Source organism: Sturnira hondurensis, unplaced genomic scaffold (genome assembly GCF_014824575.4).
Source record: "Sturnira hondurensis isolate 20B ecotype Veracruz unplaced genomic scaffold, ASM1482457v3 Scaffold0003090, whole genome shotgun sequence".
Taxonomy (NCBI): Eukaryota; Metazoa; Chordata; class Mammalia; order Chiroptera; family Phyllostomidae; genus Sturnira; species Sturnira hondurensis.
In genome coordinates, this window is record NW_028075721.1 from 2,993,707 (window position 1) to 3,136,902 (window position 143,196).

The following is a 143,196-nucleotide window of genomic DNA, read 5'->3' on the forward strand; positions in this document are numbered from 1 at the left end:
CTCCCATCCACTCCCTCAGTTTCCCTCTCAAAGGGAGGGGACGACACCCGCCTCTTCGGCCATTTCCTGCTGGGCCTCACTGCCCTATCTCGTCGTCCATTTGGTCATTATTCCTCTTACAACGTTCCCGGTGCCAAACAGAAAAGTGAAAACGTGATCCCAGTTTCTTTTTAAAGCAAGAAACTGCGAAATTTCAAGTTTTAAAACTACAAGGAATCTTACAGACCATGTGACCCAAGCCCCCCATTTTACATGTGAGAAAACCGAGGCAGAGGAGGGAGGGAGCAAAATGCCCGAGGCCCCGGATATGCACACCCAGGTTCCTCGTCTCTCACCTGGGGGCCGCAGGGCTGCTGGGAGGAGGAAGTCGGGTCAGCGGTGACACATTGAGTCCAGAACTTGCTGTCGAGGTGGCCACGTCTTGGGGAGAGATGACAAGGGCTGTCATTGGGACAGCAACGATGGAGGGGGAGGGGAAGAACTTGAGAGGGTAAGCAGTGGGGCCTGGGATAGGCTGTGGGAAGGGAGGCTGTCAGAGAGGGGTGACCTCCAGCTCTCTTGGTTCAGTGCCTTTGAAATGGGTTTCCAGGGATGAATAGGAGTTTTCCCAATGGGCAGGGCAGGGAGAGGCCTTCTGCCCAGAACGAGTGGTCACGGAAAGGCAGGGGAGCTGCTGGAGCAGGGTGCACCGGGGCGCACAGCAGGCACTTGTCTCACAGGCCGGTTACTCTGGCGGAGCGCAGGCAACAGGGCAGCGGGCATCTGAGCAGCCGTGACGACTACTGGACAGCAGGGTGGGGAACGGGACAGTCAACACTTGGGACAGTGTTCAAAAGACGCTCCGACGCCTTTGTTCACTCGCACCTCGTGGGCTCCCTCCAGAGGTGCCGAGTCGGTGACGTGTAAGCAGCTCTCCTGCATTCGGACGCGCTGGGCCCCAGTGCCATCTGAGCTGCAGGTCTACTGCCCCGCCGCAGAGCAGCGGGGCCCCAGGTTGCCAGTCCCCCCTCTGAGCTGCCCGCCTCTCTCATGGCCGCTGTCTGAGGCTGGATGAGAACTGGAGCCGGCACGGCAGCAGGACTCGGGGTCAGGGTCGGAGCTGCTGGGGTGGCTGTGACACCTCTGTTACCCCTCCCCTCAAATCACACCTTCCTCATACCTTACAAACATGCTCACCTCTGACCCACCTACAGCCGTTTGTATAAGTGCGTTTTATTTTGGAAGGCAAACTCCAAGCCTGTGTGTGTGTGTGTGTGTGTGTGTGTGTGTGTGTGTGTGTTTGAACTTTCACTTGTATTTCCAGGGCTGATCCTACGTCTTGAAGTCTTAGGTCTGGGAGCTTTCTCCTGAATGTGTGTGTGTGTGCACATGTGCGTGTATGTTTGCAGAGACTGCTCAGCTCTTTGGAAATAGTGCTGAGTGGGGGACTGGAACCAGCCATGCCTGAAGCCTCCCTGCTTACTAGGCATGCCTGACATATAATATAGCTCTTGTGTCCCTAACAGGGATGCTCCAGATAAGCAGGTCTGAGCACACCCGTCCTGCCCAGTCGGCTCCCCATCACCCTTTTCCCCACTGTACAGCACCCCGGGGGCAACCTGGAAACCACAGGGCGCTTCACCCAGGGCCCTGGGCTCGTATACTCCCGAGGACCGGAGCGTCTGCCACTGTAGGATCCAAGGGGGCTGTCAAGTGGCAGTCGTTGACCCTGCTGCCCATGTGGGGCATTTGTCACCAGACAGAGTACCCTGAACACCACTGAGCTCAGACCCTACCCCAGGCCTTGTCTGAGCGCTGCCCACACATTGTCATCTCACTTCCTCCTTCCTGCAACCTGTGTGGCCCAGAGAGGGTCAGAAACCTGCCCAAAGCTGCACAGGGGGTGAGTGTGCTTAACTTTGGGGCAACTGTCCTCCACTGAGTATGGCTGTGACATGTCTATGCCACATCAGTTATAAATACATGTGTGTAAAAATACACGAATATATGCGTGTATACCTGGACACACAAACTGACCTATGAATGGGAAAAAGTAAAGTTAACAGACTATACCAAAATGTAAGGAGTGATAATAGTCTATTGGTGAGCTAATAAGGACAAAATACTGTTTTATCTGCTGCAAAGTTTTTCACCAGGGGCATGTATCACTTTTATAATCAAAGCACAAGTTATTAAAATATTATTTTTGGAGACTAGAATAATACAAGGAAACACAATATCATGTTGAGTGGAAAATGCAGGACGTAAAAGTATGCATATATTGTGACCCTAGTTTATGCACATAAATTCAGTTATTTCCTATCTGTTTTACAGAAAGTATAGAAAACAATGTGGGTGAACCCACTTGCACCTCCTCCTCCCCCCACCCAGGGGAAACCTCAAGCCGGTATTTGAAAATGCTGATGGTTGTCTCTGAGCTCTGGAATTCTGGGTAATTTCAGTTTTTCTACTTTACTGTCTTCAGTATTTTCCTTATTTTTTTCCTATTTATGTTTCTGTGATCAAGAGAGAAGCCCCAGAAAAGCCCCAACCAATTCCCCAAAACATTTCATGAGAAACCTGATGACTGCTGGTTCCCCTCCTGCTGCTCCTGTCCCTTCTGTTGTCCCCGCTGAGGGGCAGATGGTTCAGGAGCCTCCCCTGGGCTGTGTGCTCAGTGAGCTGGCCCTGGGGGCCCAGGTCACCTTGTCACTCTCCTCTGGTACAGAAGGAAAAGCACATCCCCAGGTTCAGCTGAGGTTCCTGCCAGGGGTGACCCTAGAACGTGCTGGGTTGTCACTCTGGATAGGAACTGGGTCTGAAAGTCCCAGGTCTCTGGGATGGATTTCAGACTTTGTGGTGCCTTGTTAAACGTCCATTCCAACTCATCAGCTGAAGCCCAGCCTCGTCAGAATCCCTGGATTCACAGTGCACGTAAACAGGGTACTGATGGTATCCCCTGCCCCCAGTCCTGCATATTGGGTTTACTTATGCTTTTATAAAGAGGTAATTTGCAAAAGTGCCGTTAATCCCATCATGTTTTGTCATTTAAATGTCTTTAGAACCCATTGCTGACATGCAGCTGATTAACAGCAGCCCTTAGTGCCAAATTAATCAGAGTAGGTATTAAGATGGAATGGGATTTTAAAAGATCCTTCTACCCCAACCCACTCGGCCGTTATTTCAGTAGAATACCCACCTTTTCCCTGCAGTTTGGGCATTTGACTAAAAGCTATGTTTGAGCACTTTTCTTACATGAAAAAAGACACATAAATGGTAAATTGTCAAAACATTAATGGGATTTTTTTTCCCATCAGAAAACTGAATCACCTCCTCCAAATTTGATATGGCTGGGAGGAACTGCCCGTCGCTGGGCCCACAGGTGGGGGAGGGGCAGGGAGGTAAAGCCTCCCCCACCTCCCCCGTATTCTAGAAAGGTAAGCAGCGATTGCTGGCCTCCGGCCTTTCTGGAGCCCCCTGGTTCTCTGAGTTACTCTGTGTCCTCCCAAGAAACTTCTTTTAAAAAATGTTAGCTACTCTTGGGTTTTATTATTTGACACCTCCCCACCCCCCAAAGAATCCTGATACAAATGTGTTGAAGGAAAATTATTCTAAGGTTTTAAAGTTTTTAAAAAAGTTCTTTAAACACACACACACACACACACACACACACACACACATTAGGTAGTTGAAAAGACTCCCCTTTCCAGGACACAAATGTGATATGTTCAAGGAAAACACGTGTCCGGAGGTGGTGGTCGGGGTTTTCCTCAGAGGTCAGCTGTCGTCCAGTAGTGGGTGGATTTTTCTGCCGTCCTTAGCCGAGCTTCTTAAATGTTCCACTTCACTACCTCCCGATGCTAAAAGGTGGCCCTGGGCTGGACAGCAAGCTCATGCTAAGTGGATGTTTTAATTTTCTCACCGAAGGTTTCTTCTCCCTAACCAGCTGCCCCTGCCTTCGCCTCACTCCCCGGGTGGGACCTTCTCCTCTCTGAAGGCGCAGGAGGGCCAGTGCCCGGGCAGAGGGGGGCAGAGTGTCACTTTTGCCTCTTACCTGGCAGAGACCAACAGCCGACCTGTGCGAGCCCCCTCCTAGGGCGACCCTCTGGCAGGGTCACTTTTCCTGCCCCTCGATCAGTCCCGGGCTATACATGTCTGAGAACCTTGCTTTGAAATGCATTTTCAAAGGGTCTAGTCCATAAAATGACGCCCTTTCTCTCCCCACGAACTCAATTTTGGCTTTGTAAATTCAAAAGCAATGGCTCACAGGTGGGAAAGCAGTGTCTTTTAAAACAACGTAAACAGCTATATCACCGTGTTTACTGCCAACATGTATCAAAAGTGGACTCGCATTTTTTAGACATAGTTTCCCACGTCCAGTCTCACTGAGCTGGGATACTTAGCATTCTTGAAGAGGTGACGTCGTCTCTGGAGAGCAGTGACTTCTAGAGTCTAGAAGGTGAAGACCGGTACCTAGAGGTGCTATTGTCTAGAAGAGCAGTTTTCAGACTTTTTGTTGTTCTTTTCTGAAACAGTAGAACCTTAGTTTCAAGGATATATTCCCCAGGCCGAGACCCCATTCATGGAGACCCAAGCCTGAGGGAAAATCAGGGCACACTTAACACCCATTTCCAGAGGTTCAAGGTTAGCTGACCCAGATAGTTGCACATCTCTAAGTAATATTCCAGTTACTTATTACTTTCACGATGGAAGCGGAAACGTTGATGCTGGGCTTTTCTGCCTCGCTAGAACTTTTGATTTCGTGGGGCAAGGTAGGGCGGTCTATCAGGTATTCGAAGCACAGCCGTTGAGATCGTGAGCGGCACCAGGACACAGGCTTCTCTGCCTGCCTGCTCTCTGTGTAACCGCATTTTGCAGAAGTTCCTGGTAGAGTGCGAATCACGTCTGGGTTGGATGGGGGGCGTGCTGTGTGTCAGACGCTGTGCTGAGGGTCACGGGCATGCCATCTCACTGAGTGCCCGCAGCGATTCTGGGAAGTAAGTGCTATTTTACCGATCAGAGAGGCTGAGTAACTGTCACGTGGTTACGCAGTAGTAAAGGGCACCCCTGGGGTTTGGGCTGTGGCCCTGAGACTCCAGAGTCCACACTGGAGCTAGCTTTGCACACCCCGACTTGCCACAGCGGGAGCAAATCCTGTTTCCCTTTCCGCTTCCACCCCTTGTTCATCCGGCCCCATCCCATCTGGAGTTTTCCCTTCTCTCCCTGCTCCTCGCCCGGAGACAGCCGGATCCCCTTCTCCATTCACCAGGGACCCCAGGGGCTGTCTGACTGCCACTCTCACTGCTGCCTGAATGCAAACATCGCTAGGGCCAGCTCCTGGCAGCCACTCTGGAAAGATAAAGCCAAAAGTTTATGCCCTCAAACGTCCCAGGAATGTGCAGAGAAAACAATCTGTGGCGCGTGGGTTGAAACGCTACACTCCTCCTGGGCTCAGGGCTATGTCCTGCCTCTGGTAACTTCTGGCTGGTTCTCCATGGCCGCGGCTGGGTCACACGGGGATGTGCGAGGGGGAACTCTCCTTTTAACTGAGTTGCTACTCCCCAGCTTCGCGGAGGCCGACACTGAGCTTCTGCCAATGAGGGAGACACCTTGGCAGATAGTTTGCCCAACCCAGAGACCTCCCCACTGCACCCCATGGCTGCCATCACAGGCCTCCTGCCCCATCCACCCCTGTCTCCGTCTGGTCAGATGGAAGAGAGGAGGCGTGGAGAGCCGGAAGCCCCCTCTCATGCCCCATCCTTTACCTCCAATCTTAACTCAGAGAAGTTGGACTCAGGAGTTGTGACCGGGGCTTGGCAGCAAGACCAGGTCTGCAGATGAGGCTGGGGCAGCCGGCCTCCTGGTAGACGGAATCTTAGGCAGGGAGGTCACAAAAGAGCCACGGGCAGACCTGTGGATCTGCACAGGCAGAAGAGGAGACGATGCTCTGATAGACTGTGAGCTCTGCGGGGACAGGCAGGGGTCCCTGCCCAGCCCTTCAGTTTGCTGGTCACAACAGAGTCTAGTCTCCTGGCTCTCATGCCTTTTACCTCCTCATCCTTTCGCGGCTGTCCCGGGTCACTCAGAGTCAATCACAAACCCCTCTGCTCAGAGAGTGCCAGGCTAACACAGGGCTTGCGGCCCCCTTAGCCGAGACTCATGCGCGTGTCTGTATTCCCTGTCTTCCTAGCCAAAACCGTCACGGGCCATCAAGCTCCTTGATGTCAGGGGCAGGGCACCACACTTTTAGGAGGTGCCACACAGCAGCTCTGGAGATCCTGGTAGAGATGGGCCCTTGGGGAAGGGACACCGGCCCCACAGCATGGGAGAGAGCCCAGCGTCAGTGACCGGAAGTGTGGACCGAAGAGTCGAGTTGAGTCACAAGCAGAGGCAGATGTAGGGAGGTGGGCACAGCAAGTTGTCGTAATGGGTCAGAACTCTCTGGAGGCAAGTGACAGAAACCCAGCTTCATCTGGTTTGAGGGACAGTGGGGGCTTGTTGGAAACCGCTGAAGTAGCCACAGGTCTGAAGGAAGAATTTCTCTGCACACATCACCGTGCACTCCTGCATCCTGTTCTCTCATCCCACAGCACCTCGTCTGGGAAGATCCCGAGAGGGACGTCTCCTTGCGTTTTGGCATCTCCGTGGCTTCCCTCTGGACCTGGCCCTGGCGGGAGTCCCCAGGTCCATATCCGTCTCCTGTAGCATCACCTTGAAAAGTCCCGGGAAAGAACCCTGTTGGCCTGAGCCATATGAACATCTTGGGGTAATTCCTCTTCTCTGGGTCTCAGTCTTCTCATATCTTAAATGGGTAGGTGGGACTAAAAGATACCTAGAGATTCACTGGACCCTAATGTCCTAAGCGAGATGCATCTTTTCATTTCCGTATCCCCAGTACCTAGCCCGGGGCGTGGTGCACACCAGCCACACTGTGGGTCTCCTTAAATGAGTGTGAATGAATCTGCTTCTCCCCAGGCTCCATTATTGCTGTGGATCACTGAGAACTGGATTCCAGTCACTTCTCAGGATCCTTGAGTTCTGGGCCAAACCTGGATTGGGAAAGATGTGTTTATGATGCAGGCCAGGTCGGGGGGATTTTTCTCCAAAGGAGCAGCAGCTTGGGAATGGCCGACTGGGCTGAATGGCCTGGTGAGAGCATTCCTCTCCCCCTTGGCTCAGCCTTCCAGGGTGGGGACAAGGGAGGGGGGGTGCCCAGGAAGCTGGTGATGAGCCAGGCAAGGCCTCAGGGGGAGACGAACGGCTCTAGCCTGTGTGCTTTCCCCAGGGTCAAGGCTGAGACCCTCAAGGACATTCTATCAGTGTGCCAGCCCGCCTGTGAACTCCAGTCTCTGGTGCTGAAGGAAACCGGACTGTGGTGTCAGCTGGAGGCGGAGGGTTCGGGGAGCAGAGAAAATGAGCTGCTCTCTGTCTTCTGAGCCCCATCTCCTTCCAGAGACTAACAGGGCCGATAAGGAATTTTGCCAGCGGAGGGAACAGTGGGTTCACGGTATGGGCACTGGGGGCTGAATCCCAGTTCTGTCCCATCACACGTGGGTTCTGGGACAAGCCAATCGGCTTCTGGGAGCCTCAGTCTTACCATCTGTAAGATGGACCTGAGAGGGTACCCTGCCTGACAAAGTCGTGTCTGAACAGTGACTGCACACAAGTTGAAATCATTGGGTCATTTCTGATCGAGCCCGTTGCTTTGTGAAAAGATATATCCTAAGTTCAAGGCTCTTGTGTGGTACCTGAATGTGATGTTAGCTGTGGGTCTGTCGCAAGTGGCTTTTAATATGTTGAGGTATGTTCCCACCATACCTCCTTGGTTGAGAGTTTTTATCATAAGCAGATGTCGAATTTTGTCAGTTGCTGTTTCTGCGTCTGTCGAAATGATCCTAGGATTTTTATCCTCCGTTTTGTGAATGTGGTGTGGCCTGTTGGTTGATTCGTGGATGCTGAATCTAAGTTCGCAGTTTCCAAACTGGGTGTGTAGAGCCCTGGACGCTCCATGCGCATGAGTGGGGCTCCATCCAGCCTTTGCTTTGACAGAAGGGCTCACTGCTCTAAGATACTTCAGCAACAGATGGCAGAGTGGAGGGAGTGTGGGCTGCATTAGCCGGGTTCCCCACCAGCAGCTGAGCCCTGCAGGGTTATGGGGAGGATCAAGGATGCCTATTATGTCCAGGACGCATGATAGGTTCTTTCCGATGTGAGCCCACCGACACCCACAGAAACCCTGGGCGTTGATGGAAGTAATAGGAGCTCAGCCACGATCCCGGGGACAGTAAGTGAGGGGATCTGGGATTCAAGTGTGAGAATTCCTGCTGCCTGGACACGTGTGACTGAGCTGCCCCGTGTGCCCTTCCTGACCTTGTGCCTGGGGTGGCTTCTTGTGTTGACGAAGCCACGCTGCACTGCGTGGGTTTTGGGAGGGGCTCTTCCCTGCTCTGGTTCTTCCCTACCCCGAGCCCCACTCCCCGACCCCTCCCTCAACTCTCTATCTCTTGCTCCCATCCTCTCTGCTCAATTTTCTTTCTGATTCACCCGTGACCCCAGGAGACTCCCAGCTTGTTATCTAGGAATGGCTGAGGAGGAATATGTTTGCTTGATAAAATGCCGGGGTTTCCGCCTGCTTTGAGCTTGACACTGGTGTACCGTCTTTGTCTGGTGGGCTTTCTTCCCTCTGTGCCCGGCTGTTCCACGGCTAAGCATGTGTCCCCAGGGTCCTCTTGTTCTTTTATCCGCACTGAGTACATAAGATGATGCTTCTTGGTGACCAGTCCATACCAGCATGGGGTCCTGGCATCAGCCATCAAAGATATTATATCTTTAATCAAACACATCAGTCTTTTGAAAGTAGCTGATTCATTTTATTGAATACACTTGACTAGCCCATCCAAAAGCAGAAGATTCTCATGTTGTGAATTTCTGTATGTTTAGAAGAAAATGACACTTTCCCTGTCTCCCACGGTGCTGTCACCGACACTGTCATCCTGCAGATGGGTGACACGTACAGAAAAGGGAAATGAGAGGAAAAGGAGGGAAGGGTATGTGGGCAGAGCAATTAGGGCTTAACCAAAATACAGGCGGCAATGCCTGACTTTATTAAAGGCTGGGAAAAGCCTGGCTGGTGTAGCTCAGTGGATTGAGCGTGGGCCTGCAAACCACACGATTGCGGTTCGATTCCCAGTCAGGGCACATGCCTGGGTTGCAGGCCAGTTTCTACCAGGGGACCCACGAGAGGCAACCATACATTGATATTTCTCTCCCTCTTTCCTTCCCTTCCCCTCTAAAGATAAATAAATAAATTTTTTTTTTAAAGCTGGGAAAAGGAGAGTCTTTAGGTAGAGGAGGGAGTTAGGAAATGACCACAGACATCACACAAGAAGAAGGAAGACGCCCACTTGCTTTGCTTTTCTCCAGGACACCTGTGCTCGGAGTGTGCCCTGGAGTCTCGGACTGGGGAGTTCTGGTGGCCGTGAGTCTTCTGTGAGCTTCTCTGCAAAGTGTTTTGACATAGAGTGAAAGAGGGTGTTTGGAGTTGGAAACCCTAGAGTTTCTCCCCCTGGAGGGCTAAGAGGGCTAAGAGGCGTTTTGTGACCTTAGACAGGTCAGTTAAGCACATCGAGACTCGAACGCTAGATCTGAAGCATGAGGACACGGGGGTAGAATTCCGAACTGGGGGGTTTGCTGTGAGACCAAGTGGGGGTGAGGCGAGTGGCCCTGCCTACCCTCATGAGGTGGGTCCCCAGGTACGGCGACTGTGACAGTGCCCTACAGCTACGAAGAAGTCGGTGCAGAACGGCACATGGTTACAGGTGTTCCTGGGGTTCCTCTGGCTGGCGGAGGAGGGGGGTGGGTATGCTTCGGGGGCGCGGATGGGGCTGGACAAGGGCTGACTCCAGCTCTCCCTGCGTTCCCACCACCTGGGGCGGGTCCGTCCCAGGAGTTCTACTCTGTTCCTCTGAGCATCAGATATCTGCCCAGCAATGGCCCAGCAGGGGCCCCGCCTTGGCCATTGCCTCTCCTCGCCTGGCGGGGCCTGGGCCAGGCTACTTCTAAACTCTGCTTCCCCAGGTTCTATCCAATGTGGGTATCTTGATCCAGTGGAGAGAAGGGCCCCCTGTGCCTGCCCCAAAGGCCTTTGCCCAGTTTCCTACACCCGAACCCCCTCCCTAGCCCTGGACGGGGACTGTGGCTTCTCCGTACCTTCAGGGAACTGAGCTGAAACAAATAATGGATCTCTTAATTTAATTTTTAATAACCAGAGGGAAAAAGTCTCCTACAAAGGGAATGGTTGTCAAACACACCAAGGGTCAAAACACAGCTGGTGTTTTGTTCACAAAACTGCAATTTGTAGGTTTTTGTGGTGTGGTGGTTGAGGGGTGGGCTGGACCATCAACGTACACAGAGCCAGTCTAAATGAGACGTTCCAGGAAAATGAGACACTCAACGCTGTCTCCTTTAGTATCTGAAATGGAAACAATGATTCCAGCAGCAAACCACCAGAAGGTTTCCCTGCAGCAGGGGCATGGCCTCCCACAGTCAGGCACGGACTCTGGCACTTGGCTTCAGCCGCTGTGCAATGGTAGGGAGGGTGTCCCACCCCGGGCCGGAAGGAAGGGTCCGGTTTTGAGCAGCCGAACACAGTCCAAGCAGCCTGCTCCACAGTCCAAAGCGCAAGCTGTGTGTGGTCAGCTGCGGTGGAGAGCTCCCTCTGAGGCAAAGCTGCTCCCCCCATAAAGCACTGAGGCAGCGGCAGGTGCAACCAGGGGTCAGGTCTCTGCCCCCATCCCGGCTGGGTGACATAAGTAAGCTGAGGTGCAGGCCGTGTAAGTGGCTCCCTCGCCTGAGTTCCTCCAGCTGCTGAGTGGTGGCCCTTCGAAGTTAGACACTCATCTGCCTCCAGTCTCCACGTCCAGGCCTCGCTTGAGGTCAGTCTCAGAGAGATCCGTGACTCTCAGCTACTCCTCGCTTCCTGGCTGTGGAAGACAAGGGCTGTTGGGCCCTGGGAGGCCCTGCTCCCAGCCCAGCGCGGCCTGCACACCCGCCCCTTCTAGGGGACTGCCTTCGGCTCCCTAGGCCCCCTTCCGAAGCTTGGGACCTGCCACTCCCTTCCTGTATTTACAGACACTAATCACTTCCCATGCAACTGAACAACTTAATAAGCTGCGAAAATTTTGATAAGACAATTTAATTGTCAGCCTTTGCATATCTGTTCGATATAGCCAGGTTTCCCAGGGAGGTGAGCTGGGAGTGTGGGCAGAGACACCTAATTAGGAGACTGAGACAGCGGTGCAGGCGCAGAGAGCGCTGGTGGAACCTGGCCTGCGCAGGTCTCTCTGGGACCCGCCTTATAAATGGCCCCCCTATTGAACTTCTGCCGTGCTGTCCTCTGGATAGTAGTCGAATGTGTGTGCAGGTTCCAGATGCCTCCTGTGCGGTGGGGTCACTGGCTTTGCTGGGGCAGCTCTGAACTCTTACCAGGGAGCTGGTTTCTCAGGGGAGAAGTGGGCGGGTTCGATGGGAAGACAGTTGGGCTCGTGTGGTCGCAGCTTAGGGGTGTGGCTGGCACCGAACAGCCCCCTCTGTGCCGGAGAAGGACGGCCAGCAGAGCATTTGCTAGGCTCTCTGTCATCGGTCACTCGTGGTGGGTCCGTGCTTTTGTTTTGTCTTTTCCTGGGTCTTCATGGGCGACAGTACTGCAGCGTGTGTGGGACCACGTCGTGGGCGACAGATGCTAATTTTAGGTCATCCTCCCTCACTGCACTGAATCAAATACTCACCATAACTCTGTGAGCAAGGATCTTTATTCCTGTTTCACAGATGCAGATCCTGAGACTCAGAAAGGTTAGGCAACTTGCCTGAGGCAGCACAGCTGGATGGAGGGATTCAAATAGACTGTGGCGGAAACTGCCCGGGCTCTACCAGATCCCCTCAGATCCCTCTTACTGATTCTGTGAGCCCGTGACCAGCAACACCTACTTCCTCTCCGACTGGCCCCGGAGACTCTCCTGGAGCACGAAAGGCCAGCTCCGGACCGGGAAGCAGGCGAACTCTGGGGTATGATGTATACTGCCCGTCTCCCTTGGGATCAGGTGGAAGCTGGGACCTCCTCTTCCATTAATCACACCTTTCTTTGGCTTCCGTTTCTCTGTTCCTCCTCCTCCTCCTCTCACCTGTTTCTCCCCCTTCTTCCTTAATAAATCTCTGGCACACAGATTCTCCTCCCAAGGTCTGCTTCTGGGCAGCCTCACCTAAGACACCCGTGTATGTCTGGCCCCTGCCGGCCCCCTCCAGAACCCTCCAGCCCCCTTTCCTGTGATTAGCATCTCTCTTCCCCCGACTGCAAGTGTGGAAAACTGCACCCCGCTTGGAATTGCTGTGTGGTCTGCAGTTCAGAGTCAAGTGGAACACCAACCAGGAAGGTGTCCTTGGGGTGCATTCCTTAGTTTTTCCAGCGTGCAGTTTCACCATCTGTGGAAGGGGAGACGTCATCGGGTTGTTATTAGAGGGCCGTGGTCAGGAGCGTGTGAGTTTGCGTGCGTAAAACACTTCACGCTGAGCACGTAGTGTGTGTCCGACAAATATTGCTAATGATCACTGGCATTCGAGCACTTAACCTTGGTCCCTGTTAGGGGTTCAGAAGTGAGGTCACTGTGCTGAGACTTCTTGTCTGGCAGGAGCTGAGCCAGTGGTCAGCACTTTCTAGGTTTTGTTTTTGTTTTTGGTAGGGAATTTTAAAAAGGCTGAGCGCTCGCCTGCTACTGTCAGGAAAGCCATTTAAGACTGTGCCGAGTCTGTGCCTCAGTCACCGTCCCATTCTCTCTCCTTCTCCCTTTCTCGGGTGAGACAAGTTCGCCAAGCGTCTCACAGCCCCTGCGGGGCAGAGCGAGGTGGGGAGGAGATGGACGGAGCCCGGCAAACCAGAGGGAAGAACAGCGCTGCGGCGGTCCCCAGGCGCCCGAAACAAGGGCCTGATTAACTTGAAATATTTCCCAGCTTCTGAAGCACTTGATTAAAGTCAATTGGGGGGAAAGAAGATAAGCTCTTACAAGGGCTAATTTGAGGCTTAGAGAACTGGAATGTGTCTAAATCTAAGATTGTGGGGTGTGGGGCGCTGGTCTCTGTGGGCTTTGCGGTGGGGGCCCCGCCCTTCTTCTCTGCCTGCCCGGCTGCCCAAATTTGCATTCCCTCCCATCTCTTTTTGTCCCCTGGTGAGCGTGGAGAAGATTTTCCCTTTTGAAGGTGTAGAAAGAGATGGCTGGGGATTCAGAACCCAGCCTCTGTCGCCTTTTTCCTCCCCCAGATGCCGGGACAAATCAAAGTGAGGCTTTAGTGATGCTGTCCCCTGGCGTCCTCTTGATGTGTTAACGGGTCACTCTGGTTCCACTGACGTCTGGGACTCCAGGGACATAATCGTAGGGGCATACCCATCCCTGTGTCCTCAGATCAGATGGCGCAGAGCCAGGCGGGGCACCCTTGGTTTTCAGGCCAGGAACCTCGCTGGACTAGTTTGATCTTTGGTGGGGAATTTCTTGCAGAGGTGCAGAGAGGAAGGCTCTGACTCAGACAGCCCTGCTTAGCCCAGTGAGGGCTGGGGCCGGAGAGGCTGACAGCAAGGTGGCAGCTGGGCCCATCCATTCTGGGAGCTCTGGGGAACAAGCACGTTCAGGCCACTGGGAGAATTGGGCTCTTTGGGGGCCAAAGACTGGGGGCTGGGGTCCTGGCTGGCCATCACGTGGGGCCTCTCAGAGCAACTTAGGGATGTTGCATTCCTACTCACCTGGTCCCTCCTCTGCAAACCACAGAGGCACATGGGGGCTCCCTGTGCTTCAGTTTGCTCTCACTTCCTCCTCACCAGCTGCGGGAAACTCTCTGCTTTAAATGCTCAGCTGGTTGGGCCAGGCCCACCTGGATAATCTCTGTTTCTTTTCTTTTCTTTTTTTTTTTTTTAAGGCCACTTGACTTTAAATGAGGTTTTAATTACATCTGTAAAATCCCTGACCGAAGCGCCTAGATCAGTGTTTGAATAAATAGGGTAGAGAAATCTTGGGGACGAGGGGAGAGTCTGCCTGCCTACAGTGAGGTCATGGCCAGAGGACCCAGAATAGCCTTCAGTGGCCTCCCACGTCCACGGAAGGTCCCCAGGGGGGAAGCTCCCAGGATACTTGGGAAATGGGAACAAGGCTTCCTGCTTCTTCTCGTCCAGGCCCCGTGGCAGCCCCCAGGAAGACCTCACAGGCAGCCGGCAAGGGAGCATTTTTTAAAATCTTAGGCTAAAGATTCTCTCCCAAGCCCCTCAGCAACCACCTTTCTCTTATTGTTTCCTTCTGTGGGTTCCCAGCGCAAGTAGGAGCTCTCGACAGCACATACAGAGGAAACTGTGGCCACTTCTCAATAAACTAGATATTGAAAGCCATCAGAATTTTATGTTTGTTATATTTATTAAGGCAACTAACTGGTGACTTCTAATTCCAAGTGGCATCGTGCAAGCAGCTGTTCCTCAGGACCTTCAAAGGTCCTTGAGAAATACAATGGAAGGGACAGAGTGAGCACAGCAGCATGGCACCGCCAGCAACCAGACCCGCCCCGGAGCCGCCACAGCAGGTGTCTGGGGGGCGGGGTGTCTGGGCGAGCGGAGGTTACTCTCAGAGGCCCACGTTCGTTCTTCTATTGCAATCGGAGTGAATCAGTCGGCTTAAAGGAAGGAAGGTGGGCCTGGGGTCCCTCCCTCTCTGTGGAATTCTTAAGGCAGAGGGCCAGGGTCTCATCCAGCCAGAGAACTGGACACCCACCTCACCCAGCCGTGGCTCTGTGTTCGAGACTTCACACTGCATTCCTACTCACTCCCCACTCTCAGCCAGGATCCCAGGGCATCCACTGGGTGCTGTCTGGGGCCTGAGAGAGGGATGCCCTGTCCTGGCAAGTGTGGCCCCTGAGCACCAGGGGATGGGTGGCGGTGCAGTCAGACAGATCCCTGGAGCAGTGCATTTGGGGAATTGTAGTTTTCAATGAGCTCCTTTGTTTCAGAGAAGGAGGTGGTCAGGGTACCAGATCTTCCCAGCACAGGCAGTGCACTCAGCATGCAGTTAATTCTGACACAGACACACCAGCCAGCATGTGTGGTCTTCTTGCTGTTCAGCTCAGCCTCCCCTCCGCCCCCCGTTTGGATTCAGAATGAGAACACTTTGAAAAAGAAGGAACAACAAGGAAATCTTTACCTTCAGGACACTGAATTGCGTTATTAAACTAGTAAACGAGCTTGGCACTGGTCTAACAATCAACTGGCTGACGAATGGGGGAGAGTAGGGGATACTATGTGAACCAGACTCGGTGTAGGTGAAAAAGGTTTCAGCATGAAAACATAGGGAGCGTAGTTTGACATGTTATGTTGGGAAAATTGGCTGTTTGGAAGGAATAGCGAATTAGGTCCTCATCTCATACCAGGTTGCCTAAATATTAAAAAAATTCCACTCACCCCCATTCACTATACTTTGTATCAGCAGCTTTCAACCGCTGTGCCGCAAGAATTTTTAAAACATAATGCTGGACTATTTAGGTAGGGGCACTGACATCTTTTCCCTTAGATTGTCAAATTAAAAAAAAATGACAACAGCTAACACAACAGGAGCTATTTGGTGTGGATGAATCAAAATTACACCTATTTGTGTCAGATCTGCAAAAATTATGCTTCTTGGTGTGCTGCAGAATTTTAGTAATTAGTTTATGTGCCGCGAGATGAAAGAGATTGAAAAATCACTGCTCTGTACAATTACAAGGCCAACAACAAATGAGGTAGACTTTGGCAAACCTTTGGCAGACAAAGGGTCAAAATATTCTTTTTCAGATTTTTAAAATTTATTTATCTTTAGAGGGGAAGGGAAGGAGAGAGGGAGAGAAATATCAACGTATGGTTGGTTCTCGTGCGTCTCCTGCTGGGAACTGGCCTGCAACCCAGGCATGTGCCCTGACTGGGAATCGATCTGCGATCCTCTGGTTCACAGGCCTGCACTCAATCCACTGAGCTACACCAGCCAGGGCAAGGGGTCAAAATCATTACTGTAGAAAGAGCTGCTGCCCAGCAGGGGAGACACGATTGAAGGCTGTGAACCCATAGGTCAAGTCAAAGAAACGGTCTTTAAGTAAAATCAGGAGAACGAATACTGATTTGTGTGTTTACTGCAGTGCCTCTTCGAAGGACAAAACACTCCAAAAACATCCCTCAAATGTGTAACTGTTGCAGTGTGGTTGAACCAATTAGGGCATATTTATGTGAGGTAATGTTGGATGGCCATGGTAATTGTGCTTTAGAGAATTCTACTAGGATGGGATCAGATGTGAATTTTCACTGCTGAACAACGTAACACTCGTTGTGAAAATGCCCCTGTGTGTGCCCCGCCCATGGCTGGCGTGCGCCCCGCCCACACAAAGGCCTGTTTACCCTGGGGCTCTAGGGTGATGCAATTATATGGGATCTTTTTTTGCTTCTTCATTTTCTTTTATAGTTTATGCCTCTGTTTTCCAAGTTTCTGGGATGAGCTTTTTGTGAAGCAAATTATATACATTATCTTAATAAATTGACAGCTGTTAAATTGGTGTATAAAAAATCCCCAAACCAGCCCTGGCTGGTGTAGCTCAGTGGATTGAGCACGGGCCTGTGAAGCAAAGGGTCACCAGTTCTATTCCCAGTCAGGGCACATGCCTGGGTTGCAGGCCAGGTCCCCAGTAGGGGACACATGTTAAGTAACCACACATTGATGTTTCTCTCCCACTCTTTCTCCTTCCCCTCCCCTCGCTCTAAAAATAAATAAATAATATTAAAAAAAAACCCAAACCACTATGGGAACCAGTAGATATAGGCGTGTGCATGGGTAGAAAATCACAATATTGTAAAGATGTAACTTCTCTTTAATCTATAATAATCTATGAATACAGCTATAAACCTAATGCACCTTAGTTAAAATACTAAGGATTTCACTCTCAAAATTTGGCAAAAGGGTTTGAAAGTCACCTGGGAAAAAGGAAATGTGGGAAAATTAGGACAGTTGTATATAAAATAGTGATTAATGAAAGGACAGTGATGTTCTAGCAGCTCTTGAAATGTATCATGAAGCTACAATAATCAAAATGTTTGGTTTCAGGAAGGAAATGAACAGAACGGAGCCCACCAGTTATACTAAGTACCCAAGGGCATTTAATGTTAAAGGAAGCACTTTAAATTAAATCTTGGGGAGGGAAGGCTAGATTATTTAATAAATGGGACAACTGACCAGTCACTTGGTAAAGAAAAGTTATAAAGCTAGGTTCCTAGTTCCTTTCCTTCACTAAGTAACTTCTAGGCAGACCCATTGAGGGTGATGTTTTTAAACACTGAAGTCAGGTGGCGCTGCTCCCAGGTTTAGGGCCCCGCCGTGGTTGCCCATTGGAGTTAGAAGAGCGCCCCCATGCGGTACCGTGGAAGCTCTGCAGGGGTGGGCCTATCCTCTGTGACGTGATGCCCCACCTCCTCTGCCTTGCTCGATCCTGGGAGGATGCCCTGATCTCTCTGTGCTCCAGTCTGGTCAGGCTTCTTCCTGTCGGAGGCTCCCTCCTCATTTGCTCAGATGTCCCCTCCTCGGAGACACCCTGCCCCACACCCCTATCCTCTTTCATATTGTCCTGTTTTATTGTTTCTGAAGCTCTTGCCATCCTCTAAAACCACTGATTTTGTGGTGGCCCGTCACCCCCATATTGAGATTTAAGCTCTTGGGGAGCAGCTGGCTTGCCTGTCTTGTGTCTATGAACAGTGCCCAGGTCAGAGAGAGTGCTCAATAAATATGAATCTTAATGAATGCCTTTAAACCTGAACATGAAGCCAGGGAGAACTATCTTTCCAAACTGCCTAGAAAAACGAAGAGCTGTAAAGGAAAGGAATGAGAAATCTGACTAGACGTTAATTCCTGCCTCAAATAAATAACGTGAGGACCCACAGTGTTCTTGCAGGCACTGTCCGAGGTGCTGGGGACGCGATGGTGGGCAAGACAGGCAGGGTCCTGCCCTCATGGAGCTTATATTCTGGAGGGGAGAACAGATAATAGCAAGCAGATAAGCTCCAGTCCCCTGTGAGGCGTGCAGCCTGTGAGACAGACACAGGTCCGAGACCTGAAGAACGGGAGCACCTTCCCCTGTGAGCTCCCTGGAGACAGGAGAAGTGGACATTGCAGGGGGGGGAGAGGGCAGGGTGTGAAGAGCTGATGTGGAGAAGAGCTCAGGAGCGTCTGGAGTGAGGGGAGGGTGTAGGGTGAGTCTGGAGAAATAGGCAGCTGCTGTTCCAGGAAGGTCCCCTCGGTCTTGGCAAAACTGCGGAATTTATTCTAAGCAGGATGGAAGACAACAGGAGGTTTTATGCAAGGAAACAACACGGCCTGGCTTCGGTTTGAAAAAGATCAGAGTTGTGGCAAGAGTTAGAAGGTTAGAAGGTTATTTTGTATGTTTTTAAAAGTCTAAGGCAAAAAAGCACCCCCACACAATCAAGAAATAAAATTAACAATAAATCAGGAAAAAGTAAAAGTTTTTGCTGTTTCAACCTAGGCTACTTTTCTGAATTTCCTTTAAGAGGGCTATACAAAGTGATATGAAAAAAAAGTGTAAAAAAAATGAGCAAGGGCTGTATAAATAGGCAGTTAAGGGAGCTCCTGCTTCCTCCCTCTCTCTCTCTCTCTCTCTCTCTCTCTCTCACACACACACACACACACACACACACCCTTTGTTCTAAAAAAAACTCAACACTGCACAATAAATTGCCAATCAACATATAAAAAGACGCTTACTGTTAGTCATAATAAAAGAGACACAGATTAAAATACTAACAAGATTCCATCTTTCACTTCTCGATTGGTGGATATTAAAATGTTTTCTCTTTCCCAGGGTTGATTAGAGCTTGAGGACAAGGGACGCTCCATCACAGTTCATGGGAGACCAGTGGCAGGAGGGCCCGTTAGTGGGAATCTGCCCAGGAGTTTAGCTGCATCATTTCAGACCTGAACTGCGTGCAGCAGCACCTGACCCAGCAGTTTCAGGTCTGAGAACGCAGCAGGCCGGGTGGCCTCTCCTGGCCTTGTCTGCAAAAGCAGGTATGAGGTGCTCACCACACCTGAGTCGTAACGGGGAAAAAAATCCTCAACAAGACCACAAAGATCACCACCTGAGGTCTGGTTAAATAATTTCTGGTTTATTTTTTTAATGGAACAGTCTTTTTTTCCTTGGAAAAAGAATGAGTTAAATCTATATGTACTGCTGTGTAACCCCGCCCAAGGTTTGCTATTACATGAAAAAAATAAAATAAAAAAGCAACATACACAACAATAGAAAAACTCTTCTAGAAGGGTCTATAGGACACAGTTATATGAACAGCAGTTGCTTTGAGGAGACTTCTCATTTTGCACTCTTAATGGTGTTTAGATTTTTTAATTATGCTGTATAAGTTCAGTAAAAATGTGTTTTAAAAAACAGGAACCAAGTTATGTATCATCCCGGGCAGAACAAACAATAATAGCCCATAAAATGAATAATGAAGATTATTAGTAATCCCTTGCTTTGGCAGGACCATGTACCATTTACTAAGTAAGGTCTTCAGATGAGACCTCATTTAACTCTTGTGGGGCCTGTGACCACCATGGGGTCGGTCAGACAGGGAGGCCCATGTGGGTGGGGGGAGCCCCGAGTCGGTGTCTCCGAGGCTCTGATGCCCTCATCAGGGTTCTTCTCTATTCTGGTGATGGAGATGGAGGGTACCAGTGGAAAAGGCAGGTGTGCCATTGCAGGCAAAGTTATGGATTCCTGATCTGTCCCAGTCAACCCTGTCGTCTGCAGTGTGACCTTGGGTGAGTCACTTCCTCTCTGTGCGTGGTCTCCGGTTGCCCCTCTAAGCTGTAAATACCTTTGATTTATGCCCACTGTCTTGCTGAGTTAATGGAATATTCAGGGTGGTATGTCATAACACATACCTAAAAGTTTGAAACACAAGTTCATGGACAACGTTTAAAGAATCAGGCTCTCGAGCAACTCTGTAAATCACCTGTTCTACAAGCACATTGGCTGTGCCCTTGGAATGGCTCTCCAGGGGGAGGAGTGTGGCCCCCAGCCTGGCTCTGCTCTGTCTCCAGCTCAGGCGGCGTGAGGGTTCTATCCGTGAGCTTCAGCGACAGATGGCCTGGGTTGGAATCCCCACGGGTCCCACTTCTCCTGGCCAGTGTGGCCCCCTGCTGGCAGGGCCACAGGCAGTGACCTCCATGACTTCTTAGGCGTCTGTGTCTCTGTGCCCAAGGGCTTCTCCCCGGAACTCTGGAAGGCCACCCTGTTGTTTTAGGGTGGGGCGGAAATGCCCTGGGATCAACATGTCCTGTCCCCAAACCAGCAGCTCTCCACCAACAACTCTTGGAGTTAATGTTACGGTCTGTAGGTCAGAGGTGGTTGGATAGTGGCAATTTCATATGACTCAGTCTGATGTAACCACAGAAGTTCCCTTTTCCCTCAGTTGGGATTATTCAGCTAAGGGAGGTTTGCCTTCTCCCCCAGGGATTCTCCACCGGATCCATCCAGGGTGCACTGTATTTGCTGTGCATACCCTTTGTCACCTGGGTCACTTCCTGTGTCACTTCCCTACTTTCCTACTGATATGTCCTAGGATCACCTCCCAAATCGACTCTGTGCCCTTCAGCTTTTGTCTCAGGGTCTGTTCCTGGGGCAACCCCAACCTAACCCACTCAGGGTTTCCCTTTCGCAGGATGGCTCTGTTGTCAAGAGCAGGTAAGGTCAAGTGTATGAAGCACGGAGCACACAGCAAGTGCAAATCAGTACCAGCTGTTACTGCTCTCAAGTCTGTGCTCCTTTTAGAAAGAAACATAGCAGCCGCAGCCCAGAGGGGCTGCACGAGTTAGTGTGGGCTCCTCGTTTTTGGCTAAGCCCAGGGCATGTGGTGCCAGAGGCAGACAGGGCTCTGGCTGGCCCTTTCCTCACCCCCCTTGAGCAGTTTCGTGACAGGCCAAGACTCTGCTTTGTACACATGTGCAGAATTGCACCTGAGAGTTTATGGGCTGGTGACGAATCTTGACTGTCACATGGGAGGGTGGGGCTTCCCAGAGCAATGGCTAGAGAGACAACGGGGTGGGAAGTCAGGAGGATGGGCCCTGGTGCCACTTTTGCTGCCAAGACTCTACCCAGGCTGGGTTGCTGTGTCCAAATGGCAGGATTCTTAAGTGGAAGCCTTGTCAAAATATTAGCTCCGAACAGGCAGAGGGATGAGACAGCTGAGCATTTTGGACCGACCTCTGATCAGCAGAACTCTGGGCTCGAGTCTGTCATGGAAACACATCTCACTGCTGACCACCCAGGGGTCTGGATTGAGCTATGAAGTCCTCCCGAGGATAAAAACTGGTGCCTTCTCTCTCAACCCTCCCACGCAGTTGTGCCAGGTGGGCAGGGGGACTTAGTGACAGGTGTGAACACCCTGAGAAATTCTTTGTGAAAAAGTCTGCCTTGCGGTACAGTTGGACCAATGCTGGGAGACTTGGATTCTGGCCCCGGCTAGGCCACTAAGTCGGTGGCAAGTCCCTGACACAGAGAGCCAGTTTCCTCCCCTGTTGGGTGGGAATTCTACAGCGTCCCCGAGACAGTCCTGAAGCCGTCCTTCAGAAAAGATGGCTCAGGAAACCACACTGGTCCTGCCAGCCCCTCTCTTACCTCCTCCTCGCTGCGGGACACAGGCCAGAGCCAGAATTCAGATTCTAGGGCCGGTCACAAGCTCGGCTGTGACCTGCACCAGTGCTGCTGACTTCGGAGACAGCATCTCCCAAGGTGAGACCTAGAGAGCAGCAATCTCAGTATCCATCGTGAAAGGGTCCACGGTGATTCGGTTAGCATGGCAGTTACCAAGGACATGTAAACTCGCGTTCAGGTCAATTAAATGCAAACCAGTGGCGATGGACGAAGCATTTAGTGCTAGGCACAGGGATGTCAAAGGGAGAGATGCATGGAGCTGGCTGAAAGGGGCTCAGCATCCACAGGGGAGACAGACCAGCAGCCTGTAGTTGCCGTCAGTTTGCTAAGGGCGAGAGCAAAGGTGTATACAGTTTGCTAAGGGCGAGAGCAAAGGTGTATACAGGGCCTGCGGCTGTCGGGGAAGGCGTAATTAAATCTGGGTGGGGGTCGGGGCAGAAGGCCTCACAAGCCTCAGTTTTTTTTAAGGTCGGATAAACTTGCCTGGTGGCAAGATGACTCAAGATTTCCCTAGCAAGCACACCACTATATAGAAGGCACAAAGGCTCGAAGGGGCATGGGGTGTTCGGGGAACTTCATGACAGTTGACAAGTTTAAATGGATAGCTCCTCAGAGCAGGCGAGTGTCACCTGATCAGGCTCCCCAGCCACGTGCTCTCCGCGGGTTATTAGGAAAAATAGAAACTGCGCGTGTGGCTCCGCTGACCCTTCGGAAACACCGCAGTTAAACACAGACAGCTGCTCAGATTGTCTGAGTCACTGAGGAGAAGATGCCACAGAAATGTGGCAGCTGGGAGACAGCCAGTTTGATAGAGGTGACAGGCACCGGAGATGCTGACAGTGATGGGAAGGCTCCTTGTCGGCGCCACGATGCGGGCAGCGCCAGAGCCACGAAGCGTACCCTCTGGAGCAGTGCCTCGCACACTCACACGCCCCGACACGTCACCCGGGGGTGCTGTTGAGGCTCGAGGTTCTGCATTTCCAGCAAACTCCCAGGTGCTGTCCATGCCACTGGTCTTCAGAACTCACTTTAAGACTTTATGGAGCAGGGATTGATAAATTGTGGCCTGCTGCTTATTTTTGGTAAGCAAAGTTTTATTGGAACACAGCCATGTCCATTGGTTTATGTATTGTCTATGGTACTTTTACATGACAAGGACATGTTTGGGTAATTGTGACAGAGACCGTATGTCCCAAAAAACCTAAAATAAGTTTACAATGTATCCCTGTATGGAAAAAGTTCACTGACATCCAGGGTAGTGGTTCGTGGCTGTATGGCAGAAACACTCGGGGAAGCTTTTAAACATCTCAATGCTCAGGATGCAACAAGGCCACTTAAATTATAATCTCTGGAGGTGGGATCCAGGCATCAGTACTGTTTAAGATCCCCAGGTGATTCTAATATGCAGCCAAGATTAAGAAGCACCTCTCATTCTGATTGATATTATACCTGCAATTCACGGATGTGCCACTAGGAGGCAGTGTCACTAGTTAGGATAGGCACAACGGGCAGAAGAACAAGCAATTAGGCGTGGCGACCTGGAAAACTCGGACTGGCTCTGGCCACTGAGATCTCCTGGCATATTTAGCACTTGCTTTAAAATTGAAGAATCACTCGTAGGGGATCAGTTAATAGAAGCCACTTCGCTTTATTCAGCTAAGGCAGGCTTGTGGACCCGTGGGCCTTAGAACTTGGCACAGAATTAACTGCTTAGACCTTTTCACATACGACTCTCTAACAAAATTGCTTTCTTTTGCCTGGACCTTATCTTTTCCAGCCTTGGCTGTTCTCATCTGAATTTTGCCCTTCTCTTTGTCAGGATTTCCATTCCATGTGTGGTATACACTGTAGCTTAAATTAAACCACTCATAAGTGTAAGTAGCATCTGTGTGGCTCCCCCGACAGCTCATAAAGGATTTTCCCGTGTATTACAGTGTTTGCATCCCCAGAAAACCTCATGTCTGGAGTTTATTTCCATTTTACAGTTGAGGAGGCCGAGGTGCCTAGGGTGGAAGTGATATTTTCTAGAAGTGGCAAATGGTGGAGAAGGGACTCTTACCCGTGTCTTCTGCTCCTGTCCCTAGTTCATGGCCATGGCTAACCTCCTCCCGTTTGTAGGGAAAGTGCATTTTATCCCACATGACAAAGTGGTCTCTTACCGCTCCTCTTTCTTTTCCACGCTGCAGCTCGGTCTCTCCCGCCTCACTTGTGTCTCTTTTCCAGCCCCTTTCAGATGAATAAAAGATTTCACAGCTTCTTTATAAATCCTCTGCAGGTTTCAATCCAGCCTTTCTGCCGATTCAAATGAAATCCCTAAAGGGGCTTGGTTCCCTCTTCCTTCTCCTCTCTGTTCGATACGTTTGAACCATTTTAAACCTCACACATCTGAAAGGTTTTTAAACTCAGGCAGCCAGTAATGGACTCACAGATGTGAGCTGGAGCATTATTCCTTGGGCTATCGCTGGAGACAGCTGCAGGTCACAGGGAGGACAAATAACCTGCACCTTGGATTCAGTTTCATTTCCTCCGCCCTGGTGAAACTTTTTCCCCTGTCAGCCTCATGGGGAACAAAGAGCCAGCCTTCTCGAATCTGACCTGGGTGGGCTGCCGTGTCTGGGAGGTGCCGAGAGAGGGAGGCTGGGCCCCTTCGGACGGGCTCTTTGCCCCGGGACACGGTCGTTGATTGGATTCCAGCAACCCAATTGGTTTTCTGTCTGAAGGCCCTTATCTCTCACTTTGGGGAATGAAGTGTCCAAGTCTCAGAGGCAAGAGGAGAGAAGTCCCAATGCTTGTAGTTGGATTTGTGCTCCATCCCCTACCTCATTCTACCAGAGAATCGATTTCTGATGTACTCCTCTGAACAGGGAACATGCTTACCAAAGCAGTCTGTGATTGAATGTCCAATGGGAAACATCCGATTTTGAGTGGGCGATAAATGTAAGTGAAGACTATTCAGTGTTTATCAACCTTTGGAGGTTCATTGCACTTGAGTGGGCTGATCAACCAGGAAGATGGAGGTTCTGACAGTGTCCCCCAGATACCCTGAGACACAGCTAATTTTGTATTATTTTAGTGTTTCATAAAGTTGGCTCATTAAGTGTACAATGGAACGTGATTTAATTTGTACATGTTTTAATCTTTAGAGATTAATATACCTCAAGTCACAGAGGAACAAAATATTTGTTGAAGGTGGATGGGGGAATGTGGGTAATTATTACAGGGCTCCAATGGGGTGTGCTAAAGCTAAGATCAGTCGATGAAGTCAAGGGACTCGGTAGCAAATCAGACACCAAACCTGAGTTGGCTTAAGCAAAAAGTAGAATTTATTGGGAGGCTCTTAGGGGAGGTCAGAGAATTAAAGCACAAGGTGAGAAATCCGGCTACACAATGCCAGGGCAAGTTCCTGGAGCCCAGGAATGGGACATAGGTCTTCAGATGCCACCAGGGCTCATCTCCATCTTCAGCCTTACTCTCTCCTCATAAATCCCCCCCGTACATGTGGAGTCGCCTGCAGCTTCCAGACTCGTATCTCTCGAAACCTCACCAACAAGAGGAAAAGGGGATCTTCTCTCCAGCCTCAGTTCACCTTCTCTGGGGAAAGGACTCTGATTGGTCAGACTGGGGTCACATGTCCAAGTCCTGGACAAATCACTATGGCTAGAGAGGTACGGTTGGGAAGACAACAGCCCCTATTCAGAGCACAGGGCAGAATGGTAGGCGGGGAGTGACTCTCAGAAGAACTGTGGGTGATGCAGGCTCAGAAGCTTCTCTGGTTTCTGTCTGCAAATCTATGACAGGAAGGAAATACAGAAAACTCTCGGAACCATTTATTGAAGACTTATTCATATGTGTGACAGTCCTGTAAATAGATGGTCCAAGCCACTGAAATAGGTGTAGCATTGATGTGCTCATTTTATTTATGAGAAACAAAGGTCTAGAGAGGTTAATGAACTTGCCCAGAGTCCAGGAACTGATGGGAGGAAGAGCTAAATTCGGGTTCTCCCGGTCTGACCTCAGGGTCGGTGTCCTCAACATATGCCGTGTGTGCCCTGGCGCCACACTCCACCTTGTGATCTCTCTAAAACGCACCTTTGCTCGTGGCATTCCCTTGGTTAAACAGTCATTCCTGCCTTTGCTTACAGGGTGAAGTTCAAATTCTCCGTCCTGGCCGATAAATTCTCCGTCTCTGTCCTCCCACCATCTTTTCTCAGTCTTTTATTCAACCCCCTGCTCCCCCACTCCCCAGAAGACCAACAAATGGAGACCGAAGCCTTGAGGCTGGGTCCTTCCCGTCGCCTGTATAATATGCCCAGCTCACCACCCAGTGCTGCCTCTCTGCCAAGAGTTATTCAAGTTCACTGTCTTTCCACCTCCTGCATATCCTGGTGCCCCAAGTCTGGGGTGGAATAACTCCAGAACTCCTCAGAGCTTCCAACCCCCTGGTTAGTGCCGAAGGGGAAAGCTGTAATTGGTGCATAGCATTCAAATTCCAAAAATTAATTTATTTTTAATATATTTTTGATTTAATTCTTACTGTATTTTTTCCATTGCCATTTAGCCCCCTATAGTCCTTTCCCCCAGCCATCACCTCACTGTTGTCCGTGAGTCCTTTTTCCTTTTAGCTCAATCCCTCCACCTCCTAAAATCCCCCTCCATGAGCTGTCATCCTGCTCTCCATCTATGCCAAAAATAATTTAAAAAATCATTTTTTCTGTATGATTTAAAAAACATCAATAAATCTCAAGCAAAACTCCCTTCTGTTCTCCTCCCGCCCTGCCTTGCCCTGTGTTTCTGTGCCCGTCCGTTCCCATGAGTGCTCCCCCTCCACCCCCATCACCTGGGTGTTGAAGGTTTGTTACCATTTTGCTAGAACCTCTGCTGAGCCCCGGTGAGCTCCCGTTCCAGACAGCAGGGGATCCTGCCTGTCACAGATCTGCTTTTGCTCAAATGGCCCACGTGCATTCCTTGGTTGTCACAGCAAAGTCCTAGAAAATGGCATGTCTCCCGAGTGGTTGCCTGTGGAAGCAATGACCTCCCCGTCTCTCACAGACCTGGGACTTATTTGCTCCCCAAAGCGAGATTGTTGGCCAGGCTGCTGGGGTGGGGGTGAGGCCTGGGGCCTGGGGCTGTGTGTGCTTGATGGACGGGAGCTGCTATCCTGGTCAGCGCGGCACAGCATGAGACCTACTCAGGAGTCCAGGCAGGGACAGGCTGGGTGGGGCCACAGGGGAGGCCTGGAGAGGAGGGGTGTCAGTGGGTCAGGATGACGGCGAGGTGGGGGGTGGGGGGTCGCGAGTCGGGGATGTGTCTGAGCAGTACGTCTGGATGTAGGTGTGATGAGGGTGCTGTCGAGAGCCACCCATGGTGGCCCAGCTGCTGGTCTCAGAGCACTGGACCGGGCCTCAGCAGGCCTGAGTGTCCTTCTCGACTCTGTCATTGACTCGGTGTGAGGCCACAGGCTGGTCACATCTACTTGCGGACCTGATGTTTTCTATCAACATCACTACCCAGATTTTATGACAAATGCCAGGGTTTAACGGTCACTCAAAGCGGGAAAGCACATGAGCAGTGACTGCGTCCCTGTGTGGTACCCATTGTGCTGCTCAGTGACCCTCTGGGCCTACATTCAATTCTGGTCCACTGGAACCCTGGGAGTTTTATAGAATAGCTTCTTCATGATTTCCCGCCTGCTGACCTCCTCGAAGGAAGTGCCTGCTAGAGACCCACACAAAGAAGATGCTTGACAAACAATTCTGGAATGAACGAAGGAATGAGGAAAGCAGACAGTGCTAACCTCAGAACCATTCCTTTGTAGGGAGCAATGTGGATGGAACGTTTGGAAAGACAGGCCTTAAACTGACATGGTCTGGCTTCCCATCTCAGCTCTGCCACGAGCCGGTGAGTCATAGTTTATAAAATGCAGCAGCATTCACGTCTTTCCAGGGTTATGGTGAGGGTTGAGCGACAAAACACTGAAGCCCCAGCACATGGTTGGCACGCACTGACTGGTGGCGGGGGCTGCGAGGAACCAGGCAGCTCATGGGCTTGACTTCTGGGTGGACCCTGAGGCATCCGGGGAAGACTAGCAAGTAGCTTCCTCTCTTTTCCAGTCTCTCTCGGACAAGGAAGTGCTTGGTATTGGGCATTTGTCATCACTTGGGGTTGGTGGAACGCACAACAAAGAGATACTTTGTTTCTCTTTCACCTGTGATTCAGTGTGTATGTGTAACAGGATCCTCCTGTGGGAGTAACCAACTCAGAAAAGGATATACTCCTATTTCAACTGAGTTTTTTTTGTAAGAAAACCCCAGCGTGGCTATTAACCATGGCACTGGGTAAGGCCTCTGTGGAGTCCCCTGCTCTGCACTTCCATTTCCACGTCTGTTGCACAATATCTCAACGGCGCCTCTTGAACTTGAATCTTTGCCTTGGGATCTGCTTCTGGGGGAACCTGGCCTAAGAATCTTTGGGAAGACAGAAAGGCACCTGCTGGCCATCTTTTCCTCTCTGGCTAACAGAGGGAGACACTGGGGGACTTTGCAAGTGACATCTCACTTTCTATGTTGAGTAACAAATGTCATCCGATGAGGTGATGACGTAACTGATGCTGTTTGATTAAAGACTGATGATGGTTGAAAGTGAGTTCCAAATCCCAGTCACCTGAGGAAGCGAGGAGGAGCCTGGGTGTCTTCTGCCCTGTTGTCTGGTATGACCCCAAAGCTTTGCTCCCTGTCAATGTGGTGAGCAGGAACCCACCTTGTCCATTTTTCAACAGCAAGAGCAGTATCTTCCACTTCTTTTGAATCTCCTCTTGAAAAACCATGTTTTTTTTACGTGCTTGTAGTTCTTCAGGTTCTGAAGATAAAGGTGGCCTGATTTTTGTAAGAACAAGGCAGACCCATCAATGAGGAACATTTTCTCTGGTTGGAGAAGCAAACAAGAAAATCAGAGGACGTGTGGTTAAGGGTCCTTGGCCTTCAGCTTGTGAGTCTGGGAGGAAAGGCTGTGACGCTTTTCTTGAGGTTCCCAGGGGACAGGCGCTGAGAGATTTCTGCAGGGAATCAGTGTTCCGTTATGGAATCAGATGGTGAATTCGGCTGCTGCAGCTGCAGGGGAGCTGCCCCTGAGCCCTGTCTTTCCTCGCCAAGGGCTCTGCCCTCACCCAGGCCTCCCCCGCCCGCTCAGGTGGCTTCAGGAGCCTCTCTGCCTCTCGCCACACACGGATACCAGGGCTGACCTCTCACTCCTCAGTGCTCCTTTCTCTCTGGGTGGAGTTCAAGTTCTAAGCCCAGGCACAAGGCCTTCTTGATGGTACCCTACTATTCTGACTTTTCTCCCATGGCACTCATGGGCTATCTAGCCACCCTGCTGTTGCTCATGCTGTTCCCTGTGCCTGGGATGCCCTTCCTTGCTTTGTGTCCCTGGCTCCATCCTGCTTATGCAACAAGGCAGAACTCAAATGTTTCTTGGATGCGCCGAGGCATAAATTACAGCTCCCTTCTCCGTGTTTGCACAGGTTCTTGACACACCTCTATTATGAGCTGCTTAGTTGTCCAGCTCCTCTGTTGGGAGGTGGCTCTGAAGCGTTACTCACTGTGTCAGACTCATTCTGATTCTCCAAGGGGCACAGTGCCTGGTCCAGGACGGACACCTACTATAGGTTTGTGGGAAATAGTTGGATGGCTTTGGACTTGACTTTTTCATGTTTACATGTCCATCCTTTTCACCTAGGCCTTAGACACCTGGAGAGTAGATGTGATTTATTTCAGGTTCTTTTCATAATCATTCCTGCCTTCTGACTTTCCCACAGCCCCCATGCCAGCCCGGGCATGTTACTGTGCGTGATAAGTGGCTATTGGATAAGAGAATGGATAACATTCATTCTTCTAGCTCTACGGCTCACCTCAGTGGCTTCTATCTCATGTGGATACGGTGTCAGAAAATATTTTTATCATCCTGTCGTGCTCGGGAAGCCAGGTCCCTGATCCAGGTCATTTCTAAGTCAAAGTGATATAGTTTCCCGATCTCTGTGCTGAGAGGAAATCCCTGGCAGAGCCTCCTGCTCTGAGAGATGTGACATGTGCTTTGGTAGCACATCTCGCACACCTGTGGGTTGGTGAGAGGTAATTTAACACCTGTCCAGGCATCTCTTGAGTCTCTGCAAGTGGGTTAATGGGATGTCAGGCTCAGCATTAAGAGAAGCATCCGAGTCCACTGGTGTTGCAGAGTATAAGCTCCTCCGGCAACAGGTGCTGCCCTCTCCTTGGTTCCTCTTCACAGGGCAGCTCCTGTTGGACTGCTGGAAAACCACACTTCTCTGCTAATAACACACCTTCTCTGTTGTTCCCTATGGGCTCCATTGTGGGGGCCATGCCTGAGGGCGTGGCGGGCAGCTGCCTGTTGGGTCTGCCCCTGTGAGCACTGGAATCCAAGGTGCAGTTTTCACCATGGCTTCCCAGATCCAGGCATCTGCTCTGCGAGAGTGTCCCAGATTTTGTAGACCATGCAAAAGAATTCGCTAAGACAACCCAAAACATGAAATAAAATGTGGTTGGGTTTACCAGACAGCACTTTCCCGATGGTTATACTTTTAAGTAACAATGGACAGCCCGGGTATGATGTTAACTTTCTGCCACTTCCTTTTTGAGAACCGGTGAAGCCCGCTGAGCCAGAGCTGACCGAAGAGCTTCCAGTGTTTCTGCACTCAGGGTAGAGGCCAGGGATACAGGGAAGCTGCATCTCACTGCTCAGTGAACTAATGCAAATTCAATGGGAGAGAGAGGCGGGGAGATATTTAGAGAGAGGACAATTAGTGACGTGTCTTGTCTGGAGATGGTGCCTCCTGTTCTCAGGGGCCCATTTCCAGGCACGAGTGAGGAGGGGATGGTGCTCATTGGTCTTGGCTCCTGTGAGCCTCTTACAGGCGAGCTCCCGGCTAGGGTCCCGTTGCCTACCAAGGCGCAGTTCTTCCACCCAACCCTTGTTATCGCCTCCCACCCATTACTGAGTCCATGATACGTGGTAACACCTTCTCCTGGGCAGGGCTGTGGGTACCCAATGAGGCAAACTGGAGTTTGTGGGTGATTTAGGGCCTTCTCACGGGACAGTTGCAACATGTTTCTTTGCTGTATGTGTGGAACATTAGGCCCCGATTTCTGGGGCAGATGTAACCTCCCCCAAATGACCACACTAACAGCTTGGTGTATGCCGAGCGCTCACTTCATTTTATCTCCCCAACAATTCTGTGCATCAGCTAGTATGGTATTTTGATGCAACCTTTTACATTGAGGTACACATGTCATAGAGCATATTTGGGTGACTCTGTGAACATAGGCAGACTGAATACAAGCATGTTGACTACAGGAAGCCATAAAGGTACGTGTACCAAATGCCCCTTTCCAGCTGGTTTTCTGCAGATGGGCTAAGCCTCGGGAATTCAGGCACTTGCCAGCACAGGAGGCCAGGTTGTCGCTAAAGCGAAGCTAAAGCGAAGTCTCCCTTCCTGTGTTCAGTCTGGATTCCTGACTTTACCAGAGGAGGTATCACTTTGATGTGCGAATCGTGCCTTTGATCAAAAGCTCGCTGGCTCCCTCGTGTCTCTTAGAACAAGACAGTAGTTCTATTGTGCTGGCGTGTGTTGTAACATTTTGGACAGAAGGAGTGACATTTACATGAAACAGCCATCCTTGGGACGCAGGAGATAAGGCAATTTCAACTTTGCCTGGAAGAAGAATCCCCAACGTTGCTTTTAAATCAAACAGAAGTAATAGTGTGTCATCGGGCTTCCCCTTCTCTACCTGGTGTTAATTAAAACCCTGATAACAGAACTCACTCAGCATCCATATGAGGAAGACCAAAGCATAGCTTAAAAGTGTTCAGATGAAGGGCAGTTAATCAGAATTAAAACAAAATATCCCCACAAGTCTTCCTTCTCATTTGGCTTCTCCTGGATGAGATGATTAATAAGGACAGGTAATTTCTAAAGACCACCCCCCGCCCTCCACCCCACTGTACTTTCCAAACTGTTGGAAATAATTGAACAATTACTTTGTTTAATGTTATCAAAGTTGATTAAATTGTTCCCACCAGCTTTGTCCAATTACCCACTTCGGCTGATTTGCATATTGCCAAGCAGAGTGCTGAAAGCCGTTCCCAGAGTGAAACCTACTTATTTTTGAGCTGAGAGACGTTGTCCAGTTCATTTGGTTCAAATCCTTTCTTGTTCCAGATTAGGGGGCCGAGGCTCCGAGAGGCGAGCTCACTTGGCCAGCTTCACACCGGCCCCCGAGAGGGCAGGGCTGTGCCCCCGCTCTCCAGAACCCCCGCTCTCCTGAGCCCCCCTGTGTCTTCAGGGCTCTGAATGGACAAACACTGTGTGGTCCGCGACGAGGCCAGGGTGCGCTCCCGCATTCCTGCACATCTCATTCAGTTCCAATTTGGCTGTGACACCAAGCGTGCACTTAAAATGCAAATCCACTCCGACGGGACAGACAGATTATTTCAGAGCAATTCAGCTGCTCAAGGACCTTGGGATTTTGTGGTGACGGGAGGAATGGTCCTAAATGAAAGATTGTTCCTTTTCGGGGAGTGTGAAAAATGAACCCCAGATACTTTCCATTTCTCTCTCTGTCTCAGGATCCTCTTCCTAGATCGCACTTGAACCTTGCTTTTGTTTTCAAACTGTCACTATGGCAAGTTACCAGTGTGTATCGAAGTGACAGTCCTGTAACGCCCCCCCCCCCCATGTGTTGGTTCAACAGTGACCGCCACACGGCCTTTCCTGGTCCGTCTCTGTTGCCTTGGACCTCCCTGTTCACCGAGCCGTTTCAAAGTCACTCAAGGGCGTGTAACATTTGCCCATACATCCTTCAGTAGGAGTCTTGTTATTTTCTTTTGAGGTCTGTGAAATGTGGCCTCTATGGTAATTTTATATAATGAAATATTATGCAGCCATTAAAGTAATATTTTGACATGGGCGATGTCCTTCCTAATTTGAGAAAATTAAAATACAGAACATAGAGTGAACTTTCGTTTTGTAATACGCAGAGTCTGAAAGGGTGTATATCACATTGTTGTTTCTGTCTATCCTCACCCAAGGACACTTTCTCGTTGCTTTTAGAGAAAGAGGGAGGGAGGGAAAGAAACATCAAAGTGAGAGAGAAGCATCCATTGGTTGCCTGGCATACACGTCCAGACTGGGGATTGTTTGCACCCAGATGTGCCCAGACCAGGGTTCGAACTCGCAACCTCAGTATGTGCCCTGAGCGGGAATCAAACCTGCAGCCTTTTAGTTACTACAGGACGATTCTCCAACCAAATGAGCCACATTGGCCAGGGCTTTTGTTGTTCTTTTTGATTGTCTTTTTTTTCCTCCTTTTTTTCAGTGAACATATGTCGTTTGTGTAATAACAAGAAGAGAACCTGAGGGTTTGTAAAACCGTTCACCGACACAGCGTGAGAGAGTGGAAAAGGGATGCTGAGTTCTACCACTTAGACCGTGGGCAGATGTGCCGGGGAGACGGAGTGGCCCCTGATGTGTGTGGGCTCTCCTTAATCAAAACGATAACAGGAGTGAAAGCGATTAAACTCTTTTGATGAACACATGCTTTATGAAGCACCCACTGCGGGCCCGGCGTTGCTGCTGGTCGGGATTACAATTATGAGCCTAGGAAGGGAACGAATGTATCTTACTACTCCAAGTATGGGCCGGGGGTCAGCATCACCTGGGGACGTGCTAGAGATTCAGATTCTTGGGCCTCGTCGCCTACTTGCTGAATCCGAATCTATTTGTAATGAGCTTCCCAGGTGGTTAGAGTACACGTTAAAGTCTAGGGGGCGCTAGGCTGGAGCGCGATGTCCTTGACCACTAGGCGTGTGTCTCAGTTGTTCCTGACTTTGAAGCTTGCCCAGAACCTTTTCGGGGAAGGGGCTGGTGGGAAGGTGTCAGGGCCGTACAGTGGCGCTTGCAGTGGGTTCCTGACGCACCTGTGTCCACCACAGAAACAGCTTCTGCTCCTGCCTCAGCCTTTCTGACCCACCACTGCCAAGGAAGTGCCGTCAGACAGCTCGGCTGACATTCAAGGCCCAGGACAGAACAGGCCTTTGTCATTAGTCTCTTTACCCTTGAGCAACCATCCACCCTCTCAAAACTGTGCCTTTGCCCCCACCATTAGGCACTCTCAAAACACCGGTGCACAGCTTTCCTGCACTTTAAAGCCCAGGTGCCATGACTCCTCCTCCAGGAAGCCTTCTGGGGATACACCAGCCATCAGGATCTTTCTTTTCCACACTTTGGCAGGGCTGACCATCTGTGGCATTCACTCACCCCTTACACACAGGTTACCTAAAGAAATTTAAACTCCCAGCGCCTCCGTTTCCTCAACTGAAAAATGGAAATCTTCGTTCCTTCTTCACAGGGAGTCTGGGGGATAAACTGAGAAATGTACGTGAAGCATTTAGGGTGGTGTCTGCTCAGTCTCTGTATTCCAGAAACTGATCTGAGCTTGTCAATATCCGAAAGACCCTGAACTTCACAACACGCTCCTTATTTTACAGAGGAGGAGACAGAGGCACAGAGAGGGAGACTGACCTGCCCAAGGTCATCACAGCAAGTGAAGGGGAAACCAGAGGCAAGCTCAGGTGCCTGACTCCTCCATACGCACCTAAAAATTGGGAGAAGGACACTTCACAGGAGGTCTGCCCTCTAATGCGCTTTTAAACGCGCGATGCAGTGTTGCTAACTGCAGGTGCGTTGCCGTACAGCCAGTGCCGGGAGCCCATGTGTTGTGCTTATCTGGAGCCTTCTACCTGAATAGTAGCTCTCCATTTCCCTCCCCCCCAGCCTCTGGGAACGGCCGTTCTGCTCTCTGCTTCTGTGTGGCTATTTTAGATGCCGCATACACGGGGAACCAGGTAGCATTTGTCCCTCTGTGCCTGGCTTATTTTGTTTAGTACACTGTCCTCCAGGTTCATCCACGCTGGCGGCGGGATTTCTTTCCTTCCCTTGTGTGCATTTAGAACTTGGAACCCTGTTGGCGGGAGTGTGAAACGGTGCGCCCACTATGAAAAACAGGGTAGAGGTGCCTCGACAATTAAAAATAGAACCGCCACATGACCCAGTGACCCCACGCCTGGGTATTTATCCAAAAGAATCAAAACCAGGATCTCAAAGGCACACGTGTACTCCTGTGTGCATGGGTGCATTACTCCCTATAGCCAAGATGTGGAAACAGCCCCCGTGCCCATCGACGGAGGAGTGCGTGAGGTGCACGCTCTCGAATACGTGCATTGGTGGTCACTCAGCAGCACGGCACTGCAGGTGGCTGCCTGTGTCGGTCACACAGTTTTCTTCCTGGCCGGCTCACCTGCAGGGGCTGTGGTTTGGCTGGAACATGGGTACCCGTTCCATTCCCCGGGTCTGGTTTGGTACGTCCGCACAGAGACACATGTAGGATCGGGGGAGGATTTGTGGCCTTCCCCAGCCCAGACAGAGGGACACCCGTGGCACAGGCAGCTCTTTCTGGTCACTGTACTTGGTTTGCTGATGGAAATAAGGAAGAGCCCTGGAACCGGAGTTAGGGGACCAGGGTTAGAGCTCCCCGATGGACATGTCGTGTGCATATCTGTTCATCTCTCTGAGCCTCAGTTACCTCATCCATAAAATGGGGATCCTGATGTCAACCTCAAAGGGTCGTTCTAAGAGTTGAAGGGGAGCGTGGAGGGGAAACCTTTCAGGCTGCTGATGTTCAAAGCACAACCCGATGGGGGTGAGGATGTCGAGTGCAGAGACCGCAAGTAGTTATTGAACTAACGTTGTGTGTCTCTCTTTGACTTGGAGTTCCATCCCTGACGGAGTTCACGTCCCTGGTCTCCATAAGTTCTTTTAACCACTGCTTCCTGTGTTCTTGGGTTGAGGCAGCTCAGTTACTGGGCCACTTCTACTAGCAAGTGATATACTGATCCTTTGTTAGCATTTTTGCTCCTTTTGCCGTATGACTTAGGGTAAACTCCCGGGACAGTGATGACTGGGGGAAGGGAGGGTATGCTCACCATCCTGCTTCTCTAAGTGCATTTCGTTTTGCTCTCTTATTACATGGTGCAGATCTTACCACGACTTCACCAGCATTGGGTTTTTATAATATATTTTTGGATTAAAAAATGAAATCCACCTTTGTGTTTTTTAAACAAAAAAACCAGACCTCGGGCATCACTTAGTCAGCGGAGCACCTTCCACACACTCAGAGTACCGCACGACATCAAACAGTGAACAACTGATTTTCTTTCTCCCAGCCCCCCACCGCACCCAGATGTGAGCCACAGGAGGGCAATCTGTGGTCCCTTCTACAGCCGGAACATGCTGGGTTGGCAGTGATTATTTGTTGAAATGATCGCTTTCATCTTGCTGGACACAGTGTGTTCAAGTAACACTTCAATTTTGTTCTGCCCCGGGATGGCGCATGTCGGATTAGAACCCAGGGTCTGCTGGACTCCACGGGGTTTCAGGAGACGGGAGTGTCGGCGGGTTCTCAGAACACAGCTGCCTTCCTGTGAGGAGGTGTGGCTGAAGCCTCTCAGCCTGAGGTTTTTGCAGAGGAAATTTGGGCCCATCACCCAGCAGACAGATTACAGATGAGATATTTTCTGTCAAAGGCACACTGATGCAGGCTGGGAGGTGTCAGCAACACATGTACCGTCTGGTTTAGTCAGATGCAGTCCCCGGGCTAAAGGTCTAAAGAGACGATGGCTGAAAAATACAACCTGGAGATTATTGCAACGAGTGAGGCTGTTTTCAAAGCAGGGTTTTTAATAACTCAGTTTAAGCTGGCAACTGCAAGGAGATAAGGGCTCGGTTGACGAGGAGGCTGGGTGTGAAGAGTGCGTGTGTTGTGCTTTCAGGAGGGGCTGAGGGAGCTCTGGAGGCTGCAGGAAGGCAGAGGCTTTCGGAGGGTGAGTGACGTCAGTCGGTGCTCCTTTGGAGGATGCTTTGAAATAACAAAGAGGGGATGCTTGATATGTTCCAGGGAAAGAAAAACAAAAGATACAGCTAAGAAAGACTGGGAGCCGGACAGCAGGGAGAGGAGGAGAGGGCAGTGGTGGAAGGAGGGCATGTGTGGGCATCTCCTGCTGGGCTGGGGAAAGGGGTTCAGCCCTGTGCTCTAGATGTGTCCTCCGAGGTTGCTGCTCGGGGGCTGTGCAGAAGGGAGAGGCAACGGGGGGGTGCTGGGGTGCTACCTCCTAGCACCTTCCATCTACCCCAGCCACTCACCTGGCCAGTCCAGCCTCTTCACCGTCTCCCAGCCTTCAGCCCCAAATCCCAGACTCCTCATGTGTCAGCTGGGCTTCCCACAAAATACCTCAAGGGGTTGCCTCGTCCCTTTCTTCCCGACACTCCAACGTTCTAGCTGCTGCCCGGAGTGAGTGATCTTTCAAAGAAATTCATCTGGTCTCTTTATTTCTCCATTGAAACACCTCTGATTGTTCCCCACCATGGCCAGGACGTCTCTTCTTGGGTGTGGCCTTCAGGGCCCTCCACGAGCTGTCCCACAGGCCCTTTCTTTCTCACCTCCAGTCCCATTACCCGCACATTGTGCTTCCTGCCCTGCAGCCTCCTAAGAGGGTTTGCTTTCCCCAGATCCACGTGCTTTTGCATAAGGGGTTCCATCCTCCCAGAATTCCTGGGATTCCCTTCCCCTTTGTCTGCCTGGAACATGCCCACTCATCCTGTGAGGGCCAGTTCACACTCTGGGCTTTGGGAACACTTCCTTACCCCTGTTTAAGCAAGAGCTGAAATAGTTATGTTGAAGGAATGAAGACCTAACTACCCAATGGGATAAAAGGCAGAGAGAACTTTGTTGAAAGCACAGGATAGCCCTGGCTGGTGTAGCTCAGTGGATTGAGCGCGGGCCTGCGAACCACAGGATCGCGGTTCGATTCCCAGTCAGGGCACATGCCTGGGTTGCAGGCCAGTTCCCAGCAGGGGACGCACCAGAGGCAACCATACATTGGTATTTCTCTCCTTCTCTCCTTCCCTTCCCCTCTAAAGATAAATAAATAAAAATAAAAATATTTAAATAAAAAAATTTAAAAGGAAAAAATATTAATAAAAAAAAGGCACAGGAAAAAAAAAAGGGAATGGGCATAGATACCTACTACGTGCCGGGCAGCTCACGAAGCCGATCAGAGTCTGACATTTCAGGGACGCTGAGGCAGGAAACCAAGCCCAGTGGACATTAGGCGGCGTCCTCGGCAGCCCTGAAGTTGTGGTCCAGAGGCTGTGCTGCTGCCTTCAGTGAGGGTGGTTCTGTTTCTCTGTGGGTTGGGAGGGAGGAATCTGAGACCCTGAAAGCCCTTCTCAAAGCTGGAGAAGCTTAGTCCAGTTAGGAGACAGAAAGATATTTTAGCAAAACGTTTCTACCTTCACTGTTGAAAGATGTGTTTCTCAGTCAAATGCCAGTTACTCGGAAGTTCCCGACACCTGGTTGCGGAGTGCCCTGGGCTCAGGGACTTGCAGCCCAGGAAGCGGGTGGCTTGTCCCTCCCTTGGAGGCCATCGCCCTTCCTGTCCCTCTTTTTGCCTACGTGGCTCTCACGTCAACTTGGATGTCCATCCCTTCCTTGGGGAAGACGTTCATGGACTTAGACCCCTCCTGCATCCCGTCTGTCTCCTTCATGACGCTTAACTGCAGTTACATTTGGAGCAAATTGGGAGAGTGGTTTGTTTAATCCCTGCCCCTCCTGCTGACCTGTGAGTGCCATGACAAGAGGAATAGTTTGTCACTGCTGTTTTGGGTAGCCCGGTGCTTTATCTCCAGCCCCCCTTCTGTGCCTGCCGTGTGACAGCCAGCAAACCTCTGTGGCCTCCGTGAAGGGCACTGCAACTTCCCCTCCCACAGAAGGATGGCAGAGTGGGTGGTTCTGCTCCATCTCTGCCACTAGGGGGCAGGATCAGGAAAGTCCATTCCCTGGATGCAGAAGCCACGGGGGGCCTGTTTCCTCTCCAGCAGGCCCTGTGAACAGGGGGGCCGAGGAAAGGGGTGGCGGGGGAAAAGAAATCTAGACCTTCACGGAGTCCTTTCAACCTGTCTCCTCTTCTGGAAAATGGGCATTTGGACAAAATGGCCCTTAAGGCTCCTTCCTACTTATGTCATTGACGATCAAGTTCGCAGGATGTGGTAACGAATGGCCTAAGTGAGGAATGGCCATTTCTGATGAAGAGAAAGTAAATAATCTGGAGCTAAAAATCCTTTCAGCCAAAGCAGTATTTGATGGCCCATGAAGATTCCAGCACCACACAGCCAACCACGAATAAATCTTGCAAAGGTGGCCTCGAGACCCCTACCTGGCTGTGCCCCCTATGGACACCTGGGTCCGGACTCCAGGACCCACTGGGGGACGGCCCAGACATGGCTCGACTGCGCTCTAGACCCTGGAGGAGAGCTCCCTTCAGGCTCGGTGAGGGCGTTGACCTGATGTGTGGAGGGCGCTCGCTTCCCCACCGGGACGAGCAATGGCTGCAGACAGTGCGCCAGGAACTATTCCTCCCCACCAGGCCTTCCAGAGACCGTCCCTGTGGGCCTGGGCTAGAGAGAAGTGATCCCCGGGATCACGTGCCTCTTGAGTTCCACACACAGATTTACTTCTTTTTAAAATTTTTTATCCTCATTTGAGGATATATTTACTGATTTGAGAGAGAGAGAAAGGGGAAGGTGGCTGGCGTAGGGGGGGAAGAGGGAAAGAGAAAGAGAAACCTGGATCAGTTGCCTTTTGTATGTGCCCCAATGGGGGATTGAACCTACAGCCTAGGTATGTGCCCTGACTGGGGATTGAACCAGCAACCTTTTTGGCGTACAGGGTGATGCTCCAACCCACTGAGCCACCTGACCAGGGCCCTCAGGTTCTCCCCTTTATGTTCAACACTCAACCCATTCATTTTGCAAATATTTTTTCAGCACCAGCGCTAGGCTCTGGGCCCAGCACTGTCTTGGGTTGCAGGGCTGCAGCTCAGAAGAGCAGACAGAGGTTCCTGTGCCTGCCCGCTAGATGGACGCGTGAGGTGGCGGGGGTGGTGAGTGTGGCGGAGGACTATACAGCAGGAGAGGACAGCAGAGGTGCCCATGGGGACTCTTCTGGGGGGCGGCCAGGCAGGTGAGGTGACGTGGACCAGGCGAGGGAGTGAGCCGGGCGGGTATCTGAGAGGAGTAGTTCTTCCTGAGCTTTGAAGGGGCCTCTGCTTCTAAGTTGCTGCTCTCTGCCCCTCAGACATTCAAGAAGCCTTTAGGTTGGCAGGTGGCATCTTCTGTGTCTCTCTGATACCCACCTGCAACGGGGCAGCTTTCTGCAGCTCCTTCAGTCTGAGCCTTGGGGTTATGTTTTCTCTGAAGACAGCAGTCTGTCCGAGAGCTATTGGGTCGTCCAAAAGGGTCGTTTGGTTTTCTCCTGTAAGATGACTCAGTAGTGCTTAGTTGGTGTTAACTCCATTCCAAACTATTTTGTTAGATTGTATTGTGACAGTTGTCATATCAGCGTGCATTTTAAAAAATTTATCAAAATGATGTATTTTTGTCTAGTCATTTTAATATTGAAGATGGAAGAAAATATGTAACATTTTCAGCATATCATGCTTTGTTACTTCAAGAAAGATAAAAACTCAACTGAAACGCAAAAATAGATTTGTTCAGTGTTTGGAGAAGGTGCTGTGACCGATCGAACATGTCAGAAATGGTTTGTGAAGTTTTGTGCTGGAGATGTCTTGCTGGACGTTGCTCCATGGATGGGTAGACCAGCTGAAGTGATAATGATCAAATTGAGACATTAGCTGAGAACAATCAATGTTAGACCATGTGGGAGGTAGCCAGCATACTCAAAATATTGTAATCAATGAAGTTATTGGTGAAAGTAAATGTGTCTTTTATTTTACAGTAAAAACTAAATTTTTTGGCCAACACAATACATATTCCCTTTGCCTGGAGGTAGTGATGATGCCTTGTTTATAGTCTGGGCTGAAGCAGATTTCCCTTTGGGTGGAAACAAGGACCCCATGACACCTGAGCAACATCCTTTTGCTTCCCCCGGAAACAGTGTTGCGGAACTCGAAGGCTGACCACCTCATGCCCAGTGTTGTGAGGATTACAAAGTGAGTTTTCAGAATTAACTCACTGATGATCCTTAAATGTCTCGGGGGCGGGGGCAGGTGGAGCCACTGCCTGGCCAGACAGCCAGTGTGGAAGAACCGAAGCAGGAGACTCTGGCACACAAACGAGGACTTTCCTCGTCTGCACACCTGGCTCCTGAGAGGGGGACACCTCAGAGCCCGGGAGAAATGTTCCTCAGGAGAGGTGGCAGCAGCAGGTGCCAGATATTGGGCTCTCACGTTGGTCAGTGACTCATAAAGTGATTATCAGCGTTGGAAACCACTTCATGCATCCACCAGGAGGTGGAGAAAGATTGAACCGTTATGAGCCTGTTTCTGTAGAAATAGACCCAGACCCACCCCGGTGGGTCAAATAGTCTCTGTGGCTTAGACTTTGCAGCCTCCTTCCTGCCACCTCCTCACTCCTGACCCCGCTGTCCTCCTCTGTTGCTTTGCCCTCTCACCAGAAGCCGCCCCACCCAGGAGCCTCACCAGTGGTGGGGTCAGTCCTTCTCCGTTCAGCTCAGAGTTGGGCACCTCTTGGGGCCCCCTCTCCCACACAGTGCACAGGCGGAAGTCCTAACCCCTGGAACCTCAAAATGTGACTGTATCTGGAGGTTTCTTTGGGGGTAGGATCCCAGGAAGCACTGTGTGGGAAAGGGGAGGGGAGACAAGGAAGAGAGCAAAGTTGACCAATGGGGTGTCATTGAGTGACTCGCTGGGGTGGGCAGCTGGGTGCGTTCTCCCTGGGGACATCCCGAAGGGCACAGAGAACACACCTTGGATTGACCCACCAGGGGCCAAGGAAGCTGAGACGTTGATCCCGCCAGCTCCTGCCCCTTCATTGATTGAGGATCTCATTTGGGGCAGTAACTGCCCTATACATGGGTTTACCTTTTTCAGGGGCCACACGTGCTCCTGCAGCCCAGGAGACCGCGCAGGAGAGAGACTCAGGAAGATGGTGGGTGTATAGGAATGTTGGCAAGCGATCCCTGGAGTGGGCCGAGGGGCCCTGGGGTACCTCCATAGTGCCTGCTCCTCCAAGCCCCTGTGTCCCCAGACCTCTCCTTCTGTGGGCTCCAGCCTGTTCCACACCCAGCCCAGTCCAGCCGGATGCAGACCACTTTTCCTCCCTCTCTCTGGCTGAGTTTCCAACTCCTTTCCGAGAGGCGTTTGCTCTGTGAACACCCAGCGTCTGTTTCAGATGTGCACTTCCGTAGCGACTCTTCTGTTCCTCCGGACTCCCTGCTCTCCCAGATGAAAGGCAGAATGAAAGGATTCCTCGGGCAGGTTGCCTTTCTGCTGAAAGGAGACCCTCTTCTTGCAGCTCTCTGTGCCCCCCGTGGCTTCAGACAACCCTGGGCTAGCCAGGCAGCGCAGCCTCGGGGGAGAGAAGTATTTCGGGAGCAAGAGCCATCATTTTTCAAATGGCCACATTTGAAGGTGGCGTCCTTCTGGGTTCTATTCTGCTGGCCCCTTTGAAAGAGATTGTGATGTAATTTCATGAAGATGGTGCTCTCTGAATGGTTCAATAAGAGTTTTGATACGGCCTTTCAACTTCCAGATTTGGGGGCTGGGGAAATTGTTCCAAATGCCCCTCGTGCTAAGTATTAAATCCAGTCAGCTTTCCTGACTGAGAAGGGAACATGTCAGAAACGGTGGCCAACATTCTGACGTGGGGTGTGAGCCTCCAGGGCATTGTTTGGAGACCACTGCCCCCCACCGAGGAGGCGGAGTGGGGACTCTTCATGTTCCTGTTTCCTTGACAGCTCAGAGGTGTAGGGGGAGGCGAAGATGTTTCTGTGATTTCAAAGTTCTCAGGACCACCAACTCCTCTCCTACATGGGGAGGAACTCAGGCCAGGTTGGTTCAGGCTCCAGGACCTTTAAATATCCCCCTACGCATTTGGGAAACCAGTCTAGAGATGGTTAGGAAAAAGAATCATGAGGAAAAAAAATAAAACAAGCTGTGATCACACAGTGGGTCCATCAGGCCCACCCAGTAGAGACCCTTCACTTGGGTTTCCCCGAGACTGGAGCTGGAGACAAGGCCTGGGTGCAGGTCGTGCGTTTGGGGGGTGACCCTTGGAAGCGTGATGAGGGAGCAGAGAAGCCGGAGAGGAGGGGCGGAGAGCCAGCGAGGTCTGCTGGTGAGCGGCCTTGAGGAGGGTGCTGGGTCTAGTGCCCCGGGGGTTTCATGGAGCACAGTGTCGAACACACTTCAGACGGCCCCGCAGTGGGTGTGTCAGGGAGGCCGAGAATTTATCCATTGACTTTCGTCCCCCAGTCGTTGATGTGTGTCCCTGGGGACATTGGCTCCCTTTCAGTTCTTTTGCCTGTAAGGCACCGGAGTGGCCTTCTCTGGGGCCCACTTGAGTGGGTGCTGCTGCCCTGCAGGGAGCTGCCCTCCAGGGCTGTGCCAAAATTGGGGGTGGGGGTGGGGAGTGCATCATGGACCTCTGCCGCAGACCCTCAGTTGGGAGAATTTGGGTTCATTCATTCCTGTGATCCTTTTTACTCACGTCTCAGCACCGATAGTGGGCCAGCCGTGCTGAGAGTTGGACAGGGGGTGGTGGATCCTCATAGCTCCCTCTCTGAGACAGCTCCGAGTGAGGGGGAAGGCAGAAGGACTTCCGTAATTTCAGGGTACTCAGAACCACGGGCCCCTCTCCTGCGGGGAGGGAGTCTGGCCAGGTGATGTCAGCTGCAGAGCCATTGACTGTCCCCGCACACACTCGGGAAACCGAGCTAGAGATGGTTCCTCTGTCATCCCATCTTTGTACGAGAAGGGAGTATGTGTGGATGGAAGGAGAGGCTGGTCCTTTTAGTCCTTCTGAGACCGTTTGCTCATTGGCAATCTGTTCCTTTCCCCCAGCCCCCAGGGAGCTGACTTGCTGCTTATTAGGGAATGAGGTGAGCTCTGAACAGGGCTTCTGGAANCCCGGGGGTTTCATGGAGCACAGTGTCGAACACACTTCAGACGGCCCCGCAGTGGGTGTGTCAGGGAGGCCGAGAATTTATCCATTGACTTTCGTCCCCCAGTCGTTGATGTGTGTCCCTGGGGACATTGGCTCCCTTTCAGTTCTTTTGCCTGTAAGGCACCGGAGTGGCCTTCTCTGGGGCCCACTTGAGTGGGTGCTGCTGCCCTGCAGGGAGCTGCCCTCCAGGGCTGTGCCAAAATTGGGGGTGGGGGTGGGGGGTGCATCACGGACCTCTGCCGTAGACTCTCAGTTGGGAGAATTTGGGTTCATTCATTCCTGTGATCCTTTTTACTCACGTCTCAGCACCGATAGTGGGCCAGCCATGCTGAGAGTTGGACAGGGGGTGGTGGATCCTCATAGCTCCCTCTCTGAGACAGCTCCGAGTGAGGGGGAAGGCAGAGAGACTTCCATAATTTCAGGGTACTCAGAACCACGGGCCCCTCTCCTGCGGGGAGGGAGTCTGGCCAGGTGATGTCAGCTGCAGAGCCATTGACTATCCCCGCACACACTCGGGAAACCGAGCTAGAGATGGTTCCTCTGTCGTCCCATCTTTGTACAAGAAGGGAGTATGTGTGGATGGAAGGAGAGGCTGGTCCTTTTAGTCCTTCTGAGACCATTTGCTCATTGGCAATCCGTTCCTCTCCCCCAGCCCCCAGGGAGCTGACTTGCTGCTTATCAGGGAATGAGGTGAGCTCTGAACAGGGCTTCTGGAAGGTCGGGATGTTCACATTGACAGATACTCTCAAGGAAGGTCCCGAGGGTGTGACTGATGAACAGAAGGGACTGAGAGGGAAGGGCAACATGACAAGTCATTTGGTGACTGGGCAGGTGTAGGGTGCTGTCTGTGGGGCCGCCAGGCCAAGGTGCTGGTCTGGGGACGGGAGGAGGAGCCCAGCGTGGACCTGCCCAGTGTGAGGTGTCAGGGAGGGAGGGGCAGACCAGGCGGCTGGGGTCCAGCTTTCTGCCGTGTCTTCCTGTCTTGGCCTGAGCTGCCTGCCTTTATGTCTTGACATCGGCTCCTTCAGATCCTGGCAGGTTTCTCTTCCCCGTCTGGCGTCATCTCCGACCTCCTGCCTTGCCCTGGGCATTCTGTCTGAGTCCCAGTGTGGTGGGCCGGTGCTGTGGAATCAGATAAAGCTGGACACAAAGCCCAGTGCGGTCACTGAAGAGTTCTGCGGCCTGGAGCAATCCCTCGCCCCCAGTTTCTGCTTCTCCCCAGGGTCTCTTCTCAAAAGTCACCTCAGGGGTCCTCCCTGACACCCAACTAAAAGAGGGACCCCCCCCTTCACTCTCTAATCCTTTCCTTGGTTTGGTTTTCTCCATCGGACACTTAAACGCTCGTGTTTACTGTGTATTGTCCGTGTGTGTCCCACCCAGTTGTAGGCCTTAGGACAATAGAAACCTTGTAAAATATCATTTAATCCTATACCACTCAGCACACAAGACAGTGCCCAGCACCCAGTGGGCTCTCCGTAAGCACTTGTTGAATGAATGAAACTAAGTCGACTCTCGAGATTGTGGAGGCGAAGAGGTTCAAGCAACGACAGTGCAGACTCCCCGGCTCTCGGGCTCCAGGACCCACTTCCCCCGGCCACGGGGAGACCGATCCCCATCCAGGTTTTGTCGGAAACAGACAAGGGCTGCACGAGACGCGCAGTGGGCACTCAGGGAGTCCACTGGCCTCACCCCGCTGGCCTGTCGAAGGCAACATCTTGTTGGATTTCACCCTGCATTTGAAAGCAAAACAGCTCGTATTCGAAAATCTCATTACCAGCATCTTGCCTCCAAATCCATTAACAGCCGGAGTGTTTCTGGCAACCTAGATCACCGCGGATTATAGCATGAAATGCGGCTCTGGGGAAAACTGTGTGCTTCGAGGAGATTGTACCATTCAATTGTCAAATATTCGCTCGGTTATGATTCTCAAAGAAAGCACACAATGTAGGGAAATTGGTAACAGAATAAAAGCTCTGAGAGGAGGCAGCCAGAGGGTTCCTCCCTAACATACCTAATCCTGGGGACGGGAAATTGAAACCACGCCAGAATATCAATTGTTGTTCTCCAGTGAGAGTCCAGGTTTCCCCTGGCTTAGCCCTCGCAGACTTCTTCACCGGAACTTCACGTCTCCCTGCGACCCCCCTTCCTCCCCTCTCCCCACCAAGGGCCTCCTCTTCTCCCACCCAGACTCTGCACTGACCAAATCTGGCTGATTCACCAGTCTCCGGTCCACACGGCCACCCTTGCCTTGGTGGACTTGGATAGCGTCACAGACCAGTGGAGCTGGAGAGATTCTGTAAGATGGGAAATGAAAAAGATAAAAGAGCATTGGGGTTCTGTAGACCCATGAACTACAGCCTATGTTACCTTCCTCTTGGAGCTTCGCAACTCACATAGGCAAGTTCAAGGCTCTCAGGTAGCTCATGGTTAAGACACCTGTGTACATTGATTTAACCTAGCATTGACCATGGAGCCTTATTTTGACCATGGGAACTGTCCAAATTCTCTAGAAAACTAGTGCACAGATTGAGATCCCCCCATTTCAGCAGAGGAGGAAATGAAGATCCGGGGGGCTGCTCAGAGTACTCCATCACTTGGCCGGCCACTGGCAGAGCCAGGGGGTTGGACACCAGGGGCTATGACACCAAGCTTAGGGCTCCTCCATCACTTCCCTTCCATTCACTTTACCCCACCCCACCCCCCTTTCATCTCACCCCACCCCATCTCATCCCATCCCACCCACTTCCATCCCACCCCACCCCACTTCCATGCCACCCCACCCCATCTCTTCCCACCCCCTCTCATCACATCCCACCCCACCCCATCCCATCCTATCCTGTCCCCTCCATCATATTTCCTGAGCCCCTGTCATGCCAGGCACTGTGCTCAGTGCTGGGGTCACACTGGTGAACCAGACAGACAAACACTGAGCCGTACAGGACATGACTTTGCCATCACAGAGTTCAGAGTCTAGTTTATAGCTTTTCATCACTTTTTCCCTTCTTTCTCTCTCTTCTCTCCCCCCTCCCTTCTTTCCCTCCTCCCTTCCTCATTCCAGATCGTCCTTCACTTTGAACAAGGTAAATGCCCCTCAAACTTCACTTAAATGGCATCATTCCCTGGGGGAGGGCCCTAATTGATTCCTTTTTTGCCTCTCAGAGCAGGTGTGGTCTGTGGGACCGTGAGCTCCGCATCAGCAGGGCATGTGCGGGGCTCATTCGCTCCGATGAGCAGAGTGCCTGACTCATAGGAGGTGCTCCGTGGATGTCCTGTGGCTCAGGGCTTGCTGGTCCTGTAAGACAGCCTCTGCCCTTGGTCTTAACTCCTCTGCTCAGCCTGAGACCTCCTCCCCGCCAGGCCAGGTGGCAGCCCCACGTTCCTTTCCTTGTGATTTTCCTTGGACTGATTTCCCAGCAAGGGAAGACAAGCATTCAGTCCCTCCTGTGTTGATTCAGAGTTCACATTCAGCTTAACTCCTCACCTATTTCGAAAAGACTTCACTGAACTCCTTCCTGCCTTCTTCCCTCTGCCCCTCCTTCCTTTTCCCTTCCCCCTGCCTTCCATCCCTGCTCTTCGACAGGCATTGGGCCTGGTCCTATGCATACAAATAGGGCTCATGAGCAACCTCTGTCTTTGAGGATTTCATGGTGCTCTGGAGAAGACAGGAGAGTAAATAATTATAGTACGGTGCAATTTTGCTACGGCAGAGGCGTGCACACGCTTCCAGAGCTCTGTCGGTGGAGAGTGAGCTCATGCCGGGGCCCAGGAGGGCTGCTGGGATCCACTAGCTGACCCTTGGAGTGCAGCATGCAGTAAGACGGGGGGGGGGGGGGGCACTTGCTGCGCTTGGTGCAGGGGAAGGAGGAGAGTCAGACGCGAGCAGGAGCTGCAAACCAGGGCTATCACATCTTCCAGATTCCCAGCTCTGGGGGCGGGGGGAGCCCTGTCATCTCTAAGTGTTGTGTGGAGTCGAACCTCAGATCGAGTCCCGGCTTTGTGGTTTCCTCTTCTTAGACAAGCTGCTGAGCTCCAAAGCATCACCTGTGGAATCTGAGTATTAGTAGTGGGAATGGTACATAGTAGGTGCTCAATAAACATGTGTTGAATGAATAGATCTGACTGTGTTTATTGTTGAAAGTATTGAAGGGAGGAAGTTGCCCTCACTGGTGTGGCACAGTTGGTTGGGTGTTATACCCCAAAGCAAAAGGTCGCCAGTTCGAATCCCAGTCAGGGCACGTGCCTGGGTTGCAGGTTTAGTCTCCAGTTGGGGTGTGTGCGAAAGGCAACAGGTCGTTGCTTCTCTCACACATCCTTGTTTCTCTCCCTCCTTTCCTGTGTGTCAAATAAACAAATAAATAAGTAAATAAAATCCAAAAATAAAGTGAAGTTGCTTTTCATGTGTTCGTTTTCTCTCTTTTTTGAAGAAGAGAGGCACAATTTTGGACTGTTTGCATCACTCTGATCACTTTATCGCTATGATTGATTGAAGCGTGATGCTCCGGGGCTGGCAGAAAACCACGCCTTCCGTCTCTGTGGCGGATTTTGTAGCTGGTGACGACACCAAGGTACACTTCTATTTCAACTTCGAAATGTGAAGGACCAAAGTCTTCAACACAGCTTGATGCCAGAATCTTATTTTTGACTATAAAAGGCATTCCTGAAAAAGGTTTATAAGGGGAGAGAATCATAGGGGAAGAGGGAATGGACTCACATGAACAAGTATAAAGGACACATGGACAATAACTAAGGGTGGGGGGTGGAAAGGGGAGGGAGGCGGGGAGCATGGGGCGGGGGGCGGGCAGGGTTGGGAATATAAGACAGAAAGCTGTACTTGAACAAGAATTAAATAAAAATCATACTAAAAAAATAAAAAAAATAAAAAAAATAAAAATAAAAGACTGGTGTTTATAACATTCATTTAATTGTAAATGAACCAATAAATTCTGTTACAGTTTCAGGAGAAGTTTTCATAAATGAAGAATCTTTGTCCTACGAAAATCTTTGCCATATGAGTAATCATTCTTTTATTACATATTATATTTTATTAAATATACTATTAAAGCACAAGTGTAAATGAGAGAGGGAGATACGGAGAGAGGGCAGGATATTGGCTAGGACTTGAGAGGGGCACGGTTCATCAGTTCCCTCCCAAAATGTTCCCTAACCTCCATTTGCTCCTCTTTCTTGCCTTCCAAACTTAGCCTTGCCCTTTCTACTTAAATGTAGATAATAAGCTAAATGGAACCTATTGTTCACCTCCTCTACCCCCCAATTTTTCTGAATAAAATGGACTCATCCCAGCAGCACAGATGCTGGGCAGTGGCCCTTTAAGAAACTACCAGGTAATCAGACTTTGGTAAATCTGACTTTTCTCTTCCTCCGTCTCCCGACCTGTTGCCCTGCATTAAAACACAATCTCTCTGTGCCACGGTCCCCTGTCCGTGCCAGCTACTCCTCCTTGCTATCATTTTCTCCCCTAGTGAGTGGCTCCCGTGAGCTCTGCCGACCCTGCTTCCCACAAAGTGGAACCGTGTGTTAGGCATTTTCTTCGTCTCAGCAGAAAGTGGGAAGCCCTGTGAATAGTTGTGCCGATGGCTGTGTCTGGTGTCTCGCCTTCAGTATCATGTTTCATCTTTACAGTGGCCGTGGTTGTTGCGGAAGTGAAAAGTTCAGGCTTTACCCACGCTGATGATATCAGGGGTGGGGTCTAGACCTTGGTATTTTTTTAAAATGTGCTCTAGGCTGTTCTCATATGCAGGAAAAGTTTTAAATCACAGACTTATAGCAGATTACCTCTCAGGAAGCATATTTCAGAGAATTTTAGGAGTTGTCAATATAAATACCTGTTTGAAGCTGAAAAGATGCTTGGAGGGGGGCCTTTGGTTGTGGTCATAACTTTGATCTTGAGCAAGAACAAATACTGTAGCTTTCTTGACAATGGCCAAGACATGAAAGTAACCCAGATGTCCATCGATAGATGAATGGATAAAGAAGATGTGAGATATATCTAGAGCTAATCTCTATCTCTATATCTATGTATCTATGTATCTATGTATCTATGTATCTTTCTGTCTATCTGTCTATCTATCTATCTATCTATCTATCTATCTATCTATAATGGAATATTACTCAGACATGTAAAAAGATGAAATCTTGCCATTTGTGACAATATGGATGGATGTAGAGGGTATTGTGCCAAGTGAAATAAGTCAGAGATAGACAAATACCATATCATTTTACTTACATGTGGAATTTAATCAATAAAATAAATAAACAAACAGCAGAAACAGACTGATGGAAGCAAACTGGTGGTCATCAGAGAGGGGAGGGGCTGCAGGGGTAGGTGACGGAGGTGCAGGAGATTAAGAAATGCAAACTTGCAGTTGTAAACAAGTCATGGGGATGTATGGCATAGGGAATGTAGTCAATAATATTGTAATAACTTTGTATGGTGACGGATGGTAACTAGACTTACTGGGAGGGTCATTTTGTAGTGTAGACAGCCTATAAACATTGAATTACTGTGGTGTACCTGAAACTAATAGGATATTGCATGTCAATTATACACCAATTAAAAAAAAGAACAAATGTGTTCTGTAGGGAATAATCTAGTCAATCAAAAAATACTATCCGGACCTTTTGTCTAAACAGAAGTGGACATGAAATGCCAATAGCTGAAGTACCCAGGGGACACTTCATAAAGTAACACGGGAAGGAAGTCTAGCATGAATACCTTTCCCACATAATAAGGGCAAGTTTTTCAGGTAGCACATCCTAAGAATTGTATTCATGGAGCTAAAAGTCACCATGCCTCTTAAGGTCTACACTCCACTGCAGAGGCTTCCACACAGAAAGCTCAACCAGGAAGACACACTGTGCATATTGCAGACCCCACACTAAAAAGTTTAACAAATCCCTTTGCTGAGATTAGCAGAAAGAGCTGCTTAGGAGAAGGAACTGGTCTCATGCGCTCCCATGAGACCTGGACAGTCCTGATGTCCTTTCAGCCTCGTGTGCCCAAGCTCATGTGTCTGAGGGCTTCACAAATTCTTTGCTTGGGGAGGAACTGAGTTAATGCCGGACATGCACGATAGTGATGCTGGCTGTTAGTTGTAGTTTGTTTGATGCGTATTTGTTTACATAAATCACCTACTAAACTATTTGAATGCTTTCCACATTGTAGATTCGGCCACTCCCTGTCATTATTTTATTGGCTAAAGGAATTCCTCCAGGTTTGTAAGAAAGGATGTCTGAGAGTGGTGAGCCCAGCTGAATGTATCCAAGTTCTCTGCCCCCGATGGGAACATTGGGCAAGCGTGTCGTTTTACAGAATAGAAGTATGTTGGGAGAACTCTCCCCTTCGGGGAGAACACTTCAAGTAAGCATACCCCAACCTTGCACCTTCTATGGTGGAAACACTGGTGTGTTAAAGTCCATTATTCAATCAGAGTAGAATCGACTGTTCAGACATATAAATTCATCCCAGAGAAATGTTTTACAAAATCCCGTATTTTTCCTTGGGGTCATTCGAGTCACGTAATGACGTCGTTAACAGCGTGGACATTGGAGCTGGGCTTCTTTGGGGGTTCACGGCCCAGCTCTGACTCTCACTACCTGTGTGACCTTGGACAAGTCACTTAACTTCTTGTGCCCCATATTCCTCTCCACTGAAACAGAGGTGACAGCAGTACCCACAATCTGAAGGTTGTTCTGAGGATTAACTCTGTTAATACTTGTAAATCCTGTTGAACAGTGCTCGGTGTATAATAAATGCTATATATGTGTTGGTTAAATAAAAACAAGTGCACTCAGGTGTTTCTTGAATTTCAGTGTGCATATGCGTCACACGGGGGTTTTGTAGAAATCTGGACTCTGACTCAGCGGGTCCGAGGAGGGGCCCGAGGTTGTGTATTTCTGACCAGCTCCCTGGTCGTGCTGATGTTGCTGACTCGTGGTCACGCTTGGGTGGCAAGAGGTCTACACTCTTCACCTGGGTGGGGCTGGGAAGGGTTCAGGTGTGACTTGTCCACTCCATTTTACTTGCCTCAGCTCCCCAACAACTGTGGGCGTTTGAAGGTAACTCTTGGGCGCTGACCTCTGGTCAATGCCATGAGAACATCCGGGCTGCTATGCCCACTTCGTTCTGTACTTCAGCCCCTTTTAATGCCCTTACTTGTTACTCTGGGGCCCAACCACCTCTAATCACCAATGACAGCCAGCCAGCTTCACTCCAAGTGAGAGACATGAAGGGTGGAAATTCAGATGCTGCTCCCAGAGCATCTTGGAGACCAGTCGCCTGCTCCCCCTGTGAAGGTGGGCCTGTCCGTGGTAAGTTTTGTGGGAGCCACTCTGCAAAAATGGTGTGTTTCATCTTTGGTTTGAGCCCCCATGTAAATGCTCTCTGTGATCCTGCTTTGATGATCTCAGGGAGCAGACGGTGGAGAGATGAGACTACCACTCTCACCACTGAGAGAAACGGTCTACTCCCCCAATCGGACTCCCACTCTGGTTCTTTCTTTTTCGAATCCATATTCTCCAGTTAGCTGACTTTGCTGTCCCCCAGTAAGCTGATGGGATTTTCTTAATTGCCTCTTGGTACACTGCATTTATTTAAAGCATTTGGAAATGGATTCCGGAAAACTAGAATCCAAAGCATGCAAAAGGCCCACGTTGTTGAGATAAAGGACATGAGGGCTCAGGGGGATTCAGAAGATGGTTTGTGCCGTGGCTGTGTTTGTTACATAGGGCGCCTGCCAGCTGGGCATTTAGGTGTTGGCCTATCTATGCTTGGCTTTCTGGGCCTCAGGTAGGTGACTGTGCCTACCTGGTAGGAGGTAAGGACAGATTATGGCTTTATGGTTTGACAACAAACCGTACATACTTAAGAACAGTGTTGTAAACTTCGTAGAAAATCATCATGTTTCTACAAAGTAAGCATGCCTAAGGAAGGAGGGAGTGGGGGGGCGGGGGGTTACCGAAAGCACTTGCAGATAACACCGAAAAATAAATCCTTAGCAAAAGCCACATTTCGCTTCACTTTGCCTTGGTGCCTTTCATGGGTGCACACCTGCTGCTAATCATGCTGAGCTGTGCCCTGGTGTTTGCCTGGCTCTTGTACAAGCCTTTCCCCATTTCTTTCTCTCCTTTAAAAAAAAGGTTAGCTTCTTATTTTTAATTGACATACAATTAGTATAGAGTGAAACGCACAAACCTTAAGAGTATAGTTTAATGAGTTTTTGCAAATGCAGACGGCCGTGTAACCGACTCACACTGTGAAGCCAGAACGTTTCCACCCCCACCCCCACCCCCACTCCCACCCGTCCGCCTGCTCCTGCCGTCCGCCCTGCCCTTCGTTGCCCGCTGGCCCTCAGGAAAACACTGCTCCCACTTCTTTCCTCAGAGTTCATTTTGCCTATTCTAGAACTCTACATCAATTGAATTGTGTGGGAGGCATTCTTTTGCATCTGTTTTTCTTTTCAGCATAAATGCCTTTGCGGCTCCTTTGTGTTGTTGCCTGTTTTAGTCATTCATTCCCCTTGATTGCCAAGGAACCTTCTGTGGTGCGATTATAATTTAATTGTTCATCGTTCACTTGGTCAAGGACATCTGGGTCATTTCTGGTTCTGGGTTATAACGAATAAAGCTGGTGAGGCTATTCTTGTACAGGTCTCAACAGGCACATACTTTCATCTCTCCCAGGTAATAATACCTGGGAGTGGAGTTGCTGGGTCATAGGAAAGGCGAATGTCCACCTTCCCGGGAAACCACCGGGCAGGTTTCCCAAGGGGTCAGACCCAGTTGCACTCCTGATCCTCACACGTGAGAGGCAGTTCCCGTGGCCCCTAACCTTTGTTAGTGTCTGGTGTGGTCTGTCTTTCGATGTCAGCCGGTATGCGTGTATATAGTTAGATTTCGTTTTTGCTTTAACTTACGTATTGCCTGATGACTAATGCTGTTGAGCCCACTTTCCATGTGCATGCTGGCCCTTCACGTGTGCTCACGAATGATCCGTTGTGAACTGCTTGCTTGTCTGTTCGATTGGGGTCTGAGGGGCCTGTACATACTTCGGACCCACAGGATTGTCAGATATGTGCTTTCTGAGTGTTTCCACTTAGGCTGGGCCTAGCGTATTCTTTTTCTTAATGATGTCTTTTCATAAAATTTGTAAAAACTTTGATAGTCTAATGTATCAAATTTCCCCCTTACAATTAATGCTTTGTCATTTCTAAGAAAATGTATATCAAAATTGCAAAGATAGTTCTCCTGTGGCTTCTGGCAGTTTGATTCTCTTCAGCTCTCGTACTGATAGGTATGATCCATGCTGAGTTAATTTTTGTGTGTGGTGTGAGGTGTGAGCTGGAGTCCATTGCTTCCCCTTATAGGTAGCGGTTTGTTTCAGCGCTATTTACTATTCTTTCTCCCATCGAATTGCTTAGATTTCTTGACTGAAAAATCAATTGGTTATATAAAGATGGGTGGATCTTTCTGGACTCTTTTTTTCCACCGATAAATGTGTCTTTTGTTACTAATACCACAGTGTTTTAATTACCATGCTTTTAAGTGTTGAAATCTGGCGGTGCAAGTCTTTATTGCCTTTACGAGCTTCTCTGCATTTCCATTTTTAAACCACCTTATCAGTTTCTACAATTAAAACCTAAGATTTTATAAGACCGAGCTTTACATACAGTGCCACCCACAGACCTTGCGCACGCAGCCCAGTGAGCAGACTCCTGCAAGCCCCACTGTCGTCAAGACGTTTTATTAACAACAGAAAGCGTCCCTGCTCCCTTCTTTGTCCTTCTGCCCTCCCGGAAATAACTACCATCCTGTCACCCAAGAGAAGTTTCGTCTGTTCTGGAACTTCCTGCAAACGCGATGCGTGCTCCCATGGGAAGACGCCTCTCTCAGCCCGGTCCTGATCCGAGGTGGTTCATTTGCATGGCCCAGCACGGGTCCCTCCTACGGGCGATCCCACCACGGTTTGTTCATCCTTCTGTCTCTTCTCAGACACCGGGCTGCTGCCGGGTTTGGCTCTACCGTGACCACGTTTATGGAGGATGTTTTGCGTCCTGTGCTTTCATTTTTCTTAGGTGAACGTCTAAGAGTGGAATTGCTGGTTATAGACCAAATATAAATAAATAATTTATAGGGAACTCTCAGAACTCTTTCCAGAGTGGTTGTAATATTTTATAACCCCACCATTAATGTACAGAAGTTCTGGGTGTTTCCACATCTTCACATCAATTTCGGGCTCATTTTAGCCATTTAACAGGTGTGTCACGATTTTAATTTGCTATTCCCTGGAAACTAAAGGTAGTAAGTACATTTTAATATGCATATGTCTTTTGTGAAATGTCTGTTCAAATCTGTTGTCTATTATTTATTAGGTTGTTTTTCAAATTATTTAGTTGTAGATATTATGTATATATTAGATTTATATTGATATGGAATATCTTATATTTGTATCTATTATATATTTATATATATATTATGTATATAAGCTGTTCTGCTTTTACATACTATTTCACATGTTATGAATATTATTTTCCAGTCTGTGGCTTGCATACTCACTTTCTTAAGTCTTTTGATAAGCGGAGATATTTTAAAAGGCATTTGATAAAGCCTAACATTTCCATTTTTAATGATTACTGATTTTTGTATTTTGTCTAAGAAATTGTATCTAGCCCAAGTTCACAAGAATAGTTTCCTATTTTTTCCTACGTACTTTATAATTTTTTGCTTTTATGTTTTGGTCTAGGTATTCGGTGGCACCAATAAATCCATTTATTAACATACAGCTTTTTCTTTGTTTTTAGATTATTTAGGATTTTCTATAGACACTATTACACTGTCTGCCAATAAAGGCAGCTTTATTTCTTGTTTTTAAAAAAGATTTTATCCATTTACTTCTTAGAGAGAGGGGAAGGGAGGGAGAAAGAGAGGGAGAGAAATATCAGTGTGCGAGAGACACATTGATTGGCTACCTCTCGCACGCCTCCAACTGGGGAACCAGGTCTGTAACCCAGGCACGTGCCCTGACTGGGAATTGAACCTGTGACCTTTTGGTTCGCAGGCTGGTGCCCAGTCCACTGAGCTGCACCAGCCAGGACATACTTCTTTAAGTCCATTCAATATGCCTTTCATCTACTTTTATTATTATTACATTGCCTGGAGCTTTGACTGCCGTGGTGGACGTAAGTGGTGAGAGTGGACGTCCTGCCTTTCTCCAGATCTACGTGGGAAAGCGTTGGGTGCAACGTGAGCTGTAGCCTTCTCATAGGTGAAATTTATTAGGTTCAGGAGTTCCCCTCTGTTCCTAGTTTGTGAGAGTTTTCCTCGTTCCTCTGAATTGTGAATTGTCAAAAGCTTTTTCAGTACCCGTTGAGATCATCGTAGTCCCCTCCCTCCCTCATTCTATTAAGGTGATAGATGTTATTGGTATTTGACTGTGAACCAACCGGGCATTCCTGTGACAAATCCCACGGGAATGGGATTTGGTCCTGTCTGGGATTTTATTCCGCAGTGTGTGTTTAGATTTGACTTACCGTGGATAGCATTGTGTACGGATCATTCACGAGGACTCTTCTTGGATGATACACATTCGGGAGGCGTGGCCTGCCGTTCCTTGTGATGCTTCTAACGGGTTGTCACCCCTATGCTGTGTCCCCTCCTCCAGTTTCCTGAAAGGTTTTATTTTTTAGGACTGGTACTATGTGAGGGGGACCCCCAGAAACCTGGGATTTATTTATAAAAAATTGTGTATTGATTCTTACATGTTTAAACTTCAGTCACCTTCAAACTACGCTCCATTTGATGCAATACAGCTTTTGAGATGTTTTTTCCACTGCTCAAAACAGTTTTTGAACTCATCAATTTGGATGCCTTTCCGTGCTTCTGCTGTTTTTTGTTTCGCCTCTTCCACATTGGCAAAACATTCGTTTGAGGACTTTTTCATCTGAGGAAACAACAACAAAAAACGTTGCTTGGGGCACGAATGGGTGAATAGGGTGGGTGGGGCATGGGGGTCATGCCATTTTTGGTCAAAACCTGCTGAATACTCAGCGTGGTGTGGGCAGGTACAATTGTAAATCACCCATCATGAAAAGAGCAAATGCGTTGAAAGAATCTAAAAAAAAATTTCACTGAAGCCAAACTCAGCCTCTCACAACAATGCCAGATGGTACACTGATATAGATGGGTTCCTAGAATGCTCACCTAGCAAGGAAAGCCTGTATTACAAGGAGCATGCTGTCCAGAAGATAACTCTGTTTTTTTCTCGGGTCCCCTCTGGTATCTCCCTTGGATAAATGAGAAAACTTACCAGGAAAATAATTTAGGCCTAGAGTTTTCTTTGTGGGAAGATATTAATTATGAATTAACTTTCTTTAGTAGAGATATGGCTATTTAAATGTTCTATTTCTTGAATCATGGCTGGAATATCCCACTTATTCTTTATGTTTAGAATTTAACTTTTTTTTCATGATTTTTGTGTTTCACAGCATCCATCTTAATCTGGAGTCTGAGACAATTGCTTTTTCCCTTTTTCTAGAAGACTGGTCTAATAAAATCTTGGTCCTTGTAATTCTTTAGTCTAAAAATACAAACTAGCATTTGTTATTTTGTATTACCTATCACATACGCGGGGTTCTCTCTGGAATTTCAGTCCCTTGTAGTGGAGTGGAAGTTAGGGTCATCCCACTCTTCTGTAGGGGGACGGGGGTCTGAGGTTGGGGAAGTCGTTCGCCCAACACCTCTCAGCGGGGAGGTCATGGTTTTCTGACTTCACAGCTACACACTCACAGGTTCTGCTGTCATTCACGTGTTTTCAAACCAGCTTCTCGAAGCCTCAGACCTCTGGGATGGAGAGAGGGAGGCTGGGTGGATGAAGACCGGTCCCATCTCCACCCCATCCCACCTACTTACCTGCTGTTTGAACTAGGGGAGATTTGCTTTCAAATGTTTACTGTATTAGTGTTCCCTGCAAAATATCGTAAAAGAACTTCTCCAGCGAACAAGATGAATCTGTGGGAAACTATTGTGCCATGCTAGACTGTAATTTGCCTTTTGAAAACACTGACTTCCTCCAAGATGAGGAAGAAGCTGCTAAAAACGAGAGTTACAAGGAAATGCCCCGCCTTGCTCTCTGCTTCCCTGTGTGTGATGTTGCAGGAAGTGGGTGGGTCCTTCAGTTTGAATCTTGGCTCTGCCGAAAAGCGTAAGGTTGTCTTTCGTTCACTCAGACATCCATGGCTTCAGCTGCAAAGTCTGCACAGTTGGGGCAAGACTGTTTCCATAACGTTTCGTTTGTTTTCAATGGGCAGATGTGAAAACCCTGGCCCTGGGTGGTTGGCAGCCTCTAAGATGGCCCTTCAAATCCCCACCTTCTGCGGTTTGCACACTGTGTGATCCCTTCTTGAATACGGGCCAGACTTAGTGATTTGCTTCTAATGGAAAGACTACAGCAAAGGCGGTGGGATGTCACTTCCAAGATTAGGTTACAAAAAGATTGTGGCTTCTGTCTCAGGCACCCTCTTACGCTTGCTGCCTCGCTGGCTGTGAGGAGAGCCAGCTGCCGCATTATGAGCTGCCCTGCGAAGAGGCCCATGTGGCAAGAGACTGATGTCTCCAGCAGGCAGCCAGCGAGCACAGGAGGCCTGCTGACAGCCTGGGAGTGAGCCTGGAACCCCATCTCTCCCCAGGGGGCCTTGCAGTGACTGCAGACCCTGCCCAGACCTCAGCTGCAGCCTGCCAGGGACCCAGCAAAGCCAGAGGCACCCAGCGAAGTCAACACCCGGTTGCTGACCTTAATTCAGAAACTGTGAAAAATAAATGTGACAGAGCTGCTGAATTTGGGGGCAATTTGCTATTAGAAATAGGTTAACAAGTGCACACACTGTCTGGCACAAAGCCGATGCCGTTACTCAGAGTTTCTCTCTCCCCCTGCTTCCCTCCTTTGGCATGAGGGCGGTGGGGGCGGGGGCGGGTTGGGGACGGTGGTCTCTGCCGTGACCTGCCCTTCCACAGGGACAGTGCTCACGGTGGACCCTGACCCAGTCGGAAGCAGAATTCTCCACGGCAAGCTCCCCGTGTTCTCCTTTCTGTTTCGATGAACATGGCCTTTGGGTGTGGTGAGAAGTGACATTTACATGGTAATTGCTCTCCGAGCCAGGGTTCTCAGGGACAGAATTAGACACTGGAGTTGCATCGTAGTGCACCTTTCACAAGCTCTTAGCTCTACTAAGGCCTTGAAACAATGCATAAAGGTGATCCGCACACTTCCTGTGGAAGCGCACCAGGAATGTGTGTGCTTTGTGAGCTGGGTTAAAAAAAATTTTTTTTTCCTCCTCTCTTACATTCTCTGGCTGACTGTAAAATTAAGCCTCTTCCCGTGGGATCCCTTTGAACTTCTGTCTCTTCTCAGATACAGGTTCTCAGCTTTCAGGTTCCTCCTTCTCTTTTCCAAGTTATGAATCGACAGATCGCAAACTGAGACGTCTGAAGTCTTCGGGGTATTGTTCGTCTGATGGAATGTCCATCCCTTGGCGGTGCCGACGCGGGCGGAATTTCTGGGGTCTGCCTGCCAGAATGAGTTTCATTTGATCTCCCTGAGAACTGGAGAAAGCAACACGTCTTAGATCGAAAGCGAGATGACTGAGGACTGGTCCCCTACTTTCTTTCTTTTTTTTTAACCTTGAAATTCCTGAAGTGCTATTTTGTTTTCCTTGTGAGATCTTAACTGGGGGAATAAAAAACCTCCACCAAGTATTCACTGGCCCCTGGCATCTGTTCCAAGAACCGAGGAGCAAATTTACTCTTCAAAAAAGTTCATTTTATAACATGATCAAGATTCGAGAGCATACTGCACTTTGGTGGGGAGTTGCTGCAGGGTACGGTCCACCCATCCATCCCTCTTAGTCGCCTGCAGGGGCCAGCAGGCCCGCAAACCTTCCAGGAAGGCTTGGTGAGAGGCGATAGGTGGAGGGGTGGGTTTTTAATATGTATCGTGTGGTGTGTGTGTCTGTGTCATAGTAGACAGATGCGGACTCATCTTTGTATACTAGCCCTCTAAAAACTGGTCACACCAGCCAGGTGAGTTCTCTCTAGCATCTCACACCCAGTGCCATTAGCTCTGCAAGCTGCCCATCTGGAAAGTGACATGTGCACCCTCTCTCCCCCAACCCCGCCTACTGCCCGGGCAGTTTGAGTGCTTTTACTGGACCTTTGCGTGGCCACCATGTGGTTGTACCACCCTGTACCTCGTGGGAGCAGGGTCTGTGCCCGTTGTGTTCATCAGTGTGTTTCTGATGCGTGAAACGGCATCTGGCACATAGTAGGCACTCAAGAGTTATTTAAGTGTCGAATAAATATTGCTAAACGTGTTGACTAAATAAGAAAGGTCGCGGTGAGAATTTTCAGAAGGTTCACTCTAAAATGTAACTGAAGACCCTGTTTACTACATACTAGAAAGACTCTTTGGAGAATGTACTTTCTTGTTTTAGAATGAAGAATAAGTGTCCTCTCCTGGGGGAAAAAGTCATTTTGCTTCAATCGAGTGGACATAGTTTTTTTTTTTATCCGGCTGGCTGCTAGGAAGCTCAAACCGAATGCTTACTGGACCTTGTGATTACATAAACTTCATGAAACCTTTGTTTTACCCGTGCCTGTGATGTATTGCCTTTAGGAGCATACTTTTCTCATTGATTCCTCATTTTTTTTGTGGTTGTGCTATATTGTGGGCACCTTCATACGTAGTCTTAAGTTCTGGGGAGCTGCTTTGCAAAAACAGAGCCAGGGAAAGGGGAGGAGGGGTGTGGGGTGTTGTCGGAAGGGGAGCAGGGGTGTGGTGAAGCAGATAGGGCGGTTCCCTGGAAAAAGGAGGAGAGGGAGGAAGGTCAGGAGCTTAAGTGGGGGAGACACGAGGCTGGAATCCCCTGCAAGGCCTTTCGGGCCCCTCAGGAGGCGGCCTGTGGTGTCTGCTAGGCTTTGACAACAAGGCGCACCTCCGGCTGGTGTCTCCGGGTGAACTCATGCCCCCAGAACCCTCTGAAAATGGGGAAGGCGGCAGACCCATGGGAGTGTCCTCTGGGGTCAGGTGTGCATATCACTGTCAGTGGCTGCTTGCCTTTGCTGACCCTCAGTTTTCTATCCAGAAAATGGGGCTAAGAGTACATCTTGCTAGGAGTCCTTAAGGTTTGGCGTGGTAATGAACAGGAAATATCTGATCACATGTCTGGCGTGCAAATGCTGGTCACTGTTGTTATTGCACTGAGCCTGAGGGCGTTCTTCCGTCCTCTGAGTCACCTCACAGCTGGGCTGGAGTGGCACTGGGAAGGGTTAAGAACCGGGTTAAGTCTCAGTTTCCCTACATTTACTGGCAGGCCTTTGTTAAAAGTTGTAGTTGTTGTTTTTGTTGTTTTAATCCCAAGCCGGCCCTCCGTGGGTGGTCTCTATGTTGACCTAACACCTTTCACCTGTAGGTAAGTCTCACCGAACTTGGCATCAGTAAAAATCACAGCTACATTCCGAAAGGGTTGAGCTAACTCTGTTCCCGTAAACACCGAAGGCCTCTTCCCAGGCACAGATTCCCAGGTTCCCTCTTCCTGGGGATGGAGGGAACACGCCGAACGCGCATCACACAGCGAGAGTGTGAAGACCCGCCCCGTACACCTCAGTTTCCTGTGGTTCATCCACGGCAGCTGCCATGTCCCGCCCCCCCCCTCCCCTCTCTCCCTGCCACCTGTCCTTCTTCATCCTCCCTGCTCAGGCTGTGTTCCTCTGGCTCCCTTCTCTTCCCGGGGCTCCTCTGATTTCTATAGACTCCTATTTAAAGAAGGGGCCACCCAACTTTTTCTGCAAAAGGCCAGAGACCAAATACGTCAGGCTTTGTGGGCTCCATGTTCTCTCTTACAAGGAGTCAACTCTGCCCCTGGAAGTCGAAAGCAGCCATAGGTGATAAGGAACTGGATGCGCGTGGCCGTGTCCTTATAAACCTTTATTTACAAACACAGGAAGTGGACCAGATTTGTCCCGTGGGCTATAATTTGTCGACTCCTGCTTTCAGACAATTCAGGAATTTTTTTAATCTTTGTCAATTGATAGTTGTATCACTCCACCCAGTAAAATGGAGGATATCTCTGTCTTTGGAGAACCAGGAAGGTAATGGGGTGTTGTGGGTTAGTACTTTGACCATCTCGTGTTGGTTAAACAGGTCAGAATGATTCTTTGCCCACGCCACCTGTAGGAACATGTGTTGGGTACCACTGTGACCTGGAGTTAGTGTGATAGGCTTCCTAGGTTCCAAGGTGAGGGGCGTGCATACGTGTGTGTGTGTGTGTGTGTGTGTGTGTGTGTGTGTATGTGTGTGAGAGAGAGAGACGTTTGGGACCAGAGTTCTCTCCACCAACAACGGGAAAACTAAGGTTCTATTTTTTCTTTTTCTTTTTCCATCTCTCTCCCCCTTTTTCTCCCTCTTTTTCTTTCTTTTTGCCTCCTTTGCTTTCTCACTTGATTCTGGGAAGATGTTCATGTGAAACTAATGTAAAATGTGTAATGGGGAAAGTTCTGCACCCAAGACAGGGGATCTGATTGCTGTGGTTGTGTTACTACTTTTGTGTTTGACCTTGGCAGGTTCATTCATTCCCTGGCTCAGGTTTGCTTGGTATTAAATGAGGGTCTTTGGTCACCAAATCTTTCAGCAATTGACTCTTACTCAGATAAAGTCTCACCTGCAGTTCAGATGTGTATGAAGAGGGCCTGGGGCATCAGGGCCCTGTCCAAGTTTGTCCTGACCCTCAGCCTCACCCCCCTTGAGGGGACCCTCGAGGTGTCCCTGCTGGAATACAGGGGCTCTAGGCAGCACAGACTCCAGATCCCTACACTTCTGCCATCACTTAGGACCTAGACATGTTCCTTCAAAGTGGCAGGCACTTTTCATCAGTGTGTTCTCATAGGCTCACTGGTCTCTTTTCCTGGTTGACTACTCACTATTTCAATCTTCATGCCTGCCTCCCAGACTCCTCAGTTATCCTCAGTGGTCCTACTCCAGATGCCCATTTCTAGAATTCATCTAACTAATTGACTTTTTATGGAAGCCTCTGGGAAGATCCAATGATTGCAGAAGACTCTCAAGTCACAGCTTTTATTAAAGTTTTTTAAAAATATATTTATTTATTTTTAGACAGAGGGGAAGGGAAGGAGAAAGAGTGGGAGAGAAACGTCAGTGTGTGGTTGCCTCTCATGTGTCCCCTATGAGGAACCTGGCCTGTAACCCAGGCATGTGCCCTGACTGGGAATCGAACCGGCGACCCTCTGCTTCACAGGCCCGTGCTCAATCCACTGAGCTACACCAGCCAGGGCAAGTCATGGCTTTTAGATGTCTTTGTTTAAATGAACCATTCCTTCCTACACCTAATAATTTAGGAGAATCCAAATTCTGATCAGCCAAAGTCGAAGAGGTTCCAGTGGGATCCCGTTGCCTGGCACATGCATGAATCATGACAGGCACCCCCCCCCCCCCCCGAGGAAGTAGCCCCGCAGTATCACCTGGAACATTTTCTTTAGGTTTCCTTTCCTCCGCTGCTACTCCCACCCCCTCACGCCCAGCCAGCCCGGGTCATCACAGGTAAGGATGTGTCAGGGAAGAAAATCCTGTCCATCAGTGCAAGGGAGTTTGGGGATAGAAAGACTTGCAGGTTGAAAGGGTTTCATGTGAAAAACCAGTGTGGAGGATGTCAGGAAGTCAGCCTGCCCGGCACTGCAGGTGGAGACCCCTAGTCCTGGCCCCGGGAGAACCCCTTGGGTAGGATTCTGTGTCAACGGGAGCTTTTTGGGTCTAGCGGGTTGACAGGTTTCGCAGTCCCAGCTGTGTCCCCACCCCCCTGCTCCGCTGTCCACCTGGACCCTTCTTGGCCTCAGAGTGACGGAGCTGTGACTGGGCCAGACCTGACATACGTGGAGACAGGGCTTCAAAGACAAAAAAAAGAAAATGATTTAGAAAGGAAGCCAAAGGAAATTACAATTAGCCGCAGGTCGCTAAATCTCCATTAGCCTCCCACTGTGCTCTTGTTCTGTAGCCAACTTAGATTACCCAAAGACAGTGTTTAAAAGCCATTTTAACTAAATTAGCAATCATGTAAAACTTCCACCCAGCGTCTATCTGTAGCTGCACTTTTCCCTGAACAATTCCTGTCAAAGACTCATGTGAAAAACTGAGGTCAGAAACGACTGGTAAAGAGGGAAGATGTTTTGAGCAAAACATCAGGCATTTGATCTCTGCTCTATGTGACTGAATGCCTTTCAATTTCTCCCTCCAACTAGGAAGGCCGTCTTGGTTTGCCCAAGACAGTTCTGGTTTTCATGTGCGGTCGTGGCATAATGATTAGTAACATCCCCTTTGGGTCTTAAAAGTGTTCAAATCTGGACAGTAAATCACACAGCCACTCTCTCCGTGTATACACAGAGAAAGCCCCGGTTTTTCAGAATATGTAGGAGGTGATGGGCGGCCGAATCCCTTTCCCGGAGGATGGTCCAAACTTAGACCTCGAGACCTTGCATTGTGAAGTGTCTCCTCAATGACTGATGCTTTTATTACAACTTACACATCTCGATGTAACACCCTAGATTCCTAAATCCCCTGCTATAGTGTTAGGCATACGGTAGATGACGCGTTTTTCATTTTCAACAATTTCACCTGAGATAGAACCTATGTAATTTTATTAACCAGTGTCTCCCCAGTAAATTCAGTAAAAACAGGGAAACTGATTTTGGGGAAAAAATTACAACTGGGCTGATACATTTGTTGGTGACGTCGGTGGTCCATTTGGTGCTTTGTGCGCTGTTGCGGGGACGGCTGTGGGCTGTGACTCCGGCTCTGCCCCTAGCCCACACCTCCGGGAGGCCAGCAGGCATTTTCCATTTGGGCAGGGGGTGTGTCTCCAGAGCTTCAAGATCACTGTGGTGCCCTTGCTTGTGGGAAAACGGACAGCTGGCTTCACTGCGGATAAACAAGGAGCGCCACGGTCACGTCGGTTCCACCGCTCCTCTCTCAGAATGAGCTGAGTTTGACCCTGGCTTTGACCGTCTGATGCTCCTGTGGCCATAACTGAGTGACTTAAACTTTCCGAGTTTATTTTCCCATCTGTAGAAAGAGCTGGCAGTGCCTGGCTCCTCCTCCCAGGGCACAGAGGTGAGGCTGGGGCAAGGGAAGCCTGGAGGAGGTGTCCTCTGCAGGCAGGTGAAAGGCAGTTCTGTCCTCCTGCTGGTGTCCTGGAGGGTGACAATTAGCCAATTCCTGGCCGTTTAACTGTGCTTCAGAGTGGGCCCCCTTGTAGCATTTACTTCCCCTCCTTTGGGTCAGAGTATTCTGATTTCTTTTTGGGGAGTGACTATTTCCTTTCCCTTGTGAACTTCAGTTTCTTCAGCTATAAAATGGGACAGTGACAGCCTCTAAGACCCTCCTTGGCCAACTGGACTTTTTCTCTCCTAGAATTCTGTGCCACTGTCTGTTTTCACTGGAAAGGAGACACAGATTCTGCTCTTGAGTGATGGAAGTAGGACAGTCCTGCCAGGTCCTGTCTGACCTGCGAAGTTCAAATTCATTAATTCCTGCATTGAGCAAATGTTTATTGACATCGTTGTGTCAGACACTGTATGCCAAGCCTTTCACATACTCCTCTCGTTTAATCCTCAGTACATATTATGTGTTGGGTCTTGCTGCTTGCTTTGCAAATGAAGAAAATGGAGCTCATGGAATTTAAGCAACTCGCCCAAGATTACATAGAAAGCATATCGGGAGGCCAATATTTGAACTTGGATCTGTCTGACTCCAAAGCCTACATTTTCTTTGCTGTGGCATTTGGCCTCTCTGCTAAGGAGAGAACAGTTGGAGGCATATTTTATCTAAAACGCTAGGGTGTGACTGTCCCTTNTGGAAAGGAGACACAGATTCTGCTCTTGAGTGATGGAAGTAGGACAGTCCTGCCAGGTCCTGTCTGACCTGCGAAGTTCAAATTCATTAATTCCTGCATTGAGCAAATGTTTATTGACATCGTTGTGTCAGACACTGTATGCCAAGCCTTTCACATACTCCTCTTGTTTAATCCTCAGTACATATTATGTGTTGGGTCTTGCTGCTTGCTTTGCAAATGAAGAAAATGGAGCTCATGGAATTTAAGCAACTCGCCCAAGATTGCATAGAAAGCATATCGGGAGGCCAATATTTGAACTTGGATCTGTCTGACTCCAAAGCCTACATTTTCTTTGCTGTGGCATTTGGCCTCTCCGCTAAGGAGAGAACAGTTGGAGGCATATTTTATCTAAAACGCTAGGGTGTGACTGTCCCTTTGTTCTTTCCTCTGAGTGCTGCAGTGACAAAGGATTCCAATGGCAGAGAGGCCAGCGTGGGTGGGGGGCATCTATTTGTCTTATCTGTTCACCCCATGTCCTCCCCTTCCATCCTCTTCCTAATTCTGATAATGATGGGAAGACTTCTCCCTTTAGGGGGCACACCCATTGGCCCATTCCATGTAATTCCTCTGGGGTTGTGAGTGACAGAACCAGCTCCTCTGGCCAAAGGGCCTTACTGCTGATCCAAGCCTACCAATCAGAATACTCTTCCTCTGGCCAGCCAATCAGTTTCTTCCCTAGGTCTTACATATACTGGAGAAGGAAGAGCTCTCCTCTTCACCCTCTGGGACATTAAATAAAGATCTTGGATGCAGCCATTGTCCCTTTCAGGCAGGCAGAGTCTGGAGAAGCCAGAGAGAGAATGGGACTGACCTGCAGAGGAAGTTGAGGAAGGAAATAGCCTGGAAATATTACTCAATGAATCACACCCCATTCCTACTTTTTTATTTTTGAGTTTTGTCTGTCATTTGCAATTGACGAATGCAAAATGGTTCCTAGCATGTTTGTAGAAGTCCGAGGTCCAGGAAGCAATTTCCTTTACCTGTGAGTGGCTGGTAGGGGAGGGGACAGTGGTAGCAAAGTGGACCCTGATTATGGTGACATGTTGTGTGTTGTGGTTGGTTGGTGTGTTTTGGGTTTGTGGGCGTGTTTCCCAAGAATAAGTCTTCTGCTTATTTGTTTTGTTCCCTTGGCTGTTGATTCACTAGAGACCCTGCCACGGTCCAGGGGCTGTGTGGGTGCTGGAGGGCTGATGGCAGCAGCCAGGGTCCCTTCCCTCCTGGGATTCACAGCCTACAGCCCTCTTTCCCTTGCAGCCTCCATGGTCCTCCTCCTCAGCAGGCTGCGCATGCCTTTAGAATCTACCACTTGGGCGGCTAAATTATTTACAGACTCTTTTTACCAGAGCATCCCAGGGCCTAAAGGCAGATCTGTTTCTGAGGTCTGGGGTCAGAGCTCCTTTCAGAGAGAGGCTTCCCTTACCGTGTTTCTCTCTTCTTTGCCCTCTGCCTACCGTGGATTCGGAACAGATCTCTTGCCAAGTCTTTCCTAGAGGAATGTTTGAGCGGAACTTGAGCCCTTTTGAATACATTCCTATCTGTTCTCTTGAGTTTAAACGCGCCTGTGGGCCCTTCTGGGTCCTGAAAGAGAGGTGCGGCCACTTATGAGAACGGAGGTTGCCAAGGGCCGTGGTGTCTGCTCACTCCAGGGGCTGCCAGGCCCCCAGCCCCCCACTGTGCCTCCGCTGGCCTCTCACCGTCGGGTTTGGTTGCAACCTCTTCCCGCTCCGCCGGCCCCTTTGTACCTGCTCACGATGGCGCCAGGTTGAGCCTTTCTCTAAGGTCTTTCTTCAACTGAACGTGTTCCTTTGGGTGCTGCCCAGCACCGTCCTGGCCCCCAGGTGCCTGGGATTATGCTTTAGGGAGGGGGACCTGGGGTCAAGAGTAGAAGAATCAGGGGACCAGTGATTCTGAGTGGGGGTGGTTGGTACTTCAATTCAAGGCAAAGATGAACAGAATCAAATTAGGGAATGCAGTGCTGGGAGTGGAAGGAAGGAAGTAGTAACTGCCTTTGAAAACTTAATGGGACACAGCAGAGAGGGAAGAAGGGTGTGCAAAATCACGCCACTGGGCTGGGCTTGGAGGCTGGTCCTCGGCTCTCATTCATCCTTACTGACCCGCTGCCGGCTGCAGACCTCCCCTCAGCCGCTACTTCCTTCCCCGGGGGCAACTTCCCTGACTCACCAGGTTCTCACAGCATCACGTAACCTGCCCCACACAGATAACCGCAAAGTAAGTGGTCGAGTGGCAGCTTGCCTCCCATCTGCCCTCCTCTGGGGAGATATGCTGGTCTTGTTTACCATGGCGTCCCCAGTGAAACGTGTGGAATATACTAGGTCCTCAGAAAGCGTTTGGGAATGACTGAAGGGACACAGGTTTGATCCGTAGATTTCTGACCTTCTCTACAAGCCCAGGGCCCAAGATGTTCACCTACCTCCATTGGGGTTTGCTGGCAGAGAGAGTGACTGACCATGTAATCACTGTGACCCATGTACAGTTGATCTCAAGCCAGTGTTATTTTCTGCAACACAAAAATACAACTAAAAATATTTATGTGAACTTCAAGAAAGATAATGGGAAACGCAGAAGCCAGTGAAAGTCATGGTGATGGACAGAGTCTTTGCCATCAGAAGCCGATGGAATCAGCTTGAGTTCTCCGAGACTTGGGGAAGGCAGGCACCTGGAATCTCGGGGGGAAGGCCCCAGTCCCTACAGGCCACAGCCCAGCTGCCCGCAGTTCCCCCATCACACGGCAGGCTCTCCTGCCACCCTTCCAAGTCACCGATGCTTTGGGTGTTCGGATCCCAGCTGAGCTGGAACACGTCCTCTGACGGCATTGCCTTCTGCACTGCTGGGGGGCCCTGCGACCTCAGAACCTGAGGGACCTGAGAACAGATGGCAGTGAGTGAAGGCGGGTCTGCAAAGGCAGGGCTCCTGAGCGGGGGGAGGGAAGGCAGCACCAAGTGAGAGAGATAGAGAGCTGGCCATTAAAAAAAAATTCCTTTCCCATTCCTGAAGGAGGCCAGAGCTGGGAGATGGGAGATTGATTAAACTACGCTCACTGAGCGCCTGTGATGTTCCAGGCACTGTGCTGGCCACAGCAGGCGGGGTGCAGAAACAATGCATGGCCTCTCTTCATGGCCTCACGCAGCTTGCTGCCGGGTGGGGGGTTCAGATGATAAATGTGCCGAGACAGGAGTTAGTGAAGGTCACAGGGGTTCTTTACACGAACAACCAGGACACACTCAAGCTGAGAGCTGACAGATGAGCTGTGCAGAGACGGGAAGAGCGCCTCTGAAAGAAGGAACCACAGGTGCAAAGGGCCCGGGGCAGAAACGAACTCTGTGGGCTCAAGGGGCTGAAAGGCAGCAGTGTGGGTGGGGCAGAGTGAGTAGGGGGCGGTTGGCCACGGTGTGCAGGTTGGCAGGGGTAGGATTGCTGGGAAGGCTGGCATGGCAGAAGGTTGGACAATCGGGGGAGACAATAGGGTCCGATTTCAGTTCTCGGAAGTCACCCTGGCCCCTGGATGGGGAAGGGATCTGCTGGGGAGAAGGAGGGCAGTGGGGGAATTGGGAAGAGGCTGCCAAGGAAGAGACAAAGATGAACTGAAGAAGAATGAGGGCTGTGGAGAGGAAAAGAAGGGACCGATTTGGGAGCTTCAGGGTTGCACCACTGGTCCTGTTATTGGCTGGTCCTGGGGTCTGCTCCTCAGCTTCCTCATCCATCAAATGAGAGGCGCTCGCAAATGCCCTCCCAGGTCTGGTGTCCAGGGGGGGTCCGCTGACTCTAGCCCGGAGGGGTTTCCCGAGGTCTGTGCTTGCTTTTTCTTTCAGCACCGAGAATCCCTCTCTGGAAAGAGTTTCAGAATTTATGGCTTAAAGATAAATTTTCCGGCTTTCTGAAGTTCTGTTCATATTTTAAGGTTGGAGCTGTCTTGCGTCCCTTCTCAGTGGGAGGTGGTGGGCAAGGGGGTTACGTTATTCATAAAATATGAATACATGAAAACATTTATTTCCGTGTAACTTATGTGGGAAACGCGGTCTTTAATGGAGCTTTTTGGCAAGCGCCGGGAGGAGCGTGCTGGCCCCAGACCTTTGAAAGCCCTTGATCAGGCTGGGGGTCTCTGCTTCCAACAAAGCCCTTGACCCCCTTGTGGTTTCAGCGCTGTTTACTCTCCACAAGCATTTCTGGTTCAAAGGGAGAAGCTTTAAAAAGCTGGGCTGGAAAGTCTATAAAATCTTAACGCATCTTCAACATCAAATAGCTCTTTCAAAGCAGCGATCTGACGAAGTAAATAGGAACTCGGCAGCACCAACCATATGGAACACATTTTCCATAACTGCTCTGCACTTGGATAACAAAGGAGAAACGTTCTTGGCACCGGGAGTTTGGGGTTTTAATGGCCCTTAACTATTTGGTGCAGTTGCCAGATGTGTTTTACCAGGCTGCACACCCCTAGGACAGGCCCTCCCTTTCTCTGGGGCACAGCGTAAGCCAACAGGATGTTGCCGTTCAGGAAAAGATGTTTGTGCCTCGCACACCCCCGCCCCCAAACTGGCGTCACCCCCCCGACGGGCCTCTGAGTAGCCGTTTGGATGCGCGACACAAAGCCGTTCAGGACGATGCCCCAGGAACTGCCTACGCTATTTGAAACACGGCTCAAAGGGTGAAGAGGTTGTTCCGATTCCGTGTCTTTGATGGAACCCAGGCCAGGCCCGGTCTGCACCTGTGGCTCCGCCCTAACCGGCTGCGGGCGCTGCGCAAGGCACGTGACTTCTGAAGCTGAAAATGGGACGATGTTGCGTTCAAGCGGTTCCTGTCGAGTTCTGGTTCTCATCACGAGGGGACCTGCCCTGTGTCCCATGTACTGGAAACGCAGACACGTTGGCTGCCTCTCACCGTCATTGTCTGGAAAGTCCGTGCCTGAGTTCTTTAGGCGTTGGCGGTTCCTTGAAACATCTGTGTGTGGGTAGGCGGAGCGATTCTCATCTTAAGGTGACCCTCAAAAATGGTTTTTCCAACTTTTAGGCATAGGTAGATTGTGGGTCCCTAGTAACCTTCCCCAATAAGACACCCACATTTGCAGTTTCAGATGGAAGGGGCCCCTCAAAGAGATCGAACCAAATAGCCCCACTTCACAGACAAGAACTGTGAGGCCCAGAGCAGAACTGGCTGGCCCACGGTCGCATGGTTTGTCACTGCCAGAACCAGGGGCCGAGCCTCCCTGATTCATCAGCACTCTGGACTCCAAGTGATCTGTTCACGGAAACCAAACGCATCCACACGGGATGACCTTTCCCGACACAGAAGTTCAAGAGCATCCCCTGGGGGCGAGGCGGGCAAATGGAAAGGGAGCAAACCACACTCCAAGCTCCGTGCTCAGCACTTCCCTTTGCGGTGTTGCTTAGTCTTCCGTTAAAAAAGAAACAACACAACAAAACATTTTGTAGAAGAAGAAACTGAAGGTCAGAGAAGTTAAATGACTTTGTACTGTCACACAGCTCCCCCCAGCCCAGGTGCAAGGAAGGCAGCAGCTGGTGGCCTTGAGCCTTCGCTCTCTGGGTGTGAACTCGGCCCTGAGCTTGGCCATCCTGGGCCTGGAGGCCTGGAGCTGGGGGGAGCCGGAGCTCTGCCAGCCCGCTGAGTGGGTCCGTGGGTGGGTCACTGCCCTCCCCGCCTCTGGTCTCTCCCTGGAGGAAACGCTGCCTGCCCCCCCCCCCCCCCCGCCCCCAGCCTGGCAGGAGCCCCAGGAGCGAATCCACTGGCCTAGTCTTGCCAGTGGATGGACACAGATGAAAATCCGCACCTCTGGGCTCAGGGGGAGGTTCAGAGAGCCAGACCAAAGTCACGGCAGACACTGGAGGATTTCTCCCTCTTAAACATTGAGGACCAGAACTGCCATAAGCTTCAAGATGCCTGTGAGACCAGATCTCAGTTGTTTCCACCACAAAAAAGACACGACAGGAAGTGATGTGACAGGGAATTAGCTAACTCTATGGCAGCGACCACATCACCATATACACAACTGTATCCAACCCACGCACTGGACACCTTAACCTTTTACAATGTTATGTGTCAATTATACTTATTAAAAAATTACATGCCATTTGGCTTTAAAAATTCCACCAAAAAAAAAAAGCATCAGACACTGAATTTAAGTTTCACTGCCTTACGGTGCACAAAGCTGGGGGTGGAGCTGGGCACAGCCACCAGAGAGGACTGGCACGCATCTGCCTTGCTGGTGTCCAGCCTGTCTTCCACTTGCTCCCTCCGCTGGCCCCGAACTTGGCTGACTCCTGGAGTCCCCTCCTGCCTGACCATCGACCCCAGCCCCCACCCCATCTGTCATACCCCTGGGATGGGCAGTAGACAGTGTGACATTCTCTCAAAGAGCAGGTGTCGCTGGGGGGGCAAAGAGATCCTGCCCGAGGGATGCAGACATGGGGGGCAAGATGAGCGAGGAGAAAGGGTCCAGTGGGCCCAGGACTGGTCTCTCCAGCTGGGGGTGGGGGGCCTGGTTTCCTCCCCCGCCCTGTGTCCTGGTCTCTGGGAGTCCGGGGAGCATCCCTGCATGGAGGGAACTGTGAGACCGCTCAGCTCTGATTTGGGGCTAGGCAGGTTCCTGAGCATGGTTCCAGGCTTGTTCTCCAAAGTGGAGGCTGAGGAGCCCTAGGACTTGGCAGCAGCCCCAGCCCAGAGTGGGGGACAGGCTCTGGGGCGCTGAGCAGATGGAGAAATGACGGGGCTCCAGGGAAACCGAGCTGAAAGCAGGCAGCGCTGCATTGTTCCAGGCTTGTTAATTAAATGTAGGGATTATACACCCCAAACCGTCACAGAATGCAGACTTCTTGGACCTCGTTAACAGGTTTTACACACTCTACTTAGGCGACACTCGTGTTCTGTATTATAAAAGAATGCTGGGTTTTATGGCCCTAAACCTTCAGATGTGAAGAGAGAAACATTCAGAAATGACAACGGTGAGATGGGAGGTGGCACTGGCAGGTCCCTGGGGAGACGCTGAAGCCAGGGACCTGCCAGCTCAAGTGTCCCAGGGCTCTCTGGCTGACTGCAGGCAAAGGGCTCGACCCCAGTTCCAGCTGAGCCAGGCTGAGCTTCTGCACCCCTGAGGGCTGAGCGCTCCCCATGTGACCTGAGGCCTGCCCCCGGGTTCTCACAGCACTGGTCACAGGCCTCAGCTCAGCGGGGTTTAGATGGAGATAGGTGCATGTCCGTGCGTGCATGCAGGCGTGTGCTTATGTAGGTAGGGATGCGTATGTGTAGGTAGGTGGGATTGTGCATGGAACACTTACATATAATTTTCCTTTTTATCAAAGGGACAGATGGAAATGTCAAATAGTTATACTAGGATCTTAGTGAGGACCAGCAACCCCTGACCAGGTCCTCTTGCCTGCTTCCCTTTCCCCAGAGGCATGAGCCTCCTGCTCAGGGCAGGTTCTTCTGACATTCACCTTCACATTTCTAAAGATCACAGAGAGGCTGTCATTGCGAATGCTTCCTGTCTCAGATGCTGTCTGTGGACTTTTTGCTGTGGAAGATGCAGGTTAGCTCACCTCTGCCGTCTCCCACCCTCCCAAGTGTGTGCGTGCTCCCCCCATGCTCCTGGCTCATTCACCCCGACTTCGGTTAAACGAATTGTCGGCCTCTCATGATTCTATTTTCTTTCTTCCTGACTGCATATTTTATCCAGAGCTAGAATAACTGTCCTCTCCATTTGCGGGCTTTCTGAGCACCGTAGACTCACCGTGCCTGCCCGGGAGGTCGGAGCCTCCAGGCGCTCTCTCAGCCCCGGGAGCTGCCTTGCAGGCCGCCTGCACCGTTCTCCTCCCAGGACTTCCCTTCTGTCTTCCTCTCCTGGGAGGTCCCCCCACCACCTGCGCCCTGTCCCCAGGCTCTCGGATTCCACCCTCATCCTCACTGGTTAGAAGGCTTCTTCTCAAAGAGCCTGGCTGATGTGTTTTGAAAGACCATGCCAATCTTAGGAAGATCTTTTTCCTCCCTGATCACTGGTTTGGTAACTAGCCGGGTCTAGAACCCTGGGCTGCCACTACATAAATAGTAGTCGCCCTTTCTCTGAGGTTACAGTTACCCAAGGTCAACTGCAGTCTGAAAATATTAAATAGAAAATTCCAGAAACAAGCAGTTCGTAAGTTTCAAACTGCATGCCATTCTGAGCAGCACGATGCTCACGATGTCCTGCTCGGACGTGAGTCATCCTTTTGTCCACGCTGGAGACGCTGCCTGCCCGTTAGTCACTTAGCAGGCATCTTGGTCATCAGATACACTGTCACAGTGTCACAGTGCCTGTGTGAAAGTGGCCCTTATTTTCCTTACTGATAGCCCCAAGGGGTAGTGCTGCTGGCAACTCAGATATGCTGAAGAGAAGTCGTAACGCTTCCTTTAAGTGACAAGGTGTATATGTACAGGAAAAAACCATAGTACAGGCAGGGTTCCTAACTGTCTGCAGTTTCAGGCATCCACCGGGGGTCTTGGAACGTGTCCCCCTTGGACAATGGGGGGCTACTGTATATTTTATGCTCACAATTTTGAATTATTGTCTCACTGATTTTAGGAGTTAAATACAGTGGAACCTCGGTTCTCAAACTTAATTTGTTTCAGAAAACTGTTGGAGAGGTGATTGGTTTGAAAACCAAATCTTCTTTCTCTGTTGCCTGAGAGACGAGTGACAGATTATGCAGGTATCGGCTTGAAAGGGGTTTCAGGTGGAGAATTGAGACCTGGACGTTTGTCAGAAAACTGACATTTTTTCCGTGAAGAACTTGGTCAAACAATTCGGTTCTTGACCAACGTATTCTAATTATTCAGTCTTTTATATATGTGGCAGATGTCATTCCAGTATTTAAGCCATCGTCTCTTTCAGGTGCCTCTTGATTAATAGAAGCTTTTAGTTTTCGTGCAGTTTAAATTAACAATCTTTTTACAGTTTGTTTTCCATATGGATAATCAAGTCACTGGTCCCCACACCAATGACCAATTATTGATTAGTTCCACCATCTCCCATGTACCTAAAAAATTAGCTCTGTAAAAAAAGTATATGTGTGTGTGTGTATATATATGTGTAAATACACACACGCACACACACAAGCTCTCTATGACTTTATTAGTCAATCCATCTATCCCTGCACTAATGTGACATCATCTCCTAAATTAATAATTCTTGATGATTGCTGGGACAGGTTCCCTGTCTTTGGCTTCTGTGGAATACCGATCCTTTTGTTCCTGTCTGTATATTTAGGGACTCTATAAAAATATGCTTAGCCCTGGCCAGGTGGCTCAGTAGATTGGAGCGTTGCCCCATACACGGAAAGGTCGTGGGTTTGATTCCCCGCGTACCTTGGTCGTAAGTAAGCTCCTCAGTCAGGGCTCATGCAGGAGGCAACTTACTGATGTTTCTCTTTAGCATCAGTGTTCCCCCCTCCCCCCCACTCCCCTCTCTCTAAAAATCAGTGAACATATTCCCAGATGAGGGTTTAAAAAATATATGCATAACACTATTCTCACATCTAAAACTTAATAACCTCCTATCTCCATCAACAAAGCAAATTTCTCCAACTCTTTCATGACTATGAACTGCTTGAATCAGGATTCAAAGAAAGTCCATGTCAAGACTCTATTATGGTCTGGGATTTTCTATGGCATCATCATAGTGTCATTTCATAGGTCCTTCTGTTCTCTGTGTTTCTTGTAAACAGTTTGAGACTTGCTCAGATTTAAGTTCACGTTGGGGAGCGGGGAGGCAAGACCGCCTCAGCTCAGGTGGTGGTGGAACTTCCATCAGGAGACAAATGATGTTCCCTCCTCTCCTATGTTAACGGCAGCCATTGGTCACTAGGGTTTAGACCCACTAATTCACTACGGATTACAGAGTAGTCACATTCTAAGTATAAGTCCTTCCTACTGGAGTTATTTCTATAAAGACGAATGCTCCTTAATTAACTATTAACTTCCCTGGGGTACACTTTATAAAGGAAAACAGGACAAACAGGATCACACCAGAATCAGTGATGTGTACTGAACTGGCAGTGGTCCCGGTTTTTATATGTCAGTTTTCCAAATAATGGCTTGGTGAGCATCCTCCGAAGGTAACAAACATGATGTTTTTTGTTTTTTGTTTTTTTTAGATTTAAAAAAAATTTTCGACAGGGGGAAGGGAGGGAGGAAGAGAGGGAGAGAAACATTAATGTGTGGTTGCTTCTTGCGTGCCCCTTACTGGGGACTTGGCCTGCAACCCAGGCATGTGCCCTGACTGGGAATCGACCCAGCGACCCTTTGGTTCACAAGCTGGTGCTCAGTCCACTGAGCCACACCAGCCAGGGCCAAATGTGTTTTTAAAAATTATGAATTCACTGGTTAAATCTATGTGTTTTAATTCGTGGTAGTCATTATCTTCACTGATGTCCCAGTTGCCCCACTTATGGTGATGGGGGGCTTCTTTGAGTTACCCTGAAATCTTTTCACAGGACCCAGGGGTTTGTCAGCTTCTTTGAAATCTGAAGCTATGAGTTTTTCCAGGCTCATCATGGACATTTTTTACCCCAGACCTGGAATTAGTCATTTGTCCAAGAAGTCCTGGTTCCTATTAGTGCCAAGTGCTATGAAAACAAACAAACAGACTATAGTCTTGGGCATTAGGAGTCCTTATTGCTGCCTATTGGCTTGGTCATTGTGTCTGGACCATTTCAGTGGCTAGAGCTCGGGAATACATACATTCATAGGCACATACACACATACATACATATGCGTTAGAGATATAGCAGGGCTGCTCAAGTTTGTGGCGGCAGGGTCTTTAACGCCGTCGGCCTTACTTCGTTGAGATTTCCCCTCCGTGGCATTCATGTCATTTTGAGTTTTTACCAACAATGTAGAAAAGCACGTTTTTCTCCCAGGTGTTTTTAGAAAACTTTTAGATGAAAATTAATATTCCAGCATTGTTTCAATTTACGTTTGTCTTTTTTCTGAGCAAGCTAAAAGTTATATATTAAATATTATTATAATTAAGTGTGTGTATACATATAATTTATATATATATAATAAATAATTATATATATATAAATTATGTGTGTATCTGCCTGGTATGTGTATATATACATAAATAATACATATATTTATTTATAAATCAACTTGTCAAGATCCACAAGAACCCTTGTTGGGGATTTTTATTCGAATGGCATAAAATCTATAGAGCAGTGCTTCTTATCTTGAAGTTTTTATGATATTGTATCTTTCTGCCCATGAACTTGGTTTGCTTCTTTACTTATTTGGTCTGGTTCAATGTCTTTCCGTAAATCTTTCTGATCTCTTTCACAAGGGTCTTGAACATATTTTGTTAGACTCTCTTCAGCCCTTTATGCATTCGGTCCCTGTTGTAAATGGTGTCTTGTAAAACTTTATTTATATGTACTCCATAGTAAAGTGAATATAATTGAGTTTTGTACCTTGCTCTCTTGTGCAATGATTTTGCTAGCGTTCCTATGAATTTTAATAGTTGTAGATTCTTTTAGGTTTTCCATGAAGACCATCGTCTAGAATGATGGATGGTTTTGTGTTTCTGTTCCAGTCGGTCCGTGTTTGATTTCCTTTTTGGGTCTTTGCCGTTGAGTGCCTTCGGGATGACATCGGCTCACATCGGAGCCTTAGGGTGTCTGTGTTCAGCCCTGGCTGATGTCCCCCGTCTGGCCGAGGTCCCCCATCTGGCCGAGGTCCAAAGTCTGGCCAGGGGACAAAACTTACGGGAAAAGATTCAGCCGTCTCTACCTGTGCATGCCCCATCTCTGTCTGGATCTGACTTCTGTGCACTGAAGACCTCAGCTGAAGGTTTGCCAGCCGACTTGAGCAGGGAGACCTCCTCTGTTTAGTCAGTCAGCTCGGGTGGGCAGAGGGGACTGTGGCTTCTTAGACCTCATGTCATCATGAGCAGGGTGGCTGGGCAAAGACCCCCAGGGAGTCCAGAAAGTTCTGGAATAAGGATCCCTGAATCCTCCTGGGTGATGTGAGCCTGAGGAGCAGGGAGTCTTATGTCCCGAAGGTCCTGGAAGTCTTAGATCAGAAGCCACTTTACCATCATCAAGACCAAAAAAGACCGTAGAACATAAGGTAAAACCTAAGTATTGGTAGACCAGTAGGCCCCAGACCATGGTGGGGTCGTGACCAAGTGCCCGGATCTGGCTGTGTTGCCTGGATGTTATTTCATGAGCCTTAGACCTTACATACACTTGGGGGTCAGTGTGGTTAGACTCCACTTGAGCACTGTGAGGGCTAAACGTCATTCTACATGGAAAGCCCCTAGCTTGTGCCCTGGCCTGCAGCAGGCGCTCAGCACACAGCAGTTGTTGGTGGGTGTAGCCCCTCTGTCGACATTCAGTGCTGCACCTGCCAGGAGCTGCTGTGAATTGAGCTCCTACTGCAGGCCAAGACATGAGTCGGGGGCATTGCTGTGTGTGGGCTGTGGGCTCTGCTGCCGACTTGGTGCCGTGGCTCCAGGGGCCATGCATTAAGCCCGTCGTAGAACCCATTCTGGAAAACAGTCCTTGGGAGCCCACTCTTGTTTCCCTGGTCTGTGGGTTCCCAGTTTTGCACCCCGCCTTTGCCACCTGCCTTGCTGATATGTGCGGGAGCAATTGGTCAGTTTCTGGGCAGAGCTCAGGCTGTGAGCTCCGTCAACAGACCAGTCTCTGGCCCTCCCAGGGGGTGGGGGATCTGTGTAGACAAGGTCAAGTTGTTTCAGTCACAAGCTTGTTTAGCATCGACTAGTTTTTATTTCAGCCACCCAGAGAATAAGTGGCCAATGCAGATTCCTAGGACGCACGCCATCTGGGCCACACAGAGTCATGGGAGCTCTAGCCTGGAGCCTGACATTTGCTCTATGAACTGGGGCACATCTCCTTCTGCCACTGTCCCTGAGCTTTCCCAGTTCAGCTGCCCAGGATTCTCTGGCTAGACACTGGGTGTCCCATCCCCAGTTTTCCTCCTCTGGGCATGCCCCTGACTCCAGGCAGGGTCTCTGCTGTGAAGCTCAGCCGGGAAGGCGTGAGAAAACTCACTGTCCTCATACCCCGCACTATTATCATGACCAATCTCCTTTCACCCATTTTACCCTTCATTTTATGATAGCTATTAAAGACTGTTAGGAGCTCTCTCAGTTCCTTGAGGAGTATTTATGCATTTTATAGGCCTCTCATGAAGGAGAGAGGCCCTTATTATGAGCAGGCATGGAGACTCTGCATTAAAGGGGCATTAGGAAGTCTTGCCCAGAGGATAATGATGCTCATGCTTCCTGTTCCACTCACTAGTTTATGCACCTCTTTGAACTGTTTTCTTTGGGGGGAATTGAGGGATCTTGGAGAATTGCAAGCAGCACAGAGACGGTGAAATCCTGCTGGTATTTGCAATATCACCTGTGTGGACAGGAAGGGTGGGGAGAAAGGGAATCTGGACTTCCTGTCCTGACTTTGCAGGCTGTACTTTTGCAGTGCTGTACTTGACGTCCCATTCGGAAAGCAGACCCTGGCTGGCAGCCTGGGTTTACTCCTGCCACGTCCCCAGTGGCTTTGGTCCCTGCCCCATGTGTCACGGCTCTGCCCTCCCAGCGCGTCCTGGATGTCCTGGGACATGAGGAAATGTCTAGCCCCGTTTGTTCGCTTGTTTGTTTTTGATAGACTTTATTGTTTTTTGGAGACGTTTTGGGTTCACAGGAAAATGAGCGGAAGGAGGAGAGAGTTCTCAATACCTCCCGCCCCCACGCACGTGCAACCTTGCCCTATAACCAACTCCACTTTCCATAACCCGTTTCCTTGCCCCATAACCAACTCTAATATACCACTTTCACCAGGGTGGTGTATTTGTTATCGTCGATGAACCTGTATCAACACATCCTCATCCCCCAAAGCCCATGGTTCACATTTCGGTTCACTCTTGGTGGTGTGTACTCTATGGGTTTTGACAAAAGGATAATGACATGTGTGTATCCACCATGAGGGTACCGTACAGGACACTTGCACTGCCCTAAACACCCTCTGTGCTCTGTGTCTTCATTCACAGCCATACCAACGTCTAGCAGCTGCTGGTCTTTTCCCTGTCTCCATAGCTTTGTCTTTCCCAGAGCGTCGTAGAGTTGGAATCACATGGTACCTATCCATTTAAGATCTATCTATGCCTTTCCATAGCTTGATAGCTGGTTTCTTTTTAGCGCTGAATAATATTCCCTTGTTTGGCTGTACCACAGTTTCTTTAATTTTTCATTAACCGACGGGCACTCCGGTTGCCTCCGAGTCGTGGCAGCCATGGACAGAGCTTCAGTGAGCATCCCCCCACCCCATACAGCATTCTCAGCTCCTGGGGGTAAACGCAGAGGGGTGCAATTACTGAGTCACCTGATAAGAGTATGTTCAGTTTTGTGAGAAACTGCCAGACAGTCTTTCAGAGTGTTCCTTCACCAACTGGAGTCATGTCTAGTCCTCTTGGGAAGTACACTGTCTGAACCAGGAGCCTGAGGGATTTTGAAGACCACCCCCTTTCTCTCTGTCCCACCCCCAAGGCAGTCAAGGTTCTGTGATTCCTCCTCCTAAGTGTATCTCCAAGAGGCCCCATGTGCTCCAGAGGGTCTAATGTTAAGGTCTTTTTACTGTCTGTCTTAGGGCTTCCTGCAGCAGCCGTCCCAGGGATGGGCAGTGCGTGTGGTCATTGCTGTTGCCATGGTGATGGAGGCAGAGAAGAGGGGCACACCCTGAGCTCTCCTTGCTTCTCAAAGTGTGGTCCCTGACCACCTACCTGTGCTGGAGACTAGGGCTGGGGAGACAGGCAGCTTGCCAGCCCCTTGCCAGCCCTGAGGGATCGGAACCTCAGGGAGTTCCCAGGCCTCTCCACGGGCACGTCCTCACCTCCACTGCCCCAAAGCTGACGACCCAGGCCCCAGGTCCACCGTTCGCCAGTCCCTCAGAGCCTGGAAAAGGAGATGTCCAGTCCCAGGGTTTCCCTCCTGCCCGAGGGGTCTCCTTGGACTGGGGTCCTCCTGCTCCGCTCTCCTCCCTTCTCCCCGCCCTCCTGGGTTCCAGTGGGGCGCAGCCTTTCGCTCTGTGTGCCCTTTTCTCTTTCTCAGTTTAATTGATTCCGAAGTGCTAAGGCGTTTAGTGAGTATGAATTTGTGTTTCACTGAAATCAATTTCTTTCTGCAAGCTTGCTTCCCCTTTCTTTGAAGTCAGCTAAATCTTGCCTCCCCGAATTAAATGGCTTGGGGCGGAACCAGGGTGGAGCTGATTACCTAGTGCCGAGGCGGCTCTGGCGCTGCTGATCTGGTGTGACCTAATTTGACCCAGAAATGCTGTGCCCCTCCCAAGCTCAGTCCCCGTTGTGCAAGCAGGTGTGCCTTACCCTGTCCTCCAGGGGACAGCGGGGAGGAGCGGGGCACTGGAGTATGGTGGGGCATCTGCCCAGATGGGAGTGAGGATGTATCAGGGCAGGGGATGTTCCTGGCCTCTGGAGTTTGGGGTGGCCCCAAAGAAGATAAGAAAACGCTTTTCTTTCTCAACTGCTATTTAAAGCTCCTTGTCCCCCCCAGCCTATGGGCCCAGAGACCAGTGTTCTCAAAGCATCAGAAACCAGGAGGGGCCCTGGAGACGGGCGGGTGTCTCTGTGTGACTGTGTGACTGCAACCTGTTTCCACACCTGCAAAATGGCAACTGTCCTGTTGATACAGGAGCTTGCCCAATGACCGATTTGTTACTATTATTGTTAAAGCTCCAGTGGACAGGTGTTAACCTGCTCATTTTCCAGGTGCAGAAGCTAGCACTTGGCGTCCTTAGGTGGTTTGGCCGAGGCCACGTATCTGTGCCAGCTCTTGGCTGATGTCCTGGGGTCTCCGCGGATGCCAGGCCTCTGGGTTCAGTGCCCCAACAGAGCCCAGAGGCAGGCTCCCCTGGGCTTGCTTCTGCATCTCTGATCTCCCCCTCCCTGTTAGGGGTGGCCGTGGCTTGTTCCTCAGCTCTTGCCCACTGATTGGGTTACACCCTCATGGCCTTGGTCTGAGAAGTGGCAGGCCACTAGAAGGGGGAGGAGGCCCCGCCACGCCCACGCCAAGGCCTGCTGTTGCGCACTGAGGGCAGAGGCTGAGTCATGCACTTTCCTGACCCGCTAAGGCAGGTCAAAGCGTGAGACGAACGTGTGAGTCATAGCAACGTCTCGGGGGGCTCGCTGACTCCCAGGGCTGGGTTCACTCCAGAGTCCAGCTCCCAGGCCGTCTTTCACCTCAGTCCTCCCCACTGTCAAATGGGGGGGTGTCACAGGGCCTCCGCACTCTCTCTGCTTCCAATGGGCTGTTGTGAAGCATGGTCCAGTTAATGGATGGGAGCGTATTTTGTGTGTTCCATGGCATACAGTAGGCACTCAAAAATAGTTTTTATGTTTGTGCCCATGGAGACGAGTCATGTGATAAAAATCTGTTACCAAATAACTACTGTTAAAGTGTCTGTGAGAGCTGTGTGCGTGCCGGCGTGTGGCAGAGAAGACAGGCTTTAGCTGGTGTGTCTGCCGAGGGCCTACCTTCAGCCCTGCAGCCCAAGGGCCAGAATGTGACTCCAGATTGTGGGGATCCCCGTCTCTTTGTTTAAATATCTACACACACACACACACACACACACACGCAGAGGTTGAGCGGGGAGTGTGCTGGTTACAGACACACGAGAAAGTTCAGCCCCTGTTGGCTGGATCAGCAAGTCTTCCTCCCGGTTTTGCATCACCCCGGGGTGTCTCCAATCATCTCAAGAAGGGTCAGGGACCACTCAAGATACTATTAATTTTAATTCATACTAATTAAATACATAAATGGGCCATGCATCGCTTTGTGGAAGGAGGAAAGGAGAAAATAATCTCTTGAAATCAAACATGCATTTCTTGAGCCCGGGTGGCCACCTTCTCAGGGGCTGGGAATTGCAGGCTACTCTGTGTTCCCTTTTCCTTCTCCTCCTCTTCCTCTCATTTGGCGTATGCCCTGCAGGGTCCTCTAATTGATACAGGCAAAGATCGATTCTGGCCAGAGAGCCAGCCGTGCAATGGGAGAAGCAAGGCTGGGCAGGGGGCGGGGTGGGCCGAGGGGCGTGGGTTCTTGCCCTGCTCTGGCTTCTTGGTGCTGTGTGATTTTGGGCAAACCTGCTGGGCCTCATCACCCTGCCCTCCCTGCCTTGCTAGGTCAAGGTGAGCTTCAAGGCAACAGGGAGGGGCCAGTGCGTAGTGATCAGGATGTCTACGTGCATTCCTTCACTACATTCCCTGAGCACCGTCTTGTGTCAGGCACTGGACCCCGCGAGGGAGAACAGCTGTGTGCAGAAGGAGAGGGGGCCCGCTCCTGCACAGCTCATTAAAGACAGGGCTCCAGTGGGACCTGGGTAATGCGTGGCACGTGTGGCCCACGGAGGGGACAGCTGCCGCCGCCGCTTTGCACTAGGACATTCCTGGACCTCCAGACACTGCTTCCAGGGACAGCGAAGGAATGGTCCCCGTCCACAGTGAGGGGGAAGGACCTGGTCCCCTGGCTTTGCTGTTCCCTCCAGCTGCTCCTGAAGGACGGAGGAGGTTTCAGGCTCAGCCTGAAGGAGGCTGAGGAAGAGGAGGAGGTTTCAGGCTCAGCCTCTCCCCTTTCTCAGGTGTCTGAGGGGAGGGTTGGAGAGGCAGGGGAAGGTTCTAGCTCAACATGGGTTTGTAGGACACAGGAGATGGAGAACGGTGGACAGAGCCTGCTGACTGGCGTGGTTTTAAGTGAGAATGGTAGCTGGGGGTGGGAGGAGATCCGTGTGGTGAGGGATGGGTTGCTGGGGAGAGGGCTTGTCCTTCACACCAGAGGTTGCCATGGTAACCCACGAGCTGCTGTGTTGTCCTTGCCCACGGAGGCCTGGGGCAGGCCAGTGTCTACGGGAAGGAGTCTGCCATTGAAGAATTCAAGCGGCTCTGAAGACAGTGGGCCAGCAGAGCCCGGAGCCAGTGGGAAGTGGAGCCCAGCAGCCGCCAGGGGACGCTGAGCAGGTGGCCCAGGTCAGCAGCTGGCCACACTTGCTTTCGTCTTCAGCCTCCTATGCTTCTGGCACGTGCCAGCCCCACCTCCTTTCTGAGCTTCTGTCTCCCCCTCCCTTCTCTCTGCCTTTGGCCAATGCTGGCCCACCCTTCAGCCTCCCCTCAGATTTCTTTTCCTTCAGGAACTGGCCCCCTCACCTCCATGGACAGGGCTGGGTGCTGTCCCAATGGGCATTCACAGTCCTGCACCCCGTATCTTTTTGTGTCATGGCTCTCAACCCCCCGAATTGCAATGTCCTGTTTCCACACAGTGGCCACACTGGGCTGTGTCTGTCCTCCGGCTCCAAGCCCAGGGCTGGTACCTAGTAGGTGCTCAGTGAATGTCTGGAATAAACAATGTGCTAATGTTACTGGTGCAGAGCCAGACCACCAGGAAGATCAATGCCATGTCAGTAGAAGTAGACATCACTGTGTGCTGTCAGGGCTGTGGGCCGGCGTCGCCACACAGATGGTCCTGGGGGTGCTGGGTTGACCTTCCCACCCCTTCCCGCCCAGGCTCCACACTCCTAGCCGCAGCTGCAGCTGGCTCCCAGTTCTTTTAATGTCTTGGGTGATTTTTCAAGCGTTTTACTTCCAACGTGCTTTGCATATTGCCACACGTTTTAAAACCCATACATAATTTAAGGAACGTTTAATCAATAGAGTCTTGATTCATTTTTCCCTTAAATCATCAGTATTATTGTTGCGAAGAGCCCATTTGAAGTTCAGGAAGGCTTTTAAGCATCTTTAATAACCATTTCTTCCCTCGCGTCCTATTTTTTTAAACTATCTTTTTGAAAGGTACTTTTTTTCCAGTGGTTGAACGAGCTCGAAAATGCCAGGTTCCCAATTGTTTAAATGGTGTCCAATATGCAATTCTAGAAGGCAAATAGACTTTTTTGGAATTCTTTCCTGTGTCTATATGTTCAACCACAATCAGTTTTGGCTGGTGGTGGTCTGAGAATTACCTGAGAAGGACTCTTAGCTCCCAGGTGTGACCTGGGACTGGATGGGGCAGGCAAGTCAGGCCCGCTCCGAGAACACCTTGCTTCCCCATTTGGAGGTCTTGCATCTTTTAAGCACCAAATGCATACGTAGCAGGCAATGACCTCCGTTGCCTTGGGTCGGATACAATTTTCAGCCCGTGCTGTGGCTCCCCTGTTGCATCTTACATTTCCTGAGCACTTAGTGTTTACCTGGTATCGTGCTGAACCTTTCTTGGGCGTCCCCCCCATAGGTTATCATTATCATCCCATTTTGCAGACGAGAGAACCGAAGCAGAAGGCTTGTGAATTAGTTTCCCGGGGCTGTTGTGACAAATGACCTTAAAACTGGTGGCTTCAGAAAAACCTGGTGGGTGCACTGTCCCACGGTTCTGGAGGCCAGTTGTCCAAAATCAAGGTGTGGGTAGCGTGGCGCTTCTAAGGGCTCTGGGGGCGGGGACGGTTCTGTGCCTCGCCTCTTCACGCGCCAGGCTTCCTTGGTTTGTGGCCACATCACTCCAGTCTCTGCCTCTGTGGTCACATCGCCTCGTCCCCTTCATGTGTGGTGTCTTCTCTCTGCGTCTGTCTCCTATTGGGACACTTGTTGTGGGGTCAGGGCCCTTCTGGGTCATCCAGGATAAGTCCCTCCTTTCAGGGTCCTTAACCCAGCTTTTGCCACATACAGTATAATGTTCACTCTTCTACCGTATGATTCACCACTTCTGGGAGTGAAGACATGGGTGTATCTTTTGGGGGGCACCATTTAGCCCCCTGCAGCTTGGAAGGAGCACCACCAGGACTTGATCCCTAGCAGAGGGGTGGCAGAGCCGGGCCCCGCACTTCCTACTCCACTGCTGATGGGCCAGGAGGATGGCAGCTGTGAAAGTTGTCTGCCTCAGCGAACTGGGCTATGGTTTTAATTGCTCTGTCCCCCCTCAGGGTACCAATTTCCTGTCCTGGCCTGTTTGGGCTGTAATATGATGTCACTGCCTGGGTGACATGGGAACAACAGACATTTATTGCTCACAGTTTTGGGGCTGGGAAGTCCAAGATCAAGGTGCCAGGGTGGCCGACTCCCGGTAAGAGCCTCTTCCAGGTTCATGGCCGGCACCTACTCACTCCATCCTCACATGGTGGAAGGGGCTTGCGTCTCTCCGGAGCTTCTCTCTGAAGGGCACCAGTCCCATTTGTGGGGCTTTATCCTCATGCCCAGAGCGCTTCTCAGAGGCCCACTTGCTAATATTGTCGTCTCGGGGGGGTTAGGATTTCAGCGTATGATTTGAGGGGACACAGACATTCTGACCACGGCATATCCTTTCTGTCTTTTTATTTCTGTGGGTTTTTTTTTCTTCCCAACTTGTCAAAAATACTTAGGTTAGCTTCACAGTTAATGTGGCCTGTGCTCTGTGCCGGGGACCTTGGCCTTGAGTGGTGGACAGTGATGTGAATGCTCACTGGGGGTGTGGCTATGACAGTACATCAATAGATACTAATTTATATTATTGTCAGATTAACACGAAACAACCATATTTCTGGTCAATAACTCCCACATGCCAGCATTTTCATATGGTTCAGTTTCATAAATAGTTAAAATAGACTGAGTATCAGCATTCTCATCTCTCCCCTCCACTGGCCTGTACCCTCTGCTTCCTCTGAAGGCCAACCACACATTCCCATTGTCTGCATGTGCCTTTGATTCCAGCCCGTGGCCAATCGGACCCGCCTCCACTCTTTGGTTACTGAGGCACATCCTNGGGGGCTGGGAAGTCCAAGATCAAGGTGCCAGGGTGGCCGACTCCCGGTAAGAGCCTCTTCCAGGTTCATGGCCGGCACCTACTCACTCCATCCTCACATGGTGGAAGGGGCTTGCGTCTCTCCGGAGCTTCTCTCTGAAGGGCACCAGTCCCATTTGTGGGGCTTTATCCTCATGCCCAGAGCGCTTCTCAGAGGCCCACTTGCTAATATTGTCGTCTCGGGGGGGTTAGGATTTCAGCGTATGATTTGAGGGGACATAGACATTCTGACCACGGCATATCCTTTCTGTCTTTTTATTTCTGTGGGGTTTTTTTTCTTCCCAACTTGTCAAAAATACTTAGGTCAGCTTCACAGTTAACGTGGCCTGTGCTCTGTGCCGGGGACCTTGGCCTTGCGTGGTGGACAGTGATGTGAATGCTCACTGGGGGTGTGGCTATGACAGTACATCAATAGATATCAATTTATATTATTGTCAGATTAACACGAAACAACCATATTTCTGGTCAATAACCCCCACATGCCAGCATTTTCATATGGTTCAGTTTCATAAATAGTTAAAATAGACTGAGCATCAGCATTCTCATCTCTCCCCTCCACTGGCCTGTACCCTCTGCTTCCTCTGAAGGCCAACCACACATTCCCATTGTCTGCATGTGCCTTTGATTCCAGCCCGTGGCCAATCGGACCCGCCTCCACTCTTTGGTTACTGAGGCACATCCTCAGTAGATTTGGCATTTTTGTCCTGCACCAAGTCCCATCCTAATTTCGACTGTCTCTAAAGAAGCCACAAAGCAGCCAGCCCATCTTGAAGTCATCAGCTTCCATTAAGGGTCTGGGAAGCATCTGTTTGGAACCAACATGCTATTTTCCTGCGCGGCAAATCAGTGGCAGGACTGCGTCTGTGCCCACTGCTAACACAGAGTACTGAGGGACAGCGTCGGGGGCGGGGTCCCAGTCCAGAAACGCCCCTTCTCCCTCAGCTTCTCCTCTCTCCTGCGGAACGACCTGGCTCAGGGCCGCAACTGCGCCTCACTCTAAACACTTACACATTAATGCATCCTGAAAGATTAACCTATATTATGCGCGGGCAAGAGTGTAAATGTTTCCTTTCCTGGCAAGAACTGTGTTATCGGAAATCATTTATTGAGATTTATGTCTTAACAGAGCTGAAGGTTGTTTTGTGTTGTTAAGGTTCCCTAAAGCCAAGCTGGGAATTCTGGGATGGGGTTTACGTAGAGCTGGGGCGTGACTGGGAGCGCCCCTCCCTGGAACAGAGCTGTCTGTCACCCCACTGGTACTGACCCCGTGTGCACCCTCTTGTGTGTGCCTTCGAGATGGTAACTCACGGGGTGTGTGACCTTGGGTGAGCTGATTCGTCTCTCGGAAACCTAGTTTCCTGTCTGCAGGATGGGCTGGTGATAACGGCTGCCAGTAGGACTCGCGGACTTGGCCTGGAGCCAAACCCGCCTCCTTGTAACCCCACGTATAAAAGGGGCACTTTGTGAGAAGCGAGTTCCCTGTTGCTGAGAGTGGCTTGGCAGAGGCGGAGAAATCGATCAACAGATTTGCTGAGGGGATTCCACTACAGGAAGAGAGAAGGAGATTTGCCCACTTAGCTCGAGAGTCTAGGATTCTGTGCTGTCTTGATCTGGGAAGAAGTAAAGTGTATATCTTGGCAGGTGAAAGGCAGCAGGGATCATCACGGACCTAACACGGGCTGAACAATGTGCTTAGAGCTTAATTATTGCATAATTTTGTTTTCTTAAAGTTCTGGAGGTAGGCTGTTCAACATCAAGGTGCTCAATAATACGTACTTACTCGGTACTGGTTGAGATGCCAGCCCAGGACCAGGTACCAGGGACACACAGATGGGTGTTCCTGTACATCTGTCCCAGGGAAACTGTGCCTCCAGATGTCTAATCTCATCGTGAAGGATTGGGGTGTGTGGGTGGGTGGGGCAGTGCAGAGAAAAGAAAGAGAGGATATTTGTCCAAGACCTGCTATGGACCAAGCATGGTATATAGTATCCCCCCAAACTTTGTTAGATACCATTATCCCCATTTCATAGGCACAGAAATGAAGTCTAAAGGAGGCTGTGATTTAATCCGTGTCCCTGTCATCAGTCAGGATGAGCAAGGTTATGCTGAAGCAACAACCATCCCCAGAGTCTTTGTGGCTGAAAAGAAAGGTTCATTTCTTGCTCTACTCACGGGTGGCTATGGGCTCTGCTCCTGCTGATCTCCTCTCTTAGGAACCTCGACGTTTGCCGTGCTGGAGGGAAACGAACATGGTGCAGCACACATTGGCCCTCAGAGTTCTCGTTCACGGGCCAACGCAAGTCATCAGCCCATCCCCAACTTCCAGGAGGCGGGACTATCCATCCTACCACCTGCCTGAAGAGCCAGCGCCAAAACGCTGGTGAATAACCCCACTGTGTACCCCACTGGGTACTGGCCAGCATTCATACCGGGGCCAGGCTCTCCAGGCCACGCCGTTTGCACTTCATCATGTGGCCTGGGAGGCAGAGGGAGGCCCAGGGGTCCAGAGCCTGGCAGCTCTCAGACTTCTGCAGTGGAAAATGGTGCCACCTTAGTGACAGTGACACCACACTCTGTGACCAGCCTCCCTTTAACTGCTCTGGCCTGGAGTACTGTTGGTCTCATTAATGTCCATGCTCTTCATGAGGAATTTGCCCATGGTAGCCGCAGGCAGCCGGGCATGGCAGAGGCTTCCCGTGGCCTCCCTCCCGTGGCTCCAGGAGCAGAAGGCTCTCCTGGCCCGTGGACCAGATGAGGGAAGAGCCTCGTCAGTGAGACGGTGATCTGAGGAAGACCAGAGGGTGTGAGGGATGAGAAGGGACCCGGCAGGCCAAAGGCAGATCCCCCGAGAGAGCCCCCGTGTCGCTCAGGCCGCCCTGACGGGATCCGCAGGACGGTGGCTCACGTGACAGGAGCTTGTCTTCTTCCAGGTCTGGAGGTTGGCTGCTCAGCGCCAGGCGCCAGCGGGGCTGCTGTCTGGCGGGGCCTCTCTCCCTGGCTTGCCGATGGCCACCGCCTCTCTGTGTCCTCACACAGTCTTGTCTTCGTACGTGAATGGAGAGAATGAGCTCTGGTGTCTCTTCCTCCTCCACCTAAGGATACAATTGTGTGGGTTAAGGACCTGCCCTGAAAACCTTAAAACCTTTCCCAGGCCCCATCTCCAAATGCTGCCACGTCGGGGGTCAGGGCTTTGGTGTATGAATCTGGGGAGAGGCGGCCACGCTTCAGCCTCTCCCAGCAGCAGATCGTCCCAGTTGGATGATGGTGGAGGAGGCAGGGGACGCAGCTTTTCGGCTTCAGCGGTAAACCTCTCTGTCATCTGTGTCACTTCGAGGGCTCCGTTGCCCGATGCGCCATAATACATGAGTGCCGAGGTCCTCGCGCAGGGTCGGGCCTGGGCGAAGCACACTTTGGTTCCTTCTCCCCTCTGAGCCTGTTTCTCTCCACTGGCCAGCCCTTCTCACCTCGCAGAATTGCTGTGACAGTCAGAGTAGGGAAGGTTCAGGAACACGTTAAAGAGCAGAAGAAGCCTCAGGGGTTTTCACCATCGCTCCTCCCCGAAGTCGTGGCCGGTACAGAGGCTGGGACACAGGAGGACACAGGTACCATCTCAGATGAATGAGGGGGTGAGAGAGTAACAACAGGACAGTGGATAATGCATTTGGTGAATTGGAGGCCCCGCCCCCAGCCTGAGCCAGAGCAGCTTAGCCTGGACCTGGGGGAGAAGCCTGGCCAGAGCAAGCTGCTGGTGTGGGGTGGAGGAAAGACAGTGAGCCCTGGGGACAGGTACATGGGTTCAAATCCCAGCCCCCCAAATGCCCTGAATGTGTGATGTAGGGAAGTCCTTAGCCAGCCTGGGCCCTGCTGTCTTGGTCTCTATAAAGTGGGGGTACCAGCCCCTTGTGTGTGTGAAGATGGGGCCCAGGATCTGAAATGTTTAACTTGGGGAAGGATGCGGTGCTCAGCAGCTAGTGGTTTCGAGATAGGGATTTCGACCTTGCCCCGGGACTTCCCTTCGGGGCTGGTTCTCAAGCTGTGGATGGTGTAGAATCGCTGTCTTCTGTCCTCAACCAGACTACGATGGGAGGGTGTTTCCATTTGACTGGTGACTTACTATTTTGCCCCCTTGAGAAGGCCCTCTCCCCAAGGCCCCTCCAGCTATGCACCCTTGGACAGCCCGCCTGGAAGTCCTGGGGGGAAAAACAGTCCCTTCTTCCAACCTTGGACTGCTCTGTTGTGTCCCCCATTTCTGACAAGCCCTCCTGATGTCTGCAGGTGCTTTGCTCCAGGGCCTGCCTGTGGCACTGGGGGCTCCCCACGGCTCCCGGGGTGGCCTGACAGCAGATTGGTTATTCCATCATCTTCTCTTGACTGCTCTTCCTCCCTCATCATTATTCTTGTAGGAATAATGGGTCATGGGTGCGGGACCCCCTCTGGGTGGAGGCCCAGAGACTCTGCCGGAATAATGGACATGCTCAATGGTGTTTGCACTCCAGGGGCTCGGGGGGTGCCCTCAGGATGCCTTCGGCCATCGGGGGGCCCAGCCGGCTGTTTAGTCGCATTGAAACGAAGTTTCATTGAACACCCATTGTTGACTGAAGCTATTCTTGGCTGTGTGTCTGAACATCACCACTCACCAAATCTGCTCTTGATCATATGCATGAGGAGCATTTCCTGTTCATTCACACAACACATTTATTGAGCACCTACTGTGTAACTTGGAGCACACAAAGCCAATTTGCTTTCTAGTGTTAATAAAATGTAAACTGGTCCCTGCCTTTTACAGGCTTATGGGGGGTAAAGAAACAGATGCATTATCTCATTCAATGAATGAGAAAGGAAGGCATTTTGGGAGCCCATAGGAGAGACATTTAGTTGAGTAGGGAAGAGTTGGGAGGGCCGTGGACACATCATGCTGGCTTCCCAGAGGGGTTCCCTCCTAGGCTGGGTCTTGAGGACCCACAGGACTTAGACAAGCAAAGGATGGCATAGAGGGGAAGGGTGAGCAGGTGGAGGTGACAGCGTGACCGAAGCACGGAGGCATGAAGAGTCGATGGCAGGACAGTAGAGGCTGTCTGGTTTTTCTGTGGATGGCAGATCTGCTCAGGGGTGTCAGTAGAAGACAATACATTGGCCTCCCTGGTAGGGGCTGCTTCATTCTCTGACTATGAGAATGCGCTGCTGGCCTTGGCCAGGTAACTCAGTTGGTTAGAGTGTTGCCCTGACAGGCCAAGGTTATGGGTTCGATCCCCAGTCAGGGGGCACGTACAAGAATCAACCAATAAATGCGTAAATAAGTAGAACAACGAGTTGATGTTTCTCTCTTTCTCGATCTCTCTCCCCCTCCTTCCTCTCTCTATAAAATAAAAACAAATGTATTACTTTGCAGAAAACAGTGGGGTGGTTTTTTGGGTACGAAACCTAGAGCCTATCTGAGGGATGGGGGCGCCTTTTCACCCAGAGGACTGAGCAGGGCGGTCAGTTGGCCATGGCCAATGCAGTGGTGCGTCTCCTCCCTGGCCCTGGGCCCGGGCTTCTGGTCCAGACCTTGGGCTCCAGAGGGAGCGACCTTGGCAGCCCTTTCCCGTTCTGCCCCGTCTCCTGACAGAGCACAAAGCAGGAAGGCTATCCATACTTGCACTTGGCCTGGTGGGTGGGAGCCACTGGCCTGAGTACCAGGGCCTGGGTTCCAGAGTTGGCTTGGCTTCTGTCTCCAGATAAGACTGTGAGCAAACCACGCTTCCAGTTCCCAGGGTGGGGGTGAAACTAGATGCACTGTTTCCCGGGTCTGCCCGCCCCCCCACAGGACGTTACATTTCTAAGCAGATAACTAGATCTCCACCATGGATACAGTTTCATATGCTGTTAACGGTTCCCAGCAATCTGATTTTCGTCAAGTAACAGTTCATAAACCAATAAAATATTTGACAGCTTCAAAAAAAATGGGCAAGGGAGATTACAATGGTGTTATCCTGTCTTCCAAGATCAGAAACTCTAGAGACTTGCATGCTATTAATTCTGTATAATTAAGCAAGTTACTTGCTTTCTCTAATCTTCTTTTCCTCCCCCCATCTGTGAATTGATGCTACAAGTACTTTCCACCACATAAGGGTGGGGCTGGGCAGGGCTGCCGTGCCTGGTGGTGCGCTGCCCGAGAGCACCTGGCTGGAGAGCCAACGGCTGACATCCAGCCCATGCTCCGCTCCCCAGGCCATGTGCCCTGCCCAGGTGCCTGCACCCGGTCCCCTGTGCTTATTTGTATCAAGGTACAGTAGGGGCTGGTGGCTGCCCTGGCCCTTAGCACAGCATCTGGCCCAGAAGTCATTTTATTTACTCCTGTTTTGAGGAGGAAAACTAACATTTGTGGACTTATTTGCACTGCAGGCCTCCGTTTCTTCATCTGCAACATGATGGGAATGAACTTGTCTGTCTCTGATAGTCTCATGAGATTTTTGCATTCTCGTGTGATAGTCCGTGTAGTCTGTGTGATTTTTGCATTCCAGGGTAGGAGACCTGAGCTCAGATTTGACGTGTATTAGGCATTTTCTTCCTGGACGTGTGCTCGAGGTGGTTTGGCTACTGAAGCTCAGGGCTGGTGAGACTTCCCAGCTGTGTGGGCCAGTGTAACAGGGAGAAGCATCTTTCTCTACCGGGGTTTGCCGGGTTTGCCGCCACAGTCCGAAGGGAGGCACACGAATGTGTCTTGGCTGCTGATAGAGATACAATTCTCTTCTTGTTGGTCAGGGACACTAAGGAAGCCAGTAAAGAGAAAGGGCTGGAAGTGAACAGAGAGGAGGGTGGTCTCTCTGTCTAGCCCACACCCACCAAGAATTCCACCCCCTTAAACTACCCATCTGTAGATTTGTAATCATTCCTTTCCAGCCCCCATCTTTCCTTCCCTCCTTTCTCTTGTTGCACAATTTTTCTCAAGTAACGCCTGAGGCGTGAAGTGGGTTACAGCAGAGCTGTCAGCCTCAGGGACTCAGGGTACATCCCGGCAGAGTCTGGTCTGGCTGGCTGCCCAAGAGCTCCGCCCACCACTGAGCCCTGACTGAAGGCAGAGGGACCCTCGCTTAGGCTCCAGGCCTGTGTTTGGTGAGTCATGGCCAAAGCGGGCCAATTGGTGGGATCTGCCTCTGGTGGAGTGGTAAGGCTGCTGACTGGGGCCTGCTTCTCAGACTTCCTCCTCATTAGCCTTGACTTGTTCTTGGGCAGGGAGAGGCGCCACGCTTCGATCTCTGACACTTGCCTCTGTCCACAGGTCCCCAAACCACTGAGCCCGGCCATTCTCCTTTTCCAAAGACAGAGGCGTGCAATCTGCCCCACTCTTCCCAGTGCTTCTCCCGCTGTGGCTTCAGATTCCCTGTTTAGCTCTGAGCGTGCGTGTTCTGGCTTAGTGTAGAGACAGACGCTGGTCCACCCCACTGCTTCTCCAGCTTCCTTTCCCACAGGGCCCAGTAGAGTGGCAAACCGACGACTTAAAAGACTGCTCTATCACGGGTGTAGTAGTTGGATTATTCCCAAGTCTTCAATCCCTCCTTGTAACGGGACTCTGCAGCCTCGTCATGTGACTTTGCTGTGTCTTTCTCTAGGAAAGGTGTTTACCTCTGCCCCTTTGACTGTGGGTGTGGCCACGGGACTTACTGGAACCAATGAAATGCTAGTAGATGTGACAAAAGCCCAAGCTTTCATTGTACCTGTGTGGTTTCACCCAGAGTCTTGCCATTTGCTATGAAAAGCAAAAGCTCAGATTAGCTGTTTGCTGGTCTGGGGGAGAGAAGCAGGATGACCCTGACTTTCCCTTCTCCCCCTAAATCGGGAACAGAGCTTCCAGGCAAATCTACAGACCAAACAGCAAAAAAATCTTTACTGTGCCACTGAGAGTTTGGAGTTGTTTGTTACACAGCGGTATTGCAGAAAACAACGGACTGTCATAGGTACGAACTTCGTGCCGCAGCTGCGCCATTTTCTTCTCCAGCCCCACCAGGTCCTAGGCAGACACAGTGGGGGTCACAAAAACCGTCTGAGGGTGGAAATAGGGAGGAGAAACTGGTGGCTCGCTGTGCTTGGTTGACACTCTGCTGCCGGGCTGGGTCCAGACTCTCATGTTCAATCTGCCAACTGCAATGAAATCGACGGCCAGGTAGTGAGCCAGGTCTGTGTGTGCAATCTCTAAGCTTTAAAGTGTCTAATCAAATGTATGTATCACTCTGCAGGCGACACAGAAACATGCCTGACCAGCTCATGGATTACCACCTTTCAGCCTCTGGTCCGTCTTCCCCGAATGTGCCCCTCCTCTGAGCCCTTGGCATTGGCCACCATTCTCGTGCAGCGATCCGAGAATGCAGAATAGCCCTCAGCCTGATGGCACCCCCGGTTCCTGGGTGGTCTTCCTGTGGTGCCGTCGATGCAGCTCCGATCTGACCAAGGAAGAGGACTAGACCGAGAACCTGGGCTTCCGAGTCTGGGTTTGAATTCCGCTGCCAGCTTGAGTTGCTGGCTGACATCGACTGTGTCACTTTCTCTCTCTGGTCCTTAGTTTTCCCTTCAGCAAATGACTGCACCTCTGAGGGACTGGGAATGAATTATTTAACCTCTGCAGGTGTTAACATCCTCATGTATGAAATGGGACCCCACCGTCCCCCTGACAGGGTTAAACGAGGATTGGATGAGGTGATAAGTGAAGCCTGAGCACACTGCCTGGCACAGAGGGTCCAAGGGATGTCTGTTGGAGCCCCTGCTGCCGCTAATGATTGACAATTAAAAAAACAAAGCAAAACATGGTCCAGATTCTCTACCTGGAGCGGGGGAACAAAAGCCGGTGCACAGAACTCTGGGGCATCGACTCCGCCTGTAGCTGAAATGCACTGTGTTCTGAGTCCCGCTCTGCCTAGCACCTTCTGGCTTGCTCCAGCTTTCGCTCCCTGCCCAGCCTCATCAGGCCCCCCACCCATTAGACATTCTCTCTTGGTTTCTTTGCTCACAACCAGTTTGCACACCTGTCTCACATGCTCAGCCCTGGGTAGTGTGTGCCATCTGCAGATTGGTTGGTGACAGACAGAAGGCTTGCCTCGATGCCCTGTCTGCAAGATGCTCTGTAAGGGGTTTCCAGCTAAAATGGAGGAGGGACCCCTCCTGGCTGCCAGCCTGGTGCCCATATAAGTTTTGAAATCTTCTTGCATCCAGATCTCCTTTCCCAGGCCAGGACCAATAGTCAACCGTTGGGTGAGAAAGGGGTCTGCACACTGGCACGGCCATCCATCCATTCATCGGAGAGCCTAGGGGCCAGGGTGAGGGGAGGGCAACATTTCATTTCAAAGTAATGTCACAGGTTAGCAGACCATCTCTGCACAGAAACTTGCTTCAAAGCATCCTGAAAGAAGAGGGAATAATTGGCTCATATACCTTGGAAGGTCAAGGGTTGAGCCAGGGCCTCTTGGATGTTGTCATCTCTCTCTTGGTTCTTCTGTCCCCATCCCTTCTTGGTGCTGTCTAAGGGTGCCCACCGTGCCTTTGGAGAATATGACTGGCAGCAACCCGAGCTGAAACAGGACAGCCCTCCATTTCCAAGGAAGGATTCTGTCTGATTGGCTCCTCTTAGACCAATCACTTTTGCTGGGAGGCGAAGACCCAAGTTTGGCGGAGCTGCCTGTAAGCCTATGGCTGCAGTATGTGTGTGTGAGGTGTCCAGGCCCCAGCAGCTCCTCCAGAAGCCCACAGCAGGGGAGGGGCTCTCCGAAGGAGATGAGCTGGGCTGCCCCCGAATGCTCTGCCTGTCCTGTCCAGGCCATTGTGCGATACTCTCAAGGCACTTTTCTTGGTTCTTCATGGATTCCATACGACGAGGTGGGGCGGGAAGGAAATGCCAATCGGGTGCCTTATGGGAGGAATGACTGATATATTCTCCAAGGGAAAGGGGAACCAGCTGGATTCACTGCACCAGTGACATCTGGGATAATGGGAGAGTTACACATGGAGTTGCCTAAGAGCAGAATCATCTGTCACACGTATAGAAAGCAGAGGCTGGGTGTTGTACAACACAACAGGCCCACCTGTGTTTAGAACGTGGGGGAAAGGGCCCCTGCCACTGACTGGGAGCTGGTCAGCTGGCAGCACACCCCTTGCCTCCGGTCTGTCTCCCCACTCCATTCCCTCCACGACTCCCCTTGTTTCAGCCTCGTCTTTGCCCATCTGGACTCAGCTCTTCTCTTTGACCCTCCCCTCCTGTCAGCTCCCCCCCTCTCCCCATCCGTGCCCCACATAGTGGCAGGTGCGGGTCTCATGCTGTCCCTGCTTCCAGACCTCTGCCCATTGTCATTACCCAAAGGAGGTTGCAGCGACTGTTTGTGGTGGTTGTACACCGCTTCATAAGCTCAGGTTTGATCCAGCCTGAGAAAGCACAGGTTGGAGTATGATGGGCCTGCATTTGAGTCTTGTTGCTGCAATTCTATGATCCATGTGATTTTTGAACTTGACATTCACCCTCTGTGGGGCTTAGCCTTCTGTAAAATGGAGTTAAAATCTTTCTCCCCTTCCTTCCTGCTTTGTCTTTTTTCTTTCTTCTTCCCTCCCTTCTACTCTCTCTCTTTCCTCTGTCTTCTTTTCTCTTCCTCTCCCTTCCTACCTGCACACACACCACGCAGTGCTGTCCATGAGGACCAAGTGATGGACAGTGCAGGTCAGAGTGCCCAGAGCAGCCCCGCACGGAGAGGCCACTTAGCACGTACCCATTGCCCTGTGCTCTCCCCTGCCTGCACCCTCATTGTAGAGAATTTGTCTGGTCCTCTTGTGGGTGCTGACACAGAGCTTCTAAAACTTTGGGATTTCCCAAGTGATAGGAGCATCTTTGTAATTTATGAGCCCTCGGATTAAACCTAAGTTTATGCCAACAAGTTGAAATGATGCAGGATGGGGGCTGGTCTCCAGAAAGACTGACTCTGATGAAAGGGTTGGCGCTTTGAATCAGTCTGACTTCTGGAAAAGGAAGGCAGGGCGGAGAGTGAAGGATCAATCATCCCTGTGAAAGGAAAGCCCAGTGGCTGGTGAGCACCTCAGTGTGCTGGGAGGGTGACACATCCTGATTGTGCAAGGAGGGGACAGGGATGCTGTGTGTGGGGGACCATCCCTTCCCAGACCTTGCTCTATGTGTCTTGTCATTTGGCTTGTCCTCATCTGTATCCTTTAAGATACAATGTAGTAATACAGAGAGTGCTTCCCTGTATTCTGTGTGTCGTTTTAGTGAATTATCAAAAAGGCAGGGGGTCACGGGGACCTCAAACTTGCAGCCTGTAGAAGGGCAGGTGGCCTGAGGGCCCTGCTTGCCGCTGGCATCTGAAGTGAGGGTTTGTCTCATCATGAGGGCTGATGCCTTCACGTGGGGGGGTTGGGTAGTGCCAGAATCGAGCTGCAGTTCACCAGGTGAGGTTGAGACAGGATAACCCTCTGCCCACGTCTGGCTCTTCTCCTGTGACATCTCTTTCCATTTGGATTGTTCCTCGGCTCCTTGTTGGATCAGAAACTCTTACTGATGCTGCAAAGCCTGCACTGCAGAGGCCCAGCTTTCTCCCTCCACTTCTTCTGGAAAATTCCAAGCACTTGTAGTTGGAGAGAATAACATGACCAACTCTCACGACCAGCTTCCACGGGCCCCGGCTTCCTGTTGTTCTCGCTTCTTCTTTTACTGCCTTTGCCTCTCAGCTTTCAGAGGTTCTTCATGGTCTCTGCAGAGAGGACCAACATGCCTGCTTGGGTCAAGGACTAAGTACTAGGCCAAGGTCATCCTCCGGGGAGCACGGCATACCTGGGGTTTTGCTGCCCTGTCTCAGTGACTCGTATACAGAGGAACACGGAATGACAAATGCATTTACATAAAAGCTGAATTGGCACGACAAGCAGATTTACAGAGAGAACCGTGTGCCATCTGAAATAATAAGACCAGAATTGTTCCGGAGGCAGCAGGTGGGAAGGAGCCCACGTCTCCTCAGCCAGCACTGGGGTTTATCTGATGACCTTGGGTTTGGTTCTCCGTGGACAGCGGGGTCGGCTGGAGTCCACACCTACTTGGGGCTCTGGGTGTTAGCCAGGGAGTGGTCCTGCGTCAGGGAGTGAGGGCAGGTGGGGAGGAAAGGGGCTTCAGTTTTTTTGTGTGTGACATACCCTCTTTTCTTTGAAAGGTTTTTACTCCATGCTTTCTTCCTTCCCTCCTTCTTTCCTTCTCTCCCTCTTTGCCTCCCTCCTTCCCTCCATCCTTCCTTCTCTTTCTGTGGAGCTCTATTTCTGTGCCAAAGGCTGGACTCGATCATGGTGGTGGCAGTTATAATAAAGGTGATAACAGCAAGTGATAGCGAGTACTTCCATAGGGTTTACCACGTGGCAGGCACACTTGCAAGCGTTTCACACGCACCCACTCAATTTTATGCTAATCCATGGGGTTATATTATTATAGTATCTGTTTTACAGATGAGGAAAATGAGAAACAGAGAGGGTAGGTCACGTGTCCAAAGTCACACAGCCACTAGACAATGCAGCAAGGAATAAGGCACATGGCCGCCAGCTTGCAGGGCCTCCTCAGGGTAGCTTCTAGCCATCGAACAGTTCATATGGACAAAGAATGCAATATTAAGAAATAATCATACAAGAATGAACTCTGTGTTTCAAGTACTTACAATGGTTAATGTACTTTTGCCCCCACCCTCTGCGTGTGTGTACGTGCTTGCGTGTGTATGTGCTTGTGTGTCTGTTTCAGGACAGCGCTTTTCAAACTTCAACAGACATGCAAACTGCCTGGGGATCTTGTCCAAATGCAAATTCTGATTCCCAAGAGCAGGGGCGGGGCCTGAGACTGCATTTCTAACGGTACTGATGTGTCGCTGAGGCCGCTGGTCTGCGGACCACAGCTTAAGTGATGGAGTCGAGCTTAGCAGGGGTTCCAGAACCCGACCACCAAATGCGATGCCTGAGTCTTCATTGGTCTCAGACTCGAAGAGATGAACAGAACCACAAAGGGCAGTGTGTACCGCCCGGAAAGGAACAGTTGGAGAAATTTGAGTATGGGCTTTATTAGGTGAAACTAAAAAGATGTTAATTTTCTTACGGGACTCTATAAGAAGATGCCCTTATTCTTAGGAGGTGTAGGCTGAAATAGTTGCTTCCAAGTGGTTTACACGCCACACACACACACACACACACACACACACACGGAAAACGTGTGGAACAGTAATCAGTGATCAGATGAACGGTGTGGGAGTTCCTGGTGCTTCTCTCTGATTTTCCCGCAGGATGGAACATTTTCAGAGGAAAGTCTTGGGGGCAATGAGGCTGGAAGTGAGGGGTGGCCCTTTGGGATCCTGGGAGGTGGGAGCAGGTATGTCTTCGGGGTTCCAACGGCGAACCTGGGTGGGGGCAGGAGGGGTGGTTGTCCAAACGCAGCCTCTGCCCCCGTGTCCCGCTTCACTCCACAGGCCCTGGGGACTTGTGAGGGACTCCAGAGCTCTCCGGTGCTGAGCGTTCAGGGGCCCCATGGTGGAGGTGTGTTTAATTCTCAGGTCCCTGCAGGGCTTAGGGGTCTGTGTCTTGGGGTCCAAGTTGGTGACTTGGCATCTGCTGGCTTTTCTGCTTCCAGTGGTTGGTTGCTCTTGCTACCTTACTCAGTTTCTTCGTGTTTGTTGGTTTATTTATTTATTTTTAGAGAGAGGGGAAAAGAGGGAGGAAGAGAGGGAGAGAAACATCAATGTGTGGCTGCCTCTCATGCGCCCCCTACTGGGGACCTGGCCTTCAATCCAGGCCATGTGCCCTGACTGGGAATCGACCCGGCGACCCTTTGGTTCTAAAGCTGGCACTCAATCCACTGAGCCACAGCTGAGGCTGTTTTTTAATTTTTATGAAATCTTTATCTTTTAGAGCAGTTGAGGTTCACAGCAAAATTAGGAGGAAGTCAACAGAGATTCCCCCCTCCCCCACCCCCCAGCCCCCTACTCAGGCATGGCCTCCCCCGTCGTGGACACCTCCTGCCAGTGCAGTCCATGGTTCTGACTGATGAGTCCGCATGGGCGCATCCTCATGCCAGCCTGCAGTTTCTTTCTTTTTTTTTAATATTATTTTTTAATGATTATTTATTTATTTATCTTTAGAGGGGAAGGGAAGGAGAGGAAGAGAGAAACATCAATGTATGGTTGCCTCTTGTGAATCCCCTGCTGGGAACTGGCCTGCAACCCAGGCATGTGCCCTGACTGGGAATTGAACCGCAATTGTGTGGTTCTCAGGCCCGCGCTCAATCCACTGAGCTACACCAGCCAGGGCTGCAGTTTCTATCAGGATTCAGTCATGGTGCTGTCCTTTGGTTTTAAACATCCTTTTACTGTCACGTCAGTGAGATTTGGGGAGGGAGTGGAAGTAAATGAGATGTAAAACTTACCTTTTTTCCCAGAAATCACTTCCTTTTCTAAATTTTTTTCTCTCTCTCTCACTGGCCCTGTTGTAGCCTCATTTGTTACAGGGAGGTCCTGCCTGTGCAGGGCATTTGGAAGCTCGGGGGGAGGGGGTGTGCAGCCGTGTGCCTTGGCTCACTCTGGGTCCCAGGAACAGGGCTTCTTCCCCCAGAGGCAGAGTGCGAGCAAGCAGCCTCACACCCCCATACCCCTCAGGCCCTCCTTCCTCTCTGCTCAGAATGCAGCTCTCCCCTCCCCACTTGAGCGAGCATCCGGGGTCCCTTGTCCCACTTAAATGCACTGGACATCTGGGAGGTATGTTTCGGGTCTGAAGTTCATTGCCCCTAGACCAGAGGGAGAAACAGGGCACACGTGGAGAACTGAGGCCACGGCGGGCTGTTCACTCTGGGATGGGGGTGCCTCTGGTTGGTCTCCTGCTGGTTACAAAGGCGTTTCTGGTCAGAAGTGGGCTTTCTGCTTTGTGAAATATTTAATGAAGGCATGTTGCAGGCAGGACTGGAGAAGGCCTCTGAACCTGTTTGCCTCCCTTCCAAAGGGCGCTGCCCCCTGGTTCTGGAACAAAGAGCCCAGATGCGCTGGGAGCACCGGCTGTGGCTTCGCAGGGCCCCGCAGGGCATGTCGTCTCCTCTTGGTCAGGGGGGCCTGACCCTTCTGGGACCCACTGCCGGTGCCCTGCTGACCCTGCCTGCGGGCATCTCACTGTCTCTGCAGAAGCGGCCTCTGGCTTTGTGATCTTCAGAAGGAAACAGCCCTTCCCGTGGTCTGCTCTGGATGGGCGGCTTTGCCCTTGAGCGCCTTTGTTCCCCCGCCCTTACGGGGCAGAACAGAGACGCCGTCTGGGGTGCGGTCTCCCCGTTCACCAGTGAGCCCTATTCCATCCCATTTAATTGCTTCTCACTCGTTTTGGTTCTGAGGCACATAAAGCTACCCTGACTCCTTTTTAAAAATTATTTTTGTACAGGCCCCTTCATGTTGTTTCTTAACATCTTTCTCTTAAAGAGGGCACGCTTCACCATCTCCCCAGGCTTCGCTCTTGCCTGAGGGCCTGGCCCCCTCCCTCTTCCATCCTCTCATAACTCAGAAAAAGCATCCTTTTTCTCCAGCAGAAAGTCAGCACGTCACTTCCGAGCTCATGGTCCCTTACTGGTTCTACCCAGATGAATAGAATAAAGTCCAGCTTAACCCATGGGGGCTGCTCCCTAAACTGTGGTTCTCTCCATGGATCTGTGTGGTGTTTACTGCCTGCTTCTCCGGACCGGCAGCCGACAGCTCCTGGCTTGGGCTGCGCGTTTGAAAATGCCAGGCTCAGCTCTGTGCCCCACGTACCACACTCTGTGTCACCTCTCAGTTCGCTCAGTGGGTATGTATTGGGGGTCTGCTGGGCACCAAGAATTGTCTCGGTCAGCGCTGCCCAGTAGCAATATGATGCAGGTCACCTGTATAATTTTAAATGTGCTGGTAGCCATGTTAGAAATGGTGCAAAGAAAAAGGTGAAATAATTTTCATATTATCTAATCGAACATGATATATCTAAAATACTATCATTTCAACATGTCATCAATGCAAAAATATCAATATGATGTTTTACGTTCATTTCCTCACCATAAGTCTTCAAAATCCTGTATGTGTGTGGTACATTCCCATGAGGACTGGTCACCTTCCCGGGCTCGTGCTCACACTCAGGTGACTTGTGACTTCTGCATCAGACGGTGTGACGTAGGTGATGAGGTCCAGCAGGGAGCAGGACATTAGAACCCCTGCCTCCCGGGGCCTAAGTCTAGTGAGGCTGAGAGACAGTAAACAGCAAATCAGTGCGGACGATATTTTCGGGTGGGCGTGCCCTTTGTGTTTCTCCACCCACCTCCGCTATGCTACTTGCCCCTTGAGCACTGCTTCTGACGTCGTGGTTAAGACCATGGGTGGAAGGACGTTACCTCGTCTGCCCCTTGCTACCTGTGATGGGCAGAATCATGGACCCCAGTGATGTCCACCTTCTAATCCCTGTGAATAAGTCATGTTCCATGGCAAACGGGACTTGGCAGATGTGATTGAGGCTCAGGACCTTGAGATGGGGGAGACTGTCCTGCGTTACCCAGGAGGCCCAGTCCACTCCCATGAGTGCTTAAAAGCAGCATGCGTGTCCTGGCTGCAGAGAACCAGAGAGGTGGTGCCCCAAGCAGGGAAGGGTCCGTGTTGCCAGCTTTTCACTCTGGAGGAAGGTGGCCATGAGCAAAGGCAGGTGGCAGCCTCTGGAACCTGGAGAAGGCAAGGAAACATTCTCCCTTTGAGTTCAGCCCTCATGATAACCTTGATCTTAGCTCAGTGAGGCCCATGTTGGACTTCTGACCTACAGAACTGTAAGGTAATAAATGGGCCACTAAATGTGTGATTATTAGTTATGGCGTCAATAGAAAATGAATACACTAGCTTTAGGGTTAAGTGATTAGTTACTTACCTTTATGAGAGGCAGAAGTTGGTTACCTCTGTCTCCCGGGATCTCAGTGGATAAAGATGAGATCCTGGCTATAAAGCAGCTAGTCCAGTGCCCAGCCCATTACAAACGCTCGCCCACTCGGTGTCAGCCGAAAGGACACGCGTTGCTGGCTCAGGGACTCTGGAAACGTCTGTTGAGTGAACTGAGTGGGCTGGCTTTCTACCACCACCTTCCATGATACAGGTATTGGCACCTTAGAAATGATCTGCTCTGCTGATTCCCAGAGTGGGGGGCCCAAGGGGACTGGAGTGGTTCACAGTCAAACGTGCTGTATTTGCGTAGCTGTGCACTCTAGTGGGTATTGAGAAAGTAGGGCTGGCACATCAAATCCATTGTTCACAGAAAAAGGACAACAAAGGGAACGCATTTTTAAAAAATGTTGTGTGAATGCTGGTGCCCACCGTGAAGATGGTAGGTGAGTGGCCGAAACCCTGGTGTAGTCAGCTGTCTTCTTCGGAAATGGGGAGATGGGGGCCGAGGAAGGACGGGGAGGGGCAGACTGGTTGTGCCCACATAACAGCTACGTCTCTCCGTGCCCTGCTCAGGGCTCCTGCTTGTCACTGAGCTCTTCTGAGTTGGGACCAGGCCTTTAGATTCCTTAGAAATCAATGCTCAGTCTTCAGGCGGGGAAGGCTTTTCAAGCGAACCTTTTCCTCATGGCATAGAATTAAGGGACCCCCTTTGCTTGGTCCGATCCCCACTGACCTAGTTTCCGACCAAGGATGAGGAAATGTGTGCACAGGACCTTTACATTAGTTCGAACTCTTTTTTTGGTTGTTGAAGACTAAAATGTGACTAAAGCCAGCTTAGGCAGAGGGATTTTTATTGGCTCATAGACAAGGTAGGATTAAATAAGCAAATCACAAAAAGGACGAAGATGCACCTGGGCTTTGGGCACTGGTCACATCAGGGGCTCTGTTGTCCCTCTACTCCCTTCTTAGCTCCACTTTTCCCCTGTGGATGACTGCCCAGTGCTCTCGGCCTGTCTCGGTCTCACTTCTTCTGTTGCCATATATCAGAGAAGGTCTGGTTTGGATTTCCAGTTTCAATGTGAAGAATCCCAGAGAAGGACTCTGATTGGTTGGGCTTGGGTTGAATGCTCCACCCTGGACCAATCAGATTGATTGGGCTTGATGGAGTTCAACTCTGTACCAGTCAGATTGGTTGGATTTGAGCTGAATGTTCAACCCAGGACCAATCAGCTCTGTTTAGTGGAGATGGGAAGGGACAAGGCTAAGGAAGAACAGGCTGCCTTCTCTCCAGCCGCAGGATGCTGTTCTGCAAAGAAGGTGGGGGTGGTCGGACCCTTCCAGAGACAACTTCTGGACCAGCTTGTGGACCTGCAAAGCTTGCTTGCGTAGTTCAACCTCTGCTTCCTCACTTACTAGCCTTTTTACCTTGGAAAGACTTCCAATTTCTCTGTCTCAGTTCCCCCATCTGTAAAAGTAGAAGTTTTGATACTTATTTTGTAAGGTGTGATGAGGATTATGGGAAATAATAGGTGAACGTATCTAGTGCACAATAGTGGATCAAGAGTTTTTTACTTCCTTCTTTCCCAAGTGGCCAATTTTTCTCCTGAATTTTTGCTTATGAAGCCGATTTCTCAGCTCATGATTGAAATCTTTCTCTTATTATTTCCCCTTGTCAATTGGAAAGAAGCAAAACTAATTCCCTGCTACAAAGTTACTTCCAAGACCAGTTTCAAAACATGCTGGATTAATGATAATTGGGGGACACCTAGTACATCAAAAAAAAAAATGTAGGTCACACTAATAGCAACTGCTGGAATTCCTGAAATAAACATGATAGAACTGTCTAGGGAAATGAAATGCTAATTTAGAAAAATGCTAAAGTGAACGGGGAGAAGGTGGTGAAGGGAGGGATCTGCACTCTGGGGAAAGCGCCTCCGGAGGTTGGCATCACACCACGGGTCACAAACCCTGAAGTTCTCACACGTGGCTGAGAGTAGGCTCCTGCCTTCGGAAGGGTCTCAGGCCTGCTCTCTTCCAGGATGTCTAGGTGACGGCCTTTAGCATGTTACAGACTTCTGCACACTGGTTCAGCTGGGTAATAAGAATATAAAAAAAGGCCTTTCATAGTGGAAGAAACTCATCTCTCCAGGAGATGATGAGAGTCTGGGAAACATCTGGGTCATGGCGACACTCTGCCTGCTGGGGAAATAATCAGATCCCGTCTTTAGCGTAGGCTTGGAAGAAGGCGAAGAATAGTGAGTTTGGTCATGAAGGAGCTGAGCAGGAAGGAGCTGAGGAGAGACCCCACTCCTTCACCCAACCACCCACACCTCCATCCATTCATCTTTTAGTCGTCCATTCATCCATCCTCGTTTCCATCTGCCTTGCTGCAGACATGATTCAGTTCTTCTACTGGGGATCGGGTTAACTAGTCAATGCTGGAGAAATGGAAATGAGTTACACACAGTCTTTCCTAACTCACCAAGTTCATAAGTTGCACAATGCACAGTGCGGAAAGGACTGTACATACCGAAATGAGAACAGGAGAATATTTAAAATACATAGCACATACTAGGAAACCTGGTCCATCAACTCAATTACCCTTGCTTATTTTTTTCCCCCTGAGCTTTGTTCTACGAATAGCCACCTGATTCCTCTGGGGAAATTTGCCAGGTTCAACTTGAACTGGGGTGTTCAGAGCAATTATTCTCTCCGAAGTACCGCTTCTCTGCTACTTCCTTACCCTTCGAAAAATATTGCATTCTGACCTGTTAGCAAATGCTGAGGCTCCAGCCAGCCTGGCTCCGACTCACCATTTGTGAGAGGTGACGTGAGTAATTGGAAAGAGCGCTTGCCTGGGAGTTTGGAGCCTGTGCTTCCAGACCCTTTGAGCAAGTCACTCCCTCTCTCTGGGCTGGGCTGTGCAGTTCTCCGTTGCTCCCAACACTACCATTCCAAGGCCCTCGATTCTTCCACTCAGCGCCCCTGTGTGCCTTGGCCTGTATGCTTTATACCCATGAAGCATCGTTATCCCTTCCCCTACCTCCTGGAGAGTGAACTTTTCATGGTGGATGAGCCAGCAAATGTTTGACTAAGTCACTTCATGCTACTTCCTTAAGAATCTTGCCCCTTTGCTGCCCACATGAAAGACCAGCAATACCCAGGACCCAGAAGAGGACACCAAACCTAGCTGAGAACAGAAGGAAGAGCCATACGGCCCTTTTTAAAGTGTCTGAGCTCCACACTTGGAAGCCCTAGACTCCACCGTCAGTAAGACCAGGCCCCGCCCCGGAGGCGCACGTCATCTGCTGGGGAGCTGGGCAGGTGCACTGTGAACACGGCCCCGTGGGCGTGCACCAGGGGCAGAGGCTGAAGCAGGGGAGGGCGTTCCCCGCGGAGGGGCTATTAGGCCAGGGTCTTGAGGCAGGAGTAGTAACAAGGTGGGTTCAAGGAAACAGGGACGTGAGAATGCTGCGTGAGAGAGGATGTGCAGTTGTCCAATGGACCGGTGGGTTTAACCGCAGGTGGGTCGGGCTGTTGGCATTTGGGATTCAAATGAGGAGTAACAGTTCAGAGTCCATTCTTAAAGGCCATGAACATTGAGCTAAGAAGCTCCAGTTTCATCCTAAACCCAAAGAGATTTTGAGGGGTTTTAAGACGGGAATGATATGGTGCTTTAGTTTGGGTTCCCCTAAAAGGAGAACCTGAGAGGAGGACTTGGGTGCGTGTGGTTTATTTGGAAGGTGATCCCAGGGGGAAAAAGGGCGTCGAAAGGTGATACGGGGAAGGAAGAACAGAACCTGTGTGGGTTGTTGAGCTGGCAACCACCATGGGCGGGCAGACCTCAGTCTTGCTGCGGGTCCTTTAATGCATACGCGTTGTCCCAGGTCCAGGAATGGGACCTGGGCCTTTACCCAGTGACCCCCATCTTCCGCCGGGCGAAGGTTGCCCTAAGAGGCAACGATTCCTTGCCCTTCTGGGCTGCTTCCGTGTAAATAATGCCTGTCCGCACCCCCAGCCCTGCCCTCCCTGTCTCCATCAGGGCACTGCAACTGTGTGGGCCTGTCGACCAGATCACTAAGCCCTATGTCCGACCTTTTCCCCTCAGCCCGTCTCTCCCTTTTGAGGTGGTCACATCTGGAGTCCAATGAGTTTTCATCAGTCAGTGGTTCAGCTGGCCTTGGGAACTTCAGAGAAAGCCCAGAGGTAGAGAAATGGAACTGCATCGCAGTGTGCCCTTGAGATGGGGTGTTGGGTGGGGGTGCCGACTGTCTGTCATGGCTGCTGTGAACTTGGGGGGGCAGCTCTGGAAATGTGGGGCGTCTACTATACACATGGTCAGATTTACTTTTCTGAACATCGCTTTGGTCGTAGCAGGGAGTATGGGGTGCAGGTGGCAAGCCCGGCAGCAACAGACACGTTTTATGGGGGAAGTTCCCTGGTTGTGATCTCAAGTCCAATGGAAAGGATGCAGTTTGCAATTCCTCCGTGTCCAGCTGGATGCTTCTCTAGAGAAAGCCCAGAGAATTAGTGGGGGTGGCCCTCTCCAAGGGGAAGGCTGAGGTGAGAAGGCCAAGTCCTCCTCATCTCCGTAAAAGGGCGTTTTTCTCTCGTCTCGCTGGGTCTTGAGACGTTTCTTTGGAGATATTCGACAGCAAGACACATAGGGCCGGACACCATGGAGGCAGCTGGATTTTGGGTTATTTCCCCCTTTCCAGAATCTCTCAAATGCAGGTAAATATTTATGGACGTAGCACAACTCTTAACTATAGAGTTGAAACTTTATCTTGCTGCCTTGGCTCATGTCAGGCACTCACCTTGTTGGAGAGAAATTAAAGATCGAATCAGAGCTTTCAAATATCCTGTGGGATATATTGCTATAAATGCAGAGCATTCCTATCAGATGGCTTTAGTCCAGGGAAAGAAAGGTTACATTATTATTATTTTTTTCTTGTGGAGAAGGGAGTGACATTTGGACCCCACCAAGCTTGGTCCTTTGCATTCCGGTGTCTACCCTGTAACGGGTTGTTCGTCTCTTTCTTCTACCCACTACTTGGAGGAAATAGGTCTCCTGTGCTTCACAATGCCCCTTTCCCTCGACTTCGGGGCAAAGAGATCCCTTGCCACGCCCTGGCCAGAGAAATGCTGGGAGACCCAGGACAGAGCAGGGTGTGCAGAGCAGCTGCCAAGAGTCTGCCATTGCTGAGAGTTGCTAAGAGCCCTGGAAGTGCTGGAGCCGCGGCTATGGGATTGGCCGTTGTAGGACCTGGAGGGAATCTAATGCTGTTTCCTGCAGCGAGGTCGTAAAAGTGTTCGCCATGACAGGTGCATGATCTGGGCCATCACTGACATGTAAGCAGCACCTGTCCGCACCTCCAGCCCTGCCCTGACTGTCCCCACCAGGGCACTGCACACTGGAGGACACGCAGAGCACATTATCATAGACGCCAAAGGACCGCACCTGACCCTCTTCTCCTTCTGCCCGACCTCTCCCTTACTTTACTTTGCTCTTTTGTTTTATAGTCAAATGAGTGTTCATCAGTCTTTTCCCTGTGGAGAGCCAGTCCAGTGTCCCCAGAGCAACAGCCCCAGCACGCTCGTCTATGTTTGCAGGGTAAAGTACTCAAGGAAGACATGCTTTCAGTGATAGGTTTGCAGGGTTCTGCGGTTTGCCTGTAGCAGGTGCTCAATAAACATTTGTGGAATGAACACACGAATGAACGACCAGAAGGATGGGAGGAAAGCAAGGTGTGAGGCATTGGAAAGGATGGGAATAAAACAGTAATGGTGATTAGGACCAGCTACATAATTAGTGAGGCCCAGTGCAAAAATAAAAATCCATTGCTCCCTATTTGAAAATGACTAAGAAATTCCAGGTGGCAACAGCGGAGAATTAAACCAAACACAGGAGCTTGCAGGTGTCAAGTCCTCTGCCACTGCCCAGGTTGACTGCACTTGCGACCAGTCTTGATGGTGATCAGGTTTGAGGACTTGAGATGATGGAGTAAATAGTTAGAAAATGCTCTGTTGTGAACACAAATGTTTTTAATAATCAGGAAGGAAGTTTATTCAAAAAACGAAGCCCAAAGAACAGGAGCAGTTGTATGTACTCTGGACCACCAGTCAAGAACATCTGGACTCTAGATTCTTTTGCCACGTGACACTTTATGAATCTTGTCAACTGTTGATTGATTTCCTCTTACTGCAATTACCGGGATGGCGAGGGAGCGGCCTGAGGCCTCCCTCTCTCCTACCCTGTGGTGCTTGGATGCTGAGATCAGCACCAAGAAAACTCCCCGAGAGCTTCTTGGACACAAAGGATAGAAAGCTCCGTGAGCACAAGCCTCCGTGAGCCAAGGCTTCCTCTGCACTGCCCATGGAAACATTCCTGATCAGCTGGTCAGGGCCATAACCCCGCCACGAAAATATCCTTCGGCCAGAAGCAGCTGGTCTCCAGGGGGATGGGCGCTTTGTGTGGTTCTGAGTCGGGGAAACAGGAGAGGAGGAGCCCAGGGAGCTGCTGTCTGCCATTCCAACTCAGGGCGGGGAGTGCCACCTGTGGCCCACAGCCTCCTGTTTTCCCATAGCAATTGCGTGAAGACTACAAATATTTGAGCTGATTGTACTCGCTTCCATGCAGCAATGAATCATCTCATGATGAGAGGCCTGAAATACGCCGGGACAAAATTAATGTCAATTGAAACAGAAAACACGTTCTCACTCCCACACCGTGAGCTTCAGGAGACGGCCCAGGGCGCGCCAGCCCTCAGCGGCTATTCTTAGTGGCAAAAATGCCTTTGCCACTGATATTGCTTTTTCTATTTATGTTTTCTTAAAAAGCTCCTTTTTAGCTCCTTCTATTGGGGCACCTCCTATGCAGACTGTCTGGTTTAGGCTCCTTATGGCTTAGATCTTTGAGGGGAAAAAATACAACAAAAAGGAAATTAGTACAAACCATTAGAATCCAAAGGAGAGGAAAATGAAGAACAGAATAAAAAAAAAATTGAGGTTTGTGCTTTTCCCAAATGGTAGGTGAAGCGGCATTTAACAACTGAGGTCATATATTTTGAGGGGCCAGGAGGGCAGGGCGATACGATTTTTGAAGCATTAACCAGTGTTTCTCACCTTTTATTTCCTTTCCTTTCCTTTCCATCATCAGTTTCCTTCCTGGGTGTAACACTGCACAGATGGGGTTCTGCAGGAAACAGAAGGAACTCATGTCTAGAGCTGGATTTGGGGGAATCCCTCAGCGATCTGAGCAAGGCTGTCTGCTCTAGGGTCAGAAGGGGATTCCCTGGGCCAAGGGGAGCACACCTGGGTGGGGGCGGTGGGACGCGCGAGTGTAAATGCTGGTGGGTGTCTGAAAAAGTCTCGGGACTTATCCAACCCTCCCAACCCCTTAGGCACCCCAGAGGGCTCTCACGCTTGGTTGCACAAGGCCCTGCTCCCCACGTCCTTCCATGGCTGATGGCTGGCTACCAATCCTGTCCACATGCCCTAGCCACCCAACAAGCACCTTGGGTGACCGGAGTCACACCAGAGTCACCCAGATTCTTCATGTTAGAATCTGAGTTTCAGAAGTCAGAGAGACCCAGGGGCCTCCAGTCAACTCTAGCCTTTAGCTTATCTGGACTTCAGCTTCCTCAGACGTGCAGTGGGAAGGATGCCACACACTCAGCAGGGATGGGGGACTGTGCTCAGTTATAGAACGGAGACACCTCCCAGCTCCGTGCTCCCGTGTGGCTGCCAGCTGATGGATGGTGGCCCACCATCTGAGGCTCCACCGTGCATCCCAGTCCACCTCCCTGGCTCTGGCCCGGGTGCTGGGATGAGGCTCAGCCTCCCACAGGCCCCTCTCTGACTCCATCCAGGCTACTTCAGGCCCCAGTGTCGCTTGGGACTGGGTCTGCTTAAAAGAAACAAAGAGGTCCAGAGCCAGAAGCATTTGGAGACCATTGCAGCATTGGTATGTTCTGGAAATGTGGAAACCCAGCCTTTGTGGGAAGCCGGTGCCGCAGTCAGTGCACCATTGACTGGTCTGGTGCAGGAACCAGATAAACCGTCTGGGTTCCAGCCTGCACCCGACACTTAAATCGCTGCGGGATTCAGTTTCCTCATCCGTAAGCTGATGGTGATGCTAGCACTTATTTTACAGGGCCGTTGTGGGGATCCCACGCCTCCACGTGCCCATGGTGCTGGGAGAAAGGCGGGTGCACACCAAGTGTTCAGAAGCCGCCTTGGCTACTGCTGTTCTGATTAGACCATCGCACCCCCTCCCTCCTTTTGTCTGCCTGGCCTCCTTAGGCTCTCCCTGCCCCAGGGTCAGGCCTTTTCTCTAGCATCTCTAACTAAGGAAGATGGCTTTCTACAAGGACACTTGGGAGAGCCATGTGGAGCTGAGCTGGGGCTGGGGACCCTCTGGCTTCCTCTGCCCTCCGTGTCCTTGGCTTCTTCATCCCCTCCTCTCTCTGCCTCCGCCCCTCCTGCTTCCTTCCCCATCCGGACATGAAAATGCACATACCAGTGTCTGTGTGGAAGGTGATTCTGGGAAATGGCAGAAAAAATTGGGGGAGGATGTGAGAGGGGAGAGCGAGACAGCCAGTAAAGAAGGTGTTAACCAGCAAGTCGCCACACGGGGCAACTGGATCTTGATCCCTTCGGGGAACTTGGTGCATAGGTGCTGAGCATCTGTGAGGGGCAGGAGAGCCGGGGTGCGCCCACATCACATCTCATTGGTCATGTTTCAGGGCTGCTTGGGAGGCATTGGCTCTTCAGCACTTTCCACTTCCTTCCTCCACAGGATGGCCAAGCTGCTCCTTCGGGGAGAGCTGTGGGTGTTTGCAGGAAGCAGCGTTCTGCATTCCTCGGTGGAGGCTTAGGGGGCATGGGAGGGGCATCCAGCATCTGCTGTAGCCCCTCACTGCTCTCCAACAACTTCTCTCTGTACCCAGGTTCCAGACGCGGGGTGGGGGAGGGGAGAAAGGCTTCGAGGTGCACTTAGGGAACAAAAGAGGAAGGGAGAGAAGGAGCAGAGGAGGAGGGAGGGAGAGTGAGAACAGAATGCGTGTGTGAATCTGGGAGACCCTGTCATCTCTTTGCAGCATCCTTGGTCCCAACAGCAGTCCCAGGGGGAGGGGTCATATGTTCCACCCGGAACTGGGGGAGGAGCACGTTCCCCTGAATAGCCTTTTAGACATCTTTTCCCGAGTTTCCCGAGGGCTGGCCTGGTGGTAGGGGGTTTATTCTGACCACTCGAGGAGAAGAGGTGAAATCTGAGGGTCTCGGCCTGTACATACTTTCCCCAGCATCCTCATCGGCAGGCTGCGCCGCATCCCTCCTCACTCCACAGCCGAGGTGATGAAACGTCGCATAAACCCAGATGTAGCCCTGGGACACCGGCCAGCCCAGAGCTGTGGCTTCCCTTTAAAACAAGCCTCCTCTTGGCTGTGTCCTCACCCTTGAAGAAGTCACACATGGCTGTGCTGCTTTCTGTCTTCTTTGCAAAGACATGGAAGAGCAAGTACCAGCTTCTGCTTCCTGACCTTGCCCTTGTTCCCGGGTAAATCACAGCGAGGAATGGGAGGACACCCTGGCCAAACCCTACCAGAAGAACAAAGATGTCATACTCTGGAAGCAGGATGTTCCGAAGGATGATCGGAATGGGCTCTTCTGGAACAACGACGTGAAAAGTTAAATGAACACTCAAGTCACCTGGTGATCTTATATGAGGCAGGTTCTGACTCAGCAGGTCTTGGATGGAGCCAGGGTGTCTGCATTTTCTAAGAAGCTGCAGGGCAGTGCCCATGCCACCAGTTCAAGGACTTTGAGTTTGAAGGGTGTATTGCCTTTAGATTTAGCCGCCCCTGGGTTCACAGTCCAGCTTTGCTGCTGTCCAGCTGTGGGAAGCTGGGCAAACTCCCTTGCTTGTCTGAGACTCCGTTCTTCAACAGTGAGAATGTGGAATAGCATTCTCACCCCTCAGACAACATGTGGGACAGAGACCACACGTGGAACCTTCTATAATTTACGTTGTCATCCACTCACCTAACATTCTTTCCCTTCTTCCTCTGGGCCTCTCGGGCAGTGGCATCTGCCGACTTCAATGACCATCACGGAGGGCCACTGATTGAAGACCAGCCTGGGTCATCTTGTATCTTTTGTAAAAAGCGGGCCTGCGCAGGGTTGTTGTGTGTGCAGCTTCAGGCTGGTCACTGCAGGCAAGAAGAGTGGCCATCTCTGAGAGGAAGTGAATCAAGGCAGCAGGTGGGGTCAGGCACTCAGCCTGTCCTGTGCCAGGGTCTGGTCATCCCGCCCTTGCCCAGCTCGGGGAGCGTTCCCCTGGCACCCACTTCCTGACCCTTGGCTCCTTTCTACCTTGGCACCCGGTCGTGTCCACTGCCTTGCTCAGTTTGCAAGCACTCCTGGGCTAGAGTTGCAAGGGCCGCCTGTCCCCAGAAGGTCTCACCCCAGCAACACCCTTCTTTCTGTCGGTCCCCTCATCTCCTGGGCAGTGAGCGATTCCCTCTCTGAGCCTCAGTTTCCCCATTGGTGCCATGCTAAGTCTACTTCCGTCAAGACCTACTTCCTGGCTCAGCTGTGGCAGTTTCAATACGGTTTTTGTTTTCCCCTGAACTTCTTTCATTAACCTTCGTTTTTCTTCATCACTGACCACTTGCTCCTGGGTCTATTGACGCAGGCCCACCAGATGCACATAAATGGTGCCCCTGGAGTTGTGTGGTGCACAGCCCCTCAGATGCACTGTGGAGACTGGCATGGACCTACTGCTTTGAACACAGTATCTCAGGCTCTGGGTTCTAAGCTCATCTCATACCTCCTTCCAGATCCTAAAACCTTAGGGTGGACCGACCTCCTGGCTTCCCCTCAACCTAGGGAGTCAAACGGCAGAGTGAAGTTGGGAGAGGTGGGGTGCAAGCCGAATGCGCATTAACCAGGTGACAAAATCAACGTTCGCTACTGTAATTCTTTCCTGGGGCTCTACACGTCAGGTTCAGTGTTGTTACTTGGTATTTTAGTAAATACTAGGATTTGATACTTTTCAGAAAGCTGTCATCCTTGGCCTAGAAATGCCAGCTTGAATCAATTAAGTTCAGTCCTGCGATAACAAGCTCTAGTTGTTTAATAGGCATTTGTCTGTATTGTCTCCATAGCAAGAAGGCAAATATTAATTAAGCCTCCGTGAGCCGCAACAATGTCAATTCCTCCGACAGAATTTGCTTTAATAGCTTTGTTTCAATGTCACCGTTCACGTTTCGATGTTCATGTTGCAACATTCATGTTTCAAGGGCATGGTTCCTGCCAGCAGGCAGTGCACGAGTTCTCCCATTTAATTTCATGCTAGAGTTACACAAAACAATTGATAAAGCAACCACATATGATATAAGAAACGTGTGCCACTTTTCTGACCAGAGGAATGTCTTTTGGGACACACGGGACACTTCTTCGGGGAAGAAGATGCGTGACCTGTGCATGGAAGACGGAGCCACACACGAGCCGCGGCTCCCGCTGCCTTGGAAGCAGAACGGCGAGCGCACAGCGAGTGTGCTTTGGTGCACCAGCTGCCGTGTGCGGGTGGTGACGGCCCACTGCGCGCCCTTCTTCCCAGCTCCGCTTTGGTGTCGGTGGGTCGAGGTGTGAAACCAGCTCCTGTGGGAGCATTTTTAATATGGAATTTGGCCAGCAATACAAATCAGGACTCTCCTTTTTCGAGGATGATTGTTAACTATTACTGCACACCACCATGACTGGACCATCACTTCCTCTCTCTCATCCATAGCAGGCCTTACTAATAGGTTCTAGAACACAGAGGTGACTCAGAATACCTTCCAAGAAATACACTTCCCTGGTGGCAACGACCAAGGAGTTGATCTCAGGTCAGGGAATAAAACTCACTCAACAAAACCTACCACGTTTTGCCTTGTCTAATGCGCACTTTTCTGCCCACAGTTTTGAGGGGAAAATAAGGATACGCATTATACATGGGTAGTACTAAATCTGTATCTATATAAATGCTTTTAATTCTTTTGTTTATGCTTATGCATTAAAAAGTAGAACTCTAGAAAGCAATAATGATATCCGTATGCAAAATAATACTCTGAAATACGATAATCAGTTTTATTTCTAAATATAAATACATACATAACTGAATTATAATGAAAGATTTCCCCCCCTCAAAACTTTGGGCCAAAAACATGGGTGCGTGTTATACACTGCAACATACGGTACTTCCCTTGGGCTGGTGTGCTCTGTGCAGGTCTTCCACGTGGCGTGGAACAGTGGACCTCGAGCTCTCAGATCTGACACACCTTTAAAATGTGCCGAAAATATTATTTGAGCGCATGATGTTTACCAGCTTCTTATTTGGCTAAGGACATAAAGCAAAACAACAACAGCAAAATATCTTCCACCTTCTACCATCAATAGCCATTTCGCTAAAGAAGGAAATTTTTAACACCACCCTCCAAATATTTCATAGGTAATCTCAGAATAAAGGCGACTCATTAAAGCGGGTAAGTACTGCCTTTCTGTCGTTTGCCGCATCGCAAGGTAAACACTCTCTCGGACCAGCCAGAGAGTCCCCGGGCATGGGTTTGGGAAGCAAGCTTTCAGAGCCCTGGGGACATTGCTGGACGCCCGCGACTGCGTTACCCATGCTTCCTCCCTGAGACTGAATAAGAGGGTGCACATGAAAAGCTCCTCCGGCAGGGTGAAGCCTTTTACCAAGTTTGCCAACCTTGCCATTTTGTAGCCAGTCTTGTTTGTTGTTGCCATCTCTCTCCTCCAGCGAGACCAGTCCAGGGAGAGAGTGTGGCTGCACGTTAGTTGCAGTTTGGAATGTAACTACACCCTGACATTTTCACTGCGTGCTGGTGGGACCTGGGGCCGTGCCACCGGTCTGTGGATACTACTGCATTATCGAAGATATTAGGAGCAAAGTCAGTGAATTCAGGAAAGGGGATGACTGAATTATTGATTCACTGGTTTATTTAACTAACATTTCTGAGACACACAACAGGTACCTTTCTGCCACAGCTGTGTCCTTTTCTCGAGCCTGGCTCCTGCCATGGGGCGGCTCAGCATGGCCAACGAAGACCCAAATCGGCCCAGGTCACTCCCTGGCTTAAAGCCACCTGTAGCTCCATCCTGCCTTCTGAGGATTCCAAATTTCACACAAGACGTGTGCGCCCCTTCCTGACTCAGCCCTCACCTGCGCCTTCCTGCCCAGCCCACCCCGCTCCCCAGCCCGCACCTGTCCAGGGATGCGGCCCGTTCACCCAACACTCCCGCTCTCTCATCTCTTTTCCTCAGTGAGTTGACGCTCTTCACCCAAATCACTCACGTCTTTGAATGGCTCATTCCTATTTGTTTTTTAACACTCAAGTCAGGGTGGAAATCCTCCTTCTTTGGAAATCCTCCTGGGTCTGTACCCCAGTAATAAATAGCACACATCCTGCTGTACCCCAAACTGTCCATTTTCTTGCATCTCTAACTTGTCTCAGAGCCCCTTGGGAACACGTCACGGAATAGCCACTACCTGCCAGTGATCAAATCCGTGCCAAAGAGCTGAGGCTCAGACAAGTGAAGTCACCTGCCTACCTCTGCACAGCCAGGGGGCGGCAGAGCTGGCATGTGGATCCAGGTGTGTCCAAGGCAAAGGCAACGTCCTGGCCACCCAGAGTCCTTGGCCTGGAGCACGAGCACTGGCTTGGAGCTTCTTCAAAAATGCCGATTCCGTCCAAGGCCCGCTGAGTTGGAATCTGCCTCATCGCAAGATCACCAGACGACCTGTGTTCGTGTGTGTTTTTGTATCATCGTTCCAGACGAGCCCTGCCCTGGCGTCCTTCATAACCGTCCTGCTTCCAGGGTGTGACATCTTGATTCTGTTTTCTTCTGCTAGAGTTTGGCCAAGGCGCTCTGCCACTCCCGGCCAGGTGGTGGGCGCTCAGACATTTGCCGATTGAGTGAGCAGGTGTTCACCCAGCAGAGAATGAGAACGAACGTTTCCGAGGAAGGGAATAACAGGAGTAAAAAATATGCCAGTGTGGAGGAGGATGTCGTGTTGCGAGAAGAAGGGAGCCGCCCGCGTGTCTCCGAGAACGAGGCCTCGCATGCTGAGCCTGGGCAGGTCAGGCCTGGAGTCAGTTCCCGGAAAACCTGGAGTGAGCTATCTGGGGGCTTGGCCAGCATCCTGAGCAGCAGAGGGGTTTGGTGGAGCAAGTGGGGAGGGCAGAAGGCCAGGCTTGCCCGTCACACAGAGAATTCTGGAAGATGACACAGAACATAGAATTATAGGGTAGGAGCAGCCGGAGTCAGGTGGACCGGTTACTCTGCTGTCTCCATGGTCCGTGAGATGGATGAGGAGGATCTAATCCAAAGGAGCATATTGGCAGCAAGAGCGGAGTGGAAGTACATTTAAATCTACGGCTCTGGGCATAGCGTACAAGCGTATTCCTGGAAGCGGCTTTGAGACATTAAGAGCAGATGTTCCCTTGCAGGATGAGACAGAGGTGGCAGTCAGGTGTGCTGCGCTGGGGGGGCCTGAGATATGAATGAGAACCCCTCGGAAAGAGCACCCGAGGAGTCCGACCGGGCAGGGTACCTCGGAGCGCCTTTTACTGGGAGCAAGCAGCCGGGTGGTGTGGTGTGCGTTCTCGGGCTTTGCAGACTGGGAGCGTGTTTTGATGTTTCCTTTCGCCGGCTTCCCATTAGGAAAATGTAACTCTTATAAAAGCGTTGGTGTTGCTTGGAATATGTTTCATTAGAGCAAATTTGTTTCAAAATTGACTGTAAATTATATTGCGTTTTGTTCCACAGAACTTTCTGAATTAAAACAGGGAGTTGAGTAGGCAATACTCAGTGTGAGGCAGAAGCTCAATTACCTGCAATTATGAACATATTCTTCTCCGCGTGTGTGGGGATGGCGGCACGTATGTAAAGAATTTCAGTGCTGCGAGTTGCCGTGCAGATTGCTTAGTTCGGGATTCCCAAAATAGCCGTGAAAGACCAGAGAGGGAAAGGAAAGTGCCCGAGGTCACGTAGCAAGTTAACGGCAGTGTCGGAATTGGATTAGGTATCCTGATGGAGCTTTCTGATGAGATTAAAGAAAGAGAGTGAATTTCTGGATTTCCATTTCACGGGATATTCCGTAGTCCTTTCTCTGCAGAGTAGCGTTAGAATAACGTTGCATCAGGCAGCTTCCCGAGCAGATCCAAAGAGCAAACTCGGGCTGAAGATGTCAGGCGCAGTGTCCCCGTTCACAACACGGAAAGTTACAGAAAGGGCAGCCTGGCGACCGTGTGTGTGTCCCAGTGTCATCCGAGTGAGCAGCCTGCCACAGTTCTACTTTAGAATCAGATCTCATTTCACGAAGCCTGTTTTGTTAGGCTTCGCATCGCCCTGCACAGGTGAGCTTTTAGATGAATTCCAAGGCCAAACCTAATGCTTCAGTCTTTCTCACCCACCCTAGCCAGATAATTCATTGCCAAATTCTGCTGATTCTACTTCCTAGATCTCTCTGGGCTAATCCTCCCTACTTCATCTCCCCTGCAGCTAACCTACCCAAGTTCAAGTTCATGGCCCTTGTAGGGACCATAGTCCTCTATGTAATGTACCTTCCCCTACTCTTGGCAAAATATAGTCCAGTCCCCACACAGCAAACATTTAATTCCCTTCCCTGCAAACTCAAATCTAGTCATGTCAACCTGTTACTCCAACTGAAATCCTCACCACAGCCCATGCTAATCCCCGCCTCCTGGCCTTCCAGTCCCCATTCCATTCTCCATCCCAGCCCATAGGTTGCCTGCCCTTCAGCCACATTGGTAGCTGGCTTCCCTCCTGCTACCGAGCTTTTGCACATACTGGCTGCCCTGCCTCCAGCCCTCCAGCCTCCCTTTGGCTATTTCATGCCAGTTCATTCTTTAGACCTGAAACATTTGCTTCCTCATGCAAATCTTTTACTGATCCACACGATTCCCTGGCATAGGAGCCTGAGTCTATTCTGCCAGTGGGTGAGAATGGAGGAATATCTGATTCAGAGCTTGAACAGTGGGGTGGGCAGCGCTGCATCTAGAAGGGTCATGATCTTAACTGACCTGATGGTTTTAATGTCGGGGGTTCAGGCCATTGGGTATCCAGTGTGTTCTTCACCCGTGGGCAACTGCAAAAAGGCAGAATCGTTCTCAGATGACTATGTCAGGTTTTTAAGACGTTCCTATAATACTGGCAGATCTGTTTTTTTTTTTTTTGCTGCCTCCAATTCTGGGGGGCTTAGAGATTTTTATCCCAGCAGCAAAAGTAGGAACTGAGGTGGGGAGGGATGAAGGGGATGGTCCCAGTTTCATTCACCTTTTAATCCATGTACTCCCAAGTCCTTGATGAAGAAAGAGAAGGAGGAGGCACCCTGGGGCCCTTATCATTCGCGCTCCACGTTTGGACCTCTGCAAGCTCCAAGCCGAGTTGCCTCCACCTCCCCCATCCTCTGCAAACCTCCGCCCGTCAGGCAGCCCGGGCTGGCGCCCGCTTTCTGGGGAAGAGAGACAGGAACTCAGCGTCTTCCTTCTGCTGTGGCCAGTGCTTCCTGCTGCGGGCTTTGACTGTCTTAGCAGTCGAAAGAGTGAAACGAAATGTTGTAAACGAGTGATGGGCTATCGCAAATGTCCGCGCCTTTAATTTATGATTTGGGATCACATTTCAGTCAATTCTGCCAAGTCACAGGATGATTTGCGATAACACGTTCTGGTGGTAATTTAGCAGAACCAAAATGACGTTTGAAAGGAGCTGCAGAAACTCCAGCTCCGAAGAGTCCCCACAAGACTGTTCACAGCAGCTGCTTATTTACCCGTCCCTTTGGGAGGGTGGGCCTGCCCTCACCTTTGCTCTGCCCCTCACAGGTGGGCCTGCTGGCCCCTCTGTAATCCCCTGCTCTCCATCAAGTCCGGCCTCCCCAGAGCTCTCCCGTTTCCCTTGGAAGCAGCCCCAAGGATGATGACAGGAGTTAGCATTTCCCGAGCGCTTCCATGAAGCGGGCTGTGTACTTAGATGCTGCATCTCATTGCCTACGGCAGCTCCCCAATAGGTTGCGGTTATTACTTTTACTTTATGAAAGATGCAGCGGAAGTTCTCAGAGGTTAATTGGCTTCCTGGAGGTTAGCTCTGGTGGTGGAGCTGGGATTTAACCACATCTGTCGCAGTCCCAGAGGTTACAGGGAGAGCTGTTGAGATGACAAGGCAGGGAGAACGCATGCCCAACCGAGACTGGGTGGAAGATGGGGGTGGGGGGGCTTTTGTCTCGGAGAAGAGGCCCTGTGAGGGCTGGTCCCAGAGTGCGGCACGTCCGTGTGGCCCCAGGGAACTGAAAGGCGGATTTCGGTTTGGTCTAGTGAGGGGGTTTCCCAATGGGATGAGTGGGCCCCTTTCACTGGGGGCACAGGGAGGTTGGGTGACGCAGAAGCTGGGGTCCCTTCTCTTCAATTCTGATTTCCTTGCATGCCGTGGTTCCAGTCTCAGGTTTCAGAATGCCTCAGTGCCATTGCACCATCGCATGGGAGTGGATTTTTTTTCCACGTGTTATACATCATTCCCATCAAGAGGAGATTACGACCCTACTCTTACCGCTGATGTTGTTACTGGGCACCACTAATTGAGTTTGCCATGGAAGCTGAGGGAATGGGGTGATGGATTTAAAATCTATAGGACCTTCCTCAGGAGTCCTGCTAACTAACCGCAGTATCTTCTCACACTTGAGCTCCATCTTCTCCCTTTCTTTTAGATAAGATCAAGGTTAGGGCCTTGACCGTCAGAAACTGATGGGGCGGGGTTAAATCCTGTCCCTGCCTCTGAATGAACTTGGGCAAGTCATTTTATTTCTCTGAGCCTGTCTCCTTATCTATGAAATGCGGCTTGTGATGCCTACCTCCTGGGGCGCTTTGCAGAGAGAGGGACAGAACGCAGACGAGCATTCAGCATGGCGTTTGGCTTGGGGCGAGTCACCGATAAAACAGGGCCTGTTGCCACGATCGTGCTGTGTCAGCTGCCGTGCAACGCGCCTGCTGTTCCTGGTGCTCACAGTGACTCGAACACTACCTTCCTCTAAAGAAATGGCTCACAGCTCAGAGATGTTTCTTCACTAACCCAAGGACGTTCCCCTCAAAGAATGGTCTTTAATTCTTACTTTTGTGGGTTCAGCTCTCTTGCTGTACCCAACAGAGTAAGCCTTTCATGGTAACACTGCCCATTTGAGCCTGGTGACCCCCCACACATGCTGCACCCAGAGGAAAGGCCCTCCCAGTGGTTTTTAACTCAATGGACAGGGACCAGAACATTGTCATGTCCATCTTTCTTTCTCCCATAGCCGGCCAAGCCTGTTCCTTCCTCTTCTTTGGGCCCAGCCCCCTTGTAAGCGACATAGGAGGGTTTGAATGGAATAGATTCTTTAATCTGTTTCTCCTTGTTCACTGGTTCTCCAGCAGCACCAAGCACATAGGTGCTTGGTGCCCTGTGACTCTTCACAGTAGGGCTGGGACTATCATAGGCAAGCAAGGCTTGCTTAGGTCACAAAATTGAAGGAGGCGCACATTGCAAAGGTCATGCAAGAATGGAGTTGACACGTGGGGGTGCGTGCCTCCTTAAATTTTGTGCCCCCGGTGCCCCTCCTCTCCTCAGTCCTGCTTCTCGGGGTGTGAGAGGGTGAAAGACGTGGGGGGGCACCCCCCCGCAGGCATTTCCTTCTCTCTTTAAACACAAGTGGTGTGTACAGAGGTATTTTTAATAAGAGTTGGCTGGTACTGTGAATAGCGCTGCTCAGAAAGACATTCTTGAGGAAGGCTATTATTCATCTAGTTCTGGATTTGAGGCTTCTGGGGAAAACACTAGGGGTATGAGATTGTAAGGAATGGAAGGGTGTAAAAGGGAAAAGATGAAATTACTGTAACAACCATTAGACCAGCCAAGGAAATAATTTCCAATGATACAGTGATTATTTTTATAAGCACTCTCCCTCCCCACCCCCTCTGCTGCCAAGAGAAAAGAAGACCAACGGAATTTTCACACTTACTTCTTTGGTTTCATTGTCTACTTGCCTCAAAACGAAAGCTAATTAAAATATTATTTTCATATGCTTTAATCACACTACAGCTAACTGTTGGAAAATTTGCAATTAATTGATGCAACAGTTGACACAAGAATGCATTTTTAAAAAATAACATCACTATTTGAATACACAGAGTGCAGCAATTAGTTCTTCATTAGTTTGGAGTTATTTCCAATGCTTTGAAATGCTTGCGTGTTTAATGTTTAATCACCAAGGAACTATCTCTGGCAATGGTGCTGGCTCCAGCATCATGAACTAAATATCACCCCTTAGAAGAGGGAAGAGTTCGGGAAGAAAAATGGCGCCCTCCCCAGGCCCGGCGATGGGCAAATTCCTTCCTTCTCTGGGCGCCGGCACAGCGAAGGTTTTTGCCAGTGGGTCAGGGATTTTCCTGTGCTGGTTGCTTTCCATGCCTGGCTATGCATGTTGCGCAGCTGGTTGCCTCGGAGCGTAGCTGATGGGAAGGACAGCCTCTCATCTGGAGTGGGGTGCTCGTAGGGGTGTCGGCAGCCTCAGCGGAAGGCGGTGGGGGGGACTACAGGTTGGCAGGTTGAAGATGGTATCTAGAGTGTGGGGACCAGCACTCTGGGCAAAAAGGTATCATTGGAGCCTCAGCCAGGGCCACAGAGGACGCCCCCAACAGTAGCAGAGCTTGGCAAGCTGTGCTACCTGGCAAGGAAGCTTGGAGGTACACAGGCATCAAGAAACTTTGGTGTGTAGGTGGGACTCAAAGGGATCTGTGCAAACTGGCAGAAACTCCATCCCAGGAACACCCTGTGGCCATCAGGTATTGGGCTGACCAGAAGAGTTTGCGTGTTTTTTTCCCATAGAATGACTAGTAGCGCTTAGCTATCTTTCACTTCATTTGAAACAATTTCATTAGATTGTATTATGGCAGCTGTCATTCAGCCTGCATTTAAAAAATTATATCAAAATTCGTGAATTTTTATGTAGTGATTTTAATATTGAAGATGGAAGAAAATATGCAACACCTTCAGCATACTGTATGCTTCATTATTTCAAGAAAGGTAAAAACACAACTGAAATGCAAAGAAAGGTTTGTGCAGTGTATGGAGAAGGTGCTGGGACTGATCAAATGTGTCCAAAGCGGTTTGTGAAGTTGCGCGCTGCAGGCCTCTCACTGGACGTTTCTCTACGGCTGGGTTGACCAGTGGAAGTCGGGAGTCATCAGATTGAGACATTAATTTAGAGCAATCAACGTTATACCACGCGGGAGATAGCTGACATACTCAAAATACCCAAATCAATAAAGTTACCGGTCAACGTGAAAAATGTGTCTTTTATTTTACAGAAAAAATCTAAATGAAATTTTTGGCCAACCCAATATAACATCAGAGCCATAGGTCAAGTTTACTCTGGAACAGTAGAAAATACATCAAAAGGCTGAAAATTCTCATATTCTGGAGACATGGCCGTATACAGTAAATAAGTGTTCATATCTGGGCTTTGTATTGAGTTCTGCACATGTATTTTCTATTTAATTCTCATAGCTGCCCGGTATAGTAGGACATACGTGGTCACTACACTTCAGATAAGGAAACTATAGGTAAGGAAACTATAGGTAAGGAAACTGTAAATGACTTATTAAACTGGGGTTCTTCCTTACGTCTATGTCATTGGTTCATGGGGGGAATAAAATGACGTGTGATATTCTCTGTCGTGGGAAGGAAAACGGGGCTGGTGCAGGGTAGAGGCCCTGCTTGAGGACACACGCACACTTAGTAGCTAAAGTGATGTCTGAACTCCAGTCTTCCTGACACCATGTCTACTCAAGTCGCAGCACTTGGGCGTGTGGTTCTGTGAGTGTGTCATGGGCGTGCCGACACAAAAGGACAGCTGCACGAGTGTGCCGTGCTGTCACGGGAGGCTCGGTCTGCCGCCAGTCAGGGTAGGAGCGAGTCAGCTTCCACGGAGCCCCAGGCCTTGTTAGCAAAATCATTAAGGATCTGTCCACTCGGAAATTACAAATACCGGGAACCTGAGAGAGGGCCAATGACTGCAAAACAAATGCCAGCCTTTGCCCCTGCAGGTGTATTTAAGGACGGACACAACCTCAGCAAGGGTGAGGTGGGGGGCGGGGCTGGGGGAGCCGAGCGAGCCCAAGGCTGTCCCCATTACTGAAACTGCTGTGACCGTGAGCGACAGAGTGACAGTTGGAGTCTGTTCCAGGGGTGTCCAACCTTTCGGCGTCTCTGGGCCACACGGGAAGAGGAAGACTTGTCTTGGGCCACACATTAAATACACTGCCACACGTAATCACAAAATCTCATAATGTTTTCAGTAAATTTATGACTTTGTGCTGGGCCTCATTCACAGCCGTCCTGGGCTGCCAGTGGCCTGCAGGCCGGACCCTCCTGGGTGACAGTGACTTTCATGGCATATGCAGAGACCCATCTCCTCTGTGCCCTGTCCCCAGTGTGGGTAGGCCCTCCTGTAAACTGTGGTCGGTCCCCACTGTCCGTGGGGAGCTTAGAGTCCAGTGGGACACACTCGCGGAGGGAGAGAAGTATGGCCATGCATGCTGTGAGTGACCCACAGCGATGTGACTCAGACTGAAGACATGGGGAGTGGGGGCCGCTGACCGCCCCGGGAGCCCAAGCAGGTGTGACTGTGGAGTGGAAACACCCTTGGTCTTGGATTTTCCGTGGGGAAGATGAGGGAAGACATTGCATGCTTAGGGACCACGTGTGCCAAAGCTGGGGATGGAGGAGGGTGACGTGGTTTGGAGACTGGCGAGCACTTTTGTATAATGGGGTGTAGGCAGCCGGGGCAGGACGGGGCGAGTGGGCGGATCAGGACTGTGAAGCCGGGAACTCCATTCACGTGAGGGAGCCTGGACATGGCCCCAGGCAGGCTGGGGCCACCAGAGCAGTGACTTCCAGTCTTTCTCATCTCTTGCCACACAGAAACTAACTAGCAAAATTTTGTGGCACACCAGAAAACACATTCTGGTTTTTGCTGATCAGACAAAAAATTTAGGTATGATTTTGATTCATTCACGCTAGATGGCTATTGTTGTGTGGAATTCTTTCCTTCTTTCTTTTCTCTCTTTTCTTTCTCTCTCTCTCTCCTTCCCTCCCTCCCCCTCTCTCCCTCTCTCCTTATTTTGGACAATCCAAGGGAAAAGAGGCCAGTGGCCCTGACTAACTAGTCAGGTATTGCATGTTTTTAAAAATCCCACGGGCACACAGGTTGAAAACCACTGCAATAACCGTAAACCGGGCTGGGCAAGCTGGTGCGTTTCACGGGAGGTCAGAATAGGCTGTGTTTGCTGGGTGATGAAACCCAGCCAAATGAACCGAGCTGCTGCCTCTTTCTTGAAGGGCCACTTACTTTTATTTCGTTTCTTATATCCCTCTTTTTCCCCACAGAGGAGGGAGGATGCGCACGTTCTGTCTGGATGCTCACAGACAGGTGCCGTCCAACGTGATAAGATAAGTAACCGAGGGAGCCGGGCCAGAGATGAGAATCCGGAGCAGCCCAAGTTCTGTGTGGTGGGCAGGGGCCTCGCAGACCGCGCTGGGTTTCCTGGGGGCCAGGGCTGAGGCCGAGGTGGAGGCGGGGGTGGGGGGGTGGGGGTGGGGTGGGGGGGGGCTTGGCTGCCTGACATCCTCAAATCAGAATCAACAGCTCCCGAGACAGAGGAGGAAAGGCTGCCCGGGAGCTACCGACAGGAGTCCTTCCAGAGACATGTAGGACTTTCCATCAGCTCTCTGTATACGTTCCCACCATGTGGGCTGGCGGTTCCACGGAAGCTCAGTTCAGCACCGGACATTCTCAGGGCAGCAGAGTGGAGGAACAGGCCCCAGGCTTGGAGGTTCCTCCCCATCTGGCTTGATCACAGAATGAAATTTGGGCCAGAGTGATGCCTTTTGTTCATTAGAGGCATCACATCCTTTTTTTTTCTTTAGGTGATTATCTGACATGCAACCCCAGTTTCCTGTATGTCACAGATTTCTCTCGGTTAGAGTCCAGGCAGGGGTTGCACATCTGGGGAGCCTCAGGGAACCCCTCCCCAGGAGTTGTGGGGCTCTGGGGAAGATGATCTAAAAATGGCTGGTGTTCAGGAGTGACGGGCAGCACATCCTTCAGGCAGCGCTCTGCAAATATTGTTCCCCCCAGATGGGGATGGGAAGGTGGTGCACTTGGGCCAAGATCTGCTGGGCAGATGCTCTGTGCTGCCGATGGCAGGCGATTTCTCCACGCTGCCAGCCAGCAAAGGGTCAGGTTCTCCAGGCCCCCTCAGCCTTCCACCCCAGGCCTCAGGGGATCCCACCGTTGAGAATTCAGGGCTTCTGTTGTGGGCTCGTGGGCCATGTCATCCCCAAATCATCCCTGACAGGAAGCAGCCTCACTCTGACAGAAGTCTCCCCGGACCAGTTCCTGTAGATCTTTTTAATTGTTTTCTTGACATGCTGTTTAAGCCGTCACACTGAAATGTGATTCCCATCTCCATTTATCTAATGTCATCAGGGCCGGGGTGGGGCGGCTGGAGGCGATCGCTCGGAGAATTGTCATGACTAGACATCAAGATGCAAACACACTGTCGCTATCTCTCTCCACCTTCTGAAATCTCTGTGGCTGCTGACCAATGGCAAGGTCTTTGGCAGCAACGAGAAAATGACCGACCTTGGAGAGAGCAAGCAGCTGGCTGGTGCTCCGTGAAGCCTGCTGGCCCTGGAGATCCCCTTATGCCTGTTGTACACCTGCTGTGCTCCAGGCACCGGGATGGTCGGGGAGACGCCCACAGAAGGCGGGGGAGGTGGGCTCTTAGGGGGGCTCACGGTAAAGTGTGTGAGGCCAGCACGCCCGCATGTGTCATTTTCTGATCTAGATGAGAGCCCCGTGAGTGCGATGCAGGGGCATACACTTCGTGCTGGAGGGGCAGCGAGGAGGCCCACCCTCCACTCCTCTGCAGCCTGCTGTCGGCCCTGAAGCTGGACTGTGTGCTTGTCATCACTGGGTTCCTCTGCTTCTGCTTCCTACTCGGTCCAGCCAATGGGGAGCCCGCGAAAAGAGTTTGCGGGAGAACAGAGAGGGCAAATTATGAACAATACTGGCAAGCGGGTGCAAACCAAATGCCTTGGACCCATAGTTACAAAGTAACACTATTACACAGTACAGTTCACGAAATGGACATTGTAGCAAAAGAGCTCAGGCCAATGCTGTGTTCCTGGAATCAGCTCTCCCAGCCCAGAGTGAGGTCAGAGTGTTTATCCCCTAACCTCCTCCTTGCCAGGGCACCTCTTGGCTGGCTGCGCCCTTTGACAAAAGGTCATCGATTCTCCCAAGGAAGCTGACCCTCCTCTACTCCCTCTCGGATTCCTAGTAAATAGTCCCTCTCTCAGCCTTTCGGTCGTGGGGTTGGTGAAGTTCTGCTGCTGCTGCTGAGACTCAGGTTACGATCCTATCACCTTCGTGTCCGGTGCGAACCTCTGTGCGTAGCCCCTTCAGATATAACACCCCCACCTGGAATCACCGTGTTTTCAGTATGCAGGCTCTTTCTTGTTGGGGCTCAGAGTGGGTCAAGGGGGAACGGATCAATTCTAAGACCAGAGAGCAGCTTTTCAAGGGTCCAGTCTTCAAGGAGAGTGGGGTGTGAGCAGGGGGAGGGGAGGGCCGTTGTGCAGGGGCGTGCCAGCAGGTGTGCCTGAAACTTAGTCTGCACAGTGCTGCCTAACTCCTCCAGGACCCCAGAGCCAGGAGTGCTCTGGGCGCGGACAGCCGGGCTTGGGGAGGTCGTCAGAGAGCACCCGTTCCTATCTGGTAGAGACGGGACTCTTCTCCAGCTCAGTTCACCCGGAAGGTCTCTGAACCATCCATTGCCCAGCGCTGCCCTGACCCTTCCCCAGTCAAAGACCTAAGCGAAACCCAAGCTGCGTGGGGCAGGAAGGCCCGGCAACATGGAGGGAGGTGCCTCAGAGACCCCGGGAGGTAAAGGGTGACTGTGGCAAGTTCTGTATCTCGGACGCCTGGGTCATAGTTGTTGCCAAGCAGGGCAGTGATGTCTGAGTCACCATCTCCTAGGGCTGTGGGTTCCTCGACCGTCAACCAGGGGTAACAACGGCATCTAGTTCAGAGGGTTGGGGAGAGATTGAATAAGATAAGGCGTTTGGCACAGCCTGATCCGTAGTTTGCTTTCAACAAATATTGGTTCTTATTGTTGGTGACAGGCAAGAGGTTGCAGGTGTGGTTGTTAAGGCAGCTGAGGCGGATAAGAGCAGCAAGGTGTTGTGACATGGTGCATCTTGGAATGGAGCTCGACCAAGTCCCAGAACCAGGAGGGCATTCGGTTGATCATTTTGTCTAAATACCCCGACTCTCAAGTGAGAACAATGAGGCCAGCACCAAGAAGAGGCTTATGGAAGGGCACCCTGATCTTGAACGCAGGACAAGGACTTGAACTTGAACCTCTTATTTTTCTGTCCTATGCCTCTTTCTCCAGAGCTCCCCCCCCACCCCCGCCCCGGAAAATATCTCCATTGATTTCCTCACCTCAGGGGTCATGATGACTCTCAACTTGCTTCCATCACTGGGAGGGATACTGAAGGTAATAGTGTCCAAAGAATGTGCCAAGCTCATTCCTGGAAGAGAATGAGAACAATGCTGGTTGTGCGCTGATTTAGTCGTGTGCCCAGAGGTGGTCAAGCAGCCCAGGGGAGGCAGGATTAATGAAGACGCTGCCTTCCCCGACCTCCACGTTTGTATTCTCTTGTCTGCATCACACTCCTTCAGCCGTTTCTTAGCTGAAACGAAGAACCGCAGCTTCAGAGAGACCTGCTGGCTTCACACACTCTGACTTTCTTGCTCTGCGACACCCATTTTTGTGGTTAACTCCTACAGTGCCTGCTGTTTTTTTTTAAACACTCAGGGACAAGAAAGGGCCTGAAAGATTTCATCTGGAAAAACAAGCTCACACACAGAAAAACAAGGGGACAGTTAGTTTTTGTTTGGGCCGAAGCCAGCAGGGGATGTGTAGTGGAAGTGGAAGCCTGTAGAATTGAATAGGATGACAGTAGGGTAAGGAAGTCTGCTTTGGAGAAGAAAAACTAGAGGATCAAAACCTGCCTGCACCTGTTTTTATGGAGGTCAAAAAACATGGAAGGCGGGAGTAACTCACCTGAGCACTGAAATACCCTCACCACCACGGATGGCGATTATAATGTTAATAAGCTGCCGTTAACTGGGCACCAGGCCTTATTTTCGGCACTGTGCATTCAGGATCTCATTCAATTCTTGCAGGGCCACCAGGCTCATGCTGTTCTGTCTGCTTTGGTGGTTAAGGGAACCAGGCACGAGAGGGGCTGAGTCACGTTCACAGAGCTACCAGTGAGGTAAATGGTGGAAGTGGCATTTGAACTTGATTCCAGGTCTGCCTCCTAGGAAGTGCCCTGGGAGCAGCTGCTGTGGAAGGAGCGACGTTGCCCACCTGCGCACCTGAGCAGGCCCGCGGCGTACGTCCAAGCCTGTGGATTAAGCCAGGGTCCAGAATCAAATGCATCCGCAAGACGAGGCAGGTGAGGAGGTGGGACGAGCCGATCCAGTGTAGTTCTGCCGGAAAGAGGTTTTCTGTGGCTTTAAAAGCGGAATCGATGCCTTCTGAAGCATGGCTTCCCTCGTCTGGCATCTGGAGAGGGCGGATGTCCTAATTCTTCCCCCTCCCCCAATGCCCAGCAGCCATTAGCTCTCAATATGGACTTGTTGATCTACTGACCACCTGACTGATTGATTAATTGATATATTTGTGGCTCTATGGTTTGGGGCTTCCAGCTCTAGCTGGGAATTGATTTCTATCTTCATAGGTTAAAAACAAAAGCTAGCCAATTCCTTATAGGAGGTGGTGATGAGACACAATCTTATTAAAGAGAAACTGACAATTTATCATCTCCCAGCAGCTTGAGGCCCAGTGTGTGTGTGTGTGTATTCTTGTCAGGATCTTGCCAGTGTTTTGTTCAATATCTAATTTAGTTGGAGTTTTATTGAGGGAGGAGCATCTTTTGCGATTCTCGCCTCCAGTTTCCAGTTAAGCAGCAAAAGTTATTCACCAGGAAGGACTCGGTGGCCATGAAGGGTTTGTTTTGCCCAGAGAAGGGGTCACTTACCTGTTTTCTCTGTTTCCCTTGTGCCGCAGAGGTTTTCTCCTGAACCTAATTTCGTAAGGTCTTTTTTTTCTGCGCTATGTAATTATTTTTAATGTCTAGAGTGTATAATATGAGGGCCAGAGCTTTCTCCGAGACTCAAGTTTATAAATTTTCAATTGGCTTGCGAGGCCAATATGCATTTTCTTGTGTAATTCGGTTTCCAGGGAGACTTCATTCAAATTCTCTGCAGATATCCTGGGAAGAGTGTGTTTAAGAGCTAGGAAGGGGGGTGGGCGGAGCTTGCAGATGGAAAGAGAGCCCTGGCCTCAGTGAGACTCCGCAGTTCCTCACCGGGGCGACTCAGTGAGTCCCTTTGGCCCTTCTGAGCTAGTGTGAGTTACTCCTCAGCCACTTAGAATCAAGAGTCGTGGCCAACACAGGAAGGTTTATTTCCTCTCTTTTACAAAGAGCTAAACTGAGGCTCAGAGAGGTTAAGAGACTTGAGGCTCCCACGAGTGGCCACCGGCCAAGCAGGTCTGCCTGTCCCAGACTCGACTGGGGTCAGGGTCGCCTAGGATCAGGTCATGGCCTTCCTCCTTCTTCGAATCACATGCGTTTGTGTCTTCAAGGCTCAGCCAGTTTCAAACAATCAGGCACCTCCCTCGTGCTCCCATGTGAGTAGAAGGCCTTCCTCCGTTTTCATAATCACACGTCTTTATCTTCTGTCTTCTACATATAAAACTAATGCATGCACCTTGTAGACATTACAGAGAAGCACAAAGAAGACAATAAATTTATTCCTAACCTTGCCACCTGGAGGAGACCTGTGTTAAGGTGGCGTTCTACTTTCTCTCTGCGTAAGGAACCTAAATATTCACTGCAGATATCTCCTTAACGAATGGGAGGCGTTGGCTCAAATCTCCATCCCGTGGCTTGTGTGAGGCCCCACGTCCTGGACCTGAGTCCAGCTCTGTCCTGTACTGTGTCCTATACTGTGACTTGGCCAATCTGCCTACACTCCCTGAGTCTTCCTCTGATCTGTCCCCTACAGTTAATAATCTCCTTCTAGCCTGATGGGTTTATGGGAGAACCAAATGGAAAAAAATACTTTAAAACCAGACAATGTGGTGTAAATAACATGATGATAGTTTTTATAAATTTCTTTCTAGTCACAAAAACCTGTAATAAAAACTCCTGTGTGGAATCCCAGTATATAAAATGGATAAAGAGGGGCCCCTTTGTTTAATGTGCAGTGACCTCCAACCCCAAACGGCCTACTGTGGGTTTTCAGGTAACCCTCAGGGCACAGGCAGCTATAAAGAACCTGGCCTATTATTAGATAATTTCCAAAGTGCTTTCAAAGAAGAAACCCCAGGGAAAATGTCCCAGGAAATGTTATGGGGCTGGAAACGAAGAGGGACGGGGTACGTGGCAAAGAAAAACGCAACCCATTTTCCTCTGTGAATTCTAAACTGCCGAGAACTCTGCCTGGTTCTCGGAAGATAGCACTGAGGAAGGTAAAGTTCTCGTTCTGGACTTTCTCTGGCCATTGCCAGGTGCAATCAAGTCCTTCTTGAGATACCTGTCTTTCTCTAACTTGATGATGAGAGGGGGTGGGACAAAGCCAAGTACTGAGACCACCAACCCTCTGCACACGGCCACCCCGAGGCACTCCCCTGGGCCCTGGGCGTCATCCAGACATCCCCAATGAGCCCTCTCTCTCTTCCAGGTACTTCAGTAGATGCTGGGGAAATAGTGGTGGGCAAAACCAGCCATATAGCCCTTTTCTCCAAGGACTTGCTGAGTTGCTGGGGAGTCAGGCATAAGTCATGCAATCCTAAAAATTAATGTGAAATTGTATTTGTTATATATGCTGGATGGACCCAATCTGGGAGATCAGAAAGGATATGATGGGAATGGAACATTGAAGCTGTTATCTGAAGTAACAAGCATCCCTAGCTAAGGAAGAAGGTTGCACAAAGGCCCTGTGGTAGATAAGAGATTAGTACCTTGCAGGGATTGAAAGAGGCCAGGGTGTATCTGAAGTGCAAGATAAGCTTGGGAAGGGAGGCAGAGATCAGGATAAGGGAGGTTAAGTGGGCCTTGGGGAGCCAGAGGCTGTGGCTCAGCCCACAGGCTGAGTGAGGGTGGAAGGCTGTGCAGGGAGAGGACTGTGAAAGTAGATGCACCCGGGAGCTTTTTAGATAGCAAAATAAAGATGACTTGTCAGCATATATGTTATAGCAGTGTGTATTCGTTTCCTCTTGCCGCTATAACAAAGACTACAAACTTATGGCTTAACACCACAGCACTTTATTCTCTTTCAGTCCTGGAGGCCAGAGTAAGAAATGAATCTTAAAGGGCTGAAAACCAGACTACTGGCAGGGCTGGTTCCTTCTGGAAGCTCCAGGGGGAGAATTTGTTTCTTGCTTCTTCCACAGCCTGGTGGCTGCTGCTCTTGGCTGGCTTGTGGCTGCCTCCCCCCAGGCTCTGCTTCCTTGATCACATGGCGTCTCTTCTGTCCCTGCAGCTGCCTCAGCCTTCCTCTCATACACCCTGCGATCATTTGGGGCCCAGCCTGATAATCCAGCATAACACCTCGATTTTGAGATTTAAGATGTTAAAGATTCCTTAATTTGGTCACCTCTGTCCCTTTTCCCTATAAGGTAACATTCTTAGGTTTTAGGGACAAGGACCTCTACTGGACATCTGCTGGAGGAATTTTTCAGGCTGTCACATACAGCAAGGAGGGGCAGAGAGCACGGGTCTTGCCTGGGGTTCTGCTTTGAAAATTGTATAAATGGTGCCGAGATGGAGTCAGGGTCCTAAGACACACTCAGTTTCGGTCATACTGAGGTTGAGATCTCATCATCGATGCAGCCAAGAGCTGCATTGGGAGGTTTAGAAATACAGACCTGTCCGTCTTCCTCACTGGCAGCTTGACGGTCGGCCGCCATCGTGAACCACACAGAAATTCTCCAGACCAGGAAGGTCATGACCAGCAGACGACTTCAGTGGAAACAAGCAGTCACTGATGCCCTTCACCCTGGGAAGGCAAAGGAACCCAAGACAGACAGTCAAGAAATCTATGTCAAAATCTGTGAGACTGTGCTAGATGTCATCTCTGTGTTTGGGTTCAGAGCCCATGGTGGTGGCAAAAGACATGATTTATGATGCCTTGGATCACGCCAAGGAAAATGAACCCAGACACAGCCTGTATGAGATGAAGACCAAGAGAAAATAGAGAAAGGAATGCCAGGAACAGGATGAAGAAGTCGGGGGGACTGCAAAGGCCGGCGGAGTTGGTGCTGGCCAACTCAGTGAGCTGGAGATGGGGCAACGTGGAGCCAAGAGTCTTCAGTGACCTTATCTGTGGTGACTGCACAGTTTCCTTTCATGAGAGAATTCATAAACTAAGGGCTTAAAAAAAGAAATAGAGATCTGGAGTCTAAGAGAAAGTTCTGGGCGAGAGGTCCAAGCGTGAGGATCACTACAGTGTGTGTAGTACCGTCGTGTGTGTAGTACCGTCGGAAGGAATGAGACTGTCCAGGAAAAGACCAGAGAGAAAGAGGGAGCAGTGCCCCAGACCCAGCTCGAGGCCTGTGGAGGGCAGCGGCGAGTAACGGCCGTTTCCAGGCAGGATCCAGAGAGGCAGGAGGAAAACAAGTCGGGCTTCGGCTCGGAAGTCAAGGAGGAAGTGATTTCGAGGACAAGGGAGTGATCAGCTGTGTCCCAAGCGTCCAAGTGCACGGAGAACTGAACTTGTCTGTGAAATTTATCGCACGGACTCCCAGAGCAGATGATGGGAGCAGAGGGCAGCTTAGGGTGGAGCGGGCTGAGGAGTGGACGGATGGGAAGAGAACAGAGCAAGTCTTTTCTACTCACCTGTGTTATCCTTGTTCTGAATATTACATATTTACTCTCATCTTCAAGATCGCCCTCCGACCACTCATTGCTCCTTTGGGGGAGTGTTTCTGGACCAGTCGCCCTGCACTTTTCCACGTCCTCATGGCCCCATTTCTCTTCCTGGGAAGCACTGATCGAAGGCTGTGGAAACACACTGATTTGGCTCATTGTCTTATCCACGTCAATCTCTCCTACTGCCCTTGGGAGTTCCTCAAAAGGGCCTTCTGGGTCAGTCTTTGCTCATCATTGCATCCCAGAACATAGTCCAATGCCGGCACATAGTAGGTACACAACTGATATTCCTGAATGAGAAAAAGGATCAAATGCCTGCTCTAGCTGTACACTGTTGAAGTGGAAGCATTTTTTATTTCCAGAAAGAAGCTTGTTGTAATGAAAAGGTCATAGACTCCAGCCTCAGACACCCAGAGTTCTGCATCCAGAACCTTGTTTTCCCGTTTTGGGGCTTTGGCAAATCAGAATCGCTGACCTCCGGGGCCGGCGTTTATGGCCATGTAATGGGTTGATCTCCCGTGTAGATGATACCATGTCGATGATACTGGCTGAGTCTGACATGCATTTTGTTTCCTTAGCAGTTCTGCCTTGTCAACAGCTGACAATCACACATGCAAAGCAAGCGATATACATAAAATTTTCAATCATTACTTTGGGAAACCGGAAACCAAAACAAGTGGAGGGGGAGAGAGAGAGAGAGGGAGGGAGAGAGACTCAGAGTGACAATGTGCGTGGCATCCAGTGGCTTCTGCATGACTGTCACCCCTCGCTGTGTGGTGTTTCGGTTTGTCCGTAGCACATAGTGGTCGGGCCCGTGTAGCTATATGAAGGGTGATTTCCTAATTAGAGAAGATGACGTGGTGGACATCACACCTGCTGATGTCCACACTGGGCACCTGGCAAAGGAGAGCTCGGCGCCCCCCACCCCTGTGCCCACGCCTCTGCGATCACACGCAGAGAGGGGCAGCCTGCTGGAAGCCAGGAGTAGTTCCTGTTTATTAATTTGTGCCCCTGTAACTAAGCAGTCATGTTAATTAGCATTTCCGCTATGTGCCTTCCTTTTTTGTGTTAGAGTTGAAGCTCAGAGTAATTGCTTAGATGACTCCTCAATTCGTTTTGGTTCTGTTTTCCCAAAGTGATGTGTTGACAGAACTCGTATTCAACATTTGTTCTGCGTGTCTGACACTCAGCTCTTGACGGGGCGGGACTGCTGGGGGAGCAGACTCCTCAGACGGCGCCCGTGTCCTGGGTGGCAGGGGATGCAGATCTCCCTTCCTCCTGGCGCATTTGTGAGAACGCTTGTAGCTTCCGCGCACACTGCCCAGGGCTCTTGCGTTATTTCAGTGTGTGCGCCATTTTGTTGCGCCTTTGGGAACATGCACAATGTCTCGAAGGCTGTGTTTCAGCTCATTCGGCACTGTCCTCACGATGAGCCACAATTTTGTTTTCCTAGAACTGGGTTCGAACAGTGGATATAACCTACAGAGCAGAAAGGGAGCACGTGAGTGTTCTGGCTTGCTTTGGGCCCTTCTTCTCACCAGATGTTACCTTTCTTGGTTGATGGGAATGACCCTTTTCGGGGGCCTTTGTGGGACATGCCTACGCAGGTCCTGTCCCTCAAGGTGAGGCAGGCTCTGGTCCTCATCTCTGGTGACCTCCCTCCACCCCGGAGAGACAAGGTCAAAATGATGAATAGGTCAACATAAGACACCCGCAAACACACAAGAGCAGGCAGCCAGTGGAATGCAGTGATCTATTGCTGATATTCTTAACAAAGGGTGCAGATACAAAGAAGCCACTCAGCAGGGAGTTAGGGGAGGAAAGAGGACAAATGAGAAGAAAAAGTTGCGGGGGAGAAGGAAGTGAGCATTTAGGTTTCCTTGGTATGTGCCAGACGCTTTGTAAACAGATTGTCTTTCCATCTACAGGGACCCAGCAGCTTTGGCATCCAGCCCTGTCCCCTAGCCCCATTTTATAGATGTGTAAGTAGAGGCTCAGAGTGTATTGAGTGACTCGTCAGGACTGTCCACTAGAAGGTGCCACAGGCAGGATGCAAACTCAGCCTGTTTGATTCCAGAGCTCATACACCCTCCACCCTCCCATGCAGCTGCACCCAGCGCTCATTAGCATATACTTTGGAGAACATAAAAGAATTTACTAGCAATTCACAATTTGCTGACTGTCTACTACATGCCAAACTGTCTGCTATGGGGAAGCTCGGTGCTCGCTTGGTGCATGGCGGGGAGTGCGTGGTTTTGGAGTCAGAATGAAGTAGTCAGAGACTTTTACGATAATAAATAGCAACAGTAGCTGCCGCTGTTGTGCTCTGACCAGGTGCCAGGCTTGTTCAAAACACTCTGCATTCACGGTTTCAGTTGATCTTCAGAGCTGCCGCCTGGGATAGCACCATTGCTTACTCCCATTTTGTAGATGACAAAGCCGAGGCACGGAGTGGTGAGTGGAGAGGCAGGAGGAATGGGTGGGAGTCACCGTCGTTATCCTGGGCCTGGGCTGAGGGGGCCTGGGGGAGCCGGGGGCGCCAGGAGTGACGGGGGCGCCAGGAGTGACGGGGGCTGATTGTGCGGCAGCCAGGCACGTGGAGCTGCCATGTCCACAACAAGCCGTGGGCCCAGGCATCCCGAGAGCTCCGTGTGTGAGGCTGAGTGATGCTCTGAGCGTAAAGGCCCATTCGCAGCAGAACCCAGGTGTGCTCAAGGGGACAAGTGACACCGGTAGCGAGCACTGAGCTGCGGGTACAGCAGCAGCATAATCAGTGGAAGAGAAAGAAGGTGGAGGGATGAGCCAAGGAATGTGCACGCAGAACCCACAGACACGGACAACCGCGTAGTGATGGCCAGAGGGAAGGGGGCCGGGGGCTGGGTGGAGGTGGACAGAGCAAGGAGTTGGGGAAGTAGGGACATCCGTAAGACGGTCAACAGTAAAAATAGAGGAGAAGAGAAGGGAGGAAAGAGCGTGGGCTTTGGAATCAGGCCAACCTGGTTCAGATCTTGACCTTGTCACTCAGTGTGTGGCTCGGGCAAGACCCTGAGTCTCCCTCAGCCTGGTTTCCTCTTCTGTAAAAATGTGGTGATAGGGCTTGCCTTGTAGGGTTGCAATGAAGGTCACACACGCTTGTACCTGAACAGATGCCAGACTAGTGCTTGGCATGGCCTGGGCACTCCCTACATACGTGAGAAAGGAAGAGGATAAAAGGAAAGAAAGAATCTACATGAGGAAATCATGGGATGCCTCAGGAAGATGGCATTTGAATTGAGCCTTAAAGATGGGTAGGGTCTATCTGGCTTTTGTGAGAACAAAGGCCAGAGATAAGGAGAAGGGTGGGCCTGCTGCACGTGCGCCCTGGGGCTGGCAGAAACACCCAGGATGCTCTGGGCTCTAGGTCTGGATGAGATGAGAAGCAGCGCGCCCCATGGAGTCTGTGCCACAGGTGTCAAGTTGTTTTTTATTCATTCCAAAGAGAGGGGAAGAGAGGGAGAGAAACAACGATGTGAGAGAGAAACATCAACTGGTTGCCTCTTGCACACCCCCAGCTGGGGACCAAACCTGCAACCCAGGCCTGTGCCTTGATCGGGAATCGAACCAGAGACCTTTCCGTTTGTGGGACGATGCCCAGCCAACTGAGTCATGCCAGTCAGAGCGAGACATACACCAAAATCTTAACTGCGGAAAAAACACAGAGGACTTCTTCTTTTTTAAACCTCTGTGCTTAGTACTGGCTGAGAACCTACTATAGGGGCCAGACTCTGCACATGCTTTTCCCTGCCCTTCTGTACTTCCCGGTTTTCAAGGATTGGATGTCCTGCCCAGGGTCATGCTGAGGCCAAATGGCAAAGCCGGTTTGGACTCCAAGCCCTTGCATTACATCACCCCCTTCACCTTGCAGCCTGAACTTTCAAAGACGAGAGCCCAGGGCTTGTCTCCAGGGCTGGGCCATCGCCCTGCTCCACGGAGAGGATGGCGGGTGACTGGCATGCAGCACGAGCCTCTCGATGAAGACGTCCCCACCGCTTCCAGAGGCAGCCCTCTTGATGCCTCTGGAACAAATATTTCAGATTCTAATGGTAGAAATAATGTGGGAGAAGGAGATGAAAGTTATTATTTATTTAGGGGGCTTTATCAACAGAGGCCCTGTCTGGCTTTAATGAGTGAAATGTGCTGCATAAATGGGGAGCACTGAGGCACGGCAGACTGTGTCTGCCCAGGAAGGGCTCTGAATAATTTACATCCTCCAATGATATTTTACGACAGGGCTCGTACTCTTCTTATTGGTTCAAAAGGCAACATCTACAGCAGGTGTCTCAGAGCTGATCCTGCTGATAAGCTCGCCTCTTCCTTACGAGACAGGAATGCAGTCTTCTCGGGAGAGGGAGGTGCGTGGACATGGATTCCTCCTTGGATCTCAATATTTTATTTTCCGAAAACAGCCAATAAATAATACAGGTCAGCTATTAATATATCATGTCATTCAATCTGTTGGTAGAGGGAACTCATCTCATTTGCCCAGGCTCTGGGATGGAGGCTTCGGGGTTTCGGGAAGGTGCTTGATCTGGAACGAGACCGGCTCCCTGTGAGCTGCCTGCCCTGCCCAGTCCCAAGGCCCAGGAATGAGTGGTCAGAGGGGGCTGCAGCTTTCCACTGGGAGCCTCTTCTAGCTGCTTCTCCGAGACTGGTCAGTTCAGACAAGAAAACCTGGGGGCCTGGGTCCCTGGGAAAAGCTGGAGAGAACATTTCGCTCTTACAGTTCTGAAATGTGTGGGGGCCTGTGGAGGAAAGCGCATGGAAGGAAAGGAATTTTGGCCCCTAGAAATCCCAAAGACTGTCTGTCTGTCTGTTTGAGGATACACGTCAGATGCTCACGGCATGATGGTGGCCCGTCAGGCAAGGGAGGGGGCCCCGGCTTTAGAGTTTCGTTCCAATGCTCAGACATTGCCTGCTGTCCACTGGGAAAGGCAGCGCCGCTCTGAGGCTTTGAGCTCTCGTCTGCAGACAGCATTCACCACGAGGGCCTCTGTGCAGGGTGTGAGTTCCCGGCAGGTTATTCTGACTATTCTAAATGGAGAGGCCTCAGGGCGCATGGGAGGAAAAGTCCCATCAGGGAACACTGGCCTGGGCTTTATGGAATTGGAAGCCCAAACATCTCCTGGACATTTTGGGGTCTTTGTAGCACTAAGCCACAGGCAAAAGGGGGGGCCCAGTGGCCCAAGGAAAATGACTTCTCCTGGGTTGCCACCCCACCACAGAGGGGGGAGCAGAGGGCAGTGCTTGAAACCCAGGGTGGGGGTGCTGGGGCACCTCTTAGTACTCCCTCCCCCGAAGTTCTGGCCGATCCCCCTGTGGCAACTCAGTTAAAAACAAGACCGCTGAGGACTCAGACCCCCAAGACGCGAGGGAAGAGCCCTCTCTGGCTGGGGTCAGGGGTGTGGAGCGGGCCGTGGGGGAAGAGACTACGTTTACAACCTGGAACCGTGTGATCAGAGGGCCCAGGAGAGAGGACGATCAAGTTGACTTGATGTGTCCCCAAGTCTTAGGGACACGAACTTTTCACCTGGGCAGTGGTGGACGGCCCTGGCCTTTTCACTTGGGAGGCCGATCTTTCTGGAACATCATTTGGCCCCTCGCCCTCTGGTTTCCTATTGGTTTCGGTCGGTCATGGGCCTGCAGGAGAGCAGAGGGAAGGCAGGTGGCTGGGGGAGTGAGCACCCTTCCCGTGTGAGCCCAAGAGCTGGGGCAACTATGACAAAGTCACAGAGCCCGGGCCACACAGCCCTTCTTGCCCAGTTCTGTCTCTGGGTTCTGGCAATTGTCCCCCCCCCTCTCCCGCCACTCCCCCCCTCCTTCCCCTTCCTTCTCTGAGCCTCCCCTCCTCTCCCCTTGGTGGTTGGGGTTGGCTCCCAGTTGTCGCATGCCCTGGGGGCCTGCTCTGAACCCTCTCTGGTGGCTTTCCCTACATCCTGCCCTCACCTATGCGAACAGGTGCTGTATGGAACTCTCCCTGAATAACTCCTTTGAATGTGCCATCAGTAATCAGCCCGCCCCCAGGCCCTGAATAATGCAGGCGGCAGCTTCTCAGACATGGGGTGCGATCTGGTTGGGCAGAACTTGGATGAGTGGGCCAAGGACTGGAGGGTATAGCGGCAAGTCGGGAGACCAGGTGAGCACTGGGTGTGCCTTGTCTGTGGGTCCTCTGGCCAGTCATCTCGCCACCCTCAGCCTCTGTAATGTGCACTGTACAATGGGAATAGTAATATCTACGCGGGATGGAAGGAGATTTGTGATGCAAGGAGACTAAATAAAGACCTGGCATGTGGTAGGTGCACAAGAAACTGTTGGTTCCCTTCCCCTGGCACGTAGTAGGCATTCAGCTGATGTCAGATAAGTGTAGATGGGAGAGGGGGGGAAAGCGTGTGTGCGTGGGTGTGTGTGCACATGAGCTCCCAGAGAGTAGGCGGGGGTCCATTGTGCCAGGAAGGAGACAGGTTTGCCTTGAATCTACTACACAGAGGTTTCAGCATGGGGACCATCCAGAAATGTAGCTGCTGGGGGGCGGGGAGTGAGATTGGGGAAGGCCTCTGATACCCAGGTCAGCTCGTGGGGGAAGGTGGCGCATGTGGGGGCGGGGCATGTGCTTGGCAAAGGCTTGTCTGTGGAAGGGAGGTTGGGCTGGAGACGGGGAGTCCGGGGGAGGAAGACGGACTGGCTAGTGGTTGCAAAGGAAGAGGTGCTGGTGTGTGGGGCGCCTGTGTGGTGCTCGGGGGCCCTGGGCCTCCACCCCTTGGGCCTCCCTTTTGAGATCAGTGGCTGTTCAGGCTGGAAGCCCCCCCGCACTGGGCTGGGGGCGCATTGGTGAGGTCTGGCCCCTTGTGAGCTGATTGCTGATTCAGAGGCCCAGGGGGATTTCACGGTGAACAGTATCAGATCTATACGGGGAATCTGGGAACCTGAGTGCACATTAGGAGTTGATGCTGCAGAATCACACATAATCCCCCCGTCCCAGGCAGGTGGATGCGCGGGCCCTTTTGTGTATCCATTCAGCAGGCATGGCTGTTGTTGGTCTGTGCAGGTCAGCAGGCAGGTTAGCAGGGCTGGGGAGCGAAGATCCTAACAGGCGTCCATGGCTGTATGTGAGGAGGTGTTTGCTTCATGTAATTAAGGGCGAGTGAAGAAAATCGCCGAGAGCTCTTTCTTCACTTTCCAATCAAAAATATTAGGTTAGTTATGCTGCCGCTGAAATCCTTCACCAGCCCGTTGGCTAGCTGGCTCAAGAACGTGCACTGGCTGGAGCGATGGAGAAGATTCTGGCTGCAGCCGGTTAATGTGGCTCGTTCAGACGGGAGGGCAGCTTTGTGCCCTGTGGGTATCCCAAGTGGGAATGTGGGCAAAGACAGAAAGTCCAGAGGGCATGGCTCACGGGCACAGTGATCAGACGGCGACCTGAAACACCAAAGCAAGGAAAACACCAGTGTGGTCTCGCATTTGACTGGGCACTCATTCTGGGCCAGGTCCTACCACTGCCTGGAGATTCCAAGATGGTTAGGACGTGGCTTTGAGGCTCTGTCAAGCTGGGGAAAACAAGGTGGAATCAGACCGTTGGAGACCCCCACGACGCCACCCCATCACAGCACGGAGGGGGTACCAGGGCGACGAGGACAGTAGGCCTTGAGCTCCGTGGGGGCGCAGACAGTATCTCTTCGTTCCTAACCATGTGCGCACGCTACGCTGGGCTCAATGAATTCCCTGGGTATTTTCGGAATGGGTGAATGATTTAATGAATGAAAATGCAAAGGAGGTGCCAGAGGAGGCGCCTGCCAAGGGCTGATGTGTTGGGAACTGAGTCTTGAAGGTCGCGCAGACTTGGCCAGGAGTTGGGGTGGGCGGTGATCATTCCAGAGGGAGGGGGCAGCAGAGGCAGCAGCAGATGGCACTGCATCTCGGCTTTTAGCTTTGGGTTGCCACCGTGGGGCGTGATCAGATCAGATCTGAGACTCCTGGGATGCGTGAACTCTCCCAATGCCGATGACTGCGCACAATGGCGATGGTGTTTGATGTCCACCGAACCCCTGGAATTTCTTATTGCAGTAACCATTACGGTGCCCACCTGGTTGTTTCAGAGGCTCGGGGCACTCGGGGTGGCGGGAAGTGGGCTGACAAGGTAGCGGAGGCCTATTTAGTCACCCTGTCATCTCCTTTTAGTGGCACTTAAGGGGTGTAGTTGTGGCGTGTCTTTACTCAGCTCACTGGCTGGCGTTCTGCCTGGGTTTCATCTCCCACTCACACGGTGACATGTGACAGTTCACCAAACATCTCTCAACAACAGCTTCCTCACCTCCAAAGTGGAACAGAGTGGGTCCCCTGATTTACCAGGAGAATCCTGTCTGATGCCATTTCCAAGGAGTCCCTGTGAATCCGGGAGGGCCGCCTCAGACCTCCAGGAATCTGAAGGGGTCTCCTCCAGCACAAAATGGTTTGGAAGGCTGTTGTTTT